Raw genomic sequence first — 144,179 nt, forward strand, 5'->3', positions numbered from 1 at the left:
CACATTAGAAACTGACAATATGGACCCAAACCAACCAATACAAAACCTTTGATCCCAAAAGATTTTCCCATGTGTGTATGCAAAAAAAAAAAAAAAAAAGTGTACAAATGTGCATCAAAAGATCTGTACAAAAAAAGTTAGTTGTAGAATTATTCATAAATAGTAACAAGTCATAAATAAATCAAACAGCATAAAACAAACAATGAAAAAATAAATAGCAGCATTTTCATATAAGGAAATATCACAAATAATGGATTATGATATTGTTTTGGTCAGCTTTTTTTGCTGTTGTGACTAAAGGGATCTCAACAGAACAACTGTAGGGGAGGCAGAGTTTATCTGAGGGCTCACAGTTTCAGAGGTCTTAGTCCATAGAAGGCTGGCTCCTTTCCTCAGGGCTGGAGGTGAGGCAGAACATCATGGTGGAGTGTGTGGCAGAGGGAAGCAGCTCACATCATGGTGATTAAGAAGCAGAGAGAGAGAGAGACTCCACTTTTGGGCTGTGGGGAGACTCCCTGCTGAAGTTAACTTTTCATCTTGGGAGAACATCATGGAACCCCTTACCCCTCCCGCTCCTCTCCAAAGGGTGCCAAGCAGAAGAGCGGCCAAATTCAAAAGTTTTCTCCACCAATCCCTGCAGGACAGTGTCAACTCGCTGTTCCTGAGTCACTCTGTCAATCAGCACCTGCCACATCACCTATGCAATTCTTCTTAAACCCAAGCTTGCAAGCTCATACTCTCTACCCTCTGCCCTCTGCTTCAAATTTGGAATGTATGGCGGGAAAATTAATGTTGGGAATAAAAGGTAACATTGGGCTGGATGCCGTGGTGCATGTCCGTAATCTCAGTGGCTCTGGAGGCTGAGGCAGAAGGACCACAGGCTCAAAGCCAGCCTCAGCTACAGTGAGGTACTATGCAACTCAGTGAGACCCTGTCTCTAAATAAAATACAAAGTAGAGCTGGGCATGTGACTCAGTGGTTGAGTACCCCTACATTCAGTTCAATCCCTGGTACACCACCCCACATACACAAAAAAAGTAACATTGCAGTTTAATGTAAGATTGGATATAACTGTTATTTTGAAAAGATTGAATAGCAAATTTAAAATGCTGATTACTTTTGATAATCATGGTTTATAGGATGAAACATAAAACTTGATGTTGTCTAAATATATTGTATTACTTATTCATTGATGGCAATAGTTTTCCTGTTAGAGTGTCTTGCAAGAGATTTATCAATTCAATTTCCATATATTCAATGATTATATTTTTGGCACTAATCAAGGTAACAGGAATACAGTGAAAAACAAAGAAGACTCCTGTCTTCACAAAATTTATAAATTAGCCAAGTGGTCTGACAATAAACATAAAACAATAACAATAATAATAGTTTAAGCTGATTTTTTTTAGTAGTTGCTCAAAACATTACAATGATCTTGATATATCATACATTTGATTCAAGTGGGGTATAAATTCTTTTTTTCCACGTGTATGGATTGCAGTATCACTTTGGTTTTACAGCCACGTTTATACATACAGCCATATTAGTGTTTAAGCTGATATTGAATGATGTTCCTTTTGTGTACATAGCTGGGAGAAAACAGAAAGAATGGTGAGCAGTCCAAAGATTAGAAGGAAAACAAATATATTCAAGAATGAGAAATGTCACTGTAGTCAACAGGGATACAGCAAAGGGACATTGGTATACAATAATGATAAGTAGCTGTTGGGAGTAGCTCATTTCAGGCCTTATGAGACATAGTAAGAATTCAGCTTTTATTTTGAATACAGTGGAAAGTCATTTTTTAAAGTTTTGATGAAAGCTGGGCGTGGTGGCACACTCCTATAATTCCAAAGGCCCAGAGGCAGGAGGATTGCAAGTTCAAGGCCAGCCTCAGCAATTAGCCAAGACCTTGTCTCAAATTTTTAAAAATAAAATAAATAAATAAAAAGAGCTGGGGATATAACTCAGTGGGATCAATTTTTTCTAAAAAGATTATTCTGAATGTTGTTTGAAGTGCAGATTATAATCATGCAACTTTTAAAACTGGGAGATCCACCCACTACAATTTCTCTATTATTTCTGGAATGTATTCCATACAGATTTCTCTTTTCTACTCTAAGGAAATTTCTTTGGCATGGTCATTCATGGCCTGTACATAGCAAAATTCAATGATCATCAGTCCAACTTAGCTGGACTCTCAGAAACATCATTTAACTCACCCTCTCCTAGCAACCAATTCTCTAATTGGTCTCAGGGTATTTTTCTCTGTGTGTACTCATTCTCTTGGTGATCTTATCTCATCTTTTTAAAATAACCATCTGTGTACTAGTTATCCCTGTATTTAAGCCTCCAGCTTACACTTCCTCTTTTCCTTCAACCTCCAGTCTTGCAGATCCAAGACCCAATAGCCACCATCTTCCCCCAGATTCTAGAATGCCTTGCAGACATGGAAATCATGGCATGCACTGCTGACATCCACTTCCTTCCAAAACCTCCTTTCCCACCAACGTCTGTGCCTCAACTGATGGACATTTTAAGTCCCCGGTCCAAACTCCTACACCTGTCCACTGTCTCGGGTCCCTGTCCATTACATTAGCAAATCTAGTATCTGACATCTTTCCTCTTGAATTGGTGATACCATAACCAAAGCCACTGCTCTCTCTCTGGAGTTACGGTAACAACACTCCCAGCAGAAGATTTCTGTTCCTGTCCTTCATTCACTTCAACTCAGAACAACTACAAGGATCCTTTTAAAAGGAAGTTTGAATCACAATGCTTTGTTCAAGTCTTCTGAGACATCTCATCTGACTCAGAGTAAGGGAAGTCATTCTGTTGGATTTCATGGCTTCCTCACTCTGGCCTCACTGTCTTTTTAATTAACTTCCTACCAGCCAAACAAGACTCCCCTCCCCCTTTTTTCAACAGACATCACTACTTGGCACCTCTAGTGTCCTCTACTTGGCATGTGACTTCCTCTTGTCTTTCAGGTCTTTGGACAAGTAATACCTTGTCAGGGAAGGACTTTTGCCGATGGCACTATTTAAGTTTTCTCACTCCCCTAAAATTCACTGTCCCTCTTTTCTACTTTATTTGAATTGTTAATATGTATTATCACATAACAGGTCTCTCTCTCACACACACACACACACACACACACACACACACACACATTGCTTGCTCATTTATCATTTATTTATTTGATATCTGAATCCATCACCTAAATCTTTGGCTTTTTAAGAAGAAAAATTTCTACTTTATTCCATATTATATTACCAGTGTTCTGAACAGTGCCTAGAAAATAGCAGGTGGTGATAACATATTTGTTGAATGAATGAATGGCTGAGAACTAAAATGATAACAGTCAAGAAAGCATTGATTAGACACATAGGTGATATCCATCCATTGCCATGATGTCTTGTAGAAGATGAGGGGGCAGGAAGAAGAATGAGGAAACTGCCTTTTGATACTACCATTCTTTTATGAAATAAAAAGGAAGGCGGGAGATATAATCCCAAATGTAGCTATGTCTATGAATTTGGAATAGAAGGATAAAGGAATATTTCTCTGATCACAACTATTTCCTGGGGAAGTGTATGCCAAAGTCATCCTTTCAGAGAAATTATGTGTAAAGCTTTAGAAATCAGAGACTTGCTATTTTAGAATCGAAAGGCATGGAATAAGAAAAACTTAAATCAGTGGAGAGAATGTGTTTTTAAATGATGAGGTGAAATTATGTAACAGTGGCATAGCGGAGATAACTCTATTTAGAACTGCAGTGAGGCAAATTTGTAACTACCTTGCAGAGAAATTTGCCTTGGGCTTCCATGGTAGAAGTTACCTAAGAAAAGGAACTGAGACAAAGCTTTCTAGAAATGTGTCATTCAAAAGAATTCGTGTGAGTATACTTTGTATACAACCAGAGATATGAAAACTTGTGCTCCATATGTGTAATAAGATTTGTAATGCATTCTACTGTCATATATAAATTAAAAAATTAATTAATATTTTTTTTAAAAAAAGAAAGAACTTGTTCATTCTGTAATTAACTTGAGGGGGTGGCACCTATGTTAGAGGGCTTGGGTTATCATAACACAATACCACACCCTGGGTACCTTAACCAACCAAAGTTTATTTCTCAAGTTCTGGAGATTAGGTGGTTCAAGATCAAGGTGCAGGTTGATTTGGTTCCTCACAAAGATTTGTTTTGTTACTTGCAAAAGGTTACCTTCTCACTGGATTCTCACAAGGCATTTTCTCTGTCCTCTTATAGAGGAAGAGAGAGAACAATCTCTCTGGTGTCTCTTTTTAATAAAGTAACAATCTTACCTATTTGGTGCCTCACTCTTGTGGCATCCCGTAACAGTAATTGCCTCCAAAGATCCAATCTTTAAATATCATCACACAAAGGGGTAGAGCTTCAACCCACACATTCTATAGCACAGACATTTAATACATAACAATATGCAATATATTTATTTAAAATATTGGGTCAATTTATACACACAAATAAACTAATCACAGAATAATTAGGAAAAAAAGAAGGAAAGAAATTATATTACCAGAAACCTTGTGTTAATTTTTTCAAGGTATCAACTCTCATTTTTCTAAAACCCACAATACAAAGAAAATCAAATCGACAAAGAAGAAGGAAAAGAAGAAGCAGGATAAGGATGAGAAAGGGGAGAAGGAAGATAAGGAATATGTAAGTAAATTTTCATAAACAAACATTTAGAACTCCCATTAAGTTCAAAGAGTTTATAGAGAATTACATGTAAAGTGCTTAAAAATAATGTTCACAAGTCTTGGACTGAAAATAAATGGTCTAATTGAACGTTTCTTGGAGTCATTCTAACAAATACCTGTGTGTTAAGCATTACTAAATCTTGACCCTTACCTCAAAGAAGACTTTTATTTTTAGCATATGGGAAAATGTGGTTTAAGAATTTTAGTTCATGATGGCTTAATACAAGAACAAACTATAGATTTCACGGAGTCTGAATAAAAGGTTAATTACAATATTTCTTTAACAGATTCTCAAATATCATGTTTCCAATGGCCTCTAACAAAATCTCTCATTATGCTGTGAAAATTTAAGATATAAACTTATAGAATCACCAGGTCCATCCCCTTTGTTCTAGACATGGCCAAGAAACAGCTAAATATTTATCCTGAAAGGAAATACAAAAACATGGTCAAATAGAGGAGATAAATTTTCTTGGAATTCTGAAGTGGACTATCACTTAACATACAATTGAAGATTGAGTCCAAAATATTTCTTCATTTAGTTATAAAAGGACCACATAATTCCTATATTTTAGGTGTCAGCTATGAATTTAATAAAAGTAGCAATTACTGAATACCTCCCATGTCTAAAATTCCACCATCAGTCATAGGATGTTGGCCTGCCACTTACACTTTATAGATTCCACTGCTGAGGCTTAGCAAGGGAGGTAGCTTGGTTAAAGATATGTAGTTCATGGCTATACAGATGGAGCACAGATGTGCTTTTCAAATTGTAATACAGCATCAATTTATTGAGTAGGAAAGATTTTAAATAAAATTTCTCAGTATATTTTCATATTATCATGAAAGTGAGTACACTTACAAAATGTGATATTTTGTTTTTGTGTAATTGATAGCACATTTTATTTTTGACAGTAATTAATTCAATGTTTCAGAGATTTCTTCATTCTTCTCCCCTTTATAAACAGTGAAAAAAATGTTAATAGGACCAAAAAGATTCTTTTTTTCCTGGCTTGGTTTATTCAATACAGTATATAATGATTAATTGCTCTCCCAATGTATTTCAAATAGTATTTTGTTTTTGAAATGTGCAGCTAGACAATAGTCATTTTAGGTATGATGTATCACTTAAGATTCTACCTGTTAAAATCCTGATCAACTTGGATTTTTGTAGTAATACTATCACACAGGTTAAAAGAAGTTTTAAAAATCATAGGATCTATATCTATAACCTATAATCAAATTTCTTATTATTAAATAATTGATAATAGGAAGAATAAAGTGAATACTGAAAAAAATCCTCTTTTTTTTCTTTTTGGTCTTTTGAAAGAATTCTTGAATGAGAACATCTAGTTTCGAAAAATAGATCTCATTTTAACTTTTCAAAGAAACTTTCCAGGCACTATTGAGTCAATTCATAGAGATTAAGTATATCTTTTATGACAGAGTTAAAAACGTTATAACCCCAAATAAGCTACAGAAATTATAAGAGATCAGATATCCTTGAAGGAACAAAATCATTGAGAAAAGAACCCAGAATTTTAACTGTTCAGAAAAGTCCTTTTACAGCTACACATTTGAATGAAATATTTTCTCTAGTTTTCAGTAGAATTCCTCTTCAAAAATGAGTATACTGGCAAAAACTAAAATCTTTGATAACTACACACAGACTCCCCTACTTAGATTTACTATAATCACAATCATGATTATGTTTGTGTTTTTTAAACTCAGTGTGAGTATTTTGTTATTAAGTCTTTAGCTGTCTGAAAGAGAGTTTTATTTGGGATGGTATTATCTTCATAACTTTGCCAGGTATTTGATTTTAAGACATTTATCATTCCAAGTCATGGAATACCAAGGCTTCTTCTAGGAATAGACAGGCTGCTTTCAGATGGTCTAAAATATGTTGAGAAGAGGTTAAAGTAAATGTGTTTTCAAAAAAAGAAAGTGAATAGTGTACATGTACAACTCAGACGCTAATATTAAAATTGTTAATTATTTTCTTCATGCAGAAAAATACTTTCACTATGACCCTATGATCATAATTTGATATTGTACATAAAATGCTTTCAAATGAAATTTTTATGGTTAGATTCTTTTGACAAAATATTTTAGAATAAAAATAAAGAGATAAGTAGGAGACATGTACTAAGGAATTTTAACGAACATGACCATTGACATATTTGCTTCAATTATTTTAATAAAAACTCAGGTATATTTCAAATCTCCTTTTCATTTCTCTCTGATCACATTCCCTCCCTTTCTTATATTTTCAAAAGTCTTTGTCAAATTGCTTTAGAAATAGTTTTATATATAGCACCTCTGGGGACTTTTACTTTTTTATTTCATTATCTTTTACTATTTTTATTTTTTAAATTAACAAGTATATTGTATATACTTACAGTGGACAACATGATGTTCTGATACATATATACATTGTGGAACAGCTAAATCAAGGTAATTTGCATGTGCATTATCTTTAGTAGTTATGATTTGTGTTTTGAGAACCCTTAACCATTTTCAAGTATACACTGTATATCTATAGTCACCACGATGTCTGATAGATATCTTAAACATATTCTTCAGCAAAAGCAAGGCACTAAGCAACTCAGTGAGACCCTGTCTCTAAATAAAATGTAAAATAGTACTGGGGATGTGACTCAATGGTAGAGTGCCCCTGAGTTCAATCTCCAATACCAAAATAAATAAATAAATCAAACGTATTCTTTTGCATGAAATGTTGTAACCTTTGATCAGCATCTGCCCAATTCCATCCTCTTCCCTCTGATGGTCAGCATTCTTCTCTCGAGTTCTCTGAGTTTGACTTTTTTAGGTTCCATATGTAATTGAGATCAGGTAAGAGTTCATCTTTTTACTCCTGCCATATTTTACTTAACGTATTTCTCAAATGATAGGACGTTTTTCTTTTTGTGTCTAAATAGTATTCCCTTGTGTATATCTAACACATTTTCTTCATCTATTCATCTGTTGAAGGGCATTTAGTTTGACCTGGTATCTTGGCTATTATGAATAATGCTGCAGTAAACACAGGAATGCAGATGTCTTTTAGAGTTACTGATTGCATTTTCCTAGAATATACAGAGAGTAGCAGTTTTAATTTTTTTTAAGAACCTCCATTCTTTTTTCCAACAATGGGTATACCATGGAGAGTTTTCTTCTTTGAATTGTGATCCCAATGATTTGTGTCAGCTACACACATTTATGATTTTGCTTTTCTTAAAATCATGAGGGGGCTCTATAAAGGTGAGATCTTGATTCATATTGGGTCACTTCTTGATCTTTTGATTTTTTTTTCCATTATATGTTTTGGACAGGGAGCAAAATTCTTGTTGCTTGCCAAAGCCATTGTGCAGAATTTTTCTCTTTCATTTTTCACAAATTGTGAAGTTTCTTTTCTTTCTTTCTTCCTTTCTTCTTCATTTTTTTTAAGAATAAACCTTTGGACTTCTAAAATGGCAGGCAACATGCTGAGCTGTATTCAACCACTCCTCAGCAAAACAACTGTAACTTCTATGAAAATTGTAAGAAAAAACTCAGATATTTAAAGTCTTTGAATGTTGTCCTAAAGCATACAATAAATGAAGAAACAACATTCATTCAAGAATATTGATTCAATATTCTTCAATATTTATTCAAGAATTCATTCATCATAATAAATCTCAGCAAGAATAGCCAGTGTTTGTTACACTTGAGCCATGATCTCTCTACCTACCCACTAATTTCCAATTCCAAATTGGTATGATTCAAGATTCAGTCCTGTTGATGTAGCCAAGTTTTAATATCTCCCCAGGAAACACAAGCCACCAGCATTTTAAAGTGGTCACTTCTAGCTTCTTGCTGCAGAGGGCAAACTCCAAGTGAGTACAGCCAAATGTTGGAGACTCTTGTCCTCTTATCCCCAACCTAAGTTTGAGAGTATATTTCAAAGCACAGTGGGTCAAAAATTTAAGGTTTCTAATTTCTCTTACCCAAGATTACTTATTGGGTAGAATTTCAAGGTGGACAAAGAAAAGTGTAGGAGACCAGGTGCTACTACTCCTACCCAGGCTCTTATATTGAAGCAGAAATGTCACTCTATGGCAGGTAGATCTCTGTTCTTAGCCTCAGATCAGTAGATTTTGCCCAGACAGTAAGTAATTCTTAAGAACTCTGGAGCTCTCTTTCAAGAAAATGATTTTATTCAAACACATCATAAATAAATTGAATCCTAAGGAAATTTTAACAAGCAGTTAAGAGAGAGGTGGCAACTCTTTGAGAGCAAAGAACTAAACTATAAGCCAGTTAGTTCACTAGGGGTCCTATGGAAAGAGACAGCTCAAAGAACCCCTCCTGAAGTCAGAACAAAGCTCAATAGCTGTTTTCAGCAGTTGAATCTAGAGAACTACTGGTTAATAAAATATTATTAATGAATGACTAACCAACTCTGACATTTAAGTCTTTTAATTCACTATGCCTGTTTTCATACAAATAGGGTCATGTAAAACACCAATTAACTGCAACTTAAAATTTTACCTTTTAATGTAAATTACTTCTAACAAAATAAATTGCTTATATGTCCAGGATGCACAAGAAGCTCAAATGAAATGGGAGGCTGCGATCAGTGAAGCAAGAACCCTGTCTTGGCAAGGATGTCCCTCTTGGCTTTTGAAAATATATGGAGTCATTCATCAGATTAAAGAGCTCGTGAACGAGGCAATGCGAGAGCCATCATCGTTACCTTAGTGTCTCCAGATATTAGGAATCAGTACTTTGTGTTCAGATGCTATACTTTTATCTTGTCATGTCATCTGAGTATCCTGGTCCATTATGTATCAGGTAGAACTACAATATGAAATTGTAAATGAGATTCAGATAGTTATCTTAGGAAAAAAAAGGAAAAGGAATCACATAACTATGTTCTAAGAGTGTGAGAAATGAATTTTGCTACTAGGGAAAGTGTTTCATTTTTTTAAATAAATTCATGTATGTAAAATAGGGGAAGGTATTTGCTATATAGTGTCACCTAATGTTGCTACATCATTCCTTGGAACTATGTTATTTATGTGAAAAAATATTCAGACTCCTCTATACATCTAAATTACTACAACTTCAGTGCTCACCAGATTTAGCTTGATCTTTTTTTAATGGCAACTCTGTGTGGAATCAATTTAATCAGTTTGATTGAGTAGGGCCACAGTTCAGGGTGTATAATTAAAAACCATGAGAATATGCCCAGCAGTTGAAATACCCTGTCGGCTTCCTCACATATTATACCAACTGAATTATGAAGGAAAGATAGATTGTTTGGAAAATACCAATTTGCAAATTTGTCACTTAAATTAAATGTAATCAAAGATTTCATGCAACTTAGTAAGTTTATTCTTTTAAGAATGAGGTAATTTGGGGTAGTAGATATCCAGTTGCCTAGATATACACCTATAATTATGAAAACACTGATGTTAAATTTTAAAATATGTGACAATGAAATTTGGAAAACACCAATATAAAATATATATTTTTTAGGGTTGGGGTTGAGTAGAGTGCTCACCTAGCACATGCTAGACCCTGGGTTTGATCTTCAGCACCACATACAAAAATAAACAAGTGAAATAAAGTTATTGTGTCCAAATACAACTAAAAAATAAATATTTTTAAAATATATTATATATATACATATATGTATGTATGTGTGATATATATATATATATATATATATATATATATATATAATTTTTTAAAATAAAAGGCTAGTGAGAAGAAATCAGTACTGATTAATCCCATGGGGAACATTAACTTTCATATCATTGAGACTGGTATAAGTATGACAGTAACATACAGAAAAAAATATTTTTACTTACTCAGACATTCATTATTATAATAAGAAAATTTGAGATGCTTGTTTTTCCTTGATGGATAAATATTTAAGATATATGAACTACTCTAGATAAATTTTAGCTTAAGAAATATTAAAAAGTGGATTATTTATAGAAGTAATTTTCTTGATCTTTAAATATAGCCAATGGATTATTATAGTTGAAAAATAAGATTTAAATATATATGTACAGATGATTTTATATGAATATGTGTAATTAATATAGAGCCTGAAATTATCATATGCTAAGACTATGGTTCAATAAACAAAATCATCTATAAAGATGACTGAAGAAATAATTATTTTAGAAAACAGTATCTTGTATAAACATTTTATTAATATAGTTAACTTAAAAATTCTTTCTGTTTTCCCTCAGGCTCTACATTCTTTTTAAAGTCCATTAACTGCTAAATTCCTGAAATTGCACAGGACAAAGTTAATTTCATTAAGAGCTATTTATTTCTCTCCAGAGTACTGGTAAAAGTCCAAGTAAATGAGCTAATGAGAGTACATATAATTTATTTCTAAGAACACAGTTGCTATTTCAGATAACTTCAAACCATATAGCTTTAACCTTTATTATTTCTGGTTTATTCATTTACCAAAAGTATAAATGATAGATAGTAAACATACTGACATCAATTAATAATACATAATTCGATGTCTGAGGCAGAAAAATGGACACTTTTTCTAGAGTTTGCATTGAATTAAAGTGAAATACATCAATCAATATTATTTTAACTGAATGTAAAAATTGTGAAGTAAATGTGCACTAAATTAGAGTTTAAGTTTGTAAAAACACAATATATTGACAAATTCTCTAAGCTTTATACAACTTCTGGTCCTTTAACTGAATTGCTTTTTAAATCACATAGACAAAAATGTTATTTTTATTGAATGATCCCTGGGAGGATTTTATTTTCTATGGGTATGTGTGCGGAGTACTCTCATCTCACTTGATGATCATTTGATGAAAGCCAAATGAAAGTCAATCTGAATGTTTATTAAAAATTTCAAAGTATTAAAATTCAGGAGAATAACATTTGGTATAAGTCTTCTGGGGAAAATACAAGTAATTAAAATAAACTGACTCATGACTTAAGTATAGCCAAGTAAAAATTAATGCTTACATGTAATTTGACTGGGACAATCTGTGAAAGTACCGAATACAGGTGATGACAAAACTCCTCACAACACTTCTATTCTTGAAAGCTTTCAAATTCTCATTAAACATCCTGTTGCAACTTTTCAGTTTTGTTTATTAATAGTAATTACAAAAATCATGAATCGACAATTCATTGTATCAAGTGCTTTTTTCCTCTACAGGAGTGATTTTTCCTGACAATACGATTTGCACTTATTCTATTTTAAATGTTCAATTATTTTCCCCCTCTCTGGAATACATTAAATTTGAACATAATAGCTTACATCTTTAATTATATTTGATGAGTTAGTAAATTATTTAGAATTCTCACATACATTTTTATGTGAGAATCAGTACTATAATTTTCTTGTAATACCCTTGTCTGAATTGGATATAAAAGCTATGAATTGGAAAGTATTATGGTTTAGATGTCCCTAAAATGCTCATATGTGAGACAATTCAAGGACGTTTAGAGGTGAAATGATTGGGTTATGAGAGGTTTAACCTAATGGGCACATATCTGCTCTTATGGATTAACTGGGTGGTAACTGTAGGTAGGTAGGGTGTCGCTGGGGTATTTGGGGTATGCATTTGGGGTTTATATTTTGTTCATGGTGAGGGGAACTCTCTCTCTGGTTCTTGCTTATCATGTTCTGAGCTTCTTTCCTCTTCCACCATGCCTCATCTAGGCCCAGAGCAATGAGGCTGGTCTGATAGTCAAATAGACTGAGACCTCTGAAACCGTGAACCTGAAATAAAATTTGCCTTTTCTAAATTTGTTCTTGTCAGGTCTTCACAGCAGCAACAAAGTTGATTAGAACAGAAAATATTTTGTTTCTTTTTTCCTGGAAGAGTTTGTCTACATTTATATTATTTCTAGTTTGGAAAAATTTCACCAAAAGAGATTGCAGGCATTGTCTTGGTGATTTTTGTTTTGAAATAATGGTCTTAATTCTTTTAGCATAAATCATCCTATGACAATTATTTATTTTTTATTTTGCCAAATATATTTTTCAAGGAATTTCTTGTTTCATCTATACTGTCAAGTGCATAAACATACAATTGTTTACAAAATCCTCTTATCATCTTATTAAAGTCTGTATGTTTGCCTTTTTATTTCTGATCTTATATTCTTGATTAGAATTCCTCAACCATTTTTTTTAGATAAGTCTTCCTACGGGGTTATCAATTAAATCTGTTCAAAGAGCCAACTTTTGGCTTTGTTAACTTTATCTGTTGTATACTTTTTTTTTAATTTGGCATTTTCTGAAATAATCTTTATAATTTTACTTTATTTTTGGCATGAATTTGTTCTTCTTTTCTCTTAGAGATATGGCTTTCTTCTTGTATAATAGATACATTTGATGCTACAAATGAACTTCTGAGTATCATTTAATTGTGTATCAAAAGTTTGTTTTGATGTATCCTTAATATAATTCAGTTAAAAATATTTCTATCATTGTTTTTCTCTATTCCAGGCATCTGCCTGGGAACTGGATGGGAGAAAAGGGAAAATAGATGTCCAGTGCTTAAAAGGGTGGATTGTGCCAGGCTAGAATTTGTATAACCTCAGAATCTTTCCTCCACTCCTCTGTAATGCCCTGAGTCTCTGGTATCCTGATATTATGAGTTGATTCCCAGGCTTTTGCAAGATCTGGATTTCAGCAGGTACTAGTAGGATTTTAGAGGGTGGAAAGAAGAGCGAAGTCACTCCTCTTCTCCTCTCCCTGTACTGGGGTTCCATCTCCTCCATGGTTGCCTCCTCTATCCATGCTTAGCCCTGGGGAATCACAACCTGCTTGTCCACACAGTGGCTCCCAAGAACTCTATGTTCTGGGTTGTTTCACCGTCTCTTGTTTTCTCGGCTGTTCCTTCACCAGTATACCCAGTGCATTTCATTAAATTGCCTCTGTTTTAAATAACCATAGTGATATATTACTAATGTTTTAAAAAGCAAAGATCTCTCATTGAGGGAGAAATTAGGTTGACCTCAAAAGAGTAATCAATATAAAGAACAACCATAAGGATTATGAAATCAACTCTAGACTTTACAAAATGTCAGACATATCTGATTAGGACAGGTGTTGATTTTGCCCTTTGACTTTTTGTGGTATTGATACCACTTGAATATGGTTAGTGCCCCACAAAGGTCCAGGTGTTGAAGACATGGTCCCCAAGGTAATGTTATTAGGAAGTGTGGTGGATCTTTAGAAGATGGGGCATCCTGAGAGGTCCTTAGTTTGTTGGGTGCATGACCCGGAAGCATACTGTGGATCCTATTGTGTCCTCACTTGGCATGCTCCCTAATTCAAGATGTAAGTGGTTTGCTCTGCAATGATTCTCATAATTTCTTCCTCCATGACTCATCAAAGGCCCAATGCAATAGGGTTTCCTGATCTTGAACTAGAACCTCTAAAAACATGAGCCAAAGTAGGCCTTTTCTTTTAGTGTTTATTAGCTCAGATATTTATTATAGTAATTTGAAACTAACATTGGTGTTCTCAGTGAGCCAGTTTCCCAGTGACTTTAACTGTTTTCCATATTCTCATTAATGCAAGAGAATGCAATCTCCTCAGCATTGACTAGTAAGTACCATGGTCATTCTAGAAGAAAAATGTTTTCTCAAGAAGAAGTGTCCACTTCCTTTTTATTTTATTTGACCATATTCAGTGTTACAATTCAAACTTTTCCTCCCTTTAGCAACTAAGTCATAAGTGCACTATTTTTTCCCCAAAGAATTTTTAACTCCTCTTTTTACTTTTAAAATCTTACCCTTGTACCTTAGGTATACATCCACTATCCTAAAGGCACTCCTTATAAATTATCTGAGAAAATTTAGAGGTCCTCATGCAAGGAGTCCTTTGTGCTCAACTCTCCTATTTTAGAACCTCAGCATAGACAAATTTCAAGGTAAGTTTGCTGACTATTCCATTTAGCACATTTTCTATAATGTATGTGGTTTTTCAAGTGATAACAAAAGTATTAAAATTATTTTAACATTCATTTGTAATGTTTTTTTTTCCTTCTCTTTCCATTCAATGAAGATGAATTCCGAGGTGATGGTGCAAATAAAATCACAGTAACAAAATGTGGTTGAATTTTCCACCTTAAATATTGAAAATGAAAAAGGTTAGAGAAAGCTTAGAGTAAAAATGTGAGGTCAGGGAAGAGTATGGTGAATTAGAGTGAGGATCATAGAAGAAAACTCATTTTTAATGGAAGATAGATTAGAAAGTTGTGTGGCACCTCTTAAGGGTGAGGGACTTTTGTAAATGAGAGAAAAGGCTAAAGACATGTTTGGGATTTTTGGTGTAGTTTGAAGTAGAGAATGTTTCCTTTTTCTCACCACAAAATTCTTGATAAAAGATCTATGACTTTTTATCAGTTCTTTGGGAATTATATTTATATTTCTTTCTTTGTGTGATATTCTCAAAGGGAAACTAATTACATTGTCGTTTCTAAAAACAAGTGCTCTACTTTTCCATTCCATCTGGTATATCTATAGGAGCGGGCTGTTTGCCAAATAATATATTTTTTTATGAGTTACTTACAAATTTCTCTTTTTTTTCACTTATTTGTTTAACTTATTTATTTCACTTATTTATTTTTTTATGTGGTGTTGAGGATCGAACCCAGGATCTCGCACATGGAAGGCGAGCGCTCTACCACTGAACTACAACCCCAGCCCCTTAAACATTTTTTTTCATGTATTTGTTAACCATTTGTATTTCTTTGTTGAACCAAATCTTGGATAAGGAGAAATCTCTCAACTAGATTTCATTCAACAGAGAATTATGGTTAAAATATACTAATCCTTGACTCCTCAAATGCTATTGGTGATGTTTATCAGGGTATAGTGAAGCTTGGTATCCCCAAGCAATGCCCATATCCCTTATGAGAATGAAGTCTTAGCATTAATTTTTAGGTATTGAGTAAAATTACACAAGTATAATGAACTTGTTATTGTTAACACCTATTTTCTTTAAATAGGCTCCACCATGCCACATACTCCCATCATGATCTACTGCCTCATGGCCGATAGCATCTTTACGTTTTTATTAGTGCATTACTGTTACACATACTAGTTGGGTTCATTTTGATATAATCATAAATGCATATAGCAAAGTTGGTGCATTATCAATCCTCAGTACTTCTGCTTTCCCTGCTCCTCTTCTTCCTCTGATCCCCTTAAATGAATAAAAGACAAATAGTATCTTATTTGTCATGACAGGAGCAATCCATATGCAGAAACAGACTTGAAGTATCGTGTCAATGTGTTATCTTATTTTCAACATAAAGCTGTCCCATATGTAACTTAACTAAAGGAAATTTTTAGAATTAGAGAGACCTTTTCATCCCTCTGATGCCAGTTTGCCAATGTCCATACACAGAATGCTTCACTCATCAATGAAGATGATTATGTAAGTTGGGTTATAGGTAACATCACCACTAAATGTTTAAATAATGCAAGCTAAAATATAGAGTAGCACAAGCCAGCCCTATGAAAAGTAAATGACTGATTTGAAGAAATATTATTCAGAAAGACAGGAACAATTTTAAAGAAGCAATTCATTTGACAGCCTGATAATGAATAGCAGTGGCCTCCTCTATATTCTTATAAGCTTACAGATGCTAGTTCGCATGAGCTAGGAGAGTGTGCTGCTACACCAGAGGAATAACTGAGAAGGAGCATTCATCCCTCTTGAGAGAATGAACTAAAAGCATTTGCATTTGGGAAAACTAAAACTGAAGCATAAGAGCATCTTACATGTGTTGGGAAAACAACACAGAGTAGTTAACGAATGAAAATTAGAAATATGAGTTCTGCAACATCCATAACATTTATATTAGGGCTAGATTAATTTATTAAAGCTTGCACTCACTGACAGATGTAAAGAAAAACAGAACATTATCTGTGCATGGTCCTGTATTTTCTTGCCCTGAGGAGCAACAATTTTACTTATTTAGAGATCAGCCTAGCACTTTTCCACTGCAGATCACAAATTGCTTCATAAACTTTCATGTTGATTTTAACCGGATTGCCAGATTTTCTTCACAGCTTGAAGCAAATCACATCTTCTAATATCTGATGAACAGAGGATTTTTAAAAAATAGTACATGTCCCATTTAAGGGAAATGAACATTTGCCTCAGAAACTGTCTGATCCGTCTGCTAATTAGGTGATGGCATGAAATTACGAGAAACACTGTGGTTGCTTGTATATAAATGGTTTTGAGAAAATAGTCCTATAGGAGTGAGCATATTAGCTTAACTTATCAAACTTTAATAGTAGAGAAATTGTAATATATTATTAAAAGCCAATTTTACATTTGAGGTCTGCTGGTTGCATATTTTTTATTTCAAAGGTTTTACTTTTTTAGGACAAAGGGAAGACTATCTCCACTCAAATGTAGGATGATTTTATCACTACAATAGTAAAAAAAAAAAAATTCTAATTTTTTTTTTTGTGTGTGTGTGTGTAGCTTGTGAAAGCACACATGGTCAATTACATAAGCACATTCTTTTTTTTTTTTTTTTCCCCAGACTGGGGATTGAACTCAGGGACACTTGGATCACTGAGTCACATCCCCAGCCCTATTTTTGTATTTTATTTTGTATTTTTTGTATTTTATCCTGTGAGGTTCCCCATTTCCTGTGAGATACTTCTCACTGAGTTACTTCGCACCTCACTGTTGCTGAGGTTGGCTTTGAATTCATGATCCTCCTGTCTCAGCCTGCCCAGGCTCTGGGATTACAGGTGTGGGCCACTGCTCCCCTCCACACATGTACATTCTAAAAGAAATTTAAACAATGTTTCAGTCTGAATTACAGGTTTCTAAAAATTAATATTATTCAGAATAAATTTATTAGGTAAAGTATGAAGTTCAGTATTATAGCACTTGCCTAGCATATATGAGGTTCTAGGTTTAAACTCCAGCACCAGAAAGAAATAAAGAAAAAAAGAAAGAAAGAGAGGGGGGGGAGGAAGGGAGGGAGGGAAGAGAGAGAGAGAGTAAAGAAAAGCAACAAAAAAAGAAATTCCAAGAATGACTGTGCTTATTCTACTAACACCCATATTTGACTATCCATGAGAGATTATTATGATGATCCAGTGTGGCTAAGGACAATGTCTCCTGAATGCTTATATCCAAAATAACAATATTAAAACATTTCTCTCCATAAGTTTATATTATTAAGGTATCAGTAAGAAGAGAATTAAAAATAGTAATTTCAATAGATAGATAGACCATTGAATTATACATTCATACTGTATTAGGTAAATGAAAATTCACTCTGTTTCTTATGCATATTTAAATAAATGAGTTTAAAAAATTCTGTCTACCGAAAGAACTGTGGAAAAATTAGACTCTTTATCTCAAGAAATCCAGATCCTAGTGATGAAAATATTTATATTAAAAACAGAAGAGATACTACATTTCTTTTGTTGGAAAAGTCAATGATTTAACAATTGCAAATTTTACATTTATTTTCTAATAACAAATTGTATCTGAAGCTTATTTGTCCTAAGTCATTTTGGATTTTTGGTTTAGAACTCCCTCTCAAGAGAGGGCATCAAATTGGTAAGGAACATGGCTGCTAGTGTTGCTATAGAAAAACCTTGGTCCAGTCTCAATTCAAGGAAAGGACCAGATGAGGAAATAATTTGCAGTAATGCAGAAAGTTGACTTCTTTTACCCATTATTCTCTTCTTCCTATTTCCCCTTCCCTGACGGTTCCTTAATCTTCTCCAAATAATGGAAGAAAATCAAAATGCCCTGTATATCTACCAAGTGCTGCATGCTTTGCTAATCATTTTAACTGAAATATCTCCATACAGTCTTAACATACCCCATGACTGATAAAGTAATAAGTGACATTAAAGAGAAAAAATGGAAAAAAAGGCCAATGTTTCTCATCTAACACAAACATGTTTTTACATGTCTATTATTGTTCTTAATGACAGCATATAATCTAAGAGAACTGAAGTAGCTGCTCTTTATTGAATTTTTGATTCCTTAGAAGAGAAAGATATATATTTTAAATGTATTACCTTAATTAAGTATATTCTATGAGGTATAATTTTTTATTAAGGCATTTTGGACTTTTATCAAATGTATTATAGATCTTTTCAATTCCCACCCTAATAGTCCACGAAAGCAAGATGCTGAAAACACAAGATCTGCTGATCACTTCTAAACACTATGCACTGGTAGCTCAATCCATCCCAATCTGGCTCCTGAGCTGTCCTCTCTCTAGAGCTGAGGAAATTTTGTGTGTGTGTCTTCTTCAAGAGAGGAAATCTAAGAACATGCAGAATCTTCATCTCACTCACTCTTGGCTGCTACAGCATCTATCCTGGATGGTGCCTAGACACAAACATTTTTTTAGTTATTTCATCTCATTGTAGTTGTGGAAAATTCCCCATTTCCTGTGAGGAAAGGAGGGATGGAGGGATGGAAGGAGGGAGAGAGAAAGAGAGAGAGGAGAGAGGAGAGAGAGAGAGAGAGAGAGAGAGAGAGAGAGAGAGAGAGAGAGAGAGAGAACACTACAGACCTTATTAGGTTTATTAATTTCAAAATAGATTTCTGCTTCTGCTTTTGGAAAATGAACAAGATTTTCTAAAGTCTTGAAGCTCTTTGTTCTGAAGACAGGTAGAGACTGACTCTAAAACAAAATGTCTCCACTTTTTCTCTGTTAAAAATAATTGGTTAATGACAAATACTAATACTTTCTTTTAAAGCACTGTCTTGATGGAAAATGTAGTGGATTTTTCTATTCACAGGCCAGGTCAAAATAAATTATAGCAACTTCAGTATTGATTTCCTTTTGTGCTGAAAATAGCTTTTGTGAAATTGAGGATCATATGATTTTACCTGAAACTATACCGGAGCATGAGGCATATATTAAGACTCTGCATGGTAGAACTTTTACATCTCTTCTATAATTTTATGTTGAACTCTTTGGAAAGAAAATGGTTATGCAAATTAAATACTATATTTTTAAAATTTGTAACATCTTTCTAACTTAAATTCAGGATATCAGGATTCAAGGCTGAATTACTTTGTTTAGGATGAGCTTTGGTTCCATGAAATTGGGTCTTCAAGGCAGGGATAGCGAATCCTCCTCTTCTTCTACTTAGACTTAGTTAATTCTACATATGGGTTCCAAGAAGTTCTCTGAGAACCATGTGGAACTGAGACTTTCTGGCAATGTCCAAGGGCAAAGATGTCTGGGAAGTGCAGCTCTCTGAGGAGTCTCCTCAGAACCTGAAGTCACATTTTACAGTATCCACAGATGCCTGTCTTTCAGTTCATATTTTAGAATGATTACCCTGGGATGAAAACAGGCAAACAGCTCACTCTCAATCCAACCTCTTTCAAATGACCATCAGCTTCTCTGCTTTAAATCCCAGGAATGAGAATTCAGATGTGGTCATTTTTTTCATATCTTTCTATAAAAAAGAGTGAAATAAAATTTTTCAACTTAAAGTCACAGAAATACAACCACAAATACATTTTTCAATTTGGTTAGGAACCACACAACTCTGTCAACAATGTTAATATCATTTAGATCAAATTCTTTGGCTAACTGAGCTAATTTGCATGGGCTCAATTATAGGTGTGGTGAAATTGAGGTCAAATAAATGACACAGATTCTGATCTGGTTTTGATTACCAAGCTTTATAGACTTTTTTTTTGTGTTTAACTATTACTGTAACTTTGCCAATGAGTGTTTGCCTAACTTCTGCCTTATGAACATCGAGTTTCAATTCCCTTACATATGTCTATGCTTGTAATTTTTGTGTTATAGCTCCTTGCCAGAGTCTTGCTGTTCCTAAACCCACTCTCTAGGGTGGTGTGCCTGCATGAGGTCCTTCCATATGGATGCGTCAGTCATACTACACTCAGGTAAGAGCCATTTTGGATGGTTCCAATTCAAGCAAAATATCTACTATTTAACATCTAATTGTACAAGTAACACTGACTTGTAATTAGGAACAGACTTCAGGATGTCCAGTATTATACATGCTATTAATTTCTTCCAATCTGTAATTTATCTACAATAGCATTGAACAAAAAGTTAATTATAAAAATGGGTTATTCAGAACCAAAATTAATACCTTTACAAATATGTTATTTTTGTAGTAAAAGAACTCTGTTTTTTGCGAGGACTATTTTTCTAAGTTAGTATTTTGTATGTATGTAACTGGATTAAATAACTTCCTGTTGAATGAAAGATGCTTTAAAATAACAGCACAAATTGCTTATTAAGGCTTTCTAAAGTCACGCCTGTTCTGCAGTAGGACATTTAAAACTATATGTATTGAAATTAAGCACAAGCAAAGAAAATTGCTACTTGTTGATTTTGGATGATATAAAAACATAAACTTCTACCATTTGACAGATTTAGAAAAAAAATCCTTTTTGGAGGAATTTCAAGCATTAGAAAAAATGTTTTGAAAAAACCATTAATATTAGCACCTATTAAACAGCAATAAGACAATCTTGTCTGTAATAAATGTAGAGGTAAGTATTATGTGTCAGACAGTGTGCTGTTACAACAGGTAATTAAGGCAAATTTGACTCTCTTTTCATTCAAGTTGTCCCTTTGCAAAAGGTAATAGCATATTATCACTGTGAATAAGAATTCACTCTCTTTCTCATATTTGATGCTTTATAGGTACATTTGTATTTAGATAGAGATACAAATATATAGATGTAGACACATAAAACGTTAATATCAGCTTAAGTGATTATTCCAGCAATGGCTGTAAAAATATGTAGACTACAGTAAGAAACAACAGACATAAAGGTGATTCTCTGTATCCTCCCCCTCCTAGTGCCAAGCATGAGCAGCCCAGATAGACTAATTCTTTCTAAGCAAGGAAACCAAAGTAGAGTCATGATTAATAGTGAGAACTAAGACCAATTAATTAATCCACTATGAGAACTTTAATTCTTACACAGTGAGTATCTATGTCTATCTTAACCTTGTTCCTAGTAACCAAGATATTGGAAACTGAATGACCAAAGCAGCCATTGATCAGAACAGTATTTAAGTACTTCCTACCTATGTTTTTGTGTTTCTTCTCACAGAATGTGGAACCACACCCTTTCTTCCACCTTAAGATCGCTTACTTTGTTATTTTCTATCAGGGAAGAGGATATTTTTGAAGAGAGAAGTGGGAAGTAGCAGATACAGATGACTTACGTCCACTGGGGGAAAAAATATCTGTAGTTTACATGTAAGCAGATGAAAGCAAATTAGGGTAAGATTTAGAATAAGAGGTTTCTCACAATATCTTCCAAAAAAAATATTAGGACGGGAAGACTTACAGAACATTTCTCACAAAATAGATAGTAAACCTCTGAGGATCATGTAGCTCCTGTCACCTGTGTTCACCCATTTTGAGATATTTCTTTCTTTTCCTCATAATTTCGCCTGTAGCTCAAGCCAGAGGACTCTTTTCTTCTCACACTTCCTGGACATCCTGGTTTCAGTGACATAAACCTTCCTCTTCTTTGTTATTTTTTTCTTTTACATTTTTATTAAAAAAATAAAAATATCCTTTATGTGGTTTTTGCTTAGGACCCCAGAATTTCCAGATGCTGATATACTTTAAGAGTGGGATAGAAGAGGGAACAAAGAAAACAATGAGAAATTTAATAATTCTTAGTAATTTACAAATACATTATGCGTAGGCATATGTTTTTACTTAAGATGTGTTCTTATTTTTTAACACAAGAGAGGATGATTTAAATTTTTATGACATTTTGAAGGATTCTTAAATACAACCCTTAGCTCTGTGTCTCTTGTTTTCTAAAGAAATTAATTACTAATTGTATCTTAAAGAAGCACTTTACTGTCTTCCCACAAAAAGCAAATGAACATAGTTTTCATGATACTTTGAAGATACAATAATATGTCATCAGACTTGTAGAAATGAAGGAAGGATTTTTTATCCATGTTCCATAAAATAAAATTGTGAGAAGGAAAAACATATACTATAGAAATAAGGAGGGAAAAAAACCCTCAGAGAAAAGGCTGAGCAGAAATTAATACATAATTAGAAGAAAATAATTTATACTACAATCTCTTTAGAAATAATTTATTTGGCAATATTTTGTGGATTTTTAAGTTATTTGTTTTGTTGTTAAATCCATTTCATTAAAATGATTTTACACTTTTAAAGTAGCATAATGACATAATTTATATGATGCCACACTGATCAATGTCATCTAATGTTTCATTTACCTGTGACCAAGTGTTTGTAAGAAATATAATTTTCTTATGAGTGTACTAACATTTGATTTCCATTAAAATATATAAATGCTATAAAATTTTCAAAAAATCATGCTGAAAGGAATCTCAATTTCTATTTCCCTTGAGCTGTAACTCTCCATATAGCAGTTCATTTGAACTATGTAAGGTTTCGAACTTTTACCTTCACAATAAGGAAAGATTTAAAAAAAAAATCATGCTATTTCTGTAACTGAATATGTCCATACAATAAAGTGATTAAATTAGCATTTCTTCAAACATTGCAAATATTATGTTATCTAGTCTCTGAAACACCTACAAATTCCCTCTAAATAACTATGCATACTCTCTTTCTGTAGATGGATAGAAATTTTAAATATGAAAATCTCCAATCATAAAGCATTTTTACAGTGTTATATTATCGCTTACTGTAACAAATTACCATACACTTAGTAAAACAACACAAACTTATCATCTTATCACACTGGAAGTCTATAATCCACAAAGGATCTTCCATGGTGCTGCCCTCCTCTGGAGGTTTTAGGAGAGGATTGTTTCCTTGGCTTTTCACACTTCTGGAAGGCTACTGCTTTCCTTGGCTAGCGGCCTCATATCATGCCAACTTTCTAACATTACATCTCCTTCACTGACTCCTCTGTCTCCTCTTTCCCTTACAAGGACCACCATGATTAGACAGGGTGTGCCCTGAATCCAAGATAAATTCCCTTCTCTGTCATATCTGCAAAGTCATTTGTCATGTAAGGTAATATATTCAAGGATTCCAGAGATTGGGATATGGATATCTTTGGGAAATTGTCATTCTTCCTACCACAATAGAGTGTTCTCAGTGCCCTCTTTTTTTAAAAAAAAAAAAGAAAGAAAAAAGATTGTCAGAGCAAAAATAAGCAAATTATTAAACTGATTTTGAAAAGACCTGTTCAGAAATCTTTAAGAAGCACCTTAAATACAGAAGAGCATTTTTATATTGCCTACATGTGAACAATATATTTCAACATCATAATAAATATAAATAATCAATCTGTATCTTGGCACTTACAAGACACATGAGAACATGACAGTAGTTACTGTATCATACAGGAATTGCTTCCTATGGGATTATAGGAGCTGTCTCATTTTTGTTAAAGGCTGGAATTCATTAGAGTAGTGTGATACCTTATACCCCCAATTTGATGATATATGTGTCTGTCAAATTCTTGAACATCTAGCACTATGATGTACCTACACAGGAGCCATTCAAATACTAGTTGTGTGAGTTTATTTTTGACTGCTCTATATCTGCAAATTTGTTTGCCTTACTAAAAGTATATTGAAGAACAGGAATCAAATTCAAACATGATTAAGGCTTTCATCCCTCTGCAGTACAAATTGGCAGATATAAATGCTTTTTCACTCCTTACGATTTATCTACCATGACTTAGCATCAGAAAGACACAGATGCCAACATGTGGGAAAAAATTTCAATACTGACATGAATGGAAATGTCTTTTAGCCAGGGGAAAAGAGTGAACCAAAACATTTTATATTTCTTTGGATTCTTTCTTTTGAAAGTTGTTAATATACCCTTATTTTTCTATTCTGCCCTGATTCCTAAAAGTATCCTGAGAATAGACTGCATAATCTAAAAGAGTTTTAGAAATAAACATTATGTATCTCTTTTTGAATGCTTAGGATACTGGATAAATTTTAAACTTCATGTTTTATCTAAAAGATAAAATTTTGTTCCATTTCCCAAAAGCCAAAGGACCCTCTTGTGGCCTCCTTTTCTGAGTTCAGATCAGTCATCTTGGTCTCGCTGGACTATGTTTACTCTTAGTCTGAGGTTTTCTTGTTCCCTTTCCTCTCATTGTCCCTTAAGAAATCAAAACCGTTCTTTGAGCTCACTCAGATTAACATGATACTGTAGATTCAGGATTACATATTCTTCCCAACTGAGAAGTTATTACTCATCACAGATTGTGTTAAACGTTGAAATTGCAGTGTTTTATGATTGATGATATCCACCCTGAATCGGGATTGAAGTAGAATGATAATTTCATATTATTAAATAATGAACATCGAATCTCTTTCAGTCTTAAAACAACTTCTATTTTAAAATAGAACAAGTCATGTTGTAGCTGGTGCAAAATCACCACACATCTTGTGTTTGTTGCAGTTGGTACAAAGTGGGCTGAAGATAAAGGAAAAAGAATGGCTTGCTGGCTGGGTTGCTTAGTAGGTGGTGGCATTTTAGCCCACAGACAGGCTCAACCTCAAGCCACAGGGTAGCATGGGGGACATTGGGTAGCTGGAATGAGAACAGGGCTATAAATATGTGCATTGCAATCTTGGACCTTAGGCTCCTGTTTTTTCTCGTTCTTCTTCTCGGATATGATGTGTGATAATAGAATAATAATTCAAGTCCTTCAGGTAACTTAAATTGCTTATTAAACCATATGAGATTGATGATTCTAGCCTTTAGGTCTAATGTGCCAAACTTTTTCACCAGTTCAACAATTGTGTTCCTTCCTATTATACTTTAAAAATTCCTTTCTAACATACTTTAAATGAACAAAAGAATCCCTAGAAGGAAGGGCCTCTTGGAGACAAATATGTATCATTTAAATCCTTATTTAGTTGTGTTTTTGTTGTTGTTGTTGTTTTTTGTTGTTGTTGCTATTGTTTTGTGGTGCTGGGTATTAAACCCAGGGCCTTGTGCATATGAGGCAAGCACTCTACCAACTGAGCTATATCCCCAGCCCTAAGTCCTTATTTGAAAGTATCATTTAAAACTTTATGCATCAACTCTTTGTTTTTTTTTTCCACTGTTTATTTTATTTTTTCCAAATCAAACTGAAAAGGCAGAATATTTAACATTTTTTATTTGTTTTTGGCAGTGATAAGGATAGATCTCAAGGCCTCACACCTGCTAGGCAAGGACACAACCACTGAGTGACAACCTGACCCTTTATTATTTGAATTTGAGACACAATCTCTCTAGATTGTCCAAGCTGTCCTTAAACTTGCCATCCTTCTCCCCTGGCCTCCCAAGTATCTGGGATTCCAAGGCCTGCACCAACATCCCCACTTGGATCCACATGTATAAATATTTCCTTGGCGTTATGAGAAATGGAATTTTAGGTGTGCACATTTCCAAGGATGTGCTATTTTGATATATGTCCCTCAAAAAGCTGTGCTAACTTACCCTCTTCCAGCAATATAAAAGAGCACTCACGTTCTGACCTTTACTAACACCAGGTATTTACTATTATTAAAAAAAATTGCTACTTTGATACAAAAAATATTATAATTGTTTTTATTTGCCTTGACTCTTTCTTAACCTGCTGTGATTCAATAAATTATTTCTCCCAAATCTATCACTGATGCAATTAGGAGTGAGACTACTATACAATTTCTGATCTAGGTGTGTTTTTGTACAAATATGAAAAAGCAGATTTTATTTTTCCCTCATTTTATAGAAGACTTCAGATCTTTTAAGAGGCTCAGTGCAGGACCAATGGCTGTATCAAAAAATCATCATATTGAAATGAAAAAAATGATACATTTTCAAGAAAAAAAAGGTTCTGGGGTGACATTAGAAAACACTTATGAAATGTGGAGGTCATTTTAGTTCCAGAGGTTTAGTTCCAGATGAGCATCAAAACATGTTAGAAACTTGAATAACTCGTTTTTATTCATTTATTCATTCTTCTTAAATGGAGACCAGCATTTCCTCCAGGTGATAATCTGATTTTTAAAGGTGCAGAATAAGTTCACTAATCTGATATTCTATGCTTCAGCAAACATTGCTGTTATGTGGGAGAATAAAATAGTGTATACATCATTTCTATCCAGTAGAGGTTCTAGGTAATTCCTTTGGGGCAAGGAATGAAGAACAGCATGTGTGTGTGTGTGTGTGTGTGTATGTTTTTAACCTTCACCAAAATTTTACTTTTTAAAATAAATTATCATACTTATCAGTGGTTTCCTAATCTTTTCTATAAATAATTTCTTTTTATTACATTTTTTTGGAAAAATATATTGGTATAATTCTGGTTTGAGAATTGACAATATAAAATTCCCAGAGCAAAGGATCTCTCCTAAGATATATTTTATTTCAATTTCAGTTTCTGGGTTCTGGTTTAATATGCATGCTGAGTTGCAGAGCGTTTTTAGTTAATTTTGCTTTGCTTAAAGCTATTAATTGGAATTATATATAGACAATTATTCATGCATTACATTTTACCTGTAGGGAGAACGGAATACTATTTTGAAGTAAGAATAACTCAAGTAGCAAACTGAAACAACCCACAGAGCACTCTAATATTCAATTGGCACTTCATTAAATCTTTTCACAATTACTTAGAATTTGTTGGATGAAACATTTGCTACAAATCATTGCTAATGCAGCATCTTAAATAACTTCAAAACGAGCTGGTACATTTCTATTAAGCAGTCTTGATGAACAATTTGAGAAGGAAAATACTACAGCATTTTATATTATTTTCTTCTTCCTTCACATTTTCTTTCGATTGTTAATAATTTAAAAAGTGCGAATTTTTACATTAGGGAATTGCTGATAATAGGATAATTTCTTAAGAGAATTTTGACCACCCTGAGGTCTCACTGGCCACTCCTTAGAGAAAGGAGCCTTTGTCATGCAAAATGTTCATGATACTTTCTGTAGTGTACTTTTCCTCCCTCCGTCTCCAAATATCTTCAGCACATTTTTTTGGATAACTGAGGACTGCTCAAATATCGTACAGATCTTTATTGCCTTTACAATGCCCAGTGACCCAAAGGAAAAAGGAAAAATATATGAAATAACACTCCTTTAATTAAAACATACTTTGGAATACCTACTTGATTGAATTATGTTCACTTATATAATACTGCTACCATATATGTGTCTCCAAGAGTAATTCACTAGTCTTTATACAGAACACATGAAATTTGATCAATTTAATTTCATTCACTTGGTTTCTGTGTACTCCAATATCAATTGAAGAAAAGCAGAACTCAATATTATGGGTTGTTTTGTGTGTGTGTGTGTGTGTGTGTGTGTGTATTTGATTGCTTTTGAAATTGTGTCTACAATGCAATGATCTTCACAGTTATACAAAATAGAACAAAGAACTCTAAAAGAAGTGTTAGGAGCATCTTTCTATAGGAATAGAGAAAGCCAACTAAAGGGGTGCAGAATTCTTGGGTAGAGATAGTCCTGCTGGTCTAAGAGTCTCAGAAAACTTCCAAGTGAGTCTCAGTCTTCTTGTTTGCTTCAAGTAGAAATGTTACGTTCTTCCTGAGCATCGACTGAGGTGGCCCTGCCCCATGTCTGAAGAAAAACAAGATAGAGATTACACTCAACCCTATAATGAGTTGGAATATACAAGATCAATAGACCAATTCTGAGATGAGGCATTGTATTGGGGTGGGAGGGGGTCCTCTGTGGAGGTAGGGGATGAGTGATTGGGGTTTGGGATCAGGGAAGGAATGAGTGTCTCAAAATCAGGGCAGTGTTCCATGCCACAAAAATGAAGGCTCTGCACTCAGAGTTAGAATTGTGTCCAGCAAAAGGAATTCTTTCAGTAGCATAAAAGACCAAGAAACTTGAATCTCATCCCATTTCCTCTAACATTGTCTCATTTGGAGCAACCTGAATCTTACTTTCCGTCATTTCTATGATGCAGCAATTACCTGTCCTTGAAGCTCCTAGTGAGAATCTCTTGATGATGTTCTTTCTAAAATGCTAACTACTGTCCCCGAACTTGTAATCTTGGGGCTGCCAAAAAGGTCCCTAAATTGTTCAATGTATTCCTGAAGTCTCTAAAGGATCTTGTGAAAAGAAAGCCTATTTATGTTCCTCACTCCAATCTTAAAATACACTAACTATTGCATGAAAATGGTTTCATTAATTTCTTGTTTTTACCCTTGAAACAACCAGGGACCTGGAAACTTTTGTCTCCCTTGTAGTTAAAACATGTTTTGGTTTCCCTCAAAATGCATCTTTTCTTTTCTTTTTTTTTTTCTCAAGCTATTGAGAGAAATAATTCTCTAATATTTTATTTTTAAAAAGTCTTAATGTTTGCACATCTAAAACTGCATTTAAATGTCTTCCTTTGAAAATAATTGGTTTAGTAGTTAAATTTACATTCTACTATCTAAAGCATAAAATCCCTAGATTTTAAATAATAATGTATACTCTGTGAAAATATTATTGTTACATTAGTTAAACATCATGTCTACCCTATATGGAGAGCAGTTTGTTTGTGTGTACCTTCTTATTTTTTATTTCTTTAGTTAAACATCATGTCTACCCTATATGGAGAGCAGTTTGTTTGTGTGTACCTTCTTATTTTTTATTTCTTTCAGTACCAGGATTGAACTCAGGGTCACTCAACCTCTGAGCCACATCCCCAGCCCTTTTTTGTATTTTATTTAGAGACAGGATTTCACTAAGTTGCTTAGCATCTCTTGTTGCTGAGGCTGGCTTTGAGTTCGTGATCCTTCTGCTTCAACCTCCCAAGCCATTGGGATTACAGGGGTATGCCACTGTGCCTGGCTTGTTTATGTATATATTTGAATTAAATAAAAGCACACTGGAAGGTACTCTGTCTGAGGTATATTTTGGAGAAGAAATGATAATTCTATACTTGTGAAAATAATACTGTTCAAGTTTGAATAGATCTGATATGTAGACTTCAGAATCTAGTATAGTCATCAAATCCATAAGAAAGAAAAAAAAACACACACAAGTAAGAACTTGTTTGCAAGCCTGAAATTGTGGTACAGATTCTGTAAAATAAAAACAGGTAGTTTATTCAAATACTGGTTTATTATCAGACTTTTCCACATAGATTTTATAATTTGCTCCAATAATATTTTTCTCTAAGAGATTCTGCTGTGTATATAATCACTGGTGGCCAATGATAAACTAAAATTCAGACCACATAAAAGTTTTTATTTTACACGAGGGATTGAGGATAAGTTGAATACTTCTTTTAGAAAACATACTTGGGAAAAAAGGTAAACATGTGTTTAAAAATCTAAAACAAGCATTTAACTTTATAATCAATGCATGTGAGTTCTAGTTAGCTTCTTAAATTAAGGAACATCTCATAATATAGTATTCTGTCATATCCAAGTTGGCAAATCTAATGAACACTTACCATATTGGCCTCATTTAACACTTATGATTAGCACTGTGTGTTTTAAACTTCTTTGATAGCGGTATTTTCCAGACCTTTCTTATACTGGACTACTTAAATCTCTTTTTCAGACATGGGAATTTACCATTATTATTATTATTATTATTATTATTATTATTATTTTGGTACCCGGGATTTTATTCAATTGTGCTTAACTATTACATCCCCAGCATCCCCAGCCCTTTATTTTTATTTTTTATTTTGAGACAAGGTCTTATAAAGTTGCTTATGGCCTCACTAATTTGCTGAGGCTTTAAACTTGTGATCTTCCTGCCTTAGCCTCCTGACATTCTGGGATTACAGGTCTGCACCACCATGCCTGGGTATCTTTATCATTAAAACTCTGTCTTTAGCTGTATTTTTAATTTTCTGATATTTTTACTTGGCTACAATGACCAATTAATTGCTGACCAGTTAATTGCTTCATATTCCATTCCAAAATCTAGACTTCTAGACTATTCTGCTGAAATTCATATCCCCATAGCTAACTGATCTCAGGTCATGTTCATTTGCATATCCTGCAAAGTTTTCAGATTCACTACTTCAAGTCTGTTCTTGACTCCATCACCTCATGGTCACATCTACCTATTCTGTCAGTATTAACAATTTTCAGAAAGTTCTCTTTCCATATTACCATTACCTTAACCATCCAATCAAATAATTGCTAATTCCCTCCATTGTGTTTTCTTGCATCTGGTGTAATACTTTCTCTCCATTCTCCCAGTTGCTGACAGACTGACTTTTTTAAAACAAAAAAAAAAGCCTGTGTCATTCAATGTTTTGCTTTTAAACCTCCTGAAGCCAACCTAAATGAAGTCAGGCTTTGCTAATCCTATCTGTTTTTAAACTCTTTAGATATGTGCTTTCTTCAGTAGTATGAAGTTATCTGAAAATCTCACATCTCAGTATGACTTCATGCCTCTCTGTGTTCACAAATACTAATCCTGGTATCCACTTGTCTAGTGATGAAAAATCTCCAGTGATTTCACATAGTCCACTCGTGTCTTTCTTCAAATTCAGCTCTAGTGTGAGATCCACTCAAGGACCTCCCTATTCTTCAGTAAGTATCTGTTCATTTAACTCATCTTGCATCATATCCTGTGCATGCCACTATCACAGCACCAAGTTTCCCTGTCTCTGCATCTATCGCCATCTTCCAAAGAGTGATGGTATATCTAAATAATACTAGTTAAAATGTATAGCACTATATTTAATCCTCATAAATTACATATGTAGATGTTACCCTTATCATTGTGTCCCTTTTACAGATGGGGCATGGAATCAAAAAACAAAAAGTAACCAAAGCCTCACAGTGAGAAGTGAAATTCAAACACAAGAAATTAGACTCTCAAAACCCCACATTCTTTTTTTTTTTTTTTTTGGAATGGGGCTTGAACCCAGGGGCACTTTACCACTGAGCTCCATTTCCCACCTCTTTTTAATTTGTTTTCACATTTTACTTTGTATTCCTGATACATAGCATCTGTCATATTGTACCAGCTTTATAAGTGTTGGTTAAAGAATGTGTGAACTCTCATTAGTATCACTTACACTAAATAAACATTACAATAAAATATTTTTTAGGGACTACAATGGGTAGAATCAATACCCAAAGCTCATATAATTATTCATTGAATAAATTCATGAAGATTCTCATATCCAATAGTGATGTTTATATAAAAGGTATTCATTATTCCTGGGTATACAGGTAACTCTGATCACCTACTGAAAGTATTCTTTTGGGCAGCGTATAAGGGATTGAAGCCAGGGGCACTTAACGACTAAGCCACATCCTCAGTCCTTTTTATATTTTATTTTGAGACAGAGTCACACTCAGTTGCTTAGGGCCTCACTAAATTACTGAGACTGGCATTGAACTCATGATCCTCCTGCTTCTGCCTCCTGAATCAGCAGGATTACAAGGTGCACCACATGCTTGGCTACTTACTGAAAGTGTTCTTAACCTCCAAATTTCTCATGATTGTTGTTGCTGGTTAGAAAACACACAATCACTATATACGAATTTTGCTTTCTCCCTTGAATAAATAAACTGGGCCGCCATCCTTTTGTAATAAGCTGCTCTGCAGAAAACAAGAATTGGTCCAGGTAAGTCACTTCTTATTTTTGTGTCTTAACTTTTTCACTATAGAAACAAAGAAAGATTTAGGAGAGAAACACTTGCCTAACACTTCAGAAGAGATCTGGGGACAGGCGGTAATGAAATAATGATTTCTAAACCCCTAGAAGGTTTGCAGATAAAAGTTGCTGTGAGATGCAAAGATGATAAGAATTTTAGGCAAATAGCTCATTTAATAGCCATTTACAAGAGAGGATTAATTCTAAGAAGTGCTTAAAGAGTGCTTCCATTTAGCTCTTAAAGTCTAAGTGATTATTTTAGAACTTTGAAAAATGCAACTTGGGTAGAAAACAAATAAACAAGTCATAAATATGTCACCTTTGCTAAAAATCAAATTCTATTTCCTAAATTTAAAAGGTGGTAAGATTGGGTACTCTGTAAGGAAGTAAACAAAAAAGTGCCAAAGAAAGCAGAAATAAGCATGTTCATAAAAACAGAAAGTATAGTTATAGAATCATAAAAACAATCTCATGAAACACATTCCATTTTTCGAATACTTCAATATAGCTTTTAGGTAGAAAACAACATAGGTGTCAGAGATATCTGTTTCTACAGTAAATATTAGAAAAGACAATTATAAAGATGGGTAAAAAATTACCATGCTGTGATTTTATCATATTAGTAAAATATTGCGCTCTCCTAAATTTTACTCCTACATTCCATCAAATTACTTTTTAAAATCTAACATTAAGGCTGGGGATGTAGCTCAGCAGTAGAGCACATGTGAGGCTGTGGGTTCGATCCTCAGCACCACATAAAAATAAATAAATAAAGACATTGTGTCCAACTATACCTAAAAAAATACATTATTCTTATCACTATTATTTGTTCTATTTCTGGCCAGAAACCAGACACCTTCTTTCCCTGTCACCATCTTGCTGGATGTCCACATCCTCTTCTCTGTTAACTCACAGCTAGCATTACTTCAATAACCAGCTCAGGGTCCTCTACCCGAAGAATAATTCCTGCCTGCCCTCCTACTATCCAAGTTAATCATTTGGTTTTGTATTTTATAGCACTGATGCATAGATTATATATTTTTCTTTTATCACTGGAAATGTCTTCTATTACTTTTTTGCATATTCATCTGACTTCTTGCAATAGATTAAAAACTGCAAAATTATAGGGACCATTTGTGTAATCACTTTTGAATTCCTCTTACTGCACAACCAATTACACAACCAATTATGGTGAGCCCTAAAAATGTCTGCTGAATGTGGCCTCCTTTCAGCATTGAATGCAAATAAGACAATCATAAAAGGACATAGATGCTTATGAACCCATTTCAAGAAACACATACTTAATTGGAAATTTCAGGAACAATCTGAACTTATTTCAAAAACATTTCTCTTTAGTATAGGTTTGAAGTTAAAGAAGTAGAAAGTCAAGGAAAAAAATGTAATTTTAGGGATCTAGAAGATTTGATTCTAAAACTTAAGTTGCTAAAGAAAATTAAAATGCAAAATAATATATCATGAAAGTAATAAAGTACAAAAATTTCTGGTTAAAACACAAAAATAAAAACTCTCAAAATATTCTTTCTAGTAGCCCTGATATATGATGTAAAAAAGTTTAACTACTAGAATGTCACTTGATGGGTCACATGAAGGTGTATCAGCTAATAGCCCCACCTGGGCCCAGCCTCCTATCTTCCCTGCCACGGCTTCTGACTGATGAACAGTGTTATTATGGACCTTTCAGAAGAGTCCATGCTCCAGATAAATATTCCCAGGTGATCACTATCAACATCATGTGACAAGAATAGTTTTGCTTAGCTGTCCCCAAATTCTTGCTCACAAAATTGTGACAATGAAATGCTTGTTGTTTTAAGCCACTAAAATATGAAAAATAGTGGACATCTGTTTTAGCATGAGGTAACAACACAGTTTTTTCATTAACAACAAACCGTTTAAACATAACTCTGTGAATATTTCAATATTACGGTAAGGACTGGAACATGAACATATGTGTGTGTTGGTTTTTGGAAAATAATTTTAACATTGCTGAAAATCAGAAATCCTTAGTTGAAGGATTTGATGTTCAGTACATTAAAAACACAATACAAGACAGCAAAACATTGAAAGAGTTGAACCTAGATAAGTAAACCTAGAGAAGGAATTCAAGAAAATATTGATAAAAATTAACAAATAGACATTGTGTGAGATGATCTGGCTTTAGACTGGTCTAAATGTGTATTGTTACTGAATGCAGTGAGACTATTTCAATGATTTTTATATTCATAGTATACCCTATACACATATTCATATAGACTTCAAGACATATTTTGCCTTTATATGTAAACACCCACTCACAGAGAACTAGAGGTTCACTGACCTGTTTTGTAACTCATGATCTCCAGTGTTTTGGGAAGGTTGTGTAAACTAAGGTTGCCAACAAAATCATTGGCTTTTCCAGGAACATTAACTTTAATCTGATATATATGTGTGTGTGTGTGTGTGTGTGTGTGTGTGTGTGTGTATATACATATATATGTGTGTATATATATATATATATATATATATAAATTTTGCCCAAATGCAATGCCTCTTGTTATTACTCTTATTTCTTTACTCAGATGGTGTCATCACTGATATGTGGCTATTTCTTCTGAGATAACTGAATCTTTGAATTTGTTTATCAATTGTCTTGCATGATAGGAATTCTATTTTTTTTCAAAACACAAATATTGGTATTATAATCAACATAAATGTTTAATCATTTTTATTCAATATCAGATTATCAGTTAGTCACTGAGTCTGCATAAAAATTTAGAAATGACAACAAAGACCATAGACGTATAGAAGACAATCAAAGGACCTGAAAGACTTTGTGACTTGTCAAAGTCCAAAAAATTATAATGTTATAATTTTTAATTTAACTTTTGAAATTTTAATATCCTTTGTATATAATAACACAGGAAATAATATTAAAACCAGATATGTACAAATTACTAAGGTTTTAACAAATTTATAAGAGTTTTTTTTACATTTGTTTCACATCTGTCTTTAAGAAGAAAAGAGAGAGAAGAGGAATACTGATTTTCTAGATCAATATTCTTTCTCCATACCTTATTACTTGTCTCACAGTTTGGAATTATTGCTGATTCTTGTTTTTGTAAAAGTTTAATGTTGAAGTTTCATCTATTAGCACATTCGATTCCCTCCAGATATTAGAAGATAGTTAGGGCATTTATTACTCTCTGTATTCTATAGATGAATTTAGCATAAAAATGTTCACTGATTTGCCTAAATTGTCAAAGTCATTAAAAAAGATCCAGCCAAACTCTGGCAATCAACTAGTATGTGTCCTAAAATACTCTGCTGCATAAGTCATAAAGATATAACTTGATATCAGAATATGAGAACAAGGGGCTGGAGATGTGGCTCAAGCAGTAGTGTGCTCGCCTGGCATGCGTGCAGCCCGGGTTCAATCCTCAGCACCACATATAAACAACGATGTTGTGTCCATCAAAAACTGAAAAAAATAAATATTAAAAAAATTCTCTCTCTCTCTCTTTTAAAAAAAAGAATATGAGAACAAAATACAGATTTGGAGGCATTTTTCTAAGAATTCAAATTTATCAATATCTAGTCATAGTTGCAACCTAAAAAATTATAATAATATTTTTCAATTCTTAAAAAATTAATAATTAATTCTTTATCTTCCAATATCACTTCACTCCTTTTCAAATACATTCATACTCCGTTTAATCATCCTTACCATCTCTTCAAGGCATGCATTTGTCAGTAATTCTTTTTACCAATAAGAAAGTAGAAAACTGAAAATCCCCATGTTATATAGTGGCTTAGGCCAGTAGTCTCCAGCATTTGGTGTACATTACAATAATCCAAAGAGCTTCTCAAAATATTAAAGCTGAGGTCATGTCGTATGCCAAAGTAATCAGAATTTGAGGAACATGTTCTAGGCGTTAGCAAATTTAAAGAGTCTCAGATTATTTCAGACTCCTAAACCAAGTTTGGGAACCTCTACTTTAAGCAGTATCTACACTACAATCATTTGGACTCCTAGTCTACTGCTTTTTCTGTTGCAGTTTGAAACTATACTCACAGATAGTTTTGCTACCTTTCCTTGGGGGCAGCAGCTAGCAGCAGTTAAGTAATCATTTTATAATTTAAAACCTATTGGTTTAAGTTTGATTATTTTTTCCAGCTGTGTTTAGAAATAGACTTTTAAATAATATTCAGTGACCATGACATTTTTTGACCCTCCATGGACTTTCAAATGAAGTCTCCTTAGCTGTCTAAGGTGCTGTGTTAGTTTTTCCTCCCTGTGACCAAAATACCTGACCAAAAAAAAAAAAAAAAATTTAGAGGAGGAAAAGTTTATTTTGGCTCATGGCTTTGAAAGGTTCAGTCCATGGTCACCAATTTCACTGCTCTATGCCCACGGAGAGGCAGAACATCATGGTGAGGGGGCATGGTGGAAGAAAACTGCTCTGCTCACAGTAGCCAGGAAACAGAAAGAGGGAAAAGGGGACGCAGGGAAGATGTCCTTCCAGGGCACATCCCCAGGGACTCACATCTACCAGCCATGCCCCACCTGCCTGCAGTTACCACCTCGTTAGTCCATTCAAACTAGTATGGATTGAGTAGGTCTCATCTCTCATAATCTAATAATTTGAACTCTGAATATTGCTGCAATAAGAGGAGCTTTTGAGGGATAGCTCATGTAACCAAATAGTAACTGGCACTGCCCTTTAATAACCTTGATTCTGCTTTTAGTTTATGGCATAAGTATATTCTTATTCCAACAGTAATTTCTCTCTCCTTAATTTGGATTTTTAAATCAAATGAGAAACTTGGAACTCCTTATCTACTTTGAAGTATGGAAGCAGTAAGTGAGAAGAACCTTGGAAAATTGGTCAGTGTGAAAATTATACAAGTCGTCCCTTATAGGAACATTCATACAGTAAATAGTGGAGTCATCACCCTCAGGTTATAATGCAAGTTCAGGAGCTGACCAGAAATCCAGGAATCCCCAGACGATTGCTGATCCCTTAGGGGAGACAACTCTCACACATGGGAAGCCACTGCTTATCTTTCAGTTACCCATTTAGACTTAAGTAAACATAATAGGGAGATAAATTATCACATATAAATATAATAAGACAACCCTAAGACCTTAGCATTGGAAGAAAATCAATACCAAGAATAGAATTATTAATTGGAACAGAAGAACTAATGCCCAATGAAACAAAGCCAAAAGAGATGTGAGATAAAAGATGTCACAAATCTTTAAAGATATATAAATGTATAATTTACTTCCTAATAAAGATTTAATAAAAACTGCTTTGGAAATTAAAATTTTCATTTTAAAAAAACTCGAAGTAGAAGAGTGAATAGCAGAATGGACCACCTAGAGAGAAATTTAGTCAACTAAAATGATTAAATTTAGAAATTTTCTCAGAATGTCAGGAAAATAGTGAAAGAGACATCACATGCAAGCAATATTTAGAGATATAAAAACTCTGTCTAAATGTCTGTCTTCTCAAACTGAAGTTTTGGAAAGGAAAATAGAAAAGAATGGGGGAAGACAAGATAAAAGAAAGAATAGAAGGAAACACAGCACAAGTCTTTATTTCTACCTTTTCTCACATTCTGTATTAACAATTTTAGCATAATTTGAAATGTTCATATAATATTTCTTCGTTTTCCTGATTTTTGAATAGTCATGTGCCTGATGAACACTACGGTAGAGCTAACATTTAAATAAACTTCAGCATTTTCATTTGCTTTCTATGAACATGGTACAACTAAAGTTAAGGAGGAAGAATTTGTTATTCAGCCAACATAGAAGTTTTCATAAATTTTCTTCAAATGTCATCACAAATGTGAAATTCTAGGTGGATTAAGCCATCCATGAAAACAATAGAATGACTGAGATCTCATTACCCAACATAAACAAAAGTGTTGAGCGCTGAAACGTGCTGAATGTGGGAAGCTTGCATGCCATAAGGAATGAAAGAATTTTTTTTCCCCCGCATCATGTAATCTTACACTCTCACAGCATTAACAAATTAGTATTTGTCCATGGGAGGCAAATCTTCTTTGTGACTCTTAAACCTGTTTCAAATATATGTGAATAATAAGCATCACAGTTGTTTTCCCTACAGCAAAGGTAATAATTTGTTGTGCTTTTTTTCCCCCTAATTACTGAAATTATGCCTAATATTTCATGAACTCTATGGCAAATACTCCATATGGCAGAGGAGAATCTCGCCTGCATTGGTGGTGTTAGTATTAGAAATGCCATTTCAAATGTGTGCACTAACATTTACAGCACAATCAAGATTTATTAAAACTACTCCACTGAGCAACATTGTACAAAATTTATGAACTGTAAAACTGCTATAAAGGTCACTTGAGATGCAAAAGTTTAATTTGGAATATCATGTTAGGGTACAGAATTGCTACACCTGATGCTTGTTAAAATAAATGGTTTAAGGATATTTGTCTCACTCTGTGAAGTTTATGAACTTCAACAAAAATAATTTCATATTAGCTAATATTTTACAAAGCTTTGATTTCTTTAAAGTTTATTCACATATCTATATCTCATCTCAGTGTAAAATAGCAAAGCAAACAGATAAAAATTTGATCTCAGTTTCAAAATTCACTGTTGTCTCATAGAGCACATTGTCCAACTTTCAACATTTATTCATGCTGTTGTCTATTCATTCCTTTTCTGGTGCCAAGATCTGGAGAAATGAGTAGCTTTTCAAAAGGCATAAAGAAAGTAAACAAAACTTTAACTACCAAATATTTGTAACAGGACCATTTGTTTGTGGAAATCCTCTAAGAAATAGAGCTGGTGTGCACCATTCACATATCTAAGTAATCTGAATTTAACTGCTGGAGCTTGACCCATGATCATGAAAGATATCTAGAGAAAACAGAGTGTTGAGCTAGATAGAGCGCACCTGAGTCCCAAAAAACTTCATAAAGATATAATATCCTGATGTCTATACTTGCTTAAAAATCATTAGGACTTTATTATAATCATGAAATTAATATTTTTGGAATTCTGTAGATATAGTCAAATTTAACAAATGTAGTATGTTGCCCCTGTATGTTGAAGAAGTTTTTAATTCAATGCTGTTCAACTTATGATTCTTAGTTTTATTTCTTGAGCTTTAGGGGTCTTGTTAAGGAAGCCAGTATCTGTGCCAATATGTTGGAATGTTGATTCCATCTTTTCTTCTAGCATTTACAAAATTTCTGGCCTAATGTCTAGGTCTTTGATTCATCTTGAGTTGATTTTTGTGAAGGCATGAGATGAAATCTTAGAATAGTTTTGATTTGTATTTCTCTAATTACTAGAGATGTAGAACATTTTTTTTCATATAATTGGTGATTAAATGTATATCCTCTTCTGAGAAATGTCTGTTCAGCTCCTTAGCCCATTTATTAATTGGGTTGTTTGGTTTTTTGGTGTTAAGTTTTTTGAGTTCTTTATATAGCCTGGAGATTAGTGCTTTATCTGATGTGCATGTGGCAAAAATTTGCTCCCAAAATGTAGACTCTCTCTTCTTCTCATTGATTGTTTATTTTACTGAGAAGAAGCTTGTTAATTTGAGTGCATCCCATTTATTAATTCTTGATTTTATTTCTTGGGCTTTAGGGTCTTGTTAAGGAAGTCAGGGCCTAATCCAATGTGATGAAGATTTGGGCCTACTTTTTCCTCTATTAGGCACAGGGTCTCTGGACTGATTTCTAGGTTCTTGGTCCATTTTGAGTTGAATTCTGTGCATGGTGAGAGATAGTAGGGCTTATTTTCATTTTGCTGCATAGGATTTCCTGTTCTCCCAGCAACATTTGTTGAAGAGGCTATCTTTTCTTCAATGTATCTTTTTGGCACCTTATGTGGGCTTGTCTCTGTGTCTTCTATTCTGTACCATTGGTCTACATGTCTATTTTGATGCCAATACATTGCCATTTTTGTTAGTATAGCTTTGTAGTATAAAGTCTGGAATTGTGATACCACCTGCTTCACTCTTCTTGCTAAGGACTGCTTTGACTATTTTGAGTCTCTTATTTTTTCAAACGAATTTCCTGATTGCTTTTTCTTTTTTCTATAAGAAATAATGATGGAATTTTAGGGTGAAAGACAGGGACTTTTCTGCTTTTACATGTTGATATCCAGTTTTCAAAACACCATTTACTAAAACGGCTCTTTTTCCAACATGTTTTTGCCACTTTTGTCAAGTATTTGTGTGGGTTTGTCTCTGTGCTGTCTAGTCTATTCTATTGATCTTCGTGTCTGTTTTGATGGTGATATCATGCTGGGTTTTTTTGTTATTGTTGTATTTTTTTACTTGACCCCTATGGTATAATTAGAGATCAGGTATTATTAAATATATATATATATTTCCAAGTAATCCTTGTTTTTAGGGTCTGGCTGGATTGAGGAATCAGTAGAAAGTAAAATTAGCTTATCTCTCTGACCTCGCACTTTTATAACTGTCTTTAAAATTCTAGCTTTGTTATGTATACTAGGCATTTTAATTATAATGTGCCTTGAGAGGATTTTTTTTACTTTTTTCATTTTTACATTTATTCTTTTCAGTTATATGTGAAAGTAGATCAAATTTTGACATATTTATACAAACATGGAGTACATCTTATTCTAATTAATGTTCCACTCTTGTAAATAAATATGATGTGGAGATTCACTGTGGTGTATTCATAGATGTACATAGGAAAGTTATGTCAGATTCATTCCATTGTCTTGCCTATTCCCATCCCCCCACCCTTAATTTTCCTTTGTCTAATCAAGTGAACATAAATTCTTCCCCTCCCTTCCCTCTTGTTGTGTGATAGCATCCACATATCAGAGAGGACATTCAACCTTTGGTATTTGGAATTAGCTTACTTCACTTAGCATGATAGTCTCCAGAGCTATCCATTTACTAGCAAATGTCATAAAAGCATTTTTTATTGTTAATATTTGGAATACATACCAAATTTTTAACCTATTTATCTGTTGAAGAGTTCCATAGTTTAGCTATTGTGAATTGATCTGCAATAAATATTGATGTGGTTGCATCACTGAAGTATGCTGATTTACACTCCTTTGGACATATATTAAGATCAGATAAACCTGGGTCACTCTGCAAAACTTCTTAGATGCTTATTCAGAGGCAACTGGGACAGTGCAAATTAGTAAATACAAAGACAAATGAAACTAGAGGGATGGTAAAGAAAACACAAAACAAAGAATAGAAAGATCCAGAAATGGGACAGAGGAGGAAAATGTTTTAAAAGAAAATTGTAGTGATATAGTGATTTGTATTGTAAAAAATCAGTATCCAAGATATTCTTTTTTTCCCATTCTACAGCAAGGTTTTATTTTCATATAAGAAGAGGAAACAATAAGTAGATATCTTTTTTCACCCCAAATTTTTTTCATGATAAAAATTATACTGAGTAAATGCAAAAAAAGTACTCAACTCTATGGGGCCCATGCAATTTATTGAGCAGAACTTTGAGCTTATGATATTGAATGTATCAAGATAATATTTATCATTAGATACTTGAAACTGCACAGATTTTTAAAAATATTCATTTTATTTTTTAAATTTATTTATTTATTTATTTTTATGTAAATTTTAAAATTTATATATGACAGCAGAATGAATTACAATTCATATTACATATATATAGAACACAATTTTTTATATCTCTGATTGTATACATAGTATATTCACACCAATTCATGTCTTCATACATGTACTTTGGATAATAATGATCATCACATTCCACCATCATTATTGACCCCATGTTCCCTCCCTTTTCCTCCAACTCCTCTGCCCTATTTAGAGTTTGTCTATTCCTCCCATGCTCCCCCACCCTACCCCATTATGAATCAACCTCCTTATATCAAAGAAAACATTCCGGCATTTGGTTTTTTGGAATTGGCTAGCGTTAATTAGCATTATCTTTTCTAACTCCATCCATTTACCTGCAAATGCCATGATTTTATTCTCTTTTATTACTGAGTAATATTTCATTGTGTATAAATGCCACATTTTTTTATCCCTTCATCTATTGAAGGGCATCTAGGATGGTTCCACAGTTTAGCTATTGTGAATTGTGCTGCTATAAACATTGATGTGGCTGTGTCTCGGTACTATGCTGTTTTTAAGTCCTTTGGGTGTAGACCAAGGAAAGAGACAACTTGGTCAAATGGTGGTTCCCCCATTCCCAATTTTCCAACAAATCTCCATACTGCTTTCCATATTGGCTGCACCAATTTGCAGTCCCACCAGAAGTGTATGAGTGTACCTTTTCCCCCACATTCTTTCCAACACTTATGGTTGTTTGTATGCATAATAGCTGCCATTCTGACTGGAGTAAGATGAAATCTTAGAGTGGTTTTGATTTGCATTTCTCTAATTGCTAGTAATGATGAGTATTTTTTCATGTTTTTGTTGATTGATTATAGATCATCTTCTGAGAAGTGTCTCTTCAGGTCTTTGGCCCATTTATTAATTGGGTTATTATTATTTTTTGGTGGTTATCTTTTTGAGTTCTTTATATTCTTAGTGATTAGTGCTCTATCAAATATGTGAGGGGTAAAGATTTGGTCCCAAGATGTAGGCTCTCTATTCACCTCACAGATTGTTTATTTTGCTGAGAAGAAGCTTTTTAGTTTGAGTCTATCCCATTTTTTGGTTCTTGATTTTAATTCTTGTGCCACAGGAGTCTTATTAAGGAAGTTGGGGCCTAATCCCCCATGATGGAGATTCAGGTCTACTTTTTCTTCTATTAGATGCAGGGTCTCTGGTTGTATTCCGAAGTCCTTGATCCATTTTGAATTGAGTTTTGTGCATGTTGAGGGGTTTAATCTCATTTTGTTGAACTTGGATTTCCAGTTTTGCAAGCACCATTTGTTGAAGAGGCTATCTTTTCTCCAATGCATATTCTTGGCACCTTTGTCTAATATAAGATAATTGTAGTTTTGTGGGTTAGTCTCTGTGTCCTCTATGCAGTTTGTTTTGGTGCCAATGCCATGCTGTTTTTGTCTGATACAAAGAAGAGAAGTGTTATGCAAATATTATTAAACATTGCACAACTACATTTTCCCACTAATCAAAATTCTTCACTTTGAAAGGGTACCGAGTTTCCATGATAATATTTTTTAAAAGACCAGTTTATATGTAATTCTAGATTGAAAAGAGTTTCCCCTAGGAATTTAACACTGGTCTCTCTCAGTTTCTAGAATCCAATTATGCTGGTGAGATATCTGGTTGTTATATCCCTAGGGGAAACTCTTTTCAATCTAGAATTCCATATCTACCTATCTTATCATTTAGGTATAATATAAGAAAAAAATATTTTCAAATATCCTAGGGCTACAATAATATAGTTCCTTTTATTATAGGCTATGCTTAATAGCAATTATTAAGACAAGTGTATTAGAGGAAAGAAAAAAGTCCAACAGAATATGCATGGTTAGAGTAGATTATTCTGGTTTGTTTCATCATAACTATAGTTTCTTTTAATGAGATTTAGGTATGCTGTACTCAATAATGTTGTGTAGAGATAGAAAGCTTAGAATAATTTTGCATTTTATTTTCTCCAATTTTGCCTCTTAAACTTCCCATTATATTTGTTGTTGTTATTCCAATTAGTTATACATGACAGCAGAATGCATTTTGGTTCATTGTACACAAATAGAGAAAAGCTTTTTATTTCTCTGGTAGTATACCATGTAGAGATGCACCATATGTGCAGTAATACATGTACCTAGGGTAATGATGTCTGTCCATTCTACCATGTTTCCTACCCTCATGTTTCCTCCATCCCCCTTCTCCCCTTTGCCCTAAGTTCCTCCCATGCCCTTCCATCCTGATTATGCATCAGCATCCACTTATCAGAGAGAACACTCAGCCTTTGGTTTTTCAGAATTGACTTACTTTGCTTAGCATGATATTCTCCCACTCCATCTATTTACCTGCAAATGCTATAATTTTATTATTTTTAAAGTTCAATAATATTTCATTGTGTATATATATGCCACAGTTTCTTTATCTATTCATCTGTTGAAGGGCACTTAAGTTAGTTCCATAGTTTAGCTATTGTGAATTGACCTACTATGAATATTGATGTGGATGTGTCACTATAGTATGCTGATTTTAAGTCCTTTGGGTATAGACTAAAGAGTGGGATAGCTGGGTCAAAGGCTGGTTCCATTTCATGTTTTTTAAGGATTCTCCATACTGCTTTCCAGAGTGGTTGCACCAATTTTCAGTGCCACCAGCAATGTATGAGTGTACCTTTATCTCACATCCTTGTCAACACTTATTGTTGCTTATATTCTTGATAATTTCCATTGTGACAGGAATGAGATGGAGTCTTAGAATAGTTTAAATTTGCATTTCTTTAATTACTAGTGAAGTTGAACATTTTTCCATACATTTATTGATTGATTGTGTGTCTTCTTCTATGAAGTGTTTATCCATTTCCTTAGCCCATTTAGAATATTCTGGACTAGAGCAGAAGATTGAGGAGGTTGATCTCTAGGAAATACAAAATATACAGATAGATTCAAATATTGAGAGTAGATTGATGGTGACTTGTGTAACAGTAATGAACAATTTTGAGGTATATGAAGAACTTATGGATATCATTAAAAAAATTCTCAAAAAGAAATTAAAAGATAACATTTAAATTTATAATTATTGCTATAAGCATAAGATTAATATGGAGTTAACACACCTTGAACATTTAAAACTATTTAAATTTCTTTAATATGCAAGATTTATTGTAGCACAGCTTAGAATGATAAATGATTTTGCAGAAAGGAATCAAAATTTTGATTAATGTTTCCATTTATATGAAAGTCAACTCATTTTATTTTCCTCTTAAATCACTACTCAGTGATAGTGGTGAATTCCAGAGAAAATCATTTCATAAAATTTTTCACCTGGACAATTCTTTTTTGGTAATGATATGACACATGGTCATAAATGAGATCCCCTGGTTTTGGTTTTGCCGAGATACTTCTCTCCATTATGCTCATCCTGGTCATCAAGAACATAAAAATTTATTCTCATTACAGTCTAATCACTCCATCTTTCTGATTCATCTCTACTTTCAGTAATCAAAGAAGACACTTTTAGGAAGACAACAGTCGCTTACTGAAAAAGACTAATAGTTCTTCCTCCCAAATGTCTGCCTGATGAGTATAACTGAGTTGTGTTGTGGTTTTATTAAAAATGGTCCTTTTAGACAATCTCTAAGAAAGTTACTGATTCGAGTAAAATATTAATTTAGTAATGTTTGAAAATGTATTTTGATGAGAATAAGCTTTACATTTAATATATCTAACCACAAAGCAGATTGTTCTCAGTTGTCATTTGACATGTTTCACCAATAATTTTGGTTATTTTGAAAGATCAGAATTTGAAGAAATGTAATTTAAAAATTATATTTCCTTGAGTAAATGCTGATATAATTTGGTTTTCAGTGCTGATATAATTTCGTTTTTAGTTTCTAATATAATAAGTGATGGTAAGAAGAGTCTGTATATTTCATCCTTTTTTCCTACACATTTTTAATATAATTTATTTTAAAATAATGCAATCAGAAGAGTAAGGTCATCCTCTGCCTCTTGTTCATTTTGAAATCAAATTTAAATGAAAGATACATGTTTGCAGATTATCTTGACTTACTATATTTTATTTTTACTAATTTTAGCACACTTATTTGCATTTCTTATCTCTCACAGAGCATGAAAATCTCTTTGGGGAAGATTTTCCTTCTTGTGGATTAAAATATTTCCATTTAATGTTATAGAGTAGAAATCGTGGCTTCATTGAAACAGGTCAGTGTGAAAGAAACATCAGGAAAAACAACAGGACTAGCAATTAATTTTCTCTTCATTTGAATCATTTTATTACAATGAAATGTTTTTTCCCTTGGTTTATGTGTCGTTTGGAGTTTTGACCCTTAAAAGTGATAAAATATATTAACAATGAAAATAAAACATAAAACAAACTTTTTTGAGAAATGGTAATATAACTGTATTAATGCTCAAGAGTGACTTGTAACAAATGAGAAATTACATATTTATTAATTTTTGAAGTTGAGGAGTTTATTAAAGAAATATGAGAGTGACAGAAAGAAAACTCCGAAAATGTCGGTTTAGGCCAAAAAAAAAAAAAATGAGGGGTGATCAATCCCCCATTGCAGGGCAAGATTGTCGAAGCCAGGACTGCCCTCCACCACTCACCAAAGATGAGGAGGAGACAAGGCCATTTGCAGGGTCCATGCAGAGGCAAGGAGAACCATAAGGAAAGTTTGAGAGAGAAAGAGTGGCAGGAAGGACCTTAACAAAGAGTCCCAAGCTTTTGGCTCTGAACACATCAAATACATGGACAAATAGTCCCATCAAATGTTACTAAAAATGTAAAATGATAATGTTGCTCCCAAGACTTCCAATGAATTTCTCCTATGCCACATCACATGCCCAAAGGTCTGAGGCAGAGCCCAAAGGCCATACCTTTGCAAACAGGAAAAGAAGGAAAAGTCCTGTTATTGTCCAAGGAGAGGCTTGGTAGCCATCAGACACTGGGATCTGTCCCACTGGTCTGGGCTCTGTAAAGCAACTTCCCATCAACAGCATGGTATAGCTCCAGGTGAGTCTCACCTTCTGTTATCTATGTTTCAATATATTCTAATCTCCATTCAAAGCCTGCCATTTTTTTTTTCATTTATTGTTGCAAGTCTTGAATGACAAGGCATATCTAATGAATTGAGGGACATTTTCTGGGTACAGTGGTGTATGCCTATCATCCCAGTGGCTCTGGAGCCTAAGGCAGGAGAATCACAAGTTCAAAGCCAGCCTCAGCAATTTAGCAAGGTCCTAAGCAATTTAGCAAGACTCTGTTTCAAAATAAAAAGAAAAAGGCACTGGGGATGTGGCTCAGTGGTTAAGTCTCCCAGGGTTCAATCTCCAGTACCAAAAAAAAAAAAAAAAAAAAAGTTGTAATAGTAGTGAATACAGGGGCAATATAGGTAGATTAAAATTAATAGAGGATGGTCCAAAAGAATCTGAGGATCACAGAAAATAGGAAATTGGAGAACAGCCTGGGAGGAAATGAGAGCTCCTGTGGACACCTGAAACCCAGGGAAAGGGCTTTGCAGGCAGAAGAAATGGCAAGAGCACAAAAGCTGACCATGAACATTGTGGGTGTGTTGGAAGAAGAGTGAGGAGAAGGATGTGCCTGGAGCAGATCAAGGAGGGTGGAGCAAACAGGAGATCTCACCAAAAAATCAGTGGTGGCCAGTCAATGATAATTGGCCAGCACTTCCTGTCCTGCTCTGGGTGACATCAGAGGCAATCATAGAGTTTCAAGCAGAGGAGTCTCAGAATGGGCCAGGTTTTATAAGGCTCTGTTTTACATAATTTAAAGATTTTACAAGATTCTTCCTAGTGTTATTAAGAATGCTATAAGAAGCAATGATAGAAGAGGACCTTAGAAAATTATTGTGTAGCTATCTATGCTATCTAGTTTGGAAGCTCCTAACTACATGTGGCTACTGACCAATGAAACATGGCAAGTCCGAACTGAGACAGACTCTGTGTGCAAAAGTCACACCAGTTTTTAAAGACAATACAAAGAAAGGGCGAAACAACTCATTGAATTTTTTTAATGTGGGAATGTGATCACGATCAAAGTATGCTATATATATATTTTGGATATGCCACCGTGAAACCCATTGCTCTGTATAATTAAAATGCACTAATTAAAAACCTTAAATGGAAGAAAACAATCATTTCCATTTTTATTAGTGCATGATGTTTATTTAGAGTAGTGGGGATTCATTGTGGCATATGCATATATGCACATAAATTTCAAAATTGAGTACAGGTTAAAAGCTTTTTTGTGTACTTTGAGTTAAATAAAATACATTATTAAAATTAATTGGGCCTCCTTCCTCTTTTTTTAATGTGATGTCCCCCAAATTTTATAGTGTATGTATAACTTGCAGTATATTTCTACTAGATAACTGTGGTCTACTGGGAGGTTAACAGACTCTTCATGTATTACAGTCATCAGAAAAAAAGGAGAGACAAAGATGACTACAAGGTGTTTTATCTGAGCAACTTAGAGGTTGAAGTTGACATTTCAAAATCAAGAGAGAAAGGGTCTGGGGATATGGCACCGTTGGTAGAGTGCTTGCCTTGCAATCCCCACTACCAAAAAAAAAAAAAAAAAAAAAAATCAAGAGGGAAGATTAAATGACAGTTTAAAGAGGAAAATCAGGAGTCTAAGTTTTGGAAATCCAAAACATCCTGAACGCAAAATCAAAAAAGTCAGGACTGTATTTTATGCACATCTCTAGTTCTTTTAGAAATTGACAATTATGTAAGGAATATTTGAACCCTTAACCTTCACAAATGTAGGTACAAAAGAGACCATATTGATATGTAATAATTCTAGGTCCCCACTTTTACAGCAGGGAAACTTCATATCCTCCCTCAGTGTACTCAATTAGTTTCAGCTGCTTCAGCTACGTCGCAAAAGTGGCACATTAATCCATCAAATGCACGCGCCATCCTGCTGTTCTGAGCCGAAGATCGCCCTCACTACCTGGGGGATCATGGTCTGTGGAGCAGTGTGACAAGAGCACATCATTATATGTGTCAGAGCCTCACAGTGACTCATGAAAACTGTACTGTGAAATACAGTCCTGATTCCTTTTTTAATGAAGTTCAAAGTTAATATAACAGGCCAAGCAGAGCCGAGTAAGGCCACCAGAAGGGACATAGGACAGGCTCAGGGAAACAAAGTTCATTGTACTCACAGGACCTATCGACAGGAGGCATTGCACAGGATCATATAGGAAAGCCTCAGGATGGTCCAAAAGCACAAAGCTGGGGTCAGAAAAAGGGAGTTTGATCATAGATTGGTCAATTGCCATGTGACAGGAATGAGCCCAGCCAGGTAGCTCTACTGGCTATCCCCGGGAGGATTTTGTTTTGTTTTGTTTTGTTTTAATGTGAAAGCATCAAAACATAGGAAAAACCCAACCAATTAGATAATATAAACCACTGTAATATACTCATGCCCTCTGGAATCCCTGAGCAGAAGGCCTGCCTTCCAGTCCCACCCTGAATCCCATGTGTATCAACACAAGGAAGAACACATTGCAGGGGAGATAACACCCACCAGTTCAGCAAACTGCTCGACTCTAAGTGATAACCTAACACTCAATTAATACACTGTGTATTTCTTCTGCTTTTTTATTTCTTTTTTCTTCCTACATTTCATCCTCTGCTGCAGGAATTTCCCTCTCTCCCCCCGCCCCCTCTCTCTCTCTCTCTCAGAGATCTTCCCTTCTCAGTTGTTTTATGCTCCAAATGCACAGAAGATGCATTTGAACTGAATTTATAACTAAGCCTGAAGCTGAGAATTTGGGAATCTCTTCCCAATGCCTCAAAAAAATACATCCAAGAAACACATACCTTTTCAAAAGCTCTATTTGGGTTTTTAACATATTATCTTAATTTCCATTTTGGTTAAGAACAGCAAAAAAAATGACTATTAAGAATGGTTTGTATCACAACATCTTGGTAACCAAAATATATGAGGTATATTTCCATTCATATGTCACAGACTTTAAAAACAGCAAAATGTGTTATAATTGAAGCTCTGATTTAGCTTCCTTGTCAACTCTGATTTAACATTAAGGGGGCCTGCCAACTTTGGGTTAGCATGGAAATTAACTTACCTTGAAGCTATTTTCCAGTGAAAGGAATTAGAATGCAAATAGCAAGCTGAATATTTAGTTCATCAGGGGTAATATTGTTTGAAATAGTTGCTCTTCGGTTTTCATGAAGTCTTGCCTTATTTAAAATACAGTTCAAGAAAATTGGCAAAAACATTTTAATTTTTTCAGTTCACTTAATTCATACTCATTTTATAGTCAAACCCCTTGATTTCTGAGGCCATTATTTGCTCATTGCAAATATTTGAGTAGATTGTAAGTTTATGGTTGATATTTAATTTTTTTATTTGAATAGACTTCCCTTGTTTAGATGTTTGAAGTTCACAGCAAAATTGACAGAAAAGTACAGGGTTTTCCTATATACTCTCTGCCCCTTGTCATATGTAACTTCCCCCATTAACATACCCCACAAGAGTAGTACATAATATATGAACCCAAGTTGATATCATTTTCACTCAAAACCACAGTTTACATTAGAGTTCATTCTTGGGGTTTTACAATTCACGGGTTTGGGAAAATATGCAAAGACATGTTTTATCACCATAGTTTCATAAAAAGTAGTTTCACTGTCCTAAAAATTCTCTGCCTATGTATCTCTCTTTTTCCTTCAACCTTTGGCAACCACTGATCTTTCTACCATTTCCATAATTTTGCCTCTTTCAGAATGTCACATAGTTGTAATCATTCAATAGGTAGCTTTTTGAGATTGACTTCTCTCATTTATTAACATGCATTTAAATTTCCTCTAGGTCTTTTCTTGGCTTTTTCTTAATAGCTCATTTCTTTCTAGGACTGAATAGTATTTCATTGTCTGGATGTGCTAGTTTATTTTTCTGTTCCCCCACTGAAGGACTTCTTGTACGTGTCCAAGTTTGGGCAATTATGAGTAAGTCATAAACAACTTTCAGCAGGTTTTGTATGCACGTTAAGTTTTCAAATCTTTCATGTAAATGTCAAGAATCCTGATTGCTGGATCATATGATAAGAGTATGTTTAGTATTTATAAAAAATTGCCACACTGTTGTCAAAAGTGGCTGTTAGCATTGTGCATTGTAACTATGAAGAATGAGAGTACCTATGTTCCACATCCTCTACACTGGGATGGATCCTCAGTGTTAAAGATTTCAGCCATTTTAATAGGTGTGTAGAGGGATCTGATTTTTATTTATTTTGCATTCCTTTAATGACATATGATGCACAGTATCTTTTCATATCATTTTCACCATTTGCTTATTTTCTTTTGTAAGGTGTCTGTGTGTTTATTTTTTACTCTTCTGTAAATCATAAATCTAAATCAACTTCTGTTTTAAATTCACAATAAAATTATTGTAGAATTATTACCTGTCTTTATTCTTACATCAAAACTTCAAATAAATAACAAAATCAGTAAAACCCTAGTCAAAAATAATTTGCTTAGTAAAACATAATAGTTTTATGTTACACTGTGTGATAAAGTGTGAATAATTTTACTTTTTTTCAAAAAAGAATTTGCCATTCAGCTATTTCATTAATAGACACTTGTTTCAACTTAAACTTTGTGACTAATATAGACTATTTATGTAAAATATAGCATTAAGAATGGGCAGTTTCCTTTTTAAATTACTGGTTTAAATAATAGTAATGTCTTCAGAATAAGAATTAATAGCAATATAGAATTTCTACAATTTTGACAATACCAGTACACCATCTCCATGGTTCTCAAGCCCTTTAGATATTTTAAGAACATTGCTTATGATGACAGATGTCTATAATAATTTATGTTTTCCATATGCAAACATGCATTTACATTTTCCAATAGGAAGCCATAATATTGGAAATTCAAATGTGCTAATAAGTAATATCTACTTTACAGTTTGATAATCCAAATACATTATTTTTTATTTGACTCCATATTAAACCACATCCCTGGAAGCTAATATATTAAGAGTTTCTTAGTTATGCAATCAGAATTCTCAACTTCATATTTTGAAATAACATCTTGGATTTTAACTTTACCAAATCAATAATGGGGATCTCATGACATTAGAGACAAATTTTTTATTGTAAGCAATACTCCACAACTCCAGATGAGCTCCTATTGTCTGGTGAAGCTGTACCCTTAACAGTTCCAGCTAGTAGTTTTCTGTGTTTTTTTTTTTTTTTTTTTTTTATAACTAATGCAATGATTAGGTCCAGGTGATCCTGTTGAGATCCCTACTTATGTTGGGTCTGGTGTTCTTCTTTAATTTCCTTGAACTAGTATTTCAGAGAGGATTTGGCAGAGAAGCAAACCCTTAGGCATCATAGTCTGGAGTAAAAGTTAGATACTTTATGTTAGCCTCATCTTTCATGTATTATGCATTCTATTTCAGATATCAGTTTAGAAACTTTTTACTAAATAATATTTTTACAACATTATTGAAATATAATTAATATGTAAAGAACTATACCTCTACAAGGTGTATAATTTGAAGAGTTTTTGACATCTGCAACCATGACAGTCAAGGTAGTAGAACTATCCAACTCTTATCAAAAGTTTCTTGTGTCCCTTTGTTTATATTTGTGTGTCTTAATAGCTCTTTTATTAAGAGTTTGACAATTTAGATATTCCATATAGATGGGTTCATACTGTATTTGTCCTTCTGTGTCTGTCTCATTTCACTTCGCAAAGTGTCCTCCAGGTTAAGCCATGTTGTTGCAAATAAGCCTCAAAGAAAGCTATAAGTAGAATCTAGCAAAGCCTCCTAATAGAGTTCTTGCCCTCTATAACATCACACATCTTGTCTTCTATAGACTTACTAACAAATTTCCTTATACTCTGCTCTTTATGACACTCACAAACTCCTTGGCTAAACCAGAGAAGCGCATCCTAGTAGATATTTATGCTTTGCTAAAATATCTTTTGTGACATTCTAGTAATTGATAGATAAAAATTGAGTTAAAGTCTTTGTTAATTTGCCTTAAAATATTTTATTTTTAAATGTAGAGTGATGTTAAAATGAATTTTCAAATGAATAAAATAGTGACGACACACACACACACACAAACACACTTATAAAGCTTCTTTTAGGAAAGAGGTGCTATAGAGTAATTTAATACACTTTCAGAGTATTCATCTCAATTTCAATGCATTCAGTTTGGATAGGTGGTGTAAGGAACATTCACTTAAGGAAATTATCTGTTTTTAGTAACTTACTTTGATATTTCAGTAATATTTTCCTACCCTTTCTATTCATTTAAAGTTATACCAAAATTAGTATTCTAGAAAAAGTGAATAATTGAAACTTAATATCATAAATGAAATATTTGGCCTTAGTATAATATACAACTTTGAGATCTAATAAATTATAAACAAAGATATAAGCAAGCAATAAAAGTATATGTCAAAAAATGTCATTGAACTTATTTTACAAATTCAAAAATTAATTTTAAGTGTCCTATTAAAATTAAAATAAAAAACAAAATTTACTTAGTATACCAAAGAAAAAATATACTGTTGTTTGGGGGGTTCTGGGATTAAATTCAGGGGCACTCAAGCACTGAACCACATCTTCGGCCCTAATTTATATGTTTTAAGAGACAGAGTCTCACTGAATCACTTAGCTCTTCATTTTTGCTGAAGCTGGGTTTGAACCTGTGATCCTCCTGCCTCAGCCCCCTGAGTATGAGGATTACAGGCATGTACCACTGTACCCAGCAATAATTTATATTTAAAAGTATCATAGTGTAAACCTAAACCTTTACTGTATTTTGGAGCTTGAATTTCAACATAACCAGTTTAACTTATAAAACTTCAAATAATTTAATGAGAAAAATATCATTAACTTGTTGATACCATGAAAATATGTATTCACCAAGTTTTGAGGATTTTACTTTATTATCTATATTTTCCTTGTTTCACAAAAATATTAAAGTAAATAATACAAGTTGAAAATAACTAGTGATACTGAAAATTATATATGTAGATATGAAGAAAATTTGGATCAGTGAAAATCTAAACAAGACTTGAAAGGTAATACCAAAAGAAGTAAAATGGAATTGGTATATTTGAAACTTAGACTCAGCCCTGAGAATTACTAAGTTAAAGATACTCACCCAGGAGCAGTAGTCCATCAGCTAATCCCTTTAATCAAAAAAAATGACTGACATTCTTTTCTTAGAAACTTAAAAGCTTTTCCTACTTATATAAGTTCTAAATGATACTTTCCATCCAGGTCTTATACTAGAAGCATTGGTCAAAAAGAAGATAACCATTTTAATCCCTTTTTTCCCACTAAATGTGGTTGGAAAAAGCCTAATACTATATCTTATCTTTCCACAGAAGACAAGAATTCTAATTGAAAAGGCAATTCATTAAATAAAATTCTGTGAGTGAAGGTTCAAGCAATTTGTCATAGATATGTACTTTTTTATAAACTAGGTTGATCCAGAAAACCCAAGATAATGGACAAAATGCTTTCCTCCCCCCCCCCAAAATTATTTGTACATTGCTTGAAAAGGCCCAGGGCTGAATGGAATTCCACAGTACCTGACCTCAGACCAGTGACTGTGGATAAAGCATGTGAGTCTTCCCAGCTCTAGACAGGCTGATAGGTTTAGCAGAGATGGGCTACCCTTTTCTGGCACTTTCATAGTCAAGCCTGAACAAGATGCTGATTGTGAATTTGTTGTAAACTTGGGCTTGGGGTAACTATTTGAGCTGAAATAGTGACAACCCACCAACTACAGAGTTTCCACAAACATGGATATAGGGTGTCACCCAGTAATAAAACAGTGGAATTGACTACAGACTCAGAGAACTTAATAGATACCCTACCTTAAATTGTTAGAAGCACAAGTACAAAAAGACAGGTTATGAAGACTGGAATAAATATATAATCTTTTAAGAGGAGATGTCATTGCATATCAGCAAGCACCAAGAATTTACAAGGAACCATGATCTTATCTAATGGACAAAATAAAACATTGGGAAGTCACCACAAAGTAAATCACATGTATGATCACTTAGAAAACTCAAAATGGCTATTAAGGAGACTCAGCAAGCACCAATAAGATACAGAGAAAAATAATTCAATAATTTAATGAAGAAACGTATTAGAATGATTGGAATTTTTTTAAAGGGAAATGTGAATTCTGGAGCTTAAATATACAATAAAGGAAATCAAAAAACGTGATAGAGTGCAGTCAAGTAGAATCAATCAAACAGAAGAAATAATCATTGAGGTTGAAGACAAGCTATTTAAAAATATACTGAGGAGCAAAAGGAATGAAAAAGGAACAAAGTTTATGGGAACTTTGGGACAACATTAAAAAAGCAAATATTCATGTCACTGGGGTTCAAGAGAAACTTGAGAATGAGAAAGGAGTAGAAAGGTTAATCCAAGAGATAGTAACAAAAAACATCCTGAATCTAACAAAGGATACAATTATTTAGATACAGAGAGGTCAAAGATTACCGATCAGATTTGGTCCAATCAAATCTACATCAAGATTTACCATATGTTTTCAAAGCTTAAAGATAGAGAGGATTCTCAAAGCAACAGAGAATAGAAACAGCACATTAAATTGTTCCAATTCACTGACAGTTTGAGTTCTCAGAAAAAAAAACCTTACATACTAGGAGGAAATAGGATAAGACATACAGTACCAATGTAAAAAAATCTGCCAATCAAGAATACTTCAGGAAACAAAGCTTTCCTTCAGAAAGGGAGAAAAGATAGACATTGACAGTCAAAATTAAAGCTGAGAGAATTTATCACCATGAGACATGTCTATACAAAAACTGTTAAAATGCATTTTTTTTATATCTAAAGAAAGAAAGATTACCAAGTAAGAAGAAAATGTTGGAAGGTGTAAAACTCACTGGTAAGAGCAATTATTCAAACATATTCAGAATGCCTCAATAATATAAACATGCTCTGTAAACTACTTATATCTTCAGCATGAAGACTTAAAACCAAAATAAATATAACTATGTTATGAGATATACATTATAAAAAGATGTTAAAGGGGATCTCAAAAAAAATTAAAATGTAGAGAGGAATAGATTGCAAGTAGTTTCTTATTATTTTACCTTTTTTATTGTGAAAATTTTATTGTGAAAAATTTCTCCATTAAGAATAGCTTTTTATAATCAAAGATATTTTTTGTAAGTCTTATGGTAACTACAAAGCAAAGCCTGTATTATATACCCCCAAATTAATAAGGAATCAAACACAACCCTATCACCTACCTACAAAAGAGCATTGTAACAGAGAAAGAAAAAGGAATTACAAAACAACAACAACAACAAAAACACAACCAACCAACTATTGAAAAATGACACTAGCAAAACCTTATCTACCCAAATGACCTTAAATGTAAACACATTAGATTCTCTAATTAATAAAGACATGGGATGAATATTAAAAATAAGACTGAAATATGTTGCTTAAGCAAAACTCATTTCACTTGTAAGGACATGCATGGGCTGCATTCAAAGGTATAGAAAAGGATAATCCATGTAAATGGATTTTTAAAAAAGCAAAAGTAGTTATATTATTAGCAGAAGAAAAATTAGACTTTAAATTAAAAGGAATAAAAAACAAGGCCAAATCGAACCCAAAATGAATAGAAGTAAAGAAATAATAAAGATTGGAGAAATAAATAAAATAGAGACTATAGGAAAAATAATCCAAAGCATCAACAAAACTAAAACCTGTTTTTAGAAAAATAAACAAAATTACCAAATCTTTATACTTATGAGGACAAAAAGAACACTCATAAATAAAATAATGATAAAGGAGATACTATAACTAACACCACAAAATTATAAGGGATCATAAGAGTAATTATAAACAACTAAATGGCAGTAAATTTCACAATCAAGACAAAGTGAATAAATTCCTGGACATACCAGCTAAGTGTGACTGAATCATGAAGAAAAAGGAAATTGGAACATTGGAAAATAAAGAGTAACAAGATTGAGCCAGTGATAGACTTGCTTCAAAACAAAGATTAGGACCAAATTATTTTACTGCTAATATCTACCACATATTTCAGGAAAACCTAACACTATATTTTCCTCAAAATATTTCAAAAATTGAAGAGAAATTACTTCTTCCAAGTTCTTGCTGTAAGTATAGCACTTACTCAATGAAAAGTCAGATTAAGGCACAACAAAAAGAAAGCTGTAGGACAACTGGATGAACATAGATGTAAATATTTTCAACAAAACACTAAAATCAGAATTCAACATCACAGCAGAAACATTATTCACCATAATCAACTGGGATTATTACCAGAAATGCAAGGATGGTTCAACATGCACAAATCAATAAACATGATCACCACACACCACATCAACAGAATCAAGGAAAAAAAATCACATGATCATCTCAGAAGATGCACAAATAGCATTTCACATAATTCAATATTCTCTCATGAATAAAAAAGAAACTGCAAACAAATTTGGTACAGGAGGAATGTATCTCATCATCATAAAGGCCATATAAAATAAGCCCACAATTAACATCAGAAGAAGTCTCCATGACCTTGTTAACTCCTGCAAAACCAGCATCACATGGATAATGCCAAAGTCTTCTACCAGTCCCCGAGTGTCTGGTTGAGCATGGTAAAACAAATTCACTTTGTCAAAGGGAACTGAGTTTTAAAATGAGCTGAAGTCTGTATATTTTTATTGGAGTTAAAAGTTTTCATATATTATACTTGTACATATATATGAAAACAAATGTGATGAAAAAACACATGGTATGTGAATTCAGTGCTAATTTCTTCCCTTGATTCCATCTTTCCTTGGACATTTTAAAGAGAATTTACTAGTAGAACTGAATTTACCTAGGTACTTAGGTACTGCCTAAACTCTGTCTAAATAAATATAGTTTATATCTTAGCCAATGGAATACAAATGAATACTGATATCAATTTGGGATCTAGTTTTATATCAAGAAAGTGTATCCTTTTCCTTTTGCATGAACTTAAAAGTGGTAAAAACTGTTGTAATCACCTATGGAAGTCACAATCAGAGATTGGAGAATTACTTTACTAACCTGGATCCCTGATTTACCTATTGGATGAGAACAATCTACCAGGTCTTGATAACCATTTACTCTAGAATTGATATATAAGACAGTAAAATATTTTCCCATTTTAATCATATAAAATAGCTCGCTATAGCAATTAATCCTATATTGTAGGGTTAATTTTATTATGCTTTTGCTTTTTTACTTTGTTTTCCTCCTATTCCATCCTCACTCCATATCAGCACTTTCCCCATGCCCTCTCTTCTACAGAATGCATGCTTACAACCTTGTATTTATTTTCTTTAAATAGACTCAAACATGCAAAGACTTATATATGCAAATAGAAACATAAGCTCATATATGAACTTATTACCATTTTTTAACTAAAATAACATATAAATTGGTATCCTTTTCCAATTTTATATTTTTTCATTCAGAACACAATATGAAATTCCTTCAAGTTCAGTGATATAATTCTTTTTAATTGCACAATGATGTTTGATTTTAAAGTAACACATTCTTATGATTGCTAGTTGCATTTTTTCCACTGTATATTTTTGCTACTATAAGCATTATACAATAAATATTAAATAAATATCCCCATGAAATTGTCAAGATGGGGATCATTGGGCAAAAATATAAAAGTAATAAGGATATATTGATATAAATATATATATATACATATTAATTGAAATTGGTTTTGCCAATTTAATTTTCCAAAAAGATTATGATGATGAACATTTTTCTAGGCAAGGTATGATATTCTCCCTTTGCCACATTTTCACCAACAGAAAGTATTTTTAGTTTTACTAACATTCTAATAGGCATAAAGTAATATTTCATTGTGACTTTAATTTGCATATCATATTTACAAATGACATTTGGTATATGTCATTTTTTGTCCACTTCAATTTGTGCTTTCACACATTGAAAATTCACATACATTAATTCCTTTTTACTGGGTGATTTTTATTTTTAATTAACAGTTTGTATGAGCTCTTTGTAAATACACACATATATACATGCATACTTTTGGTCAAACCTTTTTTTTTTGTTATATTTTCCCCCAAAAAAGTATGTTTGTCTTTAACTGTATATACTTTTTAATTATCCAATCAAAAACATTTTATGAATGTAATGAATAACATTTCCTTCATATTTTCTGAGTTTCTAGAATTCAAGAAGACTTCTAAAAGGTTCATGTGATCCTCTAAGATTGTCATGTAAAAGTTTATTATTTTATTTTTTTGCATTTAAAATTTAATGTATCTAAAATTTTTGTTTTCTTAAATGATGTAATATGAGTAATATGAGTATCAATTTCTATTTTCTAAACATCACAGCATCATTAAATAATTTTTCCAAAGTCATTGTTACTACTTTTTGTGTATAAAATTCTCATATAAAATTTAATCCACACTCTATTTCCTTCTTATACATTTCTTATAATTTCTATATTACTACCATAATAAATTTTAAAACTATTTTAATACCATGCGGCAAGATATTACTTTTTGTCAATTATGTTTTCAAAATTGTCACTCATGAAAATAAATGCAACAAAAGTATCATGGATTATTTTACTCTGGCTAAATGACATTATATACTAAAGTATAAATTCTGTTGCTACAGAATTTTAGATGAAATTGCACAATTACAACAACAACATATATATATGTTTTAAAATATTTTTGTACCTGCAAAAAATTAAAAAAAGTGAAAATATGAGAAAGATAAAATCCCTATGGAATTGACAAAGTCAACACAAATTGGAAAGAATCTGATTAAATAGTGTGACAGTTGGAAGAATATTGGTAGAAATAGGTCTGGAAATATTCCTCAATAGCTATGGGCTTTGTCTTTTATGGCCATAATGCACAAAATCAAGCTCTTGAGGCTATTTTAGGCCGAGAGCTGGAAATCAATCTCCCATCAAAAGGCAGAGCACTCAAAGGTGAAAAAAAAAAAAAGATATTCGAAAATACTGTCTTAAATATCATGAAGATGATAAAAAAAAACTTGTTTTTTTCTTTATTGTGAGTGGGATGAAATTCAATTCTATCCTAATTCAAAGCCCCAGGCTGTATTTGTGACTTAAAAGGGGAATGTGGTGGTTATGAAATGTGAATCAACACAATATCTTACACAAATAAATAAATGACTCTGTATCACGATCACTGTTGGGATGCCTGACTCTCCAGCAAAGAGTAAATTACCCTGAGGGATCAATTCCTCTACAAAGACTGCATGGGGTTTTCACATGACTAGCTGTGGCACAGTAAGGCCATGGTGAGGTTGTGATATAGACTCTAGTGTAATAGACTATAACATTTCCAAAGCCTAGAAGCACATCAAAAGCTCCTAACTTTATTTATCAGTGAAATATAAAACTAATTACAAGCTGAAGATGACTTTTCCATTTAAAATATATGTGTTTTTTAAAACTATTTTTATGTCCTATTTTCTACTGTAACTCCTGCCCCAAAGACAGATAAAATAGTCTATAATTTTCACAAATAGATCTTGTCAGTAAATGTTAAAAATAATGCATCAGCATCAATTAAATTTAATTGGAGTCATAATTATATTTTAATAAAAGGTTTCCATTAATAAATTGCAGAATATGTTAGAAGTGGTCAATAAGCTAAGTTGGTTAGAACACGGACTTGAATGTTAAATGCCTGCTGGTTCAAGCCCCAGCTGAGCCATGTCTGTATATCTATTTTAGTTCCTCCATATTAGAAATGTTATAAAATGGAATCAAAGAATTCTTTCTTAAAATAGTGGCGACTTAAAAACTTCAACCATCATTATATTCAAAGATAATTTCTAGATATCTTTCCTTACAAATGCAGTAATGCAAAAAGAATGCAAACCTTTCAAATTACCAGGAGGGAATTAACAGTTTTATAAAACAAGAAATGAGTTTTCAGATGAGTCAGATTTATCATTATTTTTGAGTAACACATATACACCTCAGAAATTGTCCTCTCACCCGAAATACACAGCAGGAAGGGACAATAAAGAGAGTCCATTTACCATAGCACAAGTAACAGGTTTGTACTATCTCAAAAAACTACTGCAAGATGTTTAGATTAAAAAGTAATTTCCACAAGAAATTTGAAAGAAGATTGTGGGCAATAAAAACATAGTATGTTTCCTACTATATTTTATTCCTTTCAACAATTTATAGATGTAAATGTAGATTTTTAAAAGTTCCAGAATTAGTTTTGGATATGGACACAATTATTATTTGTATTTTATAAAACAATAAATCTAAAAGTATGAATGGCAATTCAAAACAAATTTTTATAGCATGCTATTGGAAAAATAACAGAGAAATACTAGATCAATCTATATAAAGATGATAGATCTCTATAACAAAATAGTCTGTATAAAAACCCACTATAGCAATTTAATATCTGGGAATATACCCAGGTAGACGAATTAAAAGCAATTAGATGATCGAGAGTTTGGGAAAACTTCAATTTTGCTGATTTCTCCAGGCAACTGGATAATAAACAGCTAGATTAAATAACTGAATGAGTAAAAGAGTATTAGGAAAATAAAAGGAACCTCAAACATTTTAATTAAGCATAAAAAAACTGGAGGTAAATAGCTTTTATCCATTAATCACAAGGAAAACTAACAAAGATTAGAAGACTTAAGGCATATAATTATGATCATCTAAATGAAAGATGGAAATTAAGAATTTCCACTCTGAAAAGGTAGGCTAGAAGTGTTTCCCCCTATTCTTTTGAGTCAGTACAACCAGAAAACATGAAGGTTATATATAATGCACACATGAGATGATTGAAAGAAGAATTCTAACCAATTAAGAACTTTAAGATCTGACATTGTAGTGAGTAGACTGGGTTTTGTTCCCTACTATTTGACTATAATAGAAGACCTGTCTAACCTGTGGGACTGGTGTCAGATGGCAGCGGAAGGAGCTGGGACATTCATCTCTGCTGGAAGACATAAAAGCCATAGTACCACCACCACCCCTAACTGAAACTATATGAAGAGTCTACATTTCCACCCCACCTCAGTAGTAATGAGACATCCCTCCTGCACTTCGCTGGGAAGATTCAAAGGAGCCCTTGTAGAGAGATAGGAGTTTTAATGGGCCAGTAGTCTAACTGGACTACCTTCTTCCCATGTTGTAAGCAAAAGTCACCTGGGGAGCATTAACAAGGCACTCCTAGCAATCCCAGCCAGGGTGGTACCAGTGGTGGGCAATGGAATGAGCGGTCATGCTCACCTGATCATCATTAGAAGCGAGGGTAGACCTGGGACTTCTCCACTGCCTAATAGTAACAAGCTATTAGTAACCTACTCCCTCCTGCTGAGGTAATGTCAGTGTTGCATTATGCAATATTCACTATACTACACTGCAGGACAATTACTATACTACATTTTTAAATGAAAGCTGAAAAATAAGATTTTTTTAAAAGAAAATCTTGAGTCTTCTAACATAATATTCAAAATAGTCAGGTTTCAATTATAAAGCTATTTTACACCAGAAATGAAGATGGTCTTAAAAATTATATATATATATATATATATATATATTTGTGTGTGTGTGTGTGTGTGTGTATACATATATATATAATCAATAGATAGCAATAACAACATGACAGAGTTTTTAGAAGTCTCTGACAAAGATTGAAAAACAGCCATCATAAAAATACTTCAATGAACAATTATAAACCCTCTTGTAAAACAAAATTAAAAACATAGGGACTTGCAAAGAAAAAGTCCGGAAAATAAAAAGAAGATATAAAGAAAACCAAATGGAAATTTAAAAACTGAACTGAAAATAAAATAGTTGAAAATTTAAAAAAAAAAAAAAAACCAATTAGATTGAATTATAGAATAGAATGGGCAGAGGAAAAAAATCATAAGTGGTAGATAGAACAAAATAACAGTGTAAACAGTGGAGAGAAAATTGAATTAAAATAACGCAATCTCAGTGGCTTATGGGACTTCAGAAAATTATCTAAATTCATGCTGTAGAAGTTCTGGGAGGACAGGAATTAGGGAATGGGCTGAAAACTTCCCAAATTTGGTAAGAGAAGTTCATTTCTAGAAGCCAGGAAATCTGAATAGGATAAAAATAAATAAATTTACATCAAGTTGTGTCCCTGTCAAACTTCTGAAAACTAAGGACCAAGAAAACATTGAAAGTAGTGAGAGACATGACACTTGACCTATAGTGGTAAATGAGAATGGATCATGTTCTCTAGGATATCAGAAGTCCTAGAGAACAAAAGAAAGGGTACATCATTATTCAAGTGCTAAATCTTATATTCAATGAAAATATCTTTCAGAATGTATCTACAATTAAGAAATTCTCAGATAAAACTGAGAACCTATCCTGAGCAGACCTATAGTAAAAGAATGCTTAAAGAGGCTTTCTTACCATAGAGGAGGTGATTTAAAACATAGAATCCTGGAACATCTTAAGGGTTAAAAGAGTTCAGCAAGCAAAAATGCAGATACACACAGTACCCTTCCTGCTCCTCAATCTTCCAAATAATTGACAGTTGAAGCAAAAATGGCAACAATGTTGCCATTCTACATCCATGTAGTAAAAATATTAAGACAATTATTATGTGATTTAAAGGGAGGAAAAATTTCTGTGCTTCATTCACACTGATAAAACGGTGACACCAGGTGACACTGTCTACTGTTATGGATTACATATCAATATTTACAGCAACCATTAAAAAGGTATCCAAAAAAATTAAAATACTATAAAAATCGAAACACTATAAAAAATGAAAACAGAATCCTACAAATGTACAAGTAGCCCACAGGAAGGCAGGCCAAATGAAAACAGAAAAAGAAAGAACAGAGACAACAGAGGGGAAAAAGTAAACTCTAGAATATCAATAATTACATAAAATTTAAATGAACTGTCTATACCAGTTAAAAGGGATGGATAGAGTAAATTAAAAATGATGACCCAAGTTTATGCTGACTATGAGAAAATAACTTTGAATGTAATGATACTGTCAGTCTCAAATGAATGTATGGAAAAAGATATATCTTATAGACATTAATCAAAAGAGAGTCAGGAATGACTATTTTAATATTGAATAAATACATTTCAGAGCAGAAAAATTACCATAGATAAAGCAGGATATTATACAATGATAAAAGAATCACACCAAGTACATATAACAATACTGAATGCATATAGTCATAACAGAGAGTTTCAAAATGTATGACAGAAAGAAGATAGAAGCCATAAATCACCAATATCAGAAATGCAACAGTGAGTATAATTATAGACCTTACAAACATCAGAAGGATAATAACAGAATCCCATAAACATGCATAAATTTGACAACCTAGATGAAATAAGTCAGTTTTTAGAAAAATATAAACTATCATAACTCATTATGAAAGAGATCATTTGAATAGCTCTAAATTACATAAATTAAATTTAAAATAAAAACTACCAAGAAAAATATCTCCAGGCCCAGATGATTTCACTGGACAATTCTAGAAAAATTTAAAGAACTAGCATCAGTTCTTCACAATCTTAGAGGAAACAGAGCAAGAAATACTTCTAAATTCATTTTAGGAAGCTAGTAATATGCTGACATGAAAACCAGACGAGATCGGGAACCGGGAAAAGACAGTACTAAAGAAATGCCTTCCCTCTTAATATAAACATCATAATCCTTAACACATTCTAGCAAACAGAATTCACCTTTACATACAAAGACTTATACATCATGAGCAAGTGAGGTTCATGTGGAGGCTGGTTCAACATTTGAAAATCAAGCATGTGTTCTGCCATATTAGCAGGATTATAAAATCACAGCATAAAATAGATCAGACCAGAAAAACATTTGGCAAATTTCAACATACATTTATGATAAAAAAAATTTCAAACTATAAAGTGGAATGACATCAGTTGGTAGAGAATATATAAAAATACCTACAGTTAATGTTATGCTTCATGGTGAAAGCAATGCTTTCTCATGGACAGGAACCAGGCAAGGTTATCTGTTCTCATGTCTTTAATTCAACATGGTTATACAAGTGCCACAAAGATCTAAGGCAAAAAAAAAAAAGGCTTGCATATAATAAAGGAGGAAATAAAAATGTCCCAATCTGCTGATGACTTAATTGTCTGTATACAAAACTCAGGAAAATCTACAAAAAAAATCTTCTACAACTAATCAGTGAGTTCATGAAAGTTGCTGAATACAAGGTAAGCACTAGCAATGAATACATAGCCACCCCAGTTAAGACTTTATTACAACTTACAATTGCTCAACAAATGAAATTATTAGTATAAATGAAATCATGAGATTATTTTTCCTATTTTTAGGTTGCTTTTGCTTTTTCAGGAAAGTGTATTGGATTTTGTCAAATATTTGCTCTACAATAGTCATGATCATGCAGGGTTTTTTAAACTGTCATTTCATTAACATGGCATATTATGTTGATTGATTTTAGTATGTTATACATACTGTATGATTCTATTTATATAAATTTTATGAAGTCACAAAATTATGGGAATGAAGAAAAGACTAAGGGGCTGCCAGGGGTTGATAGGAAATTGGAAAAGGGGGTACGATTATTAGTGGGCAGTATAAGTTATCCCGTGTGATGCTGTAGATGTCATGACTGTTTCAAATTCCTTATCCTGCTTCTGTGAGATGTTATAACTAAGGAAACAGAAATAAAGGGCTTATTGAGTTTCTGTATTATTTCTTGTAATCTCAATTAGTTTTCATGAACTCAAAATCATTTTTAAATAGTAAAGGAAAAATCATTGCAGGAATTTTTCTCAAGAAAACTAGGAGCACAGGACATGTAGAGCTTCACGAGAATATATTTTTGATGTACATATACACAGTAGAAATGAGTGAAAATATAAGTGATCAGATTATCTTTGTATCTATTGTTGTTAGTGTCTGTAAACAAGTCAGGATGGCGCCTGGCATTTTGCCAGAGGGAGTGGTTTGTGAAGTAACGCCATCAAGCCATTTAGTGTGGAGATTCCTTATTGGTTGACTGCTGTATCTAGTTTATGTTAATTAAGATAAGCTGTGTGGAATGTATATATACCCCTCCTGTGCTACAATAAACGGCTCCCACTCCTCCTGTATCAATGTACACAAGTTGCTCGTCACCCCCTGGTTATTTTGCTGCAGTGAGACTGCGGCATATTATATATATAAAACATTATATATATTATATAATATGTTTAATATTATACATATATAATGTAAGTTACGGTTCTCAGGGCTATGAAGCTAGATAGTAAAATAATGCTTTAAAATTTATTTCAATACAAACTTTGAGTCCTGCAAATATGTCATTTGGCAGTTTGGAAAATAAGATTTGGGTTGATAACTTTTGTCTTTGCTTTCCTAATTTTCTTTAGTATTCTTTTACTTTCTTTTATAATTATTTAATTTAATTTTGATTTTTTAACTATTTGGCATACTTTGAGTAAAACTTCCCACTCTAGCTTTACTTTAATGAAAAGTTGTGCAATACATTCCAATCAATTCAGTGTTCCTTATTATTAGCTACTAAGTTCTCTAGGTAACCTGCTAATTGGTTTATTAAATAAATCTAGAGAATTACTTTCTTCTACAAATAATTACTCCAACTCTTACAAAAGAATGAACAGTTAGAGTTGCAACTACATAAGCACCAGGGCAGGCAGATACCAGAATGATACTAAATCATTTTTCATGGCCATGCATTTCTAAACATAGTCACTACATGGGGAATTTGAATTAGCAATGGACTAAAGCCCTGCCTAGCAGAGCATAGCTTCTACCAAAGAACAGATGTTTTAAAATACACATTCCTTCATCAAAATCTTTGTAATCATCATTGGAAAAAGCTATGGGTCCTTTACTATGTATGTGGGAGAACTTTGATCTATGAAGTCAAAGATTGGAGAAAATTGAGGAAGACACTATGACTTTCAAAAAGCAATCACAATTGCAACCTTATATCATGGTATAATTCTTTTGAAATTATATTCTTGCTCAACAAATCTATTAAATGAAGAGAGTAGCTGCATGCATTCAAAATGTGATATGAATATAATGCTTTTGATTTGATAAACAGATCAGAAGAAGTTGAATTTATATCATATCAGATTTAAGCATTAATATACAAGACACTAAATATTACTTTTGGCTGAAAGATAATAACTAAACCCATGATAATTAATTATTCAGGTTTATCTGTATCACACATGTTCACTGATATGCATTTTAGCAATAATTTTTGGTGGTGACTACTACTACACATCAGACCCCAAGAGTATAAACTGTAGCATCTGCTTTTGACTATGTACATTCACTTCAGGGAAATAGGGAACAGAGGCAATTATCTGAAAAAATTTCAAACCAAAACACATTTGTGATTTATTTATTCAACCATTCTTATACTCAACAGTGCATTTTTATAAACTATTGCTTTATTTTCCCCAGGATAGAAATAGATTACCTTATGGATTAAAACTCTGAAACATCCCAGATTAAATATTATATATATTACATATAATATATATTAAATACTAGATACATTTATACATATTTACATATATAAATAAATATATATTTATTTATTTCCTTCCTGGCTATTTATTTTCACAATGGTATTTCATTATATATATATTTTTAGATAAAAAAGAATAATGTAATTGTTAAAATCTTGCTACAATTAAGCATAAGATCATACAATATCTTGAGAGAAAAATATAAGTAAAATGTGCAGAAAATAAAGGAGAGAATCTTATTTTTTTTTAAACAGGGAAATTTGTCACAGAAATTCTGAAACAATGACAAGCTAGAAAGATATGGGACTTATCCTTTGCTCTATAGACTTAGTTTCATTGTAAAGGCAGAAATTCTTTGTTCAAATGCAAATAAAATGGAGGCAAATAACTCAGTTAAATTAGTAGGCTTCAAGCTAGAATTAGTTATTGTTCAGCTTATGCCTTAGTATAAAAGTGAAATTTGGGTCTGAAAATTGTAAATCCATGCTCTTGTCCTTTTTTGTGTATTTATTTATTTATTTTAGTAAGCACAAAGGAATAGTGAGGGAAACAGATTCTTCAACCTTTCCGGGTATTTCTCACATTGATGCTATTCAAAAATGTCAAAGTATTTTAGCCATGTTGACTCTTATGATATTTGGTAGAGAAAAAAATGCTTTTTCATCAAACATTTTCATAATCACTGACAATGTCACATGAGCCCTGACAAGCCTTTCTGAGAAAGGTCTCATTACATTTCTAAGGCATTGAACATATCCTGAAAATACTCAGTTACCTACCTGCTCTTCAATAAATGTAGTTTAATAAATACCAAAATGAGCCCACCATGCCATCTGTGTTCTTCCTGCTTATAATAAAAAAGGCATTTATCTGATAATGACAGACTTTTCTGAGTGCACCAAGTACTTTATTTTATGGTGGTGTTTATGCTGCTTCCTCTAAATGAAATAATGCAAGATGTTTATTATTTCAGCATCTGTTCCCATAATCTCTTAGCCACTTCACTAGTGACTTGCATTACTCCAAAAAAAAAAAAGAAGAATCCATTTGATGGTTTCATCTCATAATTGCACAGATAGTCCTGCTTTCTTTTCCACACACTGTTCTCTTTCAATCCACAAATGCAATAAAGAGAAATGTTGATTGTATGAATTAAGAAAATGAGAAAAAGTGAAGTACATATTAATGAAAAGTATTTATAGTGTTTATAATCAAATTCTGGAATATTTTTCTTCTTATTATTGAAACAGCTACTCATAGCTCTCCTTGCTTTAAAGAATTTAATGTGAATGCCCTGAACTGTATTTTATATTTCATCTCATGTCATGAAAAATGGAATAGAAACATGAATGTCCGTAGTTGTTGCTATTATTTTATAATCAGAATCTCCAAAACTCAAATGCTTTACCTAAATTTATGTATCAGAAGTATGTAGTGACAAGTATTGCAAACATTTATTTTAAGACCCTACCCACAAATAAATCCTTGATTGTTCTATTACCACTTCTATATTATCTAGCCTATTACATGTATTTGTACCTACAGATTTATCATAAAACTTCAGAAAAGTCACTTCTCCATCACATGGCAAATACCAAATACAGAGCTGAGGGAGAATAAATTAATGAAACCAACTATGATTAATTGGAGTGGGAAAGATGTTGATATTTATTAAATAATACAAAAGAAAACAAATGCCATTTGAGACTATTATATATTATGTACCTCACAAGTTGGAAAGATATGCAGTTAACTTGAATGTTCAGAAGCTGGTTTGCAGGATTCTAGAGACATGTAATGATATCAATCCAGTCTGATCTCATGGTGTCCTTGTTCCCCTAGTTGAATATCACCTTGACTTATGAGAGTTTCATTTCCCTAGAAGAAACATTCATCTTAACAAATGAAGCAAATAATGTTTTAAATTACACTCTGCTAATCCCAACTTCCATTTTTCTTTTTTTTTTAATAACATAGGCTTTTCCATGTTAATCAGATACTGCTATATTCCTAGTTGTTTTAACTAGGCGATAATATTAGCAAGAAAGAAAATAAAGACTTGCTTGAATGGAAAAGAGATATGTGCAGAGTTGACATTTATTTGGGGAGAATTGAGATTAAAAATTACATGTTGAAATTTGTTTAATGATAAGGCTAGTTTCTATTAACTGATTAATCCAATGATTCTCTCACACACACATACACACACATACACACCCAATACTGCAATGACTATGTATTTCATGTAAGAAAGCACTACTGTTTTCACTAAATAAAAACATAAAAGCTAATGTTTAACAGTTTATTATGGGGAGAAAGGAAGAACCACAAAATTACCATCTTCTTATCATGTTTATCATACTGGCATAATTGACATAAAATGTCCAAGTCAGGTACTTGGCGTTTTTCTCATTTTAAGAATTTAGAGCACAAGAATCCCCTCAGGGTGGGGTCTAGATTAGAACAAGCCAAAACTTGAAACCAGTTTTAAGAAACTCCCTAATTCTGTCAGGCCAGGGAAATGTGTTGCAATTTACAATTTGCTTTGCTAGTTCACAAAGGTCCCGGATATGAAATTGCTCTTCTAGTATGTAAGCCAAGCTTATTCAATTGCTCAAGAAGAATACTTTCAAGCAAGGCTGACAAGAGTTTCCGGCGACCTTTAAGCTAATCTAAAATATGAAATGAAATAAAGAGAGCTAATTTGGGTAATAGAGCAAGTCCATTCAAACTCACAAGCTGTGTGCTTGTGTTTGTTCTTACTTCATTTCATTTTGGTAATGGAAAAAAAAGGCTTCAGGCAAATATAGGAAGCTAATGCCTGTGTTTCCTTTTAGGTCAAAGCTAGAGTCATTGTTTTAGTGAGTTTTTTTTTTTTTTTTTTTTTTTTGCTGCTGTGACTAAAAGACCTGACAAGAACAATTTTAGAGGAAAAGATTTGGGGGTTCACAGTTTCAGAGGTCTCAGTCATCAGACAGCAGGCTCCCTTCCTAGGAATACCAGGTATGGTAGAATATCATGGTGGAAGAGTGTGGCAGAGGGAAGCTGCCCACAAGATAATCAGGAAGCAGAGGCAGACTCCACTTGTCAGATATAAAAGATATACCCCAAAGACACACCCCCAATAATCCACCTCCTCCAGCCACCCCCTACCTACCTTCAGTTACCACTCACTTAATCCCATCAGGAGATTGATTTACCCATTGAGTTAAGATTCTCTCAGTCTAATCACTTGTCCTCTAAACCTTCTTGCCTTGTCTCACACATAAACTTTAGGAGTACTCCTCACATCCAAACCACCAAAACCAAATTCATCTCAACTTCAAAAACTGATTATTTTACTTTCAGGAAAAGATATCATTATTATTCTTCATTTATAAAACTCATCAACTTTCTAGAAAACCATCGAATTGTAATCTCAAATCTCAAATCAAAATACTATTTCTGAAATAATGAACCATACTCCTTAAATATAAAGGGAGGATTAATTTTCAGAAATCCTCTTCCCAGTTTGCTGAGAAGTCTTTTACAGCTCTCATATGCTCTGCTGTCAATGTGTATTGAGAGCAAGAGGAGAAAAAGTATAAAAAAGGGATAAATATAAAATGTTTACCAATTTTGTGCCTTTTCGATGTATGTGTTCTGCAATCTTGAGAGCAGAGAGAAAACTCTTTCAGACAATTCAGTACTGACCCATGAAATAAAAGGCTGTTATTAGTGACAAGTTAAAATTGAATATAACCTATAATTACCTTAGCAGCATGACGAGACATGCTGCTTGTGTCTACCCACTAATAATCCTAAATTACAACAAAAGCTGCTATTTTAAGTAAGCCACCCATTGTTTCACATATTGGGGGGGGGGAAGCAAAATGTGTTTAGAATGCCTTTTTCAAAATGTTGTTTTCACTCCTCATGGAGATGATAATCTGAGACACTTGACTCAAATTCATTTCTTTCAATAGTCATGCTTGAAATGTTAATAATTAACAGACACTTTTTATAAAAAATCAAATTAAAAATCTCCAGAGATCAGAAAAACTAACATACTATAGCTCAACTAGTCTACCAAGGGAAAAGGGAAAGTACTTTATCACATTTCTAATTAAAATGCTCCAACAGAGAGCACCTTACTCCATTATGAGGCTACTTTCTAAGACTGAATTTGACACTAATGTGTATTTACTGAGATAAATTATGATGCTCTAACAAATCTAACTAGGAGTGCATAGGTTAGGTATCAGGATAATTATACTCTATAATATTAATGACTATTTTTCATGATCATTCATGGAAATTACTTTTTAATTGTTTTCCTAACATTATTACCCCTTACTTATTCTGGTAAATATCTATCTACTGTATTCTAATTCTGATGGCTGGTTAAAAATAAAGCTTTGCAACTTAGTGAGACCCTGTTTCAAAATAAAAAATAAAGAGGACTGGGATGTGGCTCAGTGGTTAAATGCCCCTGGGTTCAATCCCCTGCTACGAAAAATAAAACAATTTAAAAACATGCAACTGTGATCATCTATCAGCAGACAAGTATTAATTTTTTCACTCTTTTTTTACCAGAATCAATACACATAAGCTTTTTTCATTTTTAATAATAGTCTTGTCTACATTTTTTTAAAAAAGATTCAAAATACTGTTTTGTGGCATAGGTAAAGAATTCATTAGAAAATTTTCAGGTTCATTAGCAATTTTCCAAACATACTGGATGAAAATGTACCAATGCCTCATTGATTTGGCGTACTCAGTGATTTTAGAATGCATGATTTTTACATTTTAAAATAAAGGTGTATTTTAGGGCTTTCTGTTTTGCTTTGCTAGTTCTGTCTTATTTTGAATATGCTCACAGTATTTTTATATATGAGGACTTTTGATATCTTTTACCATCTCATATCATGTTTCTCTCATTGCTTTTTGTTTTTCATGTAAATTTTTTAGTTATTGTTACCTGTTTGCAAGTGTAGGTCAACATTAGAACCATTTTGTAAATTTTTTTGTAGCATCCAAAGGGAATATATTTTGTTTATATGTTAACTTGAGACAAATGAAGGCTTTCAACAATATTTCTTATTCCCATTCAAGAAAGTGTCATGTGTCTCCACATGACATTGAAAATAATGGAAATAATTTCAAATTTATACAGCATTTCAAAACTAAAATTAATAAATAATACATTTGTACACTTTTCCACAAAATTTAATATTGTAATGTTAGTATTTTCTTGCATTTGCTTTAAAATTTGATAAAGCTCTTCTCTAAATTTTTTTCTCCAAATTATTTGTGAACCATATTATGGCTCTTTTCCCCTAACTTCTTTAATTGTCATTACCTAAGAATAGGGTTATTATCTTGCATAATCACAATGCAGTTATTAGCTTCATAAGTATATATAATTAGAGTAATTTTATTTACTATTTGTATTTCTTTTACCCCAGTAATGTCCCTTATAGCATTTTTTTTCTTTAGAATAAGTACAACTGAGGACAAGGATTTCATTTAATTGTCATTTCTCTTTAACCTCCTCAACTGTGAACATTCTCACAGTTCATTTTTACTAATTACGTTTTTAGTTTTGAAGATCAAGTGACCCACTTTTTAGCAGAACATTCCCTATTTAGAGTTTCTCCAGTTTTTTAATTGACTTTATTGGATTATTTACTTTTGGTCCAAATATTGACTGACATTATATCCTTCATGATGTATCACATCTGGAGGCCCATCATTTCCATGTGTCTTTGGTGATGCTATTTTGTTGGGCAAAGTGTTGCCAGATTTCTCCACTATATAATTACTATTTGATTTTTCTGCCTTGCACCTATTAGTAGACTAAGGGTAGATATTTTACAGCAATGCCAATATCATACCCCTCATCAAATCCTTTCCCTAGGCTTAGCATCCATCAATGAGCTAAGTCTTGTACTTAGCCACACTTGGCCCCCTGGTTGCTGAATGATGATTTTCTACCCAGGACTTCTTCCACATTTTTAGTCTAAAAATTTCAATTGTAAGCAATAGCCCTCTTGTATTTATTATCAATATGATCTCAGGAATTTTTTTAAATACTTCTATAATTCCTATGTACTTACACAGTGAAGTCATATCAGACTTGGCCAGTGGTTAAGTCATTTGATTAGACTCCTGAGATAACCTTCTAAGTTTCAAAAAAGCCTTCCTTGTTTATTTTTGTTTGCTTGCTTTTGTTGTTTGTTTTTCTAGTACTAGATATTTTGGGCTTACATTGCACCTACCATACCCAGTCCTGGAATTACCATTTTTGTTTGAGAAACTATGAATGTGTTATATTTGTTATGAAATGTATGCATTGTGGCCTTTTCAGAAGCAAGACCTAAAAAATAAATATATGTATGTAAACATAAACATATGTGCATATAACACATATATAAGCATAAACACACATATTTTAGAAATCATTAGTTAATAGCAATACTTCTAATACTAGTTCCAATCAGGATTTTCTTTGCCTTCCTGTTTCCTATTTAGATTTTATTTATTTATTTATTGCACTTGAAACACCTGGACTACTAGCCCTGTCAGCATATTTTTTTATTTGTTCAATCCTGTAACATATCTCAACCAGATTTACTATTGTTTCACCAATATTGTTTTAGTAACCTTTTCCACTGCTGTGACTAAAGGATCTGACCAGAACAACTGTAGAGGAGGAAAAGTTTATTTGAGGGCTCATGGTTTCAGAAGTCTTAGTCTAAAGAAATCCAACTTCATTCCTCAGGGCTTGAGGTGAGGCTGAACATCATGGCCTGAAAGTGTGGCAGAGGGAAGCAGCTCACATCATGGTGATCAAGAAGCAAAGAGAGAAACTCACTCTCCAGATATAAATATATACCCAAAACTATGCCCCAATTCCCATCCCCTCCAGCCACACCCTACCACTTCAGTTAATCCCACCAGGGATTAACTCACTGATTAGGCTAAGGCTATAACCCAATCATTTCTCCTCCAAACATTCTTGCATTGTCTCACATGTGAGCCTTCAGGGGACACCTCACATTCAAACCATAACAAATATCTATATAATAATCCAATTAAATTGTTTTTATAATGTATAATTCCCCCATCACACCTCAAATTGTGCTTGTCTAAGACTGAGATAATATAATCAAGTATTTTTCTTATAAATTACTTGGTTTACTTCTCTTTGTGCCTCGGGTTTTCTTTTTCTCCTTAAGTGCTTGTAAGAATTTGAATTAGAGTTGATTGATTTAAGTTGTTCTCATTTTAGTTTTTGCTGCTTCTTTTTTATTCTTGGTTTTTTAATTTTATTTTTAAATATATGTAATATTAACATGGTATGCAATGTCAAACTATACAACAAATATACAAAGAGAAGTTTCACTCTTTCAAACATATTCTCCTCCTCAACTCTTTTTTTTTTTTTTTTTTTGGTACCAAAGATTGAACCCAAGAGTGCTTAAACACTGAGCCATATCCCCAGCCCTTTCTTATGTTTTATTTTGAGATAGCATCTTGCTAAATTGCTGAGACTGGCCTTGAACTCACGATATTCTTGACCCAGTGTCCCTAACCACAAGCCACCAGGATTACAGGCTTGTGCTACTGTGCCCTGCTCCTCCTCCACTCTTTAAACAGATTCATTATTTTCAATTTTATCTGTTTTTCTTTTTTCTGCAATGATAAGAAGACATATCTGGTTTCCTTCTTTGTTACACAAGACTTAGAACACTAGATAGGGTTTTTCTTTTGTGCTTTGATTGTTTCATCTAATAATATCTCCCCCAAATAATCCCTTATCTGTTCATAGAGTGCTTCTTCATTCTTTTATACAGCTGCAGAGTTTCCTGGGAGGAAATATACTAAAGTATATTTAACAAACCTGTGGTTAGGCATTCCATTGCAGTTACAGATAATACTGTGAGGAGCAATCTTGTGCATATTCATATTCATGCGGTTGGAAGTTTGATTTTAGGATGTATCCTTAAAAGTGACATTGCTAGGTGGGAAAGTATGTGAACATTGAATTTCATTGGACATAAAAAAATTCCCTTCCACGGATATTCCATTTTGCATTTCTACCAGCTCTATTTGTGAATGCCCATTTCTCCATACTCTAACCATCAGAGAACACTATCAAGCTTTTGAATTTGTGTTAATCTGATGAGACATGAGTAAAAAAATGCTATCCCAATATTGTTTTAATTTATATTTCTCTTGTTGTAAGTTGAATATCTTTTTACATCTAATTATTTATTTGGAGTACTGGGTTTAAACCCAGGGGCACTCAACTACTGAGCCACATACTCAGGCCTTTTTTAATATTTTATTTAGAGACAGGGTCTCACTGAGTTGCTTACTGCCTCACTTTAGCTGAGACTGGCTTTGAACTTGCAGTCCTTCTGCCTTATCCTTCTGAGCAGCTGGGATTACATGAATGCACCACTGCTCCAAGCTATTTCACATCTTTAAAGAATATTTTCCTATCATTGGGAAATTAATCATGTTTTTGTCTATTCTCTTTGTATTGGTTCTTTTAGCTATACATGACAGTAAAATTCATGTTGATACAACTATATAAGCATGGCATATATCTTATTCTAATTAGGACCCAAGCACGTAATAGCAAGTTGCCTCTGATATGGAAAGCAGTACAACAATTCAAAATGTTAAATGTAGAGATTACCATATAATTCAGAAATTCCAAATTCTTAGAAGTTGAAATCATGCCTGTAAAACTTTTACATATCCAAAGAAGTATAATTGCCAAAACATGCCAACAAACCCAAATGTCTATAAACTTACAAATTAATAAACAAAATGTTAAATGCATGTAATGGAATATTGTTCTTCAATAAAAGGAACAAAATACTGATACATGCTGGAACATGGATAAACCTTGAAAACATGTTAAATGAATCCAGTCATAAAATATATATTAAACAGTCCAGAAGTCTAATAAATAATTAAGTCTAAAAGAACAAATTTATGGAGAAAGAAAGCGAATTAGTTGCTGCTTACGTTAATGGGCCAAGTTTAGAGGAAGAAAGGAGAATAATCACTAATACTGGGGATATTTTTGAAATGCAAAAAAATTTTCTAAAATTTATTATGAAAACTGTACTACTGGCACATTAGAAAATATTAAATTATATGTTCTAATATGATATATTTATGGTCTGTGAACTATACCTCAGTGAATCCGTTAATAAAACACAATGAGATAGACTATACCAAACAAAATGGCAAAACAATAATGACAATAAAATAAATGATATAGTGATTTTAGGAAACAGTTTGAAAGTTCCCTATTAAATTAACCAAATACCAGATTACTAGTCAATTCATTCTCTCTCTCTCTCTCTCTCTCTCTCTCTCTCTCTCTCTCTCTCTCTCTGTCTTTATTTTTTATTTTATTTTTTTGTCATTTCACTCTTCTAAAAAAAAAATGAGAAAAGTTTTATTGGGCTCCTAGTTTTCCTGGTTTCAGAGATTGCAATTCCTGGTCAGTTGGCCTGTTGCTTTTGGGGCTTGTGGAAAGGCAGCACGTCTAGGATGGCACATGCATCAGAGGAGACTGATCAATTTTTTGCAATTGAAGTGCAAAGAAAGAGAAAGGGCAGGGGTTCCAATATCCCCTTCAAGGATATGCCTGCAAAGACTTAAATTCCTTGCACTAGGCCTCAGCTACCAAGTGTTGTGTAATCATATATGCATGTAGGGTAAGAATGTCTGATTCACTCCACTGTCTTTCTTACCCCTAAACCCCCACTCTCTTCATTCCCCTCTTCTAATCCAAAGTACCTCTATTCTTCCCTAGCTCACTTTCCCCCATCTTATTGTGAATTAGAATCCACATATCAGAAAACATTTAGCTTTTGATTCTTTAGGATTGACTTATTTTGCTTAGCATGATATTTTCACTCTTAAATGTTTATCCAATTCAAATGAAAATACAGATTCATGTAATAACCTATGTGTAAATGTTTATGACACTTTTTATTAATGTGTAACTGTCAAATCTGGGAACAATTCAAATGTGCCTTGATATGAATGAACAAACTGAAACTGGTACATTCATACAATGGGATACTGCTTTTGAACTACGGAAACTCACAATGACATGTATGCACATCAAATTAATCCTCCCAAATAAAAGAAGTCGAAAGCAAAATGCTGCATACCATATGATCCTTTTATAATGTCCTGGAAAATCCAAAATTACAGAGAAAGAGATGAAATCATTGGTTTCAGGAGATAAGGATAGAGAAAAGGATTTGATCAAAAAGAAGTAGCCCAAGAAAATTCTGTGAAGATGGTGGAGCATTATACAGTATTAGTGACCACATTACTGTTTTCGTTTTTTAGAACTCATAAAACTATGCATCTAAAAAGTGAATCCTTGGGTAGAGAGAAGTGATGGGAGGGGAGGGGAGAAGAAGGGGGGATAGGAAAGGCAGCAGAATAAAATAGACACTAGTATTGCTATATACGTATCTGTATAACTAAAGTGATTCTGCAATCTGTACACTCAGAAAAATGAGAAATCATACCCCATTTGATTCAAATGTATGATATGTCAAGATCATTGTATTGTCATGTGCAACTAATAAAAATAAATAAATAAATTTTAAAAGTGAATCTTATAGTATGAACATTTTAAAAATTATTGTTATTTTTTAAACTGCAGGATAGATCTCTGAAGGGCCACAGACTGACCCAGTTCTCTTCCCTTTCTTACCTACAGTTCTAAAGAATCAATGTAGACTGTGCGAGCATAGTGACACATGCCTGCAATCCTAGCAACTTGGGAGGCTGAGGCAGGAGGTTCGTGAGTTCAAAGACAGCCTCAGCAATTTAGTAAGGCCCTAAGCAAGTCAATGAGACCAAGGGCTGGTGATGTGGTTCAGTGGTTAAGCACCCCTGGGTTCAAACCCTGGTACCAAAAAGAAAAAAAATATATAGACTGTGCTAAAAATTCAACATTTTGAGATAAGGAATGACTGATTGGAATATAACATTGTAGTCATATCTTCCCCAGCATATAAAACTCAGGATGGGCTGCTTTCAAGATCCTTCAGCTGTGGTATAATTGGAGCAGAGACAGACAACATTCCACTCACTGCAGGTGGCTTTGTTGAGCCTTGGGAGATTGGCTCACAGTGAATCCCAGGCTTCTGTTGTCCTCTCTTGCTAAGCTGTAAGGAGAAAACCCAATTCTTTCTGTGTGCATGGTGTTTTGCCTTACTGGAATTGGAAAAGTTGGTTACTACTGCACAGTAAAACTTCCTCATGTAAACTACATCAAGCAGCTCACACAAATCTCATTGTGGATTGAGAAGATAAAATCATTAACTACAAGGAAGTAGATTCTGATTCATAAGTTGTCTTAGTCCATATAGGTGTTATAACTAAGTACCACAGATTCAGCGATTTATCAACAACAGAAATTTATTGCTCAAAGTTCTGAAGGCTGAAAGCCAGATATCATGGTGCCATCTTAGTCAGGTTCTGGTGAGAGCCTAATTTGTGGGTTACAGAGAACCAGTTTACTGTAGCTTCACATGCTAGAGAGCAAACTCTCATGACTCTTATTAAAGCACAAATCCCATCCATGAGAAGGCCACCTTCATGAGGGTATCTAATCCTAATTCCTTCTCAAAGGCACCAGTTCTCAATACCATCACATTTTGGGTAAGGTTTCCAACACAGATTTTTTGGGGGACATAGACATCAGTCCAAATGGAATTTCTGAAATTTGAAAGAATGCATAGAATAAGTGCCTTAAAAGAAGGACAAATGTCCCCTAACATTTGTGTAAGGAACTTTTCCAAGTACACAAAAGGAATAGAATTTACAAATGCACATCAGGGTATATTGATAAACAGGGAGATGAGAAATCATGTTTTCATTAAAATGTTACTTTGTTTCATTTTAAGATGTTTCTTGAACTCCATTCTCAAATGTTACAAGAAGCTATGTGAAATCACCATATGCAATAATTTTTGATGTTTCAAAATGGCAATGTCATTTGCTTAAGTCTGTACTTATATCAAGATTAATTATTCAATTTAATCTTCAAACAATCTCTCAAACAATTTTTCTATATTTATATAAAGTGTAAATTGTGTACTTGATTAAATTATTTTAAATCCTGGGATCTATAATCTATAAAGCAGTGTTATATTCTTTGAGACCCTTTATTTTTTGTATATCCTTGATTTCCAACCACATAGGGACATTCTAAATAAGCTTGGTGGTATTCTAAGAACTACAGGGGTCCATTAAACCCTGTTTTGTGATCTTCCTCAACAAACTTGAGAAAATAAATCAAGTGTTGCCCTCAGTCTAATGTTAACCAAGTTGGTTATCTCAAGGAATATTCTCATATTGCAATAGACATAACATGTCATCCATTGTTTAATTTCTGGCAAAAGAGACCTTTTTCTAGTTATTTTCACTGACTTTTAAGGTTTAAATTACTTTTACAAATGAAATATTCTTAGTTTCATTTTTTTGACTGTGTACCTTGGTTAATCTGACTTTACATCATTATGTTGACTATAATTCATCTTAATGAGCATGAATTTATTATAAATATTTTAAAATTCTTAACTTACTTAAGACAAAATTACATTACATGAAAAGGTACTAAAATTACCATCAGCTGTCATTTATTCATTAACAACCTCATTACAAAACTATTATAATGTATAGTTCACTATAAAGATGATCAGGGCATCTTTACAACTGAGTAATTGAAAAGATTTTTAAAAGGGCCTTTAAAAGGGCCTTTGCCAAGAACAAGAACTTAGATTAGTTTTATGTTGAAATGTATGCCCATTTTAAAAAATAGTTTTATTGATGTATAATTTAAATATAATAAATGATGTATATTTAAAATTTAGAATTCTATATGTTCATAATCATGTGCAACAACACTACAATCAAGAGAATGAAGGATTAGCTACTATATTTTAATATTATTTATTTATTTCTAAGAAAGTCATAGTTATTTTTATCTTTTATTTTAATCTGCGAGTTTTAAGGGTCCATTTGAAATTGGGTAATTTTTTCAAGAATGATGGTTTATACAGATTCAGTAAGGTAAATACCACTGACCCATCACACCATCACAGTGGCAAAAGCAGCAACACTGAAGAACCCAGAGGCCTTTGCTTGGATGCTTCTGCTCCCTAGAACAAACACGGGCATCTTTGCTGGTAACCACAGGACGGTCCTTGCAGTTAGTAAAATTGCACTGCTGTAGTTAGCTGACATTTCTTAGTGTTTATTTATAAGCAAAAGTATTTTGTGTCTCAGAATTTTTACCTACTCTGTTCTGTTCCCCAAGGTTCTGTTTCTGATGTTTTCTCATTTGTACTTTTGGGTATTGTTTTATTTAAAATTTAAACATAGATTTAGGTAGATCATAACTTAAATGTCTCTGGTAGTTAAGTAAATAGGAACCTGGACAAAAGAATTTCAAAGAAGCTTAGAATTCTCTAGAATAATGTTCCTTACAATAAAAATACCAATATATTGAAGGCTTAAAATGAATTTTTCATGTTAAGAAAATGAAAGTTCTTGTGGTCCTGCTGAAATTAAAATATAGGTCACAGGAAATTGTATTTTTAACTTGTATGGCTTTACATGAAAAATGAACTTAATTGAAACGACTTGGAGGTGAGTCATTCCCTTTGTAGATTAGAATTAATTAGTTTCAATAAATATTTTTTTTTCTTTTGAAAATATTCTATTGATGTAACAAATTTCTAATCTGATATCAGAGAAAAATATAGGAGGAATTATGACTGTATGCTCAGCCCATAACTTTGAGATATATTCATACAGATGTAATATATTTTAAAAATAAAATATCTTTTTAGATTTTTTGAAAACCTCTATTTGTTCCTAGACTGCAAAGGATATTCATTATAGTGTATAATTACTCAAGAATGCTAAATTACTATCAGAGGGCAATGGGGGCAAGTTTTATTTGAAAACAATATATAATTAACTTACCAATGGATTCCCAGTAACTATAGCATAATATTATGTAATAAAAATAATATATGATATCGTATAATACATCATCATAATAAAAAATCACATATAACACATTATTTAATAATTTAATATAATATTTTAACATATGAATATTTATAAAAATCTGTATATATTATATATTATTACATATAATCATATTGAATATAAGAATAATATAGGATAATTATATGCTATTTTATTTGATGGATCCCTAATAATTCTAATAATGCTGGGCCATAGCATACATGCATTAAATAGTCAGTAAATGAGTGATATGCTAAAACAAAAAATAGATCTTAAGTGTTCTTACTATAATAATGTAAACTTTATTTTAAAAAGAAATAATATATTTTAGAGTAGTTTTTCTAAGCTAATGACACACAATGATATATTATCCAACTTGAACTTTTAAAAATATAGTATCAGTATTTGAGAAGATAAAAGTCTCCGTAACAGAAAGATAGAGAAAAATAGTCATTTACTATACTTTCCAAATACATCAATAATAGATGAATACATAGGTGAGTGCCAAAGCAGGAAAATAATGTGGAACATCGTATTTCAATTTCATCAAATTGGTTCTTTCTTAGACTAAGTCTTAAAATCATCTCTTTCCCCAAACGCATACGTTTTCCTTTGCAAACATTGCTTCCTCTTTTTGTCTTCCTCTTCTTTCTTTTTTTCTCTGTTTTGCGTCCTCTCCTATTTATTCTCAAAGATGTTTTTGTAGTCAATGAGTTCTGATCATGGCAGAATTCCCCAGAAAGGACTGACAGAGTTTCAACTTTCATTTTACTTTTCTCTGACCCTTTTTCCTTGTCTGTGCTGCATTTCATGGCAATTTTCTGGGATGCTGCTCTCTATCACTCAGTTTCAGAAACAGACACAGGGGAGTGAATAGAAATTGTTCTAGAAGTGGTGTTGAGGAAGAAGATGGTGATCCTTTCTTTTATTGCACAAAGGAAGTTTGGTGGAAAATGTAATCCATGATAAACTTTGAAATTTTTTAAAATTTTTTTTCTTTGTTTATCAAGACTGATTGCCTTCCATTTGGTTTTTTTAATGCTCTTTTATTTAATCCTGATAGCTACCTCAAATATCATATGTTTTATTCAAGGCCAACATCATTGGCAAATGAGGTATCAACTTCCAGGATCTTGTTTTAAAATGTTGTTCTTTTTTTCAGATTTCGTAGTTTTGTGACTTTATGTTTAATGCCTAATTTTCTAGGTTTATATTATGCCTAGACACATATTATGCCTAGAAAAGGCATATATAAAACAGTTCAATGTTTTTTAGATAATTAGTGTCTTTAAAGATATAGAGTATTGAGTCTGCCCTTAATCAAAAGTTGATTTTGTAAATGGCCATTTTCCCCTGAAATTTGGATTCTCTCACAATAATTTATAAAGGATATGTTTGCAAAATATTTTTTGAAATATTCTAAGCTTACAACTCAAAGCATTGGACTAGTAACCAGGAAAAATAATCTATACAATACACTAGCTAGAAATCTGTGGACTTTGTAATCATATAAATATGAATTTAAAAATTATTCTTTGTGGGCTAGGGCTGTAGCTCAGTGAGAAAGTGTTTACCTTGCATGTGTGAGGCATTGGGTTCAATCCTCAGCACCACATAAAAATAAATAAAGATACTGTGTGTTCATCTACAACTAAATAAATTTTTTTTTAAAAAAAATCATTCTTTGATTTGTTTTCTCAAAGACCAACTACTCAATTACTACATGCTTCAGTTTATTGCTTTGTAAAAACAGGAAAACTACGAATAACTCCCTCATAATACAATTCTAAGGATTACATCATGCAACAGGAAAGTCACCATCCATAAATGTTGGCTCCTCTTAAGGGTACAATAGGTAACAGTCAATATTGTTAGTTTGGGTAGCCTTGCAGTTTAAGTTCACCTCTGGATATCTGCATTTGGCCTGATGGGTCAGTTCCTGTTAGACTAAATCTCTGATTAGTATCAACAATATATTCTAATAAATAGAGACATAAAAAAGATTATGAAGAATTCACAAAAACAAGACAAGGTTTCATACTTTCACCAGTTTATTCAACAATATACTGGAGATTCTAGCCATGGTTATAAAGTGATTAAAAAATAGGGCTGGGATTGTGGCTCAGTGGCAGAGCACTTGCCTCTCATATATGAGGTACTTGGTTCAATTCTCAGCATCACATAAAAATAAATAAATCAAATAAAGATGTTGTGTCCATCTACAACTCAAATAAATAAAAATAGTAAAAGGAAAAGAAGTAATGAAGTGTTTATATTTGTAAATAATATATTTATTGACATAGAAAATTCAAATAACACATAAAACTGCGCTAAAATACTGAAAAAAATTAACATTTTATTTAAACTGATAGCAAAAATTAATTCCATTAACAATATCAATTTTGAATACATTTGTTAAAGTGTATGAGTACCTATATTCTGAAAACTACAAAACATTTTATAGCTGAATAAGTGAAGAAGACTTAAACACCTTCATGCAGTGGACATCTTAAGAAGGCTAAAATATATCTCACCTCAAAATAATATATGGGTTCAATTTCATTCCAAAAAAGTATTTCAGGTATGTTTTGGTAGAAATGAAAAGATAACTATAAAATGTATATACAAATGGTAAGGTCAAGAGTATCCGGAGCAATTTTTGAAAAAGAACAAAACTGGAGAATTTTTACTGCTTAATTTCAATCCTCTAAGGCTATAGTTGTCATAACAGTTTGATGCTGGTATAGTGACTGACAGATAAATAAAACAGAAGACTTAACCAGGAATGGAAACTCGCATTCCTATGGTCATTTGATTCTTGACAAAGAAAGTAATTCAATCCAGTGGTAAAGGGAAAATTTTTCAACAAATAATGTTGGAATAACTGGATATCTATATGAAGGAAAATAAAATTCAATTCCTTCCTCCCACAATATGAAAAAAATCAATTCAAGATGGATCATTTACCTAAATGTAAAAATGTAAAAGTGTAAAAGGAGAAAAGGAACACATAAATAATAGTTTTATGACTTTGCATATAAATGTCATAGAAGCAATAAATTATATATTAGAATATATAATATTAAACAATCAAAATGTTATAAAAATAACATTCAAAAAATAAATGAACAAGAAACTCACACTGGAAGATAAAATGTCTTTTTCCAACAAATATGTAAATAAATAGAGACACACATAGTCATTAGGTGCATGAAGATGGTTGGTTTGGTGGATGATGAACTGCATAAAGATTGTATCACCTTATGACAGAGCCATCTTATTTCATGTAAGTCCTCATTATGATGTTTGTGCAATGATGAAATAGCCTAATCATGCATTTCTCAAAGTGGGTATCAATCATTAAAATGACAATTATTAATATGAGCCACTGATTTACTAGACATTTCTGAAAAGAGTATGTAGGTGTCACTTAACCCAAATGTCAAAAAGACCAGTGTTGTTAGTATCAGAATGTGGCTTGGCTTCTCATTTTCTTAAAGATGAAAAGGAATTTTAATCATCGGGAAGCTTATTGATTTTTTTGTAGTTTTCGTGAGTTTTTGCATCATCTTTTTTTCACCTATTTTTAGTTCTGATTTGCTAATATTATTACTTCCTGATTTTTATTTTAATTGTTTATTTTAAATATTCTTGGTATTGGAAAAAATGCTGGTTGGTTTACTTGGAAAAACTATGAATTTTGACATTGTTGAGTGGACTATTTTATGTTAACATGTCAAACTTATTAAAATAGAGTACAAGTCTTCTCAATGCTTACTGATTTTCACTTGCTTACCAGTTACTTAGAGAATGGACATCTTCAACTATAATTGTTTATTGATCTTCTTCTTTATTTTTCTTTTTCAAAACCAAAAAAAGTAGAAAAGAAACACAGATAAATATATCTTGAAACTCTATAATTTGATTCACACACATTTAAATAGTTAGGTCTTCTTTATGCATTGATCTCATTTGACATGGCTCCTTCAATCGCCAGTAGTATTACTTTTTTCTGAAGTTTAGCTCATCTGACATTAGTATGGCTGATACAGTTGTATTTGATTAATTTTGTATGATCTATCTTTAGAATCCTGCAACTCTTTATCACTTTAATTATGCTTAAATGATTTTTTTAGGTAGTTTATAATTGGTGCTGCTTTATATCCAGTCTTGAAAATTTTTAATTTTGATTTGGGTTAGATGATTTATACTCCAGTACTTACCAATATATTGGTATTTTCCCCTACTATCTTGCTGGTTTTTTTTTTCCTGAGCTTATGCTTCATTGTATTTTTTGTCTCTTAACTTCTTCTCCCCCACACTTTTTTTTTTGATGATAACTAATAACATTTTAGAATTAAATTTTATCTCTATTATTGGCTTATTTTTTCATTTTTGGTGGTTGCTTGTTTTTCATATAAGATAAGAGTCTCACAAATTGCTTATTTCCATTTTCAATTTCTGTGTTTGGCTGTTTTTCTCCATATACATTATATCTATATCAGAAACTTCAAAATATATTGTAATATATTTGCTTTCAATAATTATTTACCTTTCAAAAAACTCTAACTATAAAAATATATTTTTATACAAAATATATATTTTTATAAAAAATATATTGGGATTCTTTAGTATTTTTAGGTCTTTGAATTTATAGTTTTTGTCAGATTTGGAAAAATTGGAAGCATTATTTCCTGAAATATTTCTCTCTGCCTTTGTCCCCACACTACCCTTTCCTTTGAGGATTTCAATTACATGTCATGTAAAACCTCTTGACATTTTACCACAGTTTACTAAGATGTTGTATGTATTTGTTTTTTCTTTTATTTTCTGTTGCTTCAGTTTGAGTGATTTCTATTTCTACATTCTTTAACTAAATAACCTTTGTGTCTTGTAGGGTCTGATTTGCTAAAAGATCCATGCATTTCTTCTTTTTTTAATTGTGTATTTTTCAACTTAAAAATTCCATTTGCTTCTTTCTCATATCTTCCTTTTTCCACTCTATATTCACATCTTTTTGTATATTAAGACATTAAAGAAATATGAGCAGTATGAAAAATAATTGAAACCAAAGATCTCAGCCAGCAAGAGGGAAGCTGTAGACACTTTTTGGGTGAATGATGATGTTATTCTCATGATTCTGAACTTGACAGAAAGAAGGATATACATGAGAAAAGAGTTTTGTTTCAGCATTTATAGAAAAAGTAATTAAATTTGGTATTTATTTACTTTAATTAAAAAACAGTGATGTGTTCATTATCTTGTACATGGCTTTGGTCAAAACTTTACAACTGTGTATATGTTCATATATTTTTGAAAATATTAATATAAGTAAACTCCAGAGAAGCATTAAACAAATAAACAAATAATACTATATAAATGGAGGAGACTAAACTGAAAGGAAAATCAGCTTGTAGTTCTCAGTTGTTGAAAGGAACATTTGGAAGAAATGAGCTTAAAGTTTAGCTTGGGAGATTGTGTTGCTTTAGAGTCTCTGAATAGAATTAATAAAATAAGTGAAGAAATTCATTAATTATAATTTGAGAAGTCTTACAATTGATTTTTTTTTTTGTACCAGGGATTCCATCCAAGGGTGCTTAACCACTGAGCACATTCCCAGCCCTTTTAAAAATATTTTATTTAGAAACAAGGTCTTCCTGAGTTGCTTAGGGCCTCACTAATTTGCTGAGGCTGGCTTTGAACTCACAATCCTCCTGTCTTAGTCTCATAAACTGCTAAACTTACAGGTGAGCGCCACACACCCAGCTCCTCCTTTAAGTAATTTATAAAAATGTTACGTCTAGGCTTTACCACATAATGACTGGAAACAAGTAGAGATCAATTATTTTTTTAAAAAATCTCTTAAGGAATTTTCCAAACTGAGAATAATGCATTTTCACATTTAAACTATGTTCAACTGATTAACTCGGATATAGATATATAGGATATAATAAATCAACTATGATTCTACGTATGAAATCAGAATGTGCCCTCAACAGCAAACTGTTTGGTCCATCTTGTCCTTCAAGTCTTATTGACTAATAATCGGGGATAAGAATCAAAGGTAAGGAGTGAGATTTAGTACCAATTACCCCAACAAACGCTATTCCCACAACCCTAAGGGCATGGTTCCTGTTTACCTTTGCCTTGCCATATTTGATTGTTAATTAAACTTGTCTCTCTTCTTTCTTTCACATTCAAGATCAGAAATAGAGTTCTACTTTCTATTCATTTCATTTCTCTAGATGGGTTTTTGGTACCTGTCAACATTACGTGGAGCCAAGAGGAAGAAGCTGCAGGAGTATATACACTGCCTGCATGATATACCCCCTAAATATTGCTATGCCATGTTCCAAAATCAGAGGTGACAAAGGATTGTGTATGCATGCACATATACGTTGAAAACATACTAGATTGTGAAGCACTAGATTGATAACACATATCAAAATCCATGTATCTCTGTGTTCTGATAGTGTCACCATTGTAAATTTTGAATGTACTAATTAAAATCAACTGTTAAACCATGAACGCCACCTTGTGGAGAGATCTACTACTACTATATTACATAGTGTCACCTTGCCCACCCCAATCAGCTTCTTGGCACTTTGTAATTTTCTTTGCCAGATCATGGGGCTGTCCTCATAAACCTCAATCATCGATAAAGATGTTTTCAGTTAGAGAAAAAACTGGAAATATAGGGCTCCAGATAGAATTTCACAAATTGTCAACTCTTCTATATTTTATCTGTGCTTCACATCACCTTATTCTAACTACTTTGAAAATGAACCCTCCCTATAAAAGAATTTTCAGAAGGCCAAATATCTTAAAAACCAAAATGTTAAAGTATTATAAGAAAATAAAGGCAAATACTTGTGAGACTTTTAAATAGGCAAGACATTCTTCTGCTAAGGCACAATATCAAGAGAATTAGTGACAGACATTTTTTTTTCTTAATGGCAGAAGATAGCCTAAAAAAGTATCGGAAAATAATTGATTGAACATGAAAAATTGTTTTCTATATTGTTGAGATTGTTGCACCTTTCCAACATTACTTATATATCAAATAGCAAAGGGTTGACAGGGGAGGATTTGTGAATTCTCAAGTCACTTTTTTGATTCTTTCATAGAGATTTTCCTAGAAGATATTTTCATAATAAGTGTACAGTTGGTTGACATTACTTACATCAATAATAATATTTATATCAAATATCAAGTAATAAGAAGTGAATATAATATCACTTATCTCTAATCTAGAGCCAATCTGATCCTTCATCCAAGCCTCTGGGGTCAGCCATTCAGCACAGACCCAAGTTAATTCTCTTTCATTTTCTCCAAATTGCAGTGGTCCAGCAAGCATTATATTTAGCATTGATTAGAGAGCATGTCATTATATTGCAAATTGCAAATGCCAAAGTCTGATAAGAAGATTATCCAAAGTTCTGTGAATAACACTCAGGAATTGTTCTCAAAGATAATGCAGAAATAATTGTATGAATACTCTATCAGATTCTGGAATCTTTTGCTAATTTGTGTCTATGATGAACTTGGTAACTAAATATATAATTACTTATAAGAGGATTTTCAGAACTAAAGGATAAAGCAAGTGAAGCCACTTCAAATGTACTGATTTTGTTATTATCATTTTACATTTCAAGCACTTTCTCAGATTCCTTTATATTTTATGTTGATCCTCAAAATGTTCCCAAGTGAGAAGAGGAACATACTGCTCATTTTCTTAGGCAAATTTTTTTCTCCGTTTAGTTTCTCCACACATAAAATACAGGAATCATTACAACTACCTACTTCATTGGAAAAATTGCAAAAATAAACAAGAAAACATGCTTAATCTGAAAGAAATAAAGGGGACCTGATTTTTATTCATATATCCTGCTTCACAAGGAATGCATTTAGTTTTGTGAGGTTCATGAACATAGCACAGCAGGCCTTTGGGAATTTTGACACGTAGAATTCAAAACAAAGGACAGAAAACAGAGATTTTTGAGGTCAAGAAATTGAACCAGATGTATATAATATGTATTTTAAAAATAGTTTAAAGACCTTTAATAGTGGTTGTATTTGATACTGTAAACTTTGTACATTGTGATTATTACCTCAACAGAACCATGAAATTTTCTTTCTCCCTGGGTGAAGTTCAAGATCATATTACTTTTTTGTTTGTTTTTTTCCTCTTCAACATTTATTATGTCTATAGCCTGTACTGTAATGTGTGTATTTCCAAGTAATGTATATGTTTGTATCATTAGCCAATGAGTACTTAAAAGCAGAGAAGTGATGATCTAACAAAATGAAAAAGGTTTTGAGAGAGGAGGGAGGATTTGTCACTTTTTTTTTTTGTAGATTTTCTTGAAAAAAATGCTGATTTAAAGTAAATGGTATTTTCATAATAAATGTTACGTATACTCTACAGTTGGCATCTGAATTTGACTTTTTATTATAGAAAATTTCAAATATATAAGAAAGCAAGTAGAATAGTTTAACAAATTGCCATGTACCAATTACTCAGACCTAACAGAATTCACAGCCATTGTGTTTGATTGTGTGATTCCTGGTCTCGCTTTCCCTACTCCAAGACAGCATAGCATTTCATCAATAGATAATTTCTTGCATGGTTTTAAGAGATAAACACAAAAAAGAGAAACACTGAAACAGCATTTTAAAAATGACTCCTTAATAAGATACCTAATTAGTGTTCAATTCTAAAAGCTTAGCTGGGCACAGTGGTGCACACTTGTAATCCTAAGGACTCAGGAGGCTGAGGCAGGAGGATTGAGAGTTCAAAGCCAGCCTTAGCAATGGTGAGGCGCTAAGCAACTCAGTGAGACCTTGTCTCTAAATAAAATACAAAAAGGGCTGGGGATGTGGCTCATTGGTTGAGTACCTCAGATTTCTATCCCTGGTCCCCCCCAAAAAAATCGATTCTGAAAGCTTAATATTTTATTTAATACACATTATTTTCACACACACACACACACACACACACACACACACACTCACACACACACGGTGTTCAATTCATCCCATTGAATCAGAATCAAATTATAGTCCATGCATTATAGTCTTAATTCTTTGCAATTTATAGGTCACTTTCCACTGACCACCTTCCTCTACAATTTGTTTGTTGAATACATTGAACTTTTTGTTATGTGATTTCATTCTGCACTTTTTCTGATTACATCTACATGGTTTTTGTTTGGTTTCTGTTGTTGTTTTTTTCTTTATTTACTGTGTTCCTCTATCTTCTGTATTCCCCATAAACTGCTGATTAGATCTCAAAGCTATGTTAGACATTTGATTTTAGAGAATAGTTTGAGTAATATATTTTCAACTGGTTTGATCATTTTCCTTGCAATAGAACTCTTTCTGTCCAGAGTATGTTCATCTGGCATATTCTCTAGATGCTTTACCTACATAAAAAATAAGATGAAGAAGTATTCCTACTTGAGGAGTTCTGAATTTAATTGGATTATTAGAAGAGAATATTTCAGAGACTAATTCTTTATACTCTTAGTTCCACATGGATTATCTCAATCTTTGCTTTGATGCTTATTTTTAACCATTGCATTCATTGAAATATAATTATATTGTAGTTCAGAAAGAAGAGATGATGAGATATTAGACCAGGTATTATCAAAGAAATAGGTTTATGTAAAAAAAACCCACTTTAATCTCAAAAAATACATTCTAGGTTTATTTAAAAGAATTATATTTTGAGAAAATTAAATTGGGCCATAAGTTTTGGAAGAGTTATAAGCTGTGGATCATGCATTTGTATGAATTACTGGCACTAGTGAATTTTCAGTTGTATGCATCTAACATTTCCTTTCATTCTTTGGAAAGATCTTTATCATTTTCAGAGCAACCCCACCCCCCTTCACACTAGACCTGCCCACTACTTTCTTCATGCAAAATTCTCTGCTCTTATTCCTTATTTCTCCTTCTACACATTTTAGAAGCAGAAGCCAAAACTTTAACTCAAAGGACTAACCGAGATTATCTTTCAGATTCTGCAAAAATTAGAGAAGACCTTATTGCCTTTACTTTTTGTTAATCAGCCTATCTAACATGGCCTGAAACCATATAAATGGTCAGCATTGTTCAAGAACTCCAAAATTCCATTTAAGCTTATAGATCTTATATTCGGAATTAAAATTTTACTTTCAACCAAGCACTTGATCTGCAAAAGGTGAGAAGAAACTTCAAAGTGATTGCACTGAGCTTCCTTGGCTATGTCACGGATATTACTGAAAGCTGATTAAAGGCTGACAAGTGCTTTCATAGTTTCAAGTGTGATCTACGTTCCAAGTCCCTATTAAAAAGTCATTTTTATATACTGAACAAAACCAAAACTGTGGCTAGAACAAAGAAATGTTTAAGACCAAAGCTCATGTGTTTATCCAAGTGACAATTCCCTTTGATTTGACTACCTGTCTTTTCTAATATCTGTGAAAAAGACCAGAGAACTTAGAAAAGGACATTTATGTGACGAGTCCTTCAAAGTTAATTTTAGTTAAACCACACCAAACATAAACTGTAATGGTGTTCCTGGAAAGGAAATTTATAACCATTCCTCCTCATAATGGAATTTTTAAGAAGAAAGAAGTTTAGGCAGAGTCAGGGTACCAAAATCGCAAAAAGAAAAGTTGGAAAATACCTATGGGTTTAAAAACAAAACAATTCATTCATTTAGCATGTGAAAGCTTAAAAACACACTGTTGTCCTGAAATTTATGCACACTGATGTTATACCTACAACATAAAAGAGGCAGAAGAGAGACTGAAGTCTGATGCTTCTGTGTACACATGGAGAGTGCAATGACTAAAATGACTGTTCAAAATAAGATTTGAGTGGGACTAGGGATGTGGCTCAAGCGGTAGCATGCTTGTCTGGCATGTGTGTGGTACTGGGTTAGATCCTTAGCACCACAAAAAAATAAAAATAAAGATGTTATGTCCACCGGAAACAATAAATATTAAATAATTCTCTCTCTTTTCTCTCTCTCTCTCTCTCTCTCTCTCTCTCTCTCTCTCTCTCTCTCTCTCTCTCTCTCTCTAAAAAAAAAGATTTGAGTAATTCAAAGACAGAATAGTGAGCTTAGGACATAAGTGAAACACTAGGAATACCATGAAAAAAATCTTATATTACCTGAGTTTTGAGATTAAGAAGACTTTGGAGAACACAAATCAAGCACAAAATTTTATGCATGACAATGATAAAATGGCTTTCCAGCAGACACCAACTGGACAGTAAAACCTTCTGTTTGTGAATCTGTGGATAATATGCACAGTGAGGGAGCTGGCTTCTAGCACAGAAGTTGCATACTATGTTAATACAAGCAAATACATATTGCTGAGAAAGCATGGCAGGGGAAATAGCATAAAAGAGTTAAATACTTGAAAAGATAAATAGTACAATAATTCTCAAAAGCTATGCTATAATAAGAATATAATTATGATAGGATTATCACAAATGTACATTTTATTAGTGGAGATAAAATACAGCTGTAACTCTCATTTTGAGGCTGCTTAGGTAGCATCATGCTAAGTGAGTTGCATGTATCAATAAATAGGATCTGAGCAGACGTATGTTCTTGAAGCCCAGTGAGGTCTTCTGAGTTAAGAAAAAGGAGAAAGGAAAACCTGGTTATTTTATAATATAATCATTAAAATGAAATTGATTATTCACATTCACTGTTCATTCAAGAAACCTATTTCCTTCAAGAATTTATTATTGAGTCATAACTGAACAAAATATAGAGTTCAACTTGCTACTGATTAGCACAATTGATTAGAATATAATATAAATCTATATTCCTTTGTAATTGACTGTGGTATTTCACTACAGACCTGTCAATCAATAACAGAAATAAACAGTCACTATTTATTTTTTCACACTTGACATCATTGAGTCCTGGTTGATTTTAAAGATTATTTGCATTATATTTTCAGGGTTCCATGCAAGGTAAATTATAATAATTTATTTGTAGCCTCAAAAAGTGAATTTTCTTGATGATAGGCTAAGTAAATGTCCATGTTTAAACCATTTCCATTTTTTGTATTTTTCAATCATTATTTATTGCATAAAATATTTCTCTATGTATACTTTCATTGGTTAAACCATTTCCATTTTTTTGTCTTCTTCAATGATTATTTATTGCATAAAATATTTCTCTATATATACTTTCATTGGTTCATTGATAAAATGATGTCAATTAACATGGAATTGAGGGATACTCATACTCTTTCAATTTCCTACATTCCATAATTCTTGGAAGACTTTCATATGAGTGGCTGAGTATAGAAATAAGCTCTTTAGCCAGAAAATTCTCCAAGGCAGTCATTCTATTCTCTATATTATGGAAGGAGCCTATAGAGAGTTCCAGAATAGAAAACCCAATTTACCCGTTCATTACTGTTGTCTTGGGGAACTGGCATCTTTCGCAAATTTAAGACCCAATGAATCTCTTACATTTCCCCAAAGAAATAAGATTGAATTTTATGTAAATGTACTTTTAAGCTTACTCCATGTGCCATAAAAATATAAACTAGGGTCAAATGCCTGTATTACTTTTTAAAAAGTTTTCCATACTAAAAATGAAGCAGTATCTTCTTTTTCCAGAGAAGTAGCTATTGCAGCAAAGTTATAATAAAAAGACAAGTTCTTATGACTTAAAATATTAGCATGTAGACTAAGAAATATTCAAAGGACATGTCAAAGACTAGAACAGCTCACCTTAAAGGCGATTTTATCAAAAATCTTGAATTACAATTGAATTCAGCTTTTGAACTCAAAGATGGAGATACACGGTGGACTTTGCATGTTGTTAACTTATATTTTTAAAGAAAGTCTTATTCTTTTTAAATTTCCTTCTACATGAACTACTTGCCCTTTAGCACGAAGTTCAAATTGTTTGTCCATGATAATCTCTCTTTATTAAAATCAGAACAAATGGGGCTGGAGTTGTGGCTCAGTGGTAAAGGGCTTACCTAACATGTATGAGGCACTGTACTGGATTCTCAGCACCTCATCAACTATATATATATATATATATATATATATATATATATATATATATAATTTTTTGCATATATATATCCAAAAATAATTTTAAAAATCAGAACAAAGTATTCTGAAATAATTTCATAACCTACAGCTTCATTAATAGATATTGGCATGAATATTATGGATAGAAATTTGGCAAAAACAATTAACTGATAATTTTAAATGAGTACTAGGTATACTACTTTGTTTTTAGCTTTTCTTCCTAAACTCTCAATTTATCAAAATCATTTTTTTATATGATATAATCTGATTTCTACAATTCTTTCTCTAAAAAAATTGCTCTTTCAAAGATTAATAATGGCATTTAATTACCAAAGACAGTGACCCTTTTCTTTATTATTTTCATTAACTTATAGCATCTGAAACACTTGTTCTTCACTCTTTCTTGGAGCACTTTGTCTTCCCTTTTTGATTTTGCCTTTGCTTTCACAAACTTCCTTGAAGTCCAAAAGATCAGCAGTCAAAGATCTACATGTAAGTTGTGTGACCTTGAGCACGATACCTCATCTCACTAACTAGTGTGATATCAGATTGTGCTTCTTGAGCTTAATCAATTTAAATGCTTCTGTCACTTGAAAAAAAAAAAAGATTGAATACAGAGAAGACAATAATGAGACTACTGCTGGTACACTCCTGGCCACCTGAGAGGCTCCCATACTGGTATGATGGCTCTGGGCAAGAAGTCTGGACCCATCTTCATAAATCAGTTGTCAGATATGGATCAGTGTGCAGTCTTGCTTCCCTTCCAGATTCAACAGATGACTTCCCAAAGGGTATCATCTTATGACTCTCTTGCCAGCACTGTAAACTCAAAATATCCAAGAAAGCACTCTTTTCTTATTTATTTATTCCAGAAAAATTAAAGTCCTTTTTTGTTCCTCTTTGTCTTGCTTGTTGGATCAGTTACCACATCTTGCCATGCTCCTCCTTCCTAATTGTACTGTTATAACACTCACACCTGTTTGCTCTCTCTTGCACAGGGATAGGAGTAGCTTCTGGATGGTGTCTAGCCCACCTTGAATCCAGGCTCTTCACAACCAGGAGAAGGAAGACTCCAGCTTCCCTTTCTCCCTCAGAGATGCCTGCTGCCCTGGCCGAGGAACGGATCTAGTGGCCTTGTCTGTCAGGCATGCTTTTTCTATGATATGGCCTCAAACTGTTTTCTCATCTTAATGACTGGGCCATTTATTTAATTCATTAAATGAATAAGGATCAAGGGCTCTCTGATGGCTATAGTAGTGAAATATGTAAACGACTCCTAGTCTGATTCCATTTGCAAGCAAGGAGGGTTGTTGTCAAACAGTTAAAAAAAATAAACAAAGTGGTGTGATATGACAAAGGATATGTGAGCAGAGAAGGATCCATTTTACATAGGGAGTCAGGATTGACCTCGCTCTGCTGCAGATGCCTGCGCTAAGATCTGAAGGACAAGAAGAAACCAGCCATGGGAGGTCTGAGACTTCCTAGCAGAAGGTTAGCAAAGACAAACCCAAAGCAAACCAACCTGAACACACTACATACATGCAAGTCAGAACTTGGCTTCTGGAAGATTCCTAACTTTTACATGGCAGTTTTTTTTTTTTTCCCCCCACATTATAGCCCTTGTTCGTGATGGTTCCTCTGCTCTGATCTTTGCTGAAATAAAATCCATCCTTGAAATCTTGATTCAAATGCAGTTCTCGAGTTTCCATGATAGTAATGGCTTCTCTTTCTATCCTTTAGGGCTTGTCTCTGAGTGCTTTGACTATATTCCAACCATTCTTGAACTCATTTGTGTATTTAGTTCATGCCCTCTAATAAGTTTTAAATTTCCCAAGGACAAGATTTATAAGAAATTATGATTCTGTTCTCCATAGTATTGCATGTATTGTTAAGAACACAAGAGCTGCGCAAAAATATTTACAAAATTTCAGAAAACTTCCACTTTCATGTAAGCCCCCGTTTACTAACGTTGGCTCCATATGAACCATGGCTTCCAGTTGCTCCCTAGAAAAGGACCAAACTGCTTCACACATACACAAAGCTCTTTGAAATATGGCCTCTGCCTTCCACTCTTCAGCCTCACTTATTTACAGAAAAGCCTTTTATTTCTCTATTATCTGAACTACTTTCACTTCAGGTAAAGGATCATGCCGTCTCTCAGTATTGCACACAGCACTGGTCTCCTCACTTACCCTGTGCTCCCACCTTTTCCACATCCCACCTGCAGAGAACACTGCTGTTTCCTGTGTCAATGTAAATGACAGACCCTCCAGGAAGCAATTTTTATTGCAGTTTCTGCCCAGATGTAAATTAGGGACCTATTTCATGTGCTTCATCAATCTCTGTGTTTATCCCTATCAGAGCGTTGAGGCACAATGGTGAATTTATTTTTCCTAATATCCTACAACATCCTTGAATTCTCTTCAGAATTCAAATACTTTCATTTGTAGCACTTATTCTTGATTCTGTGTAGAAAGTCTAAAACTCATTAAAGATACAATCCTTGCCTGCTAGCAAGCGTGTTTGTTTTGAGTAATAATTGGAATACTTCCTATTTCATATGAGTTAGGTGCCTTTATCCGATAAATCTTCCTTCAAAAATTGTAAGATTATTGTAATAAGGCTGCAAGGAGACTTGCAGAATGAACTACAGAACAGTATCATCTCCTTTTCTAAGTATGAACTATTATTTAGATTTAATTCTTAAACAGTTGCTTATAGTTATTCTATATATGAAAAACAGAATTAAGAGATTTTAAAAAGGACTGAATGAGTGTATGGATGTACTAGGATTCTCTAGAAGAACAGAACCAACAAGAGGTGTGATTATAAAAAGGGAATCTATTACATATGGCTTACACAACAAGAAGCTGGATATTCCACAAGGGCCATCTGCAGGCTGGAGGACCGAAGGCATCATTCAAGATGCTGAAGCCTCAGAACAAGAGGGATCAATGATGCTACCCCCAGTCCAAGATCAAAGACTTCTGAAAATTCCCTGGAGAATCACTGGCAGAGTCCACTTTGGAAGACTGAAGTAATTGAGAGTCTGATTATCCTCAGGTGATTGCAGGAGCAATCAAGATACCATTCAAGAAGAATTGAGTTAAATCTACTGCTGCTCATCTGTTCTTCCAACTTTTATTCCATCTAAGTCACCATTCTATTGGATGGTGCTGCCCACACTTTAGACTCTCCAATTCAGTTTGCTATCCCACCTGCCAGTCATTCCTAGACATATCCTCATTGACACACCCAGAAGCTTCTTCATCTCAGTATCTCTTAACAAGTTGACAATTCAAATTAACTATTACAATGAATGAAAAGCAATCATCCAAAGAAAGCTTGCAAGTGCTGGATTAAGCCTAGCACCTCACAAAGAGGGGCACAGTTTATTTATTCCTGGTCAATTGGAAATGTTCTAAATGACGTTATGTTATTCCTTTTTGTTTTCACTACATTTTAATTCATCACTACATATACAGGCTCAAAAATTAAGGCATGGGGTATTGGTGCTTTTATTTAAGTACATACTTTAACATACTTTAAGAGTCAGGTTTCATTCTATAAACTGTCCTTTGAAGACACCTTTTATACATTATGATGCCCCAAAACAAATCTTGCTCCTGTTAAGTAGTGAGGGTGCTCATCAAATTGGAATAATAAAATGGCTTTGAAAGATGAATCACATGAATGTTGATTGGCAATAAAATAGGGCACTTGGAAGTATTTTTTCTTCTGTAAATCTGTTTAAAAAGTGAACATCTACTTTAAGGAGAAAAGGAATTACATGTGAATATCTGTACTTCCTATGTTGGTAGTTATGACCCATGAGTAGGAAGACTCTCTGTAGACAAGACCAGGCAGCCAGGTGGTAGGAGGTGTGGTGACCTCTGGGTCTCAGGTCATGAGGTTGAACAGGGAGAGTTTCCACACAGCACCATCACACAGGAGCATTCTCTACTCTTAGAATTTCTGACCTTCTCAACGGAGGCAGGTTGTTTTTATCTCTGCTGTTCTGGGCCTGCCTCCTGGCTTTCCCTGCCGTCAGTAGTCAGGGTCTCCTTTAGTGATAACCTTTCCTTTCCCCCCAAGTTCCAACCCTCTCTTGTGTGCTGCCTCTGTGATGGAACAGGTGCAATTTTCTCCTGACTATCTTTTGGTCCATGCCATTCCTCATTATCCTTGCTAAAAAAGGTCAGTTGAATCCTATTTCCTACAGACAACATCTGTCATGTGAATTTTAGCCACACTCTGAGGAATCTTTTTTACAGGGGCAGGATGGGTACCAAGGATTGAACTCAGTGACCACTGAGCCACATCCCCAACACTATTTTGTATTTTATTTAGAGACAGGGTCTCACTGAGTTGCTTAGCACATCACCACCGCTGAGGCTGGATTTGAACTTGAAATCCCCGTCTTAGCCTCCCCAGCAGCTGGCATTACATGCGTGTGTGACTCTGAGGAAGCTTGATTACTGCCTATCTACCCAAACAATTTGTGTAACTGTCTTAAGAGAAGAAAATCATCTCCTTCCTCTCATTAGATGGATAGAAAGTATCTCAGAAGGATAATTAACACCTAACATTTTCTCAGTTTTGTCAAAAATCTATTAAATCTTGACCCTACAAATTATAGGCATTCAGCTCGGTACCAAAGAACTAACCTGTAAGAAATATTTAGGAAAAATGGGCACAATTATAGTATTATCAATTTTTTTTGAAAATAAATAATTTGCACCTGAAGAATTTAGCATAACCAGCATAGTAGTGCTTACCTATAATCCCAGCAATTCAGGAGGCTGAAGCAGAAGGATCAAAAGTTTAAGGCCTGCCTCAGCAATCTATTGGGGTCCTAAGCAACTTAGCAAGACCTTATCTCAAAATAAAAAATAAAAAAGAACTGGGGATTGGGAATGTAGGTTAGAGGTTAAGTGCCCTTAGGTTCAATCCCCAGAATAACGCCCCCCCCAAAAAAATTATATATGAAGTGATTATAATTAGTTTAAGACACTTTAAAATTATTATTAGTGATAGAAATCCCAGGCAAAGGAAAAGTAGCACTTATACTGCTCTCTGGAGTTAGGATATGCAAAAGTAATGTAAACCACTCATCCTGTTTTGCTCAGGACTTATCAAATATGTATCTGTAGTCCCAGAATAATTAGTTAATAATGCACACTTTCATGCACAGGTCTAAAAGTTTGCATGATATATGAAAGTTTGTTGTCTTCCTAGGAGACAGAATCAAGGAGAAAGATCCAGGGAATCTAATAATGAAGAAAACATAAATTTACTCTCATGGAAATCTAAGCAGGTATAAAAAGTTATGTTTCCTTTAGTATAGTACTGAGTAAATTGAACAGGAATGGGCCTCTCATGATTCTGGGCTTTGGACCTTCCACTATAACATGTAAATAGCAGACATGGGTAAGAGACCCCAGGAATTATGATGGGGCTCTGGGAGAGGGCTGTGCACCATTCTTTAGAACAAGATCAGACAGCAAAAGCAAGGCAGGTAGGCTTCCCAAGGGCTAGACTTCTGAAGTCTATGAGGTCACAAACAAAGTACAGAATATTCAGAAGAGAAGACAGCATATGTGGTAAATTTAACAAAAACAGTTAGCATTGAAAGCTGTTTGATTTAAATCTAGTATTTCTTTCAATTTCTATTTGGAATGTAGTTTCTGTCTTGAGTTCAAATTTCATATATTATGCAAACTACCTCATGTCACCTTGCCCAACTTAATCATAATCCAATTTCCTGATTTTAAAGTAGAAAAAGAAATAACTCCTTGGCTGAACACAAGCATTAAAGGAGATAAATAGAAACACCTTCCCCCCCCACACACACACACAGAGCCATCTGACCTGAAGTCTTTAAAAACTGCCCATGCAAATTTAAGGCACATAGTTTGGGATAAGGCTTGAGTGGTGGAGGAAAGAGGTTTTGTTTCAAATATGGGTTAAGAAGAGGCAAAGAAGGCAGGCAATAAATAATCTTTGATAATATTTCTGACACATGGAGTAGTTGTACTCTAGAAAATCCCTGATATTCATAGGGTATTGGTGTAACATTAAATTTTCTGTGTAATGAGTTTTTCTGAAAAGCTGAAAGATGAAGCATACCCTCAAATATTCTAGAATGTCTATTATTTTCTTCCCCGGAAGCCTAATATGCTTTTAATGTGAGAAACTTGTCTAGTATATGAAAATAAAACTAAATGAATTTAATAAAATTAACAGCATCAATTTGGGTTTCAAAGAAAACTTTTTCCTTTCCTAGAAAAAAATACAAGTAAAATGGATCTGGAAAGAATATATTTCTGACACCAAATTTACTTTTAGTACACATATTGGCTTACCATGTTGAATTCTTGCCATTAAGAAGAAACTAAGTTGAATCTCATTTCTTTCCATGTTGGCAAACTCCTGGTAAGACAACAGTAAAATAAAGTATAACAGTGGTTGACTGGTCTCCAACAGACTCATAAGACACCCATTAGTTGTTGCCTGTTATCTGAAAATAAAGTTACATCTTTAGAGTCATGGTTCCAGAGACTTTACACAAAGACATAAGGAGAAAATTAATTATCTTTAGAATTTAATACTTCTCAAATACTCTGTTAAGGTCAGTGTGATGTGGGATCAACCAGGGAAACTTCACAACACTAATTTGAGATGGACCTGTTCTTATTTCCCTTGGTAACAGTAAATTCTTCCAAGCCAACATATTTAAACTTCATAGTAAATATAAAAATTCTTGAACTCCAACATGAATTTGGATAGGAATTGATTTAACCATCCCATCCAGTGACCAAAGTTCTGAAACTCATTCAATAAAACCATTATTGACCAAATACATGTGCTATTATTATGTTCTATGCCCAGTTCACTCTCTAGTTTCTGGGACTTGCCTTGCATTTTATTGCTGTATTTACATGTTACATCAAGAGCAGTCGTGCTTTTATAAGATGACCTTATCTCTCTGGTCATGGGCAATTTGCCTAGGGATGGATCCAGATTCAATTAGTCCTTTCCAAAAAAGTGTTACATAGGAGACGAGCAAGATTTTATTGAGTGTCTCTCCAGAAGACTGAACAAAATCATGCAAACTTGGAATTTGTTGCAGCCATGTTTTCAATCATGTGGATGAAAAAAAAAAAACAATGCCAATCCTAGACCTGTAGAAGGAAAAGAAGAGATAAGGTGAAACTAGAAACTATTATTCTGCTGTCTGAGTTTCCTTTATTCCTGACACAATGCAACATTATCATCCCATCCCCTTTTTCATGTAAAACTTTGAATGTCTGTTTTTGCTATCATGTCTAAAAGTGAAGGGAAGAAAAATGTTGGAAATAAAGAGAATGCCTAATATAGGAGAATGGCTATATTAACCACAGTGCATTTACACCACGGAATATTATTCTATTATGAAAAATAATGAATCAGTTATCTACAAGTTAACTTGGGGGGAGTTCCATGATGCATTTTGGAGTGAGAAAACCAAAATACTAAAAACTATGAGTTTGAGCCTAATTACTGTAAATTTGACAATAAAATTCATGTATAACCATCTGCTCAAGTGCATCCTATATTCTATACATTATTTATAAAATTTATGAGAAGTAATTTAAAATCTTTCTCAAAATATTGTGCTCTTTCTAGTGATTCAAATACAATGTTTTCTTTTTTAATTTTAAATATACATGACAGTAGAATGTATTTTGATATATTATGCATACATGGAGTATAACATTCTTATTAGGATCTCATTCTTGTGGTTGTACATGATGTGAAGTTATGCTGGTGGTGTATTCATATATGAACATTGGAAAGTTATGTCTGATTCATTCTACTGTCTTTCCTATTCCCACTTCCCACCATTCTCCTAATTCCCCTTTGTTTAATCCACTAAATTTCTATTCCTCCCTTGTTTTGTGTTAACATCCACATATCAAAGAGAAGATTTTTTTAAAAAACAAAATGAACAAAGCTGAATGTTTTTCTTTTGGACTTCTCAGAGTCTTTAAAATGTCCCATGCATTGTGCATTTTTAAGAGACGGTATATTGTGTGATATTTTACACCTTTATATGGTCATGCCATTTTATTTACCCTAACCCAGAAGAGAACCAAGACTAATCTAGATTTCATACTATCTTCCTCATTATCATATGCTGCCTTTCATCATAGCCAAGAGAAAGGAAAAAGTAAGCAATATAAAAATAACTTTCAAAATATATAAACCCTTTTGTATATCCCAGTCATATTCCCTAGGGCACAGGTCCCTGTGAGCCCCTGCAGAGACATCTCAGGTACATGGTCAGACAGTAGACTCAGAAGCCAATGTACCCAAGATTCAAATTCTGGTTCTACTTCCTGTGATGTTGAACAAGAACGTAAACCTGTCTTGCCTAACTGTCCTCATGTGTAAAATGGGGATACTACTAGTATCCATTTCTTTTGATGGTGGTAATGAGTAAATGATTTTATAACTGCATAGTAGAAACTCAGGAGTTGATCACTTGTCCTCATTTTCAACCATATCCTCAGGAGTCTTCCTGCACTCTTAAGGTAGCATTGGCAACACCGTATTTCCCAAATCTGTTTCCAGCTAAATTCTGGATGTAATTCAGAGTAGAAAGTCAGAATAGTGCACTCTTATGAGTCTTGGATTTGAAACTGAGCTATGTGGGAGAAGGGTAACTTGAGGATCACACATATTGCCGATCCATATTTTGCAAGAGATGACATAATGGTGCAGGTGGTGACCCAGTCAGTGGCTTCTCAGCTCAGCAGGCAATGCTTGAGAGTGGAAGGAGCAGTAGTTCCTGCAGAGAATCCAATCTGCACTGAGTTTGGGGTGTTCCCAGAAGCAAATTCTAGTCCTCTAATGATCATGTGATGCCTTTAATTATCATAGTAAATCCCTTTCTTCTTACAGTTGCCACAGAGGATTGGATTACTGAGAAAGTAACTGATAGACTAAACTATAACCCCTCCCAAAATATTCTTACAATATTGCACGGTATGAAGTGCAAAAGCACTCTTATGATTATTATTTGTGGATAACCTTGCAACAAAACTTTAGGATGTGCTAATTGCCACCTAAGTATCCCATGTTAAAAAAAAAATGTGCTTCCCAAAATGGGAAATTTGAAAAGCAAGAGTGTGTATTACAAAGAAATAAAATTATGTGTTTGATCTTGCCATCTCTTTATTAAAAGAACTGTGTTTCCTCTGTATTTAAGTTTGTTTACCTGAACAGTGAACTGATATTTCCAGAGAGAGGGACAGAGAAACAGATGGAGAGACACAGAGAGGCAATATGCACATGGAGCTCATAAAGAAGTTGTTGGCATGATGCAATAATATTTCTTTGTTAATTTCTACAGCATAACCTACACTGTGAATCCTACCAGCTATTTAGGCATATAGGAATCAATTTCAAAGAAAGAAATCTGTTCGTGTTATCTGGAAACCATAAGAAATAAACATTTATGGGAATCAAATTGTACTAGATTTTGACAATATCATATCAATAGACATGAGCTCACATTGAAAATTAACTTCATGTCCTTTTTTCTTCAATATTATGATGAGTTAGCTAAAAGATTGTAGGATTTATCATTATTTCTTAAAGAATACATGAGTCTTTCAAGTTTATAGAAAACAGTCATCACAATTTCTACTTGTTAGTATGTTATGCATTTATTTATTTATTGGTACTAGAGATTAATTCCAGGGGTGCTTAACCACTGAGCCATATCCCCAGCCCTTTTATATTTTATTTAGAGCAGGGTCTCGCAGAGTTTCTTAGTGCCTCACTAAGTTGCTGAGGCTGGCTTTGAACTAGCAATCCTCTTGTCTCAGCCTCCAGGGTTGCTTGTATTACAGGCCTCTGCCATCATATCCAGCTCCACATGCAACTTATACTAACTAAATTGGTATGTAATTATGAAGCAATTATTATAAGGGCCTAAAAGTTTCAGGACATGAACTTTAGTAAAAGCAACAAATGATAAATTTACATCAATGGCTACTATTAATCACTTTGAGTCTTCCAAAGAAAAATCATGAGAAATAAAATTATTATTTTTTATAGACACTTCTATGAAAACTTATGTATGATGTCACAAGTTTTAAATAATTTTACTAAAGTAGTATTTCTAGTTGATCATAGAAGGGGTGGCACAATGCTAATCAGAATTTGGTTTCTCTTGTTTTGTATCATTTCTTCCCCTCATACCAACCAATCAGTCATCCTATCCCAGAGTTCTACCTGCAAATTCCACAATACATGCTCCTATTAGAATCCAGTGGTCTCCTGGCAAAGACTTTTGTAAGACTCTCCTTTAGTTTAAACCTAAAAGAACTGTGATTTTTAATCTTTGTAATATTATGACAACCAGAGTAGGCACATAATAACTTCTAAATTTTCTAAGTTATGTTTTATTGAATAATGGCTATAAGCCAAGCTCTTAGTTGCAATGATTCTGAATTTGGTATCCTTTACCACACACATAGTAAACATCAGAGCCAGAATCTCAAACAAATCCTGCATCATTTTGAAATCACTTTGTAAATATTTGATGAAGATCAAATTGCTTTAATATGAGCTCACCAGTGCCTTAAGTATGCCTGAACCACGAAGTGAGGGGAGAGGAAGGGATGTGTTAACCAATATTTGACCCAGGAATTTGTTTTTCATTTAAAATCTCCATAAGGAATAAGAGAAGCAATTTTGTAGATAACAAAGTACTTTTAAAAAATAAAAAAAAAAAAAACAAGAAAATGCATCCTAACCACTGGCTTAAGGCAATAATCTTAAAAGGCATGCCATCAGAAAAATCATAGTGAGAATAGAAAGCATAAAACAGTTTTCATTTATCTCTACATTGTCAGCAAAGTATGCTACGGTTTTAGTCATCTTAAATTTTAAATTTGTTTTGCACATTTACATCCATTAGGAAATGGTCAAGATGTGCTTGAATACAACCAAAACCCAAAAGAACATCAGTAATCATATGTTATTATAAGTGACTACAGCTACATGATGTGATATCCCATCATCCCTAGAACAGAACGTTCCAATGACCTCTCAGTAGAGATATTGGTTCACCATTATATATTTATAAGTGTTCAAACTTATACTTATTGAGGAAGAAGAGTAATTCAGTTTTGAAGAAAGTCTAGGAAATGACAAGTATAACAGTAGGGACAGAGTTTCTCACACATCCACACTGATATGCCATGGATTATGAGAGTGTGAAGGGATTTGGAATAGCTTAGCCCTTGGAGTAGTGGAACACAGCACTGCAAGAATAGAGAATGGTATCACGGGCCTCATTTGTATATCACAGAATGTTTAACAAGCTGTTCTTTCCTGTGAGTGCCAGAACATGGAAAAGATTGGAACCACTGAGTTAGGGTTTTAGTTACCAGAAACAGACACTGTTCATTGATAAAAATGATCCAAAAAATGAACTCGCTTTGATAGCTCCAACAAACTTACATACTGTATCATCCTTGGAAAAAAGGAGGAGAGTAAAATACTCTATCCCTGAGGTGGTCCCTCTGTTCCCAAGAGCCTAGCCAAGTCCAGGGAACAAAGAAAGTGAGTCTGGATCAGAATGCTCAGATAAATATTATCTTGAAGGACACTGACTTTTCTCTCATGGTTGCTGGAAATTAGTGAAAGTTAGTATTTTCTGTAGTTTTGCATGCATTCCAGTTATTTGGGTTCTTGGTCGTAAGATGGAACAAAACAAGCTGAGCTGGTGTTGCCACTGATTCTGTAATATAACTTATAAAACCCTGGTCATTAAGCACCATGAGGGAAGAGGTGCTATCTGTCCAGCCTGTCACCCCTGAATCTTCTCTGTTAGCATTTTTCAGTAAAACTTATGTCTTGAGCACTACCTCCCAGTACTTGCTTTGGTCTTATTCCAAAGCTGTAGCACAACTGGGCTGTGGACAGTACACACATATGGGTACAAATACACATTTTCAAAGGTCACTGGAGTTTTACTAGAAGAAATGAAGGCCAGGTGGTCACAAGCATCCAGATTTTCTATACTCTGGTTAAACTAAGTAAATAGAATTTTAGGCTTGTTTATTGTACTTAATTCACAGAACTTTCAATTTTCATTATAAACCATAAAAAAGTAAGGATTTCCTATAGATGATCCAACACAATAGCTATTGGCCCACAGAACCTTAATTCACAATTCCAAATCAAACATCTAGTATTTTTGAACCTGATTTTGTTACTTTGTAGTTAAATTTGCTGAAAGAATTTGGTCTTACACATTTCAAATGCATCTAAATAAAATAAAAATCAAAGAGGGAAGTAAAAACAATTAAATTTTTAACAAGTTAATGTAAATTATCCAGCCCAAAATTGGTAATTATCAAAAGTTCAATTTTGTATTCGTGTAGCTTTTTATTTCAACTTCAAGTGAGAAATTGGAGTGCAAATGAAAAGAGATGAAAACTGTAGGTGTTTGTTCAAAGTACAGCAGATGTTTCACAAGTGAAATGGTTTAAATTCATTAATTATCTGAAAGACTGAGAATTCAGGTCCTACTGGAAATGACCTCCTATTTTAAACATTTATTAATAAATAATGTTCAAACACAATTGAGGTGACAACTAGTTCACTTTGGCTTATGTTCCTTCCTGGTTTTTCTCATCTATGTGCATGTCACCACCTTCATCCTAAGTTTATCAACTGTTCAACCAATGCTGGGATGTGCTAATTCCCCCCAGACCGCTCCAACATGAAGTTGCATGATGATTCCACCTTCAGTAACACTTTAAACTCATCCAGTTCCCTCTATTTCTACTTTACTCTTTTAGTCCTGAACCGTGGTGGTAACTCATTAGTTTCTTATAAACTGTCTTTTAGAACATAATCGCCAAAGAAGCATCAAAATGGCAAAAACAAACAAACAAAACAACAACAACAACAAAACAAGCAATAGAGTTAAACATCTTCCTATTGTCAAACTTTCAACATCATTCCAGTAGAAATTTTTTGAATTAAATTCTAGACTTTTAAATGTGACCTCTACTGCCTTCTGTGACCCATTTCTCTGTCACATCCTTCACTTCAACCTATTGTCCTCATTCCATAATATAGAAAATTCTTTCCCACCTTAGGGCTTTTACACAAGTTCCTTACTGATTAAGAAGGCTCTTCACCTGCTGTTTGCAAATCTCTTCACTTCTCAGGTGTCAGGTCTCAACCTCAATTACTCTTCCTTTGAGAATCTTGATAGTAAATCAAAACACCTGTTCCCATTCCTTCAGGCCTCAGATATCTCTCTGGTAAGGCCCCTATTTGGTTTCCTTTATAGAATGTCAGGTTTGTCGTTTATATAAATGCTTCTTTCACTTGTTTGTCTCCCATGGTAGATGACAATTCTTATGAAGAACAAGTACCTTATTTGCTTTATTCACAACCATGTACCCAGCATCTAGCAACTTGCCTTTCACATAATATACCTCAGTACATATGTATTAAATGAACCAGTGAATGATCATTGATTCTCTGTTGTCCTCATAACATTTTCAAAGGAGAATGGGCTTCTAATCTTAGTGCTACTTCCTTTATTCTCCAAAGAAATGAAAAATCTTGAGAAATACATGTTTTGATGGTATCATTGACTCAAATGAAGAATTTTTTGCTAGGTGCTAAACTCCTAAGGGAGTGGGACTGTGTATCTCATGCCTTGCTATTATGTAGTAACAATGACAGCAAGGGATTTGGTGTTGTCATGATTTCAGGCTTAGAAGTAATTTCTAATGAAAAGTATTCTAGGAGAAAAAACCCTCCATTCAGGTCATATAAATGCTATATTTCAGTTGGTTTAAAATATCTTATAAAATACATATAATAAAACACGAGCCCCTTTATTGCTTTTCGTCTTGGAAAGATGTTGACATTTATACATTTGAGAGTATGTTCCTGTTGTTTTCCCCATAGCCTAACACCACTCAATTGAGAAACGTTCCCAGCTTGCATAGGCAATAAGAACTTGATTTTTTTGCTAAATGTTTTTTGGCATCTTTCCCTAGCCCCAAGGCCTCCAGTTTTAAAAATATTGCAATTCAAATGTGAGGTTCTTTTCACAGCCTGAAGGTTAGCAAAATAAATAGAATGTACATTTTTAAAATATCATAATTTTCCAGAAAGAATGTGTAGCAAAAAAAAAACAAAGAATATGTCTTGATATGACTCAGTAATCATCTTGAAAATGTTTATATTTAAATCTATGTTTTGAAAGACAGATAGATGAGAAATTCAATTAACTTCAGTTATAAATATTCATTCAAATTAATGAGTTGTTATTAAAAATACAGAATATCATTTCAGTTTCCATTAAAACATAATAAAGTTTTTCTGCTTGATGCTGGAGACATCTTTTCAGATACAGAGATAAAACATAAGTAAGATAGTAACATAAGAATGTAGAAACAAGAAACAAGGAGCAAGTTGAAATTCCATTGCATATTAGCAACAAACTTCTCATTTTGATGATTTTTTAAAATAATATTTAAATGTTTGTCCATACATGTTATGAACCTGAAATATTTCAATCATCTGCCATAGCAAGGCAACCCAGCTAGGAAGCTTAACCAAAGGAAATTTCTTGTCTTACAGTCCTGAATTCTAGAAGTCCAGGACAAGCTGTTGGTAGGTTTGGCTGCTTCTGAGGATTGCTAGGGAGAATCTACTCCATGAGAGTGTGTCTCAGCTTTGGGGATTAACTGGAGATCTTCTGCAATCCTCAGCATATGGAAGAATCAACCTTTTCTCTGTCTTTATCTTCACTTGAATCTCTCTTTGTGTGCATTTTTCTGGGTCCAAATTTCTCTTTTTTATAAGGATATGGCTATATTGCTTTGAGCCTATCCTCATGACCTCATCTTAATTTAACAACATCTGTAATAACCCTATTTCAAACAAAAGTGAAAGTTAAAACATCAATATATAAATTTAGAAAGGTCAACCCATAACATTTTCTATGTCTTAAATACTTACCTTTTATTATCTCATTTAATCCAGGAGCAAGTCCTATGAGAGGTGTTATTATTCTCACTTTTAGAGTGAGAAAACATGACTTCAACAATTTAAATAAATTATCCATTGTCGCGAACTAAACTAAAGAGACAAAGCTGGTCTTAACTGATCTCACAACCCTGTTCTGAGAATGACATCTTGAAACTTCTAAAGGAAATACTACTTTCAAACAAGTTTTATAATGACATGTGCCTGAAAGTAGCAATATGTATTCTTGAAAGTCATTATTCAAAATGCAGTACAACAGGGAAAAATAAACCAAAATAAGCAATAGGAGAAGAAGAAAAAAAATGACAGGGTAGAGAGATGGCATGCAGGTATTTGAGAAAAAATATTGCTATTTATCCCTCAAAACTTTTTCTGATGGCTTCTCTGTTGCATAGGGATAAGTAGTAAATAAATATCCAAATATCTATTCAAAGTTGGTTTTCATAAATCATAACTCACCAAACCCCTTTGAGACAAAGACAGGCTTACAAATGATCACATCTTACAAAAACTCACCTCTAATCTTCGATAGTTCTCTCACTGCATCTTTAAATTTTGGGTTCATATAATTTATTTCTTCTGAATCAAGTTTCTGGTATGGGAAAATATGTAACATTATAGCTCATTATAGAGCCTTTCCAAGTCATTAACTTTTATTATGAATATTACATATTCAGACCTTGTAAATAATATAACTTTGTTATGATCATATTATGTAAGTATGTATACATAAATTTGATATTTGGGGAGAGAGGAAAGGGAATGCGGTAGCAGCATCTTTGTTGCTATTACATTGGCTTTCTTTGTGTGTTTTTTTTTTCACATTTTTTAAAAAATTTCTCAACAATCCAAATTGGTAAATGTTCCTTCAAGTTCATGGTTATGAAATAACACACCTATTTCCCTAGTTCTATGTTAAAAATTACTGAAAACAATCAGAATTAACCGAACTGTTTGCTTCAAGAAATATTTGCTCTTGAGAGATAAGACTGAACCAATCGATATAGCTGACATATCAAGACTAATGGCCTGTTCTTCAAGACTCTTTGCAAGATCTTCCCTTTGCTGTCTACCAGCTTAGGTTTTCTAACACAATTTCTCTACACTCCTCTCAAGTTTATAGGTTGTCAAGAACCACACTAAAGTCACCCACTCCAGACACTAAACCACTATACGTAAATGTCTTCTCCTGACTTCCTACTTTTGAGACAAAAGTAAGACTGTCAAAGTCACACTCTCTTTTTACTTCAGTGAGATTAATGAATTTAGCACTGTTTGTAACAATTTTTTTTCTGGTAATCTTTTGCAGAGTGGGTAGTCAGCAATGGGAAAAAGAGTATCTGGATATATATCAACATCTACTTATGATCATGTAGGTGCTGGTAGTAATAGTAGCCGTAGGAGAAGCAGCTGTAGAAATAGAAATCATGTTGGACACAGAAAATACTTCACATGCCTTCCTATTACATTAGGGATATGGGATTCATACAAGCCACAACATTTAAAACAAATATTTATTTGATCTGTGTTTTCAGATTCTTAAAATATAATCTATACCCATAATTTGAAAGTTGTATTAATTCTCCTGGACTCTTAAGAGACTGTTACTACTAAAATAATAATAAACATGCATGTGAGTTTTTAAAGTATACAGAGATCCTATTTTCTTTCTATTTTTAAGATTCTTAGAAAAACCTTGTGAGTTAAGAAAATCATGCTAATTTTGTAAACATAAAACTCAAGATGAGGAGGAATTAAACTTGAAATTCACTCAGGTTTTATGGGAGTAAATTCTTCAGATTTAAAAGCTCATGTTCATTATTCTGTGCCAGACTGTACCTTCAATACAATATTGAAGCAGTAATTTATACTGCCTGGAATGACATGTTATTTAATAGACTGTAGCAAAATTTATAAAATAAAACAACACATTATCACCCTCTCACATTTCATTACATTTAAAAATAAGTGTAGCATTTTCAGCACTTTCATTAGCATTTATTTCACTGTGAGAGCATTTGTTTATATGTTTTTTCCTGAATACTCTTTGTGGGTAGAGATCGTCTGACATTCGTTTTTGAAACCTTCTCAATGAATGATACCTGGAAAAAGGGACACAATAAGGAGTCAGATGTATTTGTCCAGTAAATGAGTAAATGTGAGAATGAGAGTTCTGAAAAATTGAGTGTTTAATTGCATCGTTAATTTATTGTTCAGCACGAACTTTGACGATTTTGTGAATGAAACATCTACTTGAAATATAATCCTAGTTAAATTTTTTTTCATATTGAATTTTCCTACAGTGAGCTCCTCTATTTTACTGCCTTTATCATGAAACACCTTTCTGTTATATACATGTCACTTGGAGAAAAAAGAAAGTCCACCTAGGGGCTCAGCACAGCAAATGTGTTTCTTAATACAATAGCAAGATACAGCCTGCATTTTACAGAAACCTTCAGGGCACAGTAAAGTAACTCCAGTTAATTTGTAAACTGAGCCTAATGAAACAAATAATCCATCATGGCTCTAAAGTTATTTTGTGAATCAAATAGATCAGCTACAGGATATTCCAGGGCAGGATCTACCACAATGAATGACCATGTACTCTAATGAGAATGTCATGTGTCCTGTTAGAAAGGATCCAGGACACTGGAAACAAAAATTTGCAAATGTTTTAATAACCAAAAGTGGACCAAGTCTCTGTTTCACAATTGTCTGCTCTCCCATGGAGTTTTATGAAGTCTAACCTCAGCAAACCAGTCTCCTTATTAAACTGCTTTGACTGCTGTTTATTCCCTTTTGCTTGGTCTCTGCCTGCGGGTGCGCTGCGGGGACTCCAGTTACCTCTGAGGCCCTGTAAAACACTTTCTTGCTTAGAGGACCATTATCACACACACGAGTGCTTTTGTGTCTCTGGGGTTCAATAAGGAGACCAGAACCTTTCTTAACCTTTTACTAATACTCATAAACTGGTCTTGCCAGGCTCTGCTATTGAGTCCGTAAGCAAATGGGTGGTCTCGCTGATGTGTGTGGTTAAAACAGTGCCCAAGAGTGATTTGGAGCCAGGTCCTCCTGGGAATAAACTGCTTGCTTAAGAAAGTGGTGTAATTTCTTCCCATCACCCCACATAATTCATGTTCTCGTGGTGCCACATGAATGATTTAAATTACATACCCACTACAGCCCAATGAGAATTGTAATCACTCCACCTCTTGCCTGTTCCCAATGCCTTCCTTTTTCTAAATCTTTGTTAATTTGGTATGTCAGAATAGTAGTAAGTGGCACCCGAGTACCCTAAAATAATAAATGAAATCTTGTCACTTTATCAAGTGATCTGCTCTCAAAATATTTCCTAACTTTCTTGTTTCTTCCAATAATTCCACAAAACTCAGGTGATAGAGGCACAAAATCCTTTCTCCAAATGGTTCCTTGCCTACAGTGAGCATTTGTTTTATAATTTTTAAAACATTTTCAGTATTATAAAATTATTTTACAGCCATTGGAAAAGAGTAAGAAAACAGTGAAAACAAGAAACCTCCTTAATCAACCTAAAAAGTATGCAGTTAGCATTCTCAAGCTTATATAGATTAAGACATTTTTCTTATGAACTTGTGTTTATATATTTTGCTTATTGAATAAAATATATACTATTTTATTCACTTAATGTAACTTAAGCAATTTCTGAAATTCAAATAGATGAGTCTGATTTGGGATAACTGAAATATATCCTTAGAAAACCCAAGTAAACCTTTCACCAGTTTGTTTCAGCAACATCTTTGTAAAGATAATTTTTTTTAGTTCATATAGGACTCTTTCTTCATAATACATACCAGGAAGTAGAAATTGTGCATTAAAAAACATGTATATATTTATGAGTATTGGTAGCAACTGCCAAATTTATAAATATTGAAAGAAATACATGCCCATTACAACCCAATGAGAGCTCTAATCACTCCACCTCTTGTGGATGCTGAATGCCTTTGTTTTTCTAAATCTTTGTTAATTTGTTAGGTCAAAATAGTAATAAATGATTTAATTTGTGTATTTTTGAAGTTTCAAGAGAATGATTAGACATGGCCTACATATGCTTGTGTCTTTTTCTAAACTTTCCACTCTGTTCTAAGAATCTTATGTACATTCTTACAGAATAAATATGCTTTTACAACTATTAGTTTTAGAATGTTATGTGAGGTAGTTGTCTTCATTCCATTTACTCATTATTTTATCTGTTTATTTCCATTTGTTGTTCCATGTGAAATTTAGAATCAGATTCATACAAATATTAACTGTTTCCTTCAAATTCATCCTAGAATGTACACTACTTGACAATAGGAACTTCTGCCCTTCATATCTATTACTTTAACTCCAATTGCTCCTAAAAGATATTTTTAAAAGAAAAATAAATAAGTGGGCATGGTAGCTCATGCCTGTAATCCAAGCAACTCAGGAGGCTGAAGCAGGAGGATCACAACTTTGAGGCCAATCTCAGCAATTTAGCAAGGCCCTAAACAACTTAGTGAGACACTATCTCAAAATAAAATATAAAAAGGGTGGTGATGTGCCTTTGAGAATGAGCTTCCCTAGGTTTAATTCCTGGTACCAAAAATAAAAATAAAAAATAAATAGGAAATATATTTTATAAACAATGGCATTAAGCATTGGTGCTTTCAATGGCATTTTTTTTAATCAGCTATACATGTTATATCTTTAAATTTTGGAAGATAAATTAATTCTACAATTACTCAAATCTTTTGTTAATTTCATAATAAAGTCAATTTTTTTTACCTTTTTTCTGTTTCCTCATTAAAATTATGTTCAAGTGTGTCTTAAGTTTATTCAGTCTCTGGTGCTGGATACTATTAGATTTTGAAAATGTTTGGATTTGTGTCTCAAGTCTCAACCTTTCCATTGAATTTCAGATTCATATTCATTGGTATAGGTAACGTTATTACTTGGATACCAAATATTTATCTAAATTTAAACTAAGATAAAACCTAATGCTTTTTTGTGCACAAATGATTTTATTTAGGAAGTCTTCCTTGGCACTCTGGAATATTCCTCCACCCCTACATGAGGCACTGCTATTTACTTCCACCTTATTTTTCATCCAACTTTTGATTTCTTCAGAGAAATATTCATTACCTAAAATTGGATTAAATATTTACATATAGACTGTCTTGTCCAAACACATCCTACAATGTACCCTACTTTATACCTATTCCTGTAGCTCTAATAATACTGCTTCCAACCAATTTTCCCCTAAAATATATGTTTAAACAAAAAAAGAATTTTATAATTTTTTGTCTTTTTTACTTGATATGTTTTTTTATTATTTTTTCTTTAGCTAATATTTGCACATGACCAGGCAAATTATTGATAGTTTCTGCAATTAGTTTTTAAAAGCTTACATTTCTTCAATTGTTTATTGTATAGTAGTTTTCTTACTGCCAATCTCCTATGCCTTCAATATGCTGTGAGGCTGTGATAACATTGACCAATACTTACAATTTTAATTTTTTTTTTTTTTTTTGGTACTCGGACGTGAGCCGTGGGGTGTTTTATCACTGATTTATACCCCCATTTCTTTTATTTTTCTGTTTTAATTTTTTTTTATTTTGAGAAAGGGTCTTGCTGAGTTGCTTGAGGGTCTTGCTAAATTTCCGAGGCTGCCCTTAAACTTGTGATTCTCTTATCTAGGCCTCCCCAGTCACTGGGATCACAGGCATTCACCACCATGCTTGGCTTAACTTCTCATTTTTTTCAATATTCTTATTTACTTATTTTTTTTACTAGAATTATCTTAAATTATAGTGATGATAGTGAAGATTTTGATCTTGTTCTAAACTTTAAAAAGATTGGCTTTCTATTTCACTATTAAGGATCATATTTGATTTTGTTTACTGTTTCTTATCACTTGGAGAAACTTCTTTTGATAACTAGTTTGTGAAGAATTTTAATCCTAATTAATATTGCTTACTTTTCTTCTTAAGCAAAAGATTTTGCTATCTGTATAGATCACTCTTACTTGATGTGCCCTTGAAATGGTTTGTATTAAGATATTTCATAATTTGGAGCCATACTAACTATCCTGAGATGGATCCTACCTCTTTGTCCAAGTTGTGTGTGTTCTTGGCATGGTTCATTAGAGTTGTACTCATTTAAAATAATAAATTATATTTTGGAGTAGTTTATATTAGAGGAATTTTGTTTTCTAGTTTGGAGTAGTTTGTATAAGAGGAATTTTGTTTTTGATACTTTGAAATTCATTATTTCATAATGAAAATATTTCAAAATGAATTTCATAAAAATGCTTAGCTTTAAGCTTTCAAGTAATGTTTTGACACATCTTTGCATTGTTTTATTCAAATGTTCTAAATATTCTTGAGTTATTTTTCAATGTATATTGCCCATAAATTCACCCACTTTATCATTTCTACTACAATAGTTGTGTTTTATAGAGTATTCTTTAAAATTTAAAGTGCTGTTTTCGGTTTACCTCTTTTTTGTATTTCCTTTTGGAGTATTGTGTTTCTCTTTTTTCCTTTTGAATTAGATGGTGCCATTTTTCCTTGATTTTACTATTAATTTTTTCATGAACAACTAATTTAAAAATATTCCTCCATTCTGCTTCTCTAATTGGCTCATATATTCATTTTTGTGTGTACTTAACGTGTTTTTGGAAATGCAATATGGTGTGGTTTTAAGGAGCATAGGAGTGAAGTTGAGTTTGAAATGTAGTCCTTCTTCTTGTTAGCTATGTAACTCAGGTGTTACATAATCTTCCCATACCACAGTTTTTTCGTTTGCAAAATAGATAATAGTATTCTTATTTTTAGTGCTATTGTGAGAATTGCAGGAGACAAAATATATAAGACAATTTGACAGATGACTGTCATGGTGTCAATGGTCAACAACTTATTAACCAAACTTACCTTCCTCTTATTTTTTAAACAATTACTTTCCAGCTTTTAGATCTGAACAATTATTTCATTGTAAATTGTTAATGTGTGTTCTTTCTTGATTTTTAATATTTTACCCTTACTCTTCTTTAAGATTATGGTCTCTGATTCCCAACCCTTTACTCTCAGGTAGAATTCAGCACTCACTACTTTGCATCCCTATTCTATCCTATTCATACTTGAAAGAGATTTTATTTCTCTTTCAGTAAATGAGAGTATAATTCCTTTAAGTCTTTTTAGCTAGAAAGAAAATATTTTGGACCAAGAGTTTTATTTTATTAAATTTTATGACCCCACAATTTAGCCCAATGATTCACATATATATATAAATGTCCTAAAGATATTATTGGTTGAAGGACCAATTATCATATACCAAACTGACATAGACATAGGTAAACTATCATTATTTTATAGCAATTACTGCTGATAAAATTAAAGTTTTTTTAAGTTTAAATTTGGTATAATTTCCTACTGGTAAACAGATTTCTTAATGTTCTTTTAAAAGTATTAATTTAAAAATCTATTTAAAAGATACTAGGATATTTTGTGTAACATCTTTTATCCTTGTCAGAGAAAAAATAGCTAAAAATTAGAGAAATTTTTCATTATAGTCCTTTGAAGTCTATCAGAATGAAGTTTAAATATTTCCTAGATAGATTATATTTGTGTTTTGCCAAACATTTATACTGTATTCAAACTTGTTTTTTCCAAATAATAAATTGAGAAGTTACTATTTCAAGATAATTATTTAGACAGCTGTTTGTTTATATTTTTTATTAATAGGAAAGTTGTTCAGAATATTCAATTTCTACATTTTGATTCAGCTAAAACTACAGAAGTTAAGTGGTAAGTCTTAGATAATATTTTGAACCATTCATTTTTGTCGCTTTTGCCTAAATGACACTAAAATGCAAGTCAATAAATAGATCTGTAACTCACTGAAGAAGCTTAGTAGTTACAGATTAAACTATTTATGGATCATTGATGTTAGTTCATCCAGTTATGATGAAATATTGATTCCTTAATATTATACTAGAAACTGAAGCAGTGTCTAGAACCTAAGAAATTATTACTTTATTTGTCTTAAGACTATATTATTGTAAAGTTATAAGTCCCAACTAATTTGTCACCTTTTTATAGAAATATGAGTATTCATTTTGCACCCTAATACATTACATTAAATTAAAAAAGCTTTAACATACCTGAGTTTTTAGAAAGCTTCTATATAACAAAATAATCCACAGTTATAAAATGCTCCTTGTTAGAATGAAAGCAGGAATGACTCATGGATTAAATATCATATGACAATAATAAATATCATATGACAATAATATGAATTAGGATAGTTTAAAATCCATATATATATATATATATATATATATATACATACATACTATATATAGTGTCCTTATATTTTGTAATAATGCTATTTCTGGTATACCTTCTCACACTTATGAAACTTTAATGCTTTGAGGTGGGCTATACATCAGTATTCTCTTTGTTTGGGAAAACATTCTTTGTAAGCATGTTTCATAATGTCATTCCCTGTCCTGTTTGAGATAAAAATATTTAAAGTACTAAGGATTCATATTTCCATAACCAAGATTATCTTCTGTGTTAAACAAGGGCCTTAGCTGAAAACCACAGAATTCACTTTGATTACTTTAAGCCGACATAGAAATTTTTCAAAGGATTTTAGATAGCTTCTAGGGTCAGTGGAAGAACTGGAGAATCAAATGTGGGTGGGGAGCAGGGCTAAAATACTATGCTCAGGAAGAACTGTTATTTACACAAAATCGTTATCCTGCTACAAACACTGCAAGGCTCAAATACCAGATGTTTTAGTCAGCTCTTTCGCCCTGTGACTAAAAGTCCTGACCAGAACAACTGCAGAGGAGGGAAGGGCTATTTGGGGGCTCACAGTTTCAGAGGTCTTAGTCCATAGAGGGCTGGCTCCATTCTTGGGGGCTCAAGATGAGGTAGAACATCATGGTGGAAGAGGGAAACAGCTCACATGATGATCAGAAGGAAGACAGAGAGGTCTCCATTCTCCACATACAAATATATTCCCCAAAGCTACGCCCCGAATGACCCACCTTCTCCTGTTAATCCTTATCAGAGGATTAATTCACTTACGGGGTAAGGCTTTCACAACAGAATCATTTCTTCTCTGAACTTTCTTGCATTATCGCACACGTGATATTCTGGGGGACACCTCACATCCAAATCATAACACCAGAAAATCTCTTTATCTACAAACACCATCACCACAACATTCATACCATATTTGTGTCAGAAACTCAATCTTGTAACTAACTGCTGCCCACTCGGACCTCCCAGAGCCAGATGGCCCTGAGGCCATCCATGAAAGCAAAGTGCTGGCTCTATACAGAGTATGGTGAAGCATTAAGCTTCTTTTAATTAGGACATAGAACCCTATCTTGTTCTACCTCATGATTGGATCAATCCAATGTGTGTCATGATTTGACTGGATCCCTTACTTTTCCCAAAGTAATCTGATTTTTCTTTTTGCTATTAAACCCTCTTGGAATAAACATTACTGGATATGTATTTGAGTACATTTTCAGATACATTTTAGTGTGTTTCATAGCACATAAATTGGTAGGTTAAAATAAATATAGTTTAAATTGTGAGATATGTTGCTAAATATTCTCTAAAGAGTTGCAACAAATTAATATGCACTTAAAATTTAAAATCATTAATGTTTCTATCATACCTGAAAGCATTGGTGCTAATATGATATACAAACATTTATTTATTTTTTCTAAACACTAAGTATGTCTGATTTTCTATTTTAAAAATGATTTTAATATATGTATTTACTCAAAGAAAAATAACCATATGCTTATCATGTTTTCTCAGTTGTTTAAGTTAAAGGACTTACAACTATCCCTTGGTATCAGTGAGGTATTGGGTAAAGAAACCTGTGCCAATACCAAAGTATGTGAATGGTCAAGTTCTTTATATAAAATGGCTTAGCATGTGCATATGATCTATACATATCCTCTGATCGACTTTAAATCATCTCTGTTACTTACCAAATGCAATGTAAATGCTATGTAAATCATTATTATACTATATTTCTTAGAGAATAATGGCAAGAAAAAAGATTGTATGTATTCAGTATAGACATTTTTTTTCATTGAGTGTTTTTGATTTATTGTTGGTTGTGTCTGTGGATACAGAGCCTGAAGACATAAAGGGTTGACTATTATCTGTACATTCCTGTATGTAATAAATGAAGTATGGTTCTGATTTTTTTCTCCTACTCAATTATCTCATTCTCATTCATTGATTACTGAAAATATGTTCCTTAATTCATTAAAAATGATACATTTGAATGCCTTTTATGCTATTTTAACTATCTGTATGTTTATTTTCTAGTTTCAACCTTTTTACTCTTTTATACTAAAACATGGTATTTTCTATATTCAACTGTTTTTTTTCCCTTTACCCTCCTTGTAATTACCACAAATAATTCTTCTGTTTTCTTTTTCAAACAAGTATGTCTTTTTTCTATAATGATGCCATTTTTCTTCCTCAGTTTCTAGCACTATGATTCCCTGCCCCTTGGTTATTTATCCATGTCAGCCTTAAACTCCCAGAGATTCCGTTTCACAGAATCCTCAAGGAAGTCATGAGCATCTGTGTCTATAAAAGTTTCCACTAATGTGCTGCCAAGGTTAAAGACTACTGGTGAACTCCCTGTAGTCCCATTTTGTTATTTTGATACATCTTTTCTGTATGTTGATGTATATTATAGCAAAAAAAAATCTGAGACTATTAATATATTCTTAGTTTTACATTTCTTTGCATCTTTAAAAATATTTTCCTCTGCTCTCTTGATCAAATTTTCATTCATTCACTCATGTTATTTGATGGAAAAAATTATTTGACTACCCAAACCATGTTTATTTTTTATTTATTGTATTGGGAATTGAACCCAGGGGTATTAACCACTAACCCATATCCCAAGCCCTTTTTATTTATTTTTTTTTACTTTTCTGGACAGAGTCTCAATAAGTTGTTCAGGGCCCCACTAAATTGCTGAGGCTGGCCTTAAACTTATGATCCTTCTGCCTCAGCTTTCTGAGCCACTTGGATTATAGGCATCTGCTGTTGCAATTTTTGACAAATAAAAATTATTGTTATGTAATTTTCAAAATAGCATAAATACATAGAGAAAAATTGTAAAAGTGCAAGTGTCTAGAGGAAAATTTTATATAGTAAGTGCTCAACCTCTTTCCTTAGTCTCCTATACTTTGTCCATCCTTCTTTTCCTTCCTTCTTTTAAAAACATTCCCCTTGAGATTAATTGGTGCTATTTGGCCATGGGATTTATATAACTAACTTGCCTTGATGTAATGGAATGTGAAATACATACTCAAGTATCTATTATGATGATGGAAGTTTCCTTGTTTAGAAACACCTATCCTTGTATTATAATAAAACAACATGGAGACTAAATAATGAAACTTTGGGGAACCAAGATGTATAAAGCTCAGAATTTTAAATAAATAAAGTTTATTGAACATTAAAAGTGAATATACTAGATTTTTCCACAGGGACTACTTTATCCTTGGTTATATTGAAGATAAATATTAACAACACAAATAAGATGCAAATACACATTCTTAGTATGCAAAACATCAATTTTATTTGGCTTACAGCTTTGATGTTGTAATGTTAATGCTCACTGACATTTAATTGTTGGTATAACATTGTCCCAACTGTTTCCTGACTTTACAATATATAATACAAACTATTGTCAATACTGATTTTTAAGAAGTCTCAAGGAGCATTCATTAAATTTATAGCAGATATAGAAAATAATGCCTAGTGAATACAAAGTGAATATGACTTATTTTTAAGTTTTCTTAGTCAAAACAACTTTGCAATACCTTCTGAAACTTTCTCTTTTCATTCTCCCACACTTATGAATATAATTAAAGCAAAATATATGAATAATATAAAAGTTATAATCTTCTTCCCTTTCTCTCCCTCCCAACCCCATCCTCTAGATAGGGAATAGGGGTAGGAGGAAAAGGGAAGGAGAATGGTAATAGTAACAATAGTGGAAGGAGACGGTCATCATTATATAAAATTCATGTATGAAGATGTGAATTTGGTGTCAACATACCTTATATACAAAAAGAGATTTGATAAATTGTGGTATAAAGGTGTATTAAGAATTGCAATGCAAAAAAAATATGAATGTAATACACTCCTCTATTGTGATGTATGTAAGAAATAATAAAAAATTAAATAAATATTTTTTTAAAAGTTATAAAATAATATGAATTTACTATAAAATTAAAGCTGAATCATGCAATGTAGATTTTAACAAGTTTGACATGAAGAAACTTTAAATTGTTATTTTTCTGTTTTCATGTGAATTATAACCTTCAAAAATATCTCTTATTACAGAATGTGGAATATGACACTATAGAGCAATATTAATATAAGAATTAATATATTGAATTAATATATTGCTATATTGAGTTTTTATTTCTATATTTTATCATTCATGAGGTTTACTAATTTCTTGCTAATTGAGTTTATTCTTTATTTCTAAAATTTTTTTCCACTGGTATCCGTGAGGCTGAATTTTATGTGTCCACTTGTACAGTATGGTGTCCACTTATATAATCAAACATGAGCCTAGATGTCACTGTGAATGTATTTTCTGTAGGTAATGAACATTAAGATTATAGAATTTGGATAAAGCAGATTAATCTCCGTACCATGAGTGGATGTCATCCACCCCATCAAACACCCTTTAGAGAGAAGCCTGTAGTTTTCTGAAGAAGTGATTCTGCTTCAAGATTCCAGCACAGACACCCTGCCTAAGTGTCCAGTCTGCAAATATTAGATTCAATGCTGCACTATCAACTCTTCCCTGAATTTCTACCCTGCAGCTGGACTACAGATTTCAGCATTGCCATTCCCCACAATTGTATAAACTAATTCCTTAAAATAAATATTTCTATTCCTCACTAGATGTACAAATATAGTTACTGTTCCTGATTTATAATGGTTCAGCTTACAATTTTTGGTATTTACCATGGTGCAAAAGCTGTTTGCATTCAATAGATGCCACGCTTCAAATTTTGAATTTTGAACTTTTCCAAGGATACCAATATGTGTGCAGTCCTTCCTTGTGATGCTGGGCTGTGGAAGCAGGCCACAACTTGCAATCTGCCAGAAGATCACAAGGGAAACAGCTGTTGTTAAGATGTAATATTCTGTAGGTTAGATGCAGTAAATTCAGTCTTTACCTGTATTATTTTCAACTCATAATGGTTTTATTGAGATAAGACTTCATCTTAAGTCCACAAGCATATGTTAATATGGATATAAATATAGATATGTTCCTATATGTATATATAGATCAAATATATGTAATAAGCTATGTATTACATATAATGTGTTTGTATATTACATGTATATTTTTCAAGTATATTACATGTATATTTTACATGTACATTTATAAATTATGTTATATATAATCATCATATGTAATATTATATGCAATGTTATATGCAATATTTACTATAAACACTTTCATATTGTTTCTGTCTCTTTGGAGAACTATGACTAATACAATATTATTTACTTACTTGTCCATTGGTATATTCACCTATTTTTATTGAGACAATTTACTTAATAAAATGGTTAACTCCTGGCACAATTGTGTTCCTCACTGTGTGGTTTGACTTTTTGTTTTCTAACAATAGACATTTTCACCTTTTTATGAACACATTATTTCTTTTGGATTTGTTTTTATAAAACTCTTCCCCATCACAAGGTTGTTTATATTTCTCTGTTTTCTTCTACTTATAGTTTTATTTGCTACATTTAATCTGGTAATGCATGTGGAATTTATTTAGGTATATTGCCAGGTTTCTGTTCTTGCGACTAAAAGGCTCAGGGGTCATTCCAGTTAAACTGGGCTAACTGGGCTGCACGAAATAACCACACAAGAGACACAAATACCTTTTCTTTGGGGTCGCTGTGACAGCTCCTCTGACCTTAAGGGTCCACAGAAAAAGAGAGAGGCAAGAGCACATACTGAGCCCTTTTATTGAGGAGAAGGTATTCAAATGAGGCAAGGAGTCAGGTTTCAGGGGGTTGAGTCTATCTTCATGATGTCCACTGTCAGCAGGTTGACTGACACCTGGGTAGGCCACACCCAAGGGCACAGTAAGAGAAGGGGACACACACAAGGCACTTCCATGGAAGATTCTATCCTAAACAGGGCAAGGGGTTATATTACAAAGGAACAGATGAGCATAGCTTCACCCATGGGGCTGTAGCAAGACACACCCATGCACAAGACACCAACCCTTGGACCCAAGAAGGGTGGGAAAAGCTCTACCACATTTCTGTGACTGAGCACCTCAGCATCCAGCCAGGGAGTGTGACTCAGTCACATACAAGGTTAGTTCCCACAGTGTATGGTATATGATACAGAATTACACTTTTCCTTATATAATTTATCAAATATTTCAACATTGCTAAAAAATATCCTACTGTTTCAAACATCAGCTTTGGTTAGGGGTGCCAGATTTAGTAAATAAAAACACAGGACTCTGTTTTAAATGTGAATTTCAATGAAAATGGAATTTTGTTAGAATAGATACATACCATGTAATATTAAGGATATACTTAGGTTACAATTTATGTTTTTCATTTGATATTTGTAGTATCTGAATGTTTTGTATTTTATCTTGCAACCTTGAATTTAGCCTTCATGATTTTTTTCTCTGTGCTTCCTGTGCATTCTAATGACTCAAATTGCAAGGAGAAAGATTGTTGATGGTGTCGCAAATAAAGTGCAAGGCATCAAAGATGAGGAGAACCTAGGTCTCGCTCATATCATTTAAGTCTCAGGTGGACCATTCAGTCACGTAAGCTGCAAATTCTTATTACTTTTTTAAAAAATCTGAAATAATCTCCAATTTTGGAAGTTAAAACATAAGACACATCATTTTCTTGTCTCTAAGGTTAATGTATATTTCAGTTTACTCAGGGAGATGTGGTTGAATTATTTTACAATATAATCACTTTGAGCCTCTTTGACATAAATTGCATTTTGCATGTAATTTGGATTTAAATTAAGCAATTCATTGCTAGTGTAAAATCCAGGACTGTGGAAAACAAGACAGTGTGGTCTTTAACATATGACAGCAAACCTTCCATTACTCTGGTTGTTACCACCTTAGAATGCGTCTAGACAATATGCAGGAAATCTGATGTATGGAAGCATTGTGTTTCAGCATCAGTACACTTAAGTTTTTACAGCCTTAACCATTTTATTTTTCCCTCTTCTTCCCTATGGGGGCACTTAATATTTTAAAACATGGCAATAAAGTCATTGCTGGAAGAAGGGTCATCTTGAGGGGCAGGGATATTTCAGGGAAGGTAACATTAAGCTGTTAGCCAAAGAAGTCATTACACGTGTGTGTTTACTTCTTCTTTGCCCACCTTCTCCACAAATGAAAGGGAATCTACAACACTATAGGATAAGCTGAGCTGCCTTTCACATCAGAGAGCAGTCCTCCGTAGAAAAATATGAGTTTTTGAATGTAGTAAAGAGAATGCTCCTTGAGAGGAAGTTGCAATTTCAACGTAAGAAAGTTTCAACAGAATTACCAAGAATTTTCGCACGATATAAGATTTCATGTCACTTTTAAAGGAATTTCAAGCATTTTTGGTCTTTCATTTCATCAAAAGGCAGAAGCAATCAGCACGTAATGCATTCTGCAATATCACCCACGTGAGGGTTAAATGTTTCACAGAAATTTGACATTATTAATAATTATGAATGATAATTATAATAATTATAATCGATCATCTTTCAACACAAGAGTAGTCTCATTTGGCAAAGCTGATCTTATATATTTTATTTCTCAATATATTGCAACTGGTTTGTTACCGCAATGCATAATTTAAAAATTTTAAGTAAGATTATATTTTCAAGAGGCCACTGCAAGAATATCCGCCACAGAACATGCTCTTTTGTACTGTGACTTTGCCACTAATCCAACATAAGATGAAGTCTGGTTTTATTGCCTTGAATCCTTGATTTCTGAAGTTAGATCATGAGGAGCCAAATCCTCATATCTCTGTGGACCATATGTTAGTCAGCTAAAAGGCCTGAAAAGAAGAATTTTAGAGGGGAAAAATCTTACTTGGGGGCTTACAGTTTCAGAGGTCTCAGTCCATAGACAGCTGGCTTCATTCCTCAGGGCTCAAGGTGAGGCTGAATATCATGGCAGAAGAAGGTGGTGGAGGGAAGCAGCTTAAGATATCACCCCAAGAAGCGGATAAAGAGCTCTGTGCAACAAGGAAAAAGTAAATATTCCAAAGGCATGCTCCCAAGGACCCACCTCCTCTAGCCACACCCTACCTGCCTTCAGTTACCACTGAGTTAAATCCCTACCAGGGAATTAATGTACTGATTAGGTTAAGGCTCTCATAACCCAGTCATTTCACCTCTAGATTTCTTGTACTGTCTCACACATGAGCTTCTAGGGAGCACCACATATCCAAACTATAACAGACCACTTGGAATGGTCACAGTCGGGAAGCTTCCTTTTGGAACACAAGGCCCATGTGACAGACCCAGGGAAGTTCTGAGATCATACCCAGCACCAACTGGCAGCAGTTCAAAGGAGCCTTCTTGGACAGAGTCAGGCTTTAAGATGACTCTAGCCCAGTCCAATCTCTGTCTGAATCTGCATAAAAGACCTCAACTGAGAACCACATAGAACTGCTCAATAAATCAGATTATGGAAGATAACAAACAATTGGCTCAGGTTACTAGATGGTGAGCCACAACAGATTAATAAAACAAATGCTTAGAATAACCCACAAGATGGTACAAGTAGACTAAGTTATTGACTCACCCCAAATCATGGCATTAAAAATGAATAATTATACCAAATAATGGCATATAACTTCTTGTTTATCATCTAATTATTTTCATTTCATCACTGTTGTCAATATCATTGGAATTAATAGTTTTATTTCTCATTTGCAAATGAACAAGGGTAACATTAGACATGCTCCATCCTTTTATAATTATACATTTTGTACATCAATGGTAATACACAGAGGAAAAATATTTTGGTATTTTCATGAATGTGATTGTTACAGTTTGGATATAAGTCATCCCCAAGAAGCCCCTCCGTTAACGCAGTAATACTCAGAGGTGAAAGGATTAGACTGTGAGAACTGTAACCCAATCAGTCCATCCTATTTAACTGAACTCACTGAATGGTAACTGCAGGCAGGTGGGATGTGACCGGAGAAGTGGGTCATTAGGGATGTGTCTTGAAGGGTTCATCTTTCCTGAAAAGTCTCTTCCCCCTCTCTCTCTCTCTCTCTCTCTCTCTCTCTCTCTCTCTCTCTCTCTCTCTCTCTCTCTTTCTCTCTCTCCTTCCATGAGAGAAGCCGTTACCTTTCACCATGGCCTTTCATCATCATATGCTGCCTCTTCTTGGGTCTAGAGCAATGGACTCTGCCAACCATGAACTAACCCTCTAAATCAGGAGCCAAAATAACCTTTCCCTCCTCCAAGGTGTGCTTGTCAGGGATTTTAGTCAGTAATGCAATTCTAACACAGTGATGTTGCTGCTTTACTTTCCTGTGTTCCAGCTTGGATTCGAAGAAACAAACAACCAGTGAGTGGGCAATCCAAGAATACTTTTATGGCTTCTCTCCCTGTTCTCAAACTAGGAGACATAGAAATTAACTGTTCCTTCTGTAGATTTTCCAAGGGACATTTGGCAGCCAGTTTCCCATAGGAAGAGTAAATGTGGAAAATCTTTACCAGTGTCAAACTTTTATAGTGTATTGGAAAGTGACTCCCAAATAACTTACCCTGTTCCATGAGAAGTTAATTCAGTGCAATGTGATTATTTATGAGAAAAATGAAACCAAATAATTCAGATGCCTATTTTATCACACGATGAGAAAGCAGCACACCAACAAGAAATTAAGTATGTTTATGTGAATTGTGTATTTGTTAAAAAATAAAGGATTTTTTTTAATATTTGTTTTTGTTTATGGGTAGTCAATAATACTGTGTGGTATAATATTCAATAATAGCATGGGCAAGAAGCACTATATGGCCCTAATAATTCTGAATTTAAGATTATTTTTGATACACAAGAAATAAAGTAAAGGAGAATGTTCAGAGAAACATTACTCTATGAAAGTATGCTTTAGCGGAATCTTTATCCTTTCTACTAAACTCTATGGAAAGATAGGTGCTCCTTTTATTTTAAAATAATGACATAATTAAATTAAAGCTTTTGGGGGGATATATTAAATTTTCATTAGCGCCATGTTTCTTTGAACTTCAAGGTTGAAAATATATTTTATTGTTTGGCTTTTGTGTCATGATGATGGTAAAAGAAGTCACTAGCTAATGACTGAGGAATTGACATTTTTTTAAATAGTAGAGTTAAATTCTGTTCAACATGTGTCAACTCTATTTTTTTTTCAGAAGAGGATATATAGTCAATAAACAAATATATGAAACAATATATGTCAACTCTATTTTAACAAAACTACTGGATAATTTGTAACAATTTATGTTTACTTTTGGTTACAGAAAATACTTTTCAAACTCTCATGTATTACATCTCTACTAATCTTTCTCATTTACACATGTCTAAAGTTATCAATCTGTTCCATTACTGCTATCAAATGCTGAATTCCTTCCTTTACCTGGAGGAAGCATCATAAGGGACCATGTAACACGATTTCCTGAAATTGTGAAAGCATAAAGATATACTACTACTATTTCATAATAACAAACAAAAAAAAACTAAAGATAATGTGCTAAGTATTTTGACTATGGGTAAAAAAAGACCAATTCCATCAAAAGTGAATATTTATTAAAGTGAAAGAATACTAAGCTTCCTTTTTGCATTTTTTTCTGATTCATGTGTTCAAATTATTTTATTTTGTTCATTGTACTTTGCTATATGAAATGACTCAGAGGTTTAATAGTCATTTGATTAACATGTAAAATATTACCTCAGTATGCATGCTAATTTTTTTTTTTTGGTAGACTATGTTTTTAAAAATATATTCTCCTATACTGCATTGTATATGGTAGATTAATTGACAAAGTTATGTTTATGTCAAATTTTGTCCCTTATTACTTGACAGGAGTATGTAGGCTGATAGAAATATTGAAAGTCTTACTCAAAATCCCATTTTTCATTTTTAATTATTCTTGAATACCAAAGTATTAGTATAAATCATACATTAATTTAATCTTTCCTTTTCTGCAAGAGTTTTGTAAAAAAATATACATGTAAAATTAAGCTGAACTGACAGATATCTGTCTTCAGAAGATATTTGGTACTAATGGAAATAATTATTCTATTTCTTTCCAGAATGTCTTGATAAATTGTGAATTAAGCATAATTTATCACAATGTTTTTTTTCTAGAAATGAGACAAAGAGCACTATAATACTTCCACTTTCCATTATTCAACTTTCTTTAGACATTTTGCCACATTATGAGTTCCTACAGGGAAATCATTATCTTTCTTATAAAGAAAAAAAATGAGACAAGTCACCATTTCATTACCCATATTTCAAAAAATTAAATGATTTAAAATGTCTGTCCTGGGAGATCACTGTATTTGCTTGTCTGTGCTTTCACAAGCACTATTATTCTTAGCTATAATTCATTTTTGAAATACCAAAAATGAGGTAGAGTAATGTTTACCAGATTTAACTTTGTTCATTTTAGTGGTTAAAATGAATTCATTGAATATGTGCAAAGCAGATGGAATCCCTATTCAGAAAAATTACAAACTTAGCCCATCCCATCTACAGATTCATGTGTACGATTAATAGTACTTATCCAAATGACTTTGGAAGGCTCTATACTTATCTCTGATAAGCACTCAATATGTAGCACTAGAAGCAGTATATGCATAATCACAGGTTAACACAAAACTCCACTTGAATTTTAGAGAGCATTCATCATGATCTAGTAGACTGTAGAGCAAAGCAAAACCAGACTTTCAACCTTGTTTCCAACTGTGACCGTGACAGATTACTTACAGTCTTTGCCATGGTGTCGTGATTGCTTTGCTCTACTACTTAGATTCCTATTTGAGGATTGAGGTATTTTTCCCCCTAGCAATTCAGAAGGTTATCCAGCAACCGATCTTACTTATTAGTCCTTTTCTTGGATTTAACCTTATCTGAAGATAACTGCCTTGCCTAATGCGACATCCTTCCCAAAGATAGGCCATCAAAATGTCCGATGGGTTCTGAAATGGACATAGTTGCTCACACCTGGGAATACTAATGTGACCTACATTTGGGGTGACACCATTGCTATTAACATTGGCTGGAACCCAGAGTAGGGAAGGTCCAGTCTAATGTATAATTGGCCTGATCTTGCATGACTTTTTATTAGGGTTATCAGTAGTGGGAAGAGATACTTTGTGTTATTTCTGAGATGCCTAAATGGGAGGATCATAATTTAGACTCCCATGATTCTGGAAAAAGCCCATGCCATCATCAGGACAGTACTGTACACCAACTAACAAAGGTAGAAATCAAACTTGGTTCACAGAGATATTGATTCAGCATAAATTTCCTTACAAGTAATTTGAAAAGATATTATTTAGGGGATATCTTCTTATCATCAGAGTTTTGGGTGGTGCATTGGTTATTTATTTTGTTTAGAAAGAGTATTTTCTTCTAGTTAGAATAGTCATGAGAGGCTTGGATATATAGGAGAAGGAACAAGGTAGAATTACTATTGTTATAGGAATGCTCATCTCAGAGCATCCATGAAGAAAACATTACTAAACAACCCAGATGGAATTAAAGATGATAAGTGCCAGCTTCTGTTATTAACTACCACTATGGTGCTAAATGGTCCATTAGCACAGGAGTCGAGGTGCAGTGATGGAATCTATGCACAGACCTAATGGAAAGAGCTCCTTCTCACCAATTCCATCTATTACTGCTGATGGTTCAATTTGTTAGCAAGATGTTAACCCTGAACTCCTTAAAGTATACTGTCGCTTACGGAAGAGAACCAGGTACTTGGCATGGAAGGAGCTGTACCTTTCTTACCCTGAGACAGCTATTTACATTCGTAGGGATTACAGCTTCTGAATAAGGCCATTATTCAAGGTCTTAAAGAGTTCTGTGATTCATCAGATATTAACCTATATAACATAAGACCAAAGAATATACTTTGCAACAAGGGAAATGTGTTCAAAGGATGGGATGTATGGATCCTTACACTTATTGCAACATCCAGAAATGGGTAACTTGGTAAGGTGATCAAATAGCCTTTTAAGGGTGCAGTTAATGCACAGAGGGAACTATACTCTAGGCCAAATATGCTTATTGAATTAATGATCATAATATGGTGCTGTTTACTCTAGTAAGTAAAATCCTTGAGTTTAGAAAATCCAAAGTAAAAAAAGTTGCCCTGCACACTAACATTCCCAGTAATCTATTTTATTATTTTGTGTTTCCTTTCTGTACAATCCAGGACCCTTAGAACTTCTGAACTTAGAGAGAGTTTAAACACATCATTCTGCATAATTGAGATGAATCAATAAAATAGAAATCAAAACTAAACATAAAGCTGCCGTTTCCAAACAGGAAGTTTGGCTCCTCACGCCAAAAGAAAGACAAACAGAAAGAACCATCTTCCAAGATGAAAATGATCCTCATCATCGTAAGTGGGTAAGGCTTCTATTCTAACGTGATACGGTGATTCACTTGGGTATCCCTGATGACTCATTTATCTGATTTTTATGGTGAATAAATACCCAACCTACAGCTTGAGATAGCCATGGTAATCAGAGCTTTGGATTTCTTTGGGATCGGAATCTTCTCAGGGATTTGCCTCACCAGGTAAAATGTTTAGACCAACAGAAGCAGTAAGCCAAGGTGAGAGGAGTTCAAGAAGAGCGGAAGAGGAGAAGATGAGTATCCATTGCTGCCTTGTGCACAGGCCCAGCAAAAGAAGTTGTTGTTGATTCCCTTACCATTCCCCTCACCAGTTTCTCCCAGAAAAGGTAACCCAGTAAGATCCCTAAAGATGGAGTGGGGTTTTTTCCCTAATTTTTTTTCTTTTCTCAATGCACACACACACAATATATATATATATTGTTGTTTCGTGATGCTCAAAATTCTTTTTATGTCTGAAGGATTTAATTTCCCAGTAACTTAGAAAGTTGCCAGTTGACAGATTTTAGCTTTTCTTGCTCTTCAAGAATTACACTTATCTATGGACACTCGCTTTACAGCCCACGATCACAACAATTCTTCCAAGAGCAGACAACAGCCAGTGACTGGTCAGGGCAATAGTATAAGGACCTAACTCTGTGACCCAACCCAGGACACCACTGGTGTCATTTGAGGCCTGAGCTCAACTCCTCTAGTGTGGGAGGCCAACCTTACGGGTGACTGAGTTACACTCCCCAGCTAGGTGCTGAGGCGATCAGTCGATCAGGCGATCAGAAATGGGTGTGTCTTGCTACAGCCCCATGGGTGAAGCTATGCTCACCTGTTCCTTTGTAATATAACCCCTTGCCCTGTTTAGGATAGAATCTTCCATGGAAGTGCCTTGTGTCTGTCCCCTCCTCTTACTATGCCCTTGGGTGTGGCCTACCCAAGTGTCAGTCAACCTGCTGACAGTGGACATCTTGAAGATAGACTCAGCCCCCTGAAACCTGACCCCTTGCCTCATTTGAATAGCTCTCTTCAATAAAAGGGCTCAGTATGTGCTCTCACTCTCTCTCTCTTTTTTGCGGACCCTTAAGGTCAGAGGAGCCTTCACAGCGACCCCAAAGAAAAAGGTATTTGTGTCTCTTGTGTGGTTATTTCGTGCAGCTCAGTTAGCCCAGTTTAACTAGAGTGACCCCTGAGCCTTTTAGTGGCAAGAACAGAAACCCGGCACTCTAGGAGTTTCTCTCTGCTAACCCATGTGATGTTGGTTTGCTAATCTGTAATGCAAATGCTTACATCCACATCTAGGGTGTGCAGGTTAGGCAAATGCTTGGTTATAAAGCAGTATAACTAGCCCTTGAAAAAAGTGATTTTCCCCCCTCTGCATAGTTTTTGCCCCTCAATACAAATAAACTAAGGCAGAAGTTGTGTCAGCACTTTTCTATGCTAACCATACCTTCTTCCAAAGTTACACAGTCAAGCATATCTTGACCATGCATTATCTCAGCTTTGGGCTCGTGGTTACCTCATTTATACAGTCGTCTTCCAACAGAATTTATGAGTTTGCTCAGAGAATTCAAATTACTTAGTATAATTCTTTAGTGATTTATCTTATTTTCTTGTCATGCTCTTTCTTATATGTATTTTTATCCTGAGTTACATGATATCTCTCCATATATGTAAAGGAATATTGTTTTTAAATGAAATTATTCTTTTTTCACAAAGCCATTAACGAGGTAAAGATATGGATACAAAACATGGCATGAACTGGATTTTGGTTTAATTGTAATTAGGTGTTGATATTAGAAATTACTAAAATTATGCTAATTAACATTGATTTATTAGCATAAGTTTTCCTAAAATAAATAAATGATTTTGAAATTATTTAGTGCAAAACATTTTACTTTAAAAAAATTCAAACACAAAAACGAGAATTAGTTTTTCATACATTTTCAAATTTTCATATGCAATTTTGATGGCACTTCTCTGTGAAAGTAATTTAGTTCATTTGGAAATAAATCCTCCAAGAAATTTCCGGTGTGTTTATGAAGGTCAGTTGAAGTCAAGGGTCAGGATTTAGGATTTCTCAATTCAAACATTCCTAACCTAACCCTCCTTTTTATAGTATGCTCAAACCAAAATTGAAGTCAGCAAGTAGTTTGTAAAAATAGCAAGAAAAATCCAACTTCTTACTTGATAATTTTTTAAATATATTAAATTAAAAACAAAACACAGTATATCATTAAAACCTACAATATTTTTTGTAAATAAGTCAAACAGGATTTATGAGAATTTTATTCCAACCTAAAAGATAAAGCAGACATAGACCAGTATGATAAAATGGAAACAAAAGTAGGATAATAACGGCACAGGGTTTGGTTATGAATGCCCATTGCACTATACCATGCTAACTTTGTTCTTAGTAACTTTTTCTTTTCTTTTTCAAAAATCTTTAAATATTTATTTATTTATTTATGACAGCAGAATGCATTACAATTCTTATCTTATTACACATATAGAGCACATTTTTTCACATCTCTAGTTATATACACAGTATATTTACACCAATTCGTGTCTTTATACCTGTACTTTGGATTATAATGATCATCACATTCGCCCATCATTAGAAACCCCATGTCCCCTCTTTTTCCCTCCCACCCCTCTGCCCTATCTAGAGTTTGTCTATTCCTCTCATGCTCCCGCTCCCTATCCCATTATGGATCAGTTCAAGTCTTTATATACTCAAACATAAGATGAAGTTAATGTGTCTATAGACTAGCTTTCTACTGATGAGCAAATCTTTGAGTTGTACTTATCTGTGAAGTCTGATGATGGAATAAATAATTCTTTCATTCTATGGTTTAGAAATCCAATAATGGTCTTTCCTAACTTATAGACTTGGTCTAGAGGTGAGATAAATAATAAATACAAAGTGGGTTGGAAACAGGAAATACTATGCAAAAGAAATGATTGATACATATGCAAACTTTTCTCCTAAAAATAAGATAAATAAGGCAGTAAAACATTTTATTACAGTTCTATTCAACATAGCTATTGAGTGAAAAAATATATTATAGTATTCTTGAAAAACATCATGACAATTTACAATAGAATGGCTACATAAGAAACAAAAAATTTAAAAAATAAATAAACACATCATAGTTACAGAGTCTTTGTTGTGGTAATAAAAGAAACAGTTGTTGACATGAACTTGACTTCAGGCAAAGGAGCTGATAACAACAGAAAAGACTTCTTTTTTTTTTCTTTTTCTTTTTCAACGATCTGTAGCTTAGAGGAAAAGTCTTCTTTAAAGATCTGAGCATCACAGTCTTATTTCCAAAACTTTCTATAATTGTGCTGTAGGTCTTTTCTTCAATGTTTTCACTGTTGTTTTAAAACTTCATCTAAATTTCATTTTATGAAGTCAGCTTCTTGGACACTATCCTTAAATATGGAGTGGGTTTTTTTTTTCTAATTTTTTTTTCTTTTCTCAACACACACACCCACAAAAAACATACCTCGAAAAATACCCATGTACTCTGGAATTTCTAATTAGAATTTCATACTTCTCAGTAATTATTTAACCAGTAGTATCCTTACCTTCACTAATTTCCTTGTTTGTAGGAATTTTTTTATATTTATTTGATAATCTGAAACAAAGCCACTTGAAATGAGCATTTTCCTTAAGGAAAGACTTCAAATGAAAGACTAGGAATCCTTCCTAAATACACTTAGTAAGTTACTTTCAGCTTCCCATAATTTCTTTCCATTTTGTTGCTCTCTATTCTATTTTGATGGACTTTGCTCATCTACTATTCTGATTTCACTTATAAAGAGACCAAGATAATTTGTGAATTGATATATATATAGATGGTGTTAGCAATTTCCTGTTAGGATTAACTACTTCAAAAGGGACTAAGGAGAAGGCAAAGCTTAACCCCAAAATCACATAGGACGGTGACATGGCAGCTCTCAGTGAGTAATGGGACCTCTTACTCTCCTCATATTCTGCACACCCAACAGCAAGGCAGGAAATTGCTGCAGCCTGACCATTTTTTGGAAGAAGAAATGAGCAGGATTCAAGTTGAAGACAATTAAAAAGGGCATGATTCTATAAAAATAACTTTTTATAGAAAAAGTTCTGTATAAAAAAACCAAATGCTTTTATAAGTATCAAGTTTTTGATATCTTCTCCAAATTAATAAAATTTTCTTCTCTTATTCATCTGAATTCTAAGTTTATTGTAAGTTTATACTTAGAAGGAAGGCAATATATATTCATGAAAATGAATTATAATTAGGTGAACACATGTTTTCAAAACCTAATATATTCAAAATGCTCGTATTTTGTATTAGTTGATGATTTTTAGGAATCAAAGTTATTGAGGTTTATATCTTTTAATTTCCTGAAGCTTGTCATCATTTCAATAATTTACAAAATTCTACACCCTGGAACTACCAGAAATCAACCAGATAAATAATTTCTCCTGATTCTGAAATAGTATTCCTACAGATGTTTTGAAAGTTCTGAGTTGCTAATAAATAATAGAAATCATCTCTTTTAGCTATCAATAATTTCAGTCTTATATATAATATAGAAAAAATAAAAATGAAATATTTTGCCTATAGCAGTACTATCCACCTAATTCTTCAAAATTTCAAGTCCATTAGGCGACAACCATTGAAGTTTAAAAATATATCAAGTTCAAAACACATTCATAAACCTGGAATAACCAATCAAAAGTAACTTTTATTAAAGGCTCACTTAGAGGTGCAAGAAAAAATTTACTCCTGAAAGAAAGGTGGCATAGAAATAAAGAAATTCTCTTGAGTAAAGGAGAAAATAAAGTCCCCCTGATAATTTATGAGAAATATTGACTCTCAAGTACGTTTGAGTTAGAATTCATATATCATCTCCTCTTTCCCCTCAAAAAATAATGTAGAGTGAAAATTAAATTTAAACATTCCCTGGTTTGATAATTTTACAATATTCCACCTGTAGTACTAAAAAAATTGTTAGACTTAAAGTATATATATTAAATTATTTCATAAAACATGAGTTTGCAATAAAAATTATGTAGCCTTTTAGAATCAAGTCAGTATGAGTGAAAGCAGGAAAAAAATAGATACTTCCAAAATAGCTATTGAGGAGATATGAAAAACCTATAAGTATTTTTAGAATGCTTAAGTGAGTATTCAAACTAAGATGAGACACGAAATGATAAAACTACCTTGTATATTAAAATATAATAGAAAATATTTTGTAAAACCCTTCTGTATAGAAAAATATAATTATTAACAAAAGAAAATCCATGTTCAAATTAAATAGGAGATTATTACATGAAGAAGGTGGAAAATCCTTTCCCTAGATAAACTCTTCCAACTGGCAACAGGAAACAGAATGTGCACAGCAATGTTGTTTGTAATGGCAGAAGGACTTCAGTGTTGTTTGCAATGGCATAAGGCCCAATTGTCTATCAAAAGAGTTAAATAGCTTATAATGATATAATCTGGTGCTTTGCACCAGCAAGAATGACATGAATGATACAATAGCAACTGTATGTGTATGTGTATACATATATATATATATATATATAGACATGAATCAAGATAAATAAATAAATGTTATTTTCAAGAAAAAAGTGTAACCTTTGTATTTGTGATTTCTACCAACCATAGATTGAAAATATTCTTAAGTAATTTTATCAGTAATGGATATGAAGAGATATTTTTCTTGCTGTTATTTCGTAAGATATAGTATAACAATAATATTACCTTGAAGATTTGAAGTATACCATAAGATGTGTGTAGGTTATATATAAATATGGGTTGATCATTTTTAATTCAATAATCTTAATTCAAATGCTTGAAAATTAGATACATTTTGAATGCAGACATGACACCACAAATGGAAAATTCATACCATTAGATTCTGTAACGTGTAAAAAACTACTAAAAATAGGGTATAAAATAAATTTCAAACGATGTACATGGAAATATATGAAACAAATGAATTTCTTGTTTGGATTTGGACTCCATTCATACATGTCTCATTATGTATATACAAACATTGCAAAATCTGAAACACTTCCAGTCTCAAGCATTTCAGAAAAGGTACGCCCAACCTGCACTACACCAGTTTATAGGAGATGCTTAAGCATCTATGTGTTTTGATATCCACTGGGAGTCTGGGAAGCAATCCCTTAAAAATACCCAGGGACAACTGTAGAGTAATTCATTAGTTATACAATCTAAACACATGAAAAAGCAGCTTATATTTTGTTGAAAATACATAAAAATGGATAAATTATAGAGAACAGCCAATGAACCATAGGCACAAATTTCAAAATCAGGATAACAGGTACTTCTAGGTCTTTATGGAGGAACACACCTGTTGTAGATTCCAAGGGAACTTCCAGTCATTGTGACATTTTATTCTTAGGAAGCTGGATTAAAGGTATGTGGGTGTCATTTTTATTTGTTATAAAGCTCAATATTTACATAGAAATTATTTTACATAGAACTTTTCTTCTAAAGCCTATTTGTTTTGGTTTTTACACTCTGATCACTAACACATGTTTGGACCTAAAAGATTCTATTAAGCTTTGCATGAGTACCACTTCTGAGGCACTTAATATATATGGTTAGAAAGAAAATAATAGTGTATTATAGAAAATTTTTGTAAAAGCCTTGTTTAGGAGCAGAAAGAACCCCACAACGATGTAAAATTCTGGACAAAAATCAAGTACTAAAATTATACATTGATTCATATTTTACCCTTTGCACTTTCTAGTACCATTCAAATGTAATTGGCATAATTAATGAAGAGTCTGATAGGAGAAGTAGTTTCAGCAGTAAAAAGAAATGGTTTCATGTACTCCCCCTCAGCTCTGAAAGCTCTATAAAAATAGTGCTTACAGAAAGGAAAGGAGAAGATGAATGACCTCTGGCCTAACCTAATGTTTGCACTTGATTGCTTTATAAAAATTATACCCTTGAGAAAGGCTTAAGGTAGTCATAAAATTGTAGCCAAGCTGAAAGAATTCTAAAATTAAAACATAATCCACTCCAGAAGTGTAATTGAATTAGTGATAAAACATAGCGGTATGAATCTGTACAGGAAATGGTTTTCAAAGGCAGATTAAAAGAAATTCCTGCTTATAATTATGTTCTCCCAAGTCAAAAATTGTTAGTAGTATGGGTTTCTCATTTTCTCTGTCAAACACAACAATTTTGCTCCAAGTTAAGGTGCAGAAGTGCTCATCTAGCTCATGTCTGTCCCTTGGGGAGGAAGCTCTTGGCGATCAGACAGAGCAAGTGCAGCAACAGAATCTATCAGACCTTCAGGAAGGTGCTGAAAGAAATTTCAGCTGTTAAACTTAGATCCCTGTATGTTTTCTGATGCAAAAGTGAATCCTTTGTATCACCAACCCCACCCTTACAGATCTTCGTTTATAAAAATATCTTCTTATCATCAACAAATATCATTGCTATGTCCAATAAAAACATGGATTGATGAATCTCCAAGAATAAAAAAAAAGGTTTTATTTGGGAATAATATATGAAAATTAGGATTCCAATTCAGAACAGAAACACAGACCAGGGTGATTTCCAAGAGTCTGAAGAATAAAGGAGGGAATTGGTATTTCTCTGGGAAAGGAAGAAAACTTACGTGGGTTGTTTTCAAAGGAAGTTAATTGGTGCTAGGGGCAGCTTTCTGGAGCTGGCCAGCCCTGATTGTTAGGTGGTGGCCATTATCAGGTGTTTCAGTCAGCTTCTTCACTGCTGTGACTAAAAGACCTGAGGAAAACAACTGGAGAGAAGGAAAAAAGTTTACTTGAGAGATCATCGTGGTTTTAGATGTCTCCCTGCATTGACAAGACAGCTGGATCCCCTCCTGGGGGCTGGAGATGGAAAGAACATCATGGAGGAAGAGTGTGGCAGAGAGAAGCCACTCATATGATGACCAGAAGCAGAGAAAGAGAATCTATTGGCCAGACACAAAATATATTTATTTATTTATTTATTTGGGGTATATCCCCAAAGCCACACCCACAATGCCCACCTCCTCCAGTCACAACCTACCCCGCCTTCAGTTACCACTCAATGAATCCCTATCAGGGGATTGGGTTAAGATGCTCACAACCGTATCATTTCTCCTCTGAACCTTCTTGCATTGTCTCACAGTTAAGCTTTTGGGGGACACCTCAAATCTAAACCATAACAATTAGGCAAAGCTTGTCTCAAGGTAACAGCAGGACATTTCATTTTTTGAGTTTAGGAGATAGTTCCCAGAGCAGTCTTTATGACCTGAGTGTTTCTTCTCTAACTATTTTGGTTGAGTATAACCAAAATGAGTTCGTTTGTTTCATTCGTTTAATCAATTTTCATAACATCAATGATCATTTCTTTGGAAAAATAATGGTTCCAAATATTGCTATTCTTATATCTCTGGTCTAGGTTCCACCTGTTCTTAGTTGGAAGACTTTTGATAACTTACTCAACGCAATGAGCTTGCTTCTTCATGTGGCAATTATTCATAATGTCTAATTTATAAGAATTGTGATGAGGGAAAGAAAAGCATTTGATCTTTCTCAAGTAAAAACTTGTGGAGAAGGAGGGATGAGAGAGATGTATTATAAACATGCATACCCCATGTGATTCAATGAATAAAGTACTCAAGGTAATAAGAAACTGCAATCAGAATTAGTGGATGTTAATTTCAAGGACTCTACATTGAGTATGTCTTAGCTTATTTCCATGTCTTTGTGCCTTGATTCCAAGTGACTCACTTCTCTGAGATCCAATTCCAAATTCCTAGGAGGTAAACTTGATTGTTACAGCTTGGTCATATAAACTAGGATCATGGGGTCATTTATATAGACCTCTGAATGTTGAAAACTAAAGGTGGGAGGAAATTTATTATTCCAGCAGGGAATAACTCAGGGATTTGTAAATTCCAAGTGGTACTGAGAATTGAGTCCCAAACAGTTCCCTTACAGCATTGAATAAGAGTTCAGAAAGTGTTTCTCTCACATGATGGAATTCATTTAATGAATTCATCACCTAGATCAATAGGTAATCTATTGATTTCTGCTTTTATTTGGAGAAATTGAGGGCGAGCTTTCAAGTTGCCAAACATACTGTGGCCCTTTTCCTGATATATTGTTATCTGTAGAAGGCTGATATTGTTGCTGCCTGTCTTCCTAATATTCATGTAATATTATGATAGAAAATGCTTTTCTAAACCAGAGGTAATGTTCACGTTTAGGAATGATGATTATCAGAACAGATGCTGTGGAAAATCCAAAATACTCAATGAAAATCCCTGACCTACAGGAAATAAGTAATGAAGTTGAACTAGGAATCAAGTATTCTAATCCCTCTGATGATTTACTTCCTCAACTGAACTTTCTCAGGATAACACTAGTAAAATAATTAAATAAGACTTGTTAAGTAATATGTAGAGAAGAAATTATGTCTCTGATTTTATTTCCTAGATCTCGTTCTAATTAAGTTATGTATTGGTTAAACGCTGAAAACTACATTTAAAAATGAATCATTTAAAAATACAAGTGTGTAATATAGTTTAGTGATATGTACCTGAGAGTCCTGAATTATTATTGTGTTCAAGTAAATATTTTCCAGTTTTACTAACAGTTTTTTCTAACCAACCTTTGGCTTACTTGGTCTATGACATAATTATATAAAGAATATTTAATAGATTAATGAGATAATAGTTTTCATGATTGAAGGGTCATAAGTTATGATGAGAAGATTCATAAAAATCAACATGAATTATTTAGATTTTTTAAAAACCTGACACATAAGGACACAATCATAAAGCATATGCTTTTCATATTTGCAGAAAATTAAACATGAAAAACTTTTCCCAGGAAACTTGTTTGAAATGCCCTAACAATGAAATACAAACTATTTGCTTATTACTTTGAAAACTCAAGTGATAATTGAGCAGTTACGAAGGAAATAAATCAAAGGAAAAAGAAGTTAGAAACACACAGGTAAACCAATAAAATTAACTATGTAAATCAGCAGCATGTTTTAAATTAAATAGCTGTTTCTATACCACATTTAACAAAAGGGAAAAAAACCCACCTTGTTAATTATTTGCTTTTGATTCAATACTGTCTATCTTTCTATCAGGCACTGTACTTAATGTTAGCTCTGCAAAAATTAATAAGGCAAGCATGAGGCTTTTTCCATTGTGATAGAACAAACAAGGATCGAAGGAGAAATGTTACTATCAGCTTGTAATCTGTTAAAAGTTGAAGGATTTTATGTCTTGCCTTCCAGCTTTGTCTAGGACCTTCATATTATATATGATAGAAAGGTTTAAAGGAGATATTCTTTCATTTTCCCTGATCTTGGGGAGAAATCATTCATTCATGAATGATTAATACATACCTTTTATCCATTATTTCATATTTCTAAGGGTTTTACCATGCATGGATGTCGAAATTTATTTGGTACTTATTAGTTTCTTGTGAAATAATCCTGTAATAATGTGTTGACATTTGTTTTGATAGGATGGGTCACATAGATTGATTTTTGAATATTAACTCAGCACTGTATTCCTGGAATAAAACTTACTTGATCTTACTGAATCATCCTTTTTTATATTTCTGGATTAAATTAGCTAATATTTTCATAAGAACTTTTCTAAGTAGATAAGGGATTTTGGTCTGTAGTTTTTTTCTATAAACTCTTTTTTTTTCTGATTTGTTTGAGTAGCACTCACTTTTTAGAATAACTTGGAAAGTCATATATTGAGAGAGTTTGTTCCTAAATCTTCTATTTTCTGAAAGAGATTATGTCAAATCAGCATTCATTCAAGAACATTCTAGAGAACTTGAGGCCTAAACTTTAATGTGTGGAGAAGTTTTGAACAAAGAATTTGTTTCAATAGATTCAGTGTTGTTCAAATAATCTATTACTTCTGAAGTAGGCTTTGATTACTTCTCTTTTATCTTTTATGTAAGTTATTTTCATCTAATTTACCAAACTCAGTAGCATAAAATTGTTTTTTTGTAATATTCTCTTGGTGTCATTTGATGTCTGTTAGATCTGTAGTGATGTGTTCTCTATCATTCATTCCTGAGAAAGGTAATGTGTTTCTTTTTACTCTTTAATTTTGATCAATATAACTGAAGGTTTAAGATATAATTGATCTTTTTAAAGGACCATGTTTTGACTTGTTGATGTTGTTTATATTTTTCTGATTAAAATGTTATTGATCTCTGCTCTTATTATTATAATTTTCTTATTATTTCCTAAACAATTATTTAACTTTAATTTGGTCTTCTTTAACTAGTTACTTAAAATGAAATACTACATCATTTTTCCCCTTACTATTATACATATTTCATACTAAAAAATGTCTTGCTAATTAGTAATTTCTTCCCTGATTTTTTTTATCAGTAGGTTATTTAGAACTGTACTTGTTCTAATTCCAAATATTTGTAACATTCCAGGTATCTTTCTGTTACTTATTTCCAGTTAAGTTTCATTTAGTTTGAGATCACTCTTTGTTTGATACTTAAGTTTTTTCAATTTTATTGGAAATTTAGTTATGGAGCAATATATAGTCTCTTTTGAGGATTGTTCTTGTATACATAGAAAGAATGTACATTCTGTTTTTATTTGAATTGGTCTATAATGTTGTTTTGAATTTCTCTTTATTTACTTGCTTATTTTTCCTTATTGTTGCTATTGTTTAGATGTGAGGTGTCCCCTAAATGCTCATGAGTGAGACAATGCAGGGATTGTTTGGAAGTGGAATGGTTGGATTGAATTGTACACTAATCAAGGGATTAATCCATTCATGTGGATTATCTGGTGGGAACTGTAGGCAGATGGGGAGTGGCTTGCGGGAGGATGTGCATCACTGGGGTCATGTCTGGGGTTTCTATTTTGTCCATGGTAAGCAGAGCTCTCTCTCTCTTGGCTTCCTGAATATTATATCCTGAGTTGCTTTCCTGCATCATGCCCTTCCACCATGATGTTCTGCTTCATTTTGGGTCCAGAGCAATGAATTTGCCACTTATCAACTGAGAACTCTGAAATTATGAGCCCAAATAAATTTTTCCTCCTCTGTATTGATTTTGTCAGGTCTTTGGGTCATGTAATGAAAAAGCTGACAAAATACTTGCTGTATTAAGAGAAGGATGATAAGTTCTCCAATTATATTTGTGAATTTGTCTATTAAATTTTCAATTCTTCTAGGTTTTTTTAAACTGCATTTTTAAAGGCCTTTTATTAGGCTTATAGATATTTAAGGTTTATTAAACACTCTTGACAACTGACCCATTTCTAGTTATGTAATGCCCACCTTTATTCTTAAAAAGTATATCTGCACTATCAACTTTGTTTTATATAAATACAGCTATTAAAACTTTCTTATTATTAAACTTTGCATTATTTTTTCCAAACTTTAAGTGTTATTCCCTCTAGATATCTACATATTAAAATCTGTTTCTCTTAGATAGCATGTACTTGGGCTTTACATTTTTATCAATACTGATTATGTTCAATGGGTTTTATAAATGCATTTAT

The 144,179-nt window shown here is 33.2% G+C and overlaps 1 long non-coding RNA gene across 1 annotated transcript; it reads left to right on the forward strand.

Moving 5' to 3' along the window:
- The first annotated feature begins 20,505 nt into the window (after positions 1 to 20,505).
- LOC144370596 (uncharacterized) lies at positions 20,506 to 96,496 on the forward strand. Its single transcript, XR_013430511.1, has 2 exons — positions 20,506 to 20,671; positions 95,812 to 96,496. It is a non-coding gene; the product is annotated as an uncharacterized LOC144370596 (long non-coding RNA).
- The last annotated feature ends 47,683 nt before the right edge of the window (positions 96,497 to 144,179 follow it).

This window comes from Ictidomys tridecemlineatus, chromosome 14 (genome assembly GCF_052094955.1).
Source record: "Ictidomys tridecemlineatus isolate mIctTri1 chromosome 14, mIctTri1.hap1, whole genome shotgun sequence".
In the NCBI taxonomy this organism is placed as follows: Eukaryota; Metazoa; Chordata; class Mammalia; order Rodentia; family Sciuridae; genus Ictidomys; species Ictidomys tridecemlineatus.